At 46.0% G+C, this 136824-nt stretch overlaps 2 protein-coding genes across 10 annotated transcripts; both read right to left on the bottom strand.

Moving 5' to 3' along the window:
• Positions 1-14124: 14124 nt before the first annotated feature.
• On the bottom strand, positions 14125-62551 carry ALPK3 (alpha kinase 3). 3 transcript variants are annotated; one of them, XM_058542525.1, is made up of 14 exons: positions 62270-62551; positions 57019-57057; positions 53405-53526; positions 43485-43602; positions 41647-42880; positions 24914-26999; positions 24121-24268; positions 23594-23721; positions 23429-23464; positions 20713-20993; positions 20041-20129; positions 19016-19239; positions 16372-16420; positions 14125-15806 (listed from the first exon to the last, which is right to left on the bottom strand). In XM_058542525.1, exons 1-14 carry the CDS (start codon positions 62410-62412, stop codon positions 15461-15463), a joined length of 5043 nt encoding a protein of 1680 aa, XP_058398508.1. In that variant the 5' UTR covers positions 62413-62551; the 3' UTR covers positions 14125-15460. The 3 variants fall into 3 exon arrangements, with proteins under 3 accessions (XP_058398508.1, XP_058398509.1, XP_058398510.1); XM_058542526.1 differs by lacking the exon at positions 57019-57057; XM_058542527.1 differs by lacking the exon at positions 19016-19239 and having other exon boundaries at positions 15766-15806.
• Positions 62552-73737: 11186 nt separating this feature from the next.
• ZNF592 (zinc finger protein 592) lies at positions 73738-121113 on the bottom strand. Of its 7 annotated transcripts, none has more exons than XM_058542520.1 (11): positions 121038-121113; positions 110406-110514; positions 105179-105262; positions 92778-95040; positions 85469-85647; positions 79235-79411; positions 78795-78954; positions 78400-78687; positions 78051-78163; positions 77254-77389; positions 73738-75839 (listed from the first exon to the last, which is right to left on the bottom strand). In XM_058542520.1, the coding sequence occupies exons 4-11, from the start codon at positions 95019-95021 to the stop codon at positions 75321-75323; spliced, it is 3816 nt and encodes a 1271-aa protein (XP_058398503.1). In that variant the 5' UTR covers positions 95022-95040; positions 105179-105262; positions 110406-110514; positions 121038-121113; the 3' UTR covers positions 73738-75320. The 7 variants fall into 7 exon arrangements, with proteins under 7 accessions (XP_058398503.1, XP_058398504.1, XP_058398502.1 ...); XM_058542521.1 differs by lacking the exon at positions 121038-121113 and adding an exon at positions 120528-120701; XM_058542519.1 differs by lacking the exon at positions 121038-121113 and adding an exon at positions 115550-116377.
• Between the last annotated feature and the right edge of the window lie 15711 nt (positions 121114-136824).

The raw sequence follows: 136824 nt of genomic DNA, 5'->3' as shown, positions 1-136824 counted from the left end.
CTCAGATGTTGATGGTAGCCCTGTGGCTCCTCTGAGCCCTCTGTGCGGGAGTTTCCCACTGGCTGAGAGCGCCCGAAGAGCTACAGTTTCCCGCCGAGGGCCGCCCCTCCCCCCTCTCTGGGAGCCGCGCGGACCGGATCGCTGATCTGATGGGGAGGGAGCGGAGTTCTCCTTACCTCTCCCCACTTCCTCTGGGGGCCCAGCACGTTCCGCTCTCAGATGTGCGGCAGTGTGGATCCCTCTGCTCTAGCTTTTCACTGTCTAGGATTCCGTTGTTGGTCTGTGGCTGTTGCTTTTATTGTATCTTGTGGGGGAAGAATTCACGGGAAAGCTCACTCCGCCATGATGCTGACGTCCTCTGTTTTTTTTTTATTGTGACATTTTTGTTGTACATTACTGTTTGTCAATCACCATATAAATGCATCCCTTCACCCCTTGTGCCCACCTCCCACTCCCTTTGCCCCTGGTAACCACCAAACAGTTCTATCTGTCCGTGTGTTATTTTATCTTCCACATATGAGTGAAATCATGCAGTGTTTGTCTTTCTCTTTCTGGCTTATTTCACTTAACATAATACGCTCCAGGTCCATCCAAGTTGTTGCAAATGGGACGATTTTGTCTTTTTTATGGCTGAGTAGTATTCCATTGTATATATATACCACATCTTCTTTATCCACTCATCAGTCGAGGGACACTTAGGTTGCTTCCATGTCTTGGCTATAGTGAATAATGCTGCGATGAACATAGGGGTGCATAAGCCCCTTTGGATTGTTGATTTCAGGTTCGTTGGGTGACATCCAATAGTGGGATAGCTGGATCATAAGGTATTTCTATTTTTAATTTTTTGAGGAATCTCCATACTGTTTTCCACAGAGGCTATGCCAGTTTTCATTCCCACCAGCAGTGAATCAGGGTTCCCATTTCTCCACAGCCTCTCCAGCATTTGTTGTTTTTTGTCTTGGTGAGTATAGCCATTCTAATGGATGTAAGATGATATCTTAGTGTGGTTTTGATTTGCATTTCCCTGACGATTAGTGATGTTGAGCATCTTTTCATGTGCCTATTGGCCATCTGTATATCTTCTTTGGAGAAGTGTCTGTTCATTTCCTCTGCCCATTTTTTGATCAAGTTGTTTGTTATGGTTGGAAAAGATGCTTGTTATGATTTCAACCTTCTTAAATTTATAGAAGCATGCTTTGTTTCCCAACATATGGTCCATTCTTAAGAATGTTCCATGCACGCTTGAGAAGAACGTGTGATCTGCTGTGTTTGGACGGAGTGCTCTATATATATTAAGTCCATCTCATCAAGTTTTTCCTTTAAGTCCATTATTTCCTTATTGACTTTCTGTCTGGATGATCTATCCACTGATGAAAGCGGGGTGTTAAGGTCCCCTACTACTATTGTGTTGTTGTTAATATCTCCTTTTAGGTTTGTTAATAGTTGTTTTATGTACCTTGGTGCTCCTGTGTTGGGGGGCATATATATTTAAAAGTGATAGGTCTTCTTAGTGGAATGTCCCTTTTATCATTGTATATTTCCCCTCTTTGTCTCTCATTACCCGTTTTATCTTGAAGCCAACTTTGTCTGATCTAAGTATGGCAACACCTGTTTTCTTTTGTTTGCCATTAGCTTAGAGTATTGTCTTCCATCCTTTCACTCTGAGCCTGTGTTTGTCTTTAGAGCTGAGATGTGTTTCCTGGAGGCAGCATATTGTTGGGTCTTGTTTTTTAATCCATCCCACCACTTTAGGTCTTTGATTGGAAAATTCAGTCCATTTACATTTAGGGCAATTATTGATATATGAGGACTTATCGTTGCTATTTTATCGCTCATTTTCTGGTTCTTTTGCATTTCTTTTGTTTCTTGTCCCACGTGTTTCAGACTACCAATTTGGTTTGGTAGTTCTGTATGGGGGTTTTCTTAGTTTTCTCTTTATTTATCGTGTGTGATGCTGTTCTGATTATTTGGTTAGTGGTTACCATGAGGTTTGTATAAAAAATCTCATGGATGTGATAGTCCACTTTTCGATGCCTCGTATTCCCTTAGACTAAGTCAATTCGATCCCTTTCCTCTTCCCCTTCTAAGTTATTGTTGTCACGTCTTATTCCTTCTTGTGTTGTGAGTTTCTGTTTAAAGTGATTAGGTTACATTTATTTTTGGTGTTTTCCTTCTCTTGATCTTTGGTTTTACAATTAAGTGTTTGCTAATCTATTCTGATAGAGAACTGCAATTTTTCTGGTTTTGTCGACCTATTTTCCTCCTTGTTCAAAACTTTGAATCCCCTTTCTCTTTTTTTTCTCAGGCATGAGGGCCTTCTTGAGCACTTCTTATAGTGGGGGTCTGGTGGCAATGAACTCCCTTATCTTTTGTTTACCTGGGATAGTTATTATTTCTCTATCATATCTGAAAGATATTTTCACTGGATAGAGTATTCTTGGCTGAAAGGTTTTGTCCTTCAGAATTTTGAATATATCGTCCCACTCTCTCCTAACCTGTATGGATTCTGTCAAGAAATCGACTTTTAGCTGATAGGAATTCCTTTGTACATTATTTTTTTTTTTTTTGTCTGGCTGCCTTTAATATTTTTTCTTTGTTGTCGACTTTTGCCAACTTTACTACTATATGCCTTTGAGAGGGTCTTTTCATGTTGATATATTTAGGAGATCTATTTATTTCATTCACTGGTATTTCCAGCTCCTTCCATCTCAGGGCTGTTTTGATACACAGCTCTCCTCCTCCAGGGCAGGAGAATCCACGTTCCTCTCCTGCCTCTCTCATCAAGGAGTGGTGGCCAACAGTGATCCTGGCCCCAGAAACCAAACACTCTTTTCAGGTGGAATTTGGCTGAGAGCCACAGGTCGGGCAGTCAGGAGGCTAGATAGGCTAGAATGAGCCCCCCAGGGAAAGACCAAGAGCTAAAGGACCTCGGGGCTCCTGGCCCTGTCCCACCCAGCTGTATGACCTCAACATGTCATTTGATGCCCCCCACAGCCTGTTTCCTAAGGAGATGATCTCTGAGGTCCATCCTACCTACCAGGGCTGGTTGAGTGAGGCCCATGACTGAGCCAGGGCCAGAATGCTGGGTCCAGGGCAGAGGGAGGCAAGGACCATATAAAAATATATATACAACTTCCCTTCCAATCAAAACAAAATGGCACTTAGAAGGATTTATAATGAAGAGGCTGCTCCACCTTTCCCATTCCTGACCAACTTCTCAGAGGCAACAGGTTACCTGTTTCCGGTTTTGTTTGTTTGTTTTTTTTTTTGTTTTTTGTTTTTTGTTTTTTTTGGTGAGGAAAATTGACCCTGAGCTAACACCTGTTGCCATTCTTCCTCTTTTTTCACTTGAGGAAGAGTGGCTCTGAGCTAACACCTGTGCCCATCTTCCTCCATTTTGTATGTGGGATACCACCACAGCATGGCTTGATGAGCAGTATAGGTCCATGCCTGGGATCCAAACCTGTGAACCCCGGGCTGCCACAGTGGAGCACACTGAACTTAACAACTGCACCACTGGGCCAGCTCCTTGTTTCCAGTTTTAGTTCTCTGGAGCCACCTCATGTTTCAGGGGAATTCTTGGCCAAAGAGTGGGAGAGAATCCCTTCTCCTTGCCAGGCTCTGATATAACAGAGGGGATATTTTTATAAATGGTGAATGAAGCATTCAGAACTGTAAGAGGCAGACATCATCAGAAGGGGTGTTCAGCAGTCTCTTTATTTTCTTCTTACAATTTTGCCTGCGCTCGTTTCTTGGCTCTTTGCAGATGAGGTCTCTTTCGTCGCTTTGATTCATGTGTCCAAGCAGTGCAGAAAAAGAGAGGCTCCTCCTTGGTTAAGTTCCATGAACATGACCTCATCATTCTTCTCTCCTAAACCTGCTTCCTGCTCTTAAGCCTGGGCTGGTTGGCAGAAAGGATGTCCAACACAATCTTTCCTTTCTCATTTGGGGCATTGAAAAATGGGCTTCCTATAGTCACAGTAGAAATATTCAAAACTAGAAAGCATGTACAAATTCTGGCGACGTAGAGCAAAATACAAAAACTGAAGAAATATCTTGGGCTTTTACATTCCCTACTTGTTGTAATTTTCTGTGGGAATGGATTATCCCAAGACTTTGAGCACAGTGCTCCTCTAGCAACTATATAGCAAGTCTAGGTGTTCACAGGGGAAAGAAGCTCTCCAATACCCAAAAGGCCAAAAACCCCCACCCCAGCCTGCTTGGCATGACTATCCAAGAGTCCCCTGATATAGCCCACCGCTTGACTCTTTCTATTCATTGGGAACAGATGGGCACAAACAGCCATTATCCAACACTAAATGAAAGAATGGGTTTGGGGCTCATCTGTCTCAGCAACAATAAAGGGTGGTAAAATAAGGACACCTGGTCCCACATCCATCGGGGCTCAAGGCCACCACGCAGCTAAGAGATCACTGTTTCCAAATATTTAACTGGTTGCTACTTTGTGAGGTATGTTTCCCTTGTTGTTGTTTTACCTTCCAACCCTCTTGCCTCTCCATCTCATATTAGCTTTTTATATAATGAGAAATTGAGGTGTTTCCTTTTCCCTTTGACCCAGATTAAGATGTTCTATAAGCCAAGGTAGGACTCAATTCACGTCATCCCCTTAGGTTCAAGGATGATATCCTTGGCTTCTATCTTTGGTTTTATACCAAAGGCTATATCCTCCTTCTGAGGCGCACCATTTTCCTCTAGCCATTTGCAGGGGCTGTGGAGACTATTCATTTGGATCTCCATTGCCTTGTTGGCCCAGAGCCTGACACTGAGTCACAGCTGATAAGCTGATAAACTGGTTAATTATATAGGCAAAAATATTTCCTTGATTGTTTCATCTTCTCCCCCTGTCAGAGAAGTGGTCTGATGTGGCACCCACTAAGCCTTAGAGCAAAGCCAGATATTTTTACAGAAGTTTCCATGTAGAGGACTTTAGGCCTCCTGGGAGGAGCCAGTAAAATGAACCTGCCACAGACCAGCGGTGTCCATAGGGAAGGTGCTGACAAGAGGGACATCATACGTACAATTGTTAAGAAGAACAAAAATGGACACCTCTGAGTGTCACATCTAGACGTTGAAACTTTCCAGGCATGTCTTGCCTCCCTCTACCCAGGTGGAATTCCACCAATAATATCATGTCATAGAATGAAAGGCACAGCCTCATCTCTGATTCTCCTCTGACTAATACCAACTGTTCTTCCTTTGTGGACCTGCCAATTATATACCACGACTCATTTTAAAACACTCCTTTCCATTTCACTATGCCTGTAGAAGCAAGTTTCATTATTCCAGAGGTTGTGTCCAATTCCCTTCAGGTCTGTGACCTTGGGGGGTTTGTGGATAACCTGACCAATTACAGGAGTTAAACATTGGCCAGCTCATGGGTCAGGAACAGTGCTGACTGTTTCCCACAGGACAAGAGCTGGAAGATGGTTTTCAGGGGCGGGGGCAAAGATCTTTGTTAGCTACCTCATCTTGAGGGAAGGTAGAAACATCAGAGTCTCCCAGCTTGGAGGAGAAGAGCTATGTGTGAGTGGGCCCCAAGATGGATCTTGTAGTTGCAGGAGATGGTGACAACAATGACACCAGACAAGAGCCTCACACCTGAGAGCTTGGCATGTGCCAGGCTGTGCTCAGAGCTTTACCCATGCTATCTCAATTAACCCTCATGATAACCCAACCAGGTCGGGACTGTTCCTGCTTGGGAGATCTCAGCTGGTACTTGAGGTGTCCACCCTGTTTCCACCTCACCTGCTGCTTGTTAGGGGTGATGGATTCTGGGCCCACACTTAGACCTGATGGCTACGCGTTGTGTTCTCTGGTCAGACTCCATGAAATCACGGGTACTATGTCTCTAACAACTTCCTGAGTAAGACTCAGCACAAATTCTGCAGGGGCTGATTTACTGGGCAAGCAGCCACACAACCTGAATAATTCGACTCCAAATGCTCTGAGAATATACATTTTGCCCTGATTGAAAAGAAGAGCCCCAGTGAAATTTCTCTACCAATGACAGAGTCTACACAGCAGGACACCTGACGCATCTTAGGCAGATCCTTTAGCCCAAGATGGGAATTCTTGTTCAAGAGATTTACTAGGTGGGTGCGGGTGCTCTTGGCAGATGGGGAGTAAGGGATGCAGAATAAGGCAGGGGTAAGAAGCAAGAGCATGGTCTTGGCTAGAGTCTGGCTTTTGTCTGATCCCACAGGGAAACTCTGGAACATAAACTATCCCATAGGTTAGTCCCACCTTGAGGCCAGGCCTCCGTCATAGGCCAAGGACTGGGGAAGGGATTGGGAGGGGGTATTGCCTCCCAGGTGAAGTGGCTTCCATTTGGTGAGGCAATTCTTCAGACAAGGGGCAGCTGTGAGCTAACTAACTCACAACACCTAGGAGATGGGCCCTCACAGTAAAGGGTATTTGGGCAGGGCATCAGCAGCATCCACCACAGGTGAGAACCGACTGGTTCTGCTGGCACCCCGTACTTCCAGGCTGCTCGAAGCAAGGTGCAGGCTGCTCGAAGCAAGGTGCAGGCTGCTGTGGACTCCCCAGGCATGGGCCCAAGCCAAAGCAGAGTCTCTTCCCCACAGGTGCTCCGCCTGCCTGAGGGGGCGTCTCAGAGCGACCCTGGCTTTGTCCACAGCCTTGTTCCAATGAGAATTCTCATGGGAGTCTGGTGGAACTAAAGAGGTTTAGTGTAAAACCAGGGTGTTTAATTTGTTCAGAATTGTCAGCCAGTTGAATCCACAGGGACATGTCCCATCCTGGGCCCAGATGCACTACTCAAATCATTAAAAAGCCAGTGGCCAGAGGAGTCAAGTGGACAATTACCTCAGCCCAGGAATCCATATAATCATGTCCTATTGTAACTCTACCATCCACATATGTGCTGCAAGTGCCAAGGTGAGGGTCCTTCATCCTCATGTGTGTTGTGTCCCATGAGGCTGAGTGTGTAGTAGCTGCTACTCCTTGTTGTTCTTTGGAAATAATAGGAAAGAGCCATCTCTGAACCACATCAGTTCTGAGGTCAGAGGACAGTGCCTCATGAGTTCTAGGACCTCTGAGTGTCAGTAGGGGATGCCTCCTATGCAGCTCTAGCTCCAGCCACGCAACCACAGCCTCCCGATGACAGATACTCCTGTCTGGCTGAGTTCCATCAATCTCATATTTGCCATTGCAGTTTAACAATGGAGCTCAAATTTGTCTGGTTGAAAGGATATGATCCAATTTCTTATAGGCAGTTCCTGAAGCAGAAGGAATTGGCCCTTTCTGTTTCAAGTAAGATCGAAATAAGTGACTGGCAAAGGAAACTTAAAGGAAGCTTACCACTGGGCAGTCTCAGGAAGACCAGAGCCAGAATAACCAGAGACCAGCCTCACCTCACCCCCAGCCCCCACCCCAGCACTTGTTTTTTCACTTCTGATAGTAACCTCTATAAACAAAATAGATGGATGGGTGGGTGGGTGGATGGATGGATAGATAGATGATTGATTGATAAAAATATAAATATAGATACTATTTTTTATTTTCAATTTTAGACATTATTTATTGACTCTACTACATACAACAAAGATTTAGTTCTCTGATGCTTGACAGTTGCATTACTATTTTAGTTCTACTCATGACGTTATACTTGGGATCAATTATTACTCCAACTTGGGTCGGCAGGGCAGAGCAGAGAGCTAGGGGAGCCTTGATTTCGATGATACCCTAGAGCTGCCATGCCAGCCCTAGACGGACCATGTCCAGATCTCCTATTGCCTACAGACTTCTTCCTGAGGAGGAAATAACTTTGTCTTGCTTAAGACCATTGTCATTTGAGGGCTTCTCTATTATTTCCAGTTGTAGCTGATCCCAACTGATACACTACTGCTCTTAAGGTTCTTCCTTAAGAGCAAATTTCCTTCCATGGCCTGGCCCTGCTTCTCTCTCAACCTCATATTGCAATATCACGGTCCTCTTGTTTACCATGCACTATCCACACCAGCTTTCGTTCTGTCCCTCTAATATAACCTGACTCAGAACGCTTGCACAAGTTGTTTCCTCTGCCTGGTACACTCTTTCCCTTCCCCTTCCCCTTCCTCTGACTGATATCCTTCAGATCTCAGCTCAAATATCATGCCCTCAGATTGGCTCCTAAGACCCCCAATCTAATTTAAATCCCACCCCCTGCTGGTGTTCTCTCCCATTCTTCTGCTTTGTAGTACTTAATATTTAAATATTTGCCTTTATACATTTCTTATTGTGTTTGTTTAATGTTTGTCTCCCCTACTAGACTGTAAGCTCCAGGAGGGAGGAGTCTATGTCTGTTTTGTTCACTATTATGTGCCCAGGACATATGATTATCACATGTGATAGGCAGTCCATAAGTATTAGTAAAAGGATTTTTAAAAAGATGAGGCATCTGAGTTCAGAGAGGTCAAGTAACAAGCTCGAGTTCACATGGCCAGTAAAGCTGGAGTTGAACTGAGGTTTGTCTGATTTGTTCTAAGCTCACCAAACAACCTTCTGATAATTGGGCGTCCCTTGAATTTTTCCTTTCAGAAGAAGGGAAGAATTTACTTGTCAGGTAAACACAAGTGTCCAATCTCCTGGATGGTTCACTTTCTCCTTAAAAATTAGCAATGTGGGGTTTTGGTGTGCAAATTCCATTTTCTTGTAAGTTTAATGAATGAGACAGCTCCCTGAGTTTGATCAGCTCAGGGGTACTGACAACATCAAGTTACAAAATTGAGACCCAGACCCTGCCCCACATTACACTGTTGATCTGCCAGTGACCAGAATCCGTACTCAACATAGCCCAGGGGATGAGAGGCAGAACCAGATCAGGAAAAAGAAGAGTTACACCCAGAAGAAAGTATATGAGCCAGCTAATATACATTGTCAAAAAATATAGGGAAAATTTATGGAAACTTTTTAAAGGCTGTTTGCCCAAGATAGCAGAACATAGTTTTGGTCCAGGTTATATTTATTGCTATGTTCACTCACCAGAGCTTCTACATTCAATGTAGAAGCTCAAACAGCAAGATACAGTTCTTACCATTTTGGGGAGGATTGGACAATACAAATCTGGACCAAATGTTTACCCATACTAAATTATGTCAAAAGACCAAAAATCCAAGAAAGGCAGGAACTCACAGATTTCAGGAGACAAGAATGCTTTATTGGGTCCCTGGCATGCATCCAGCCTATTCACCATCTCACTGTCCTCTGACAGGACCCAGATGGGCTCACTCCTTGCCATGAGCAATAAATTGGTGAGGCTCTCCTGGCTTTCCCCTCTTGGCCTGGAATGCTGGTTGGAAGGCCTGCTATGAAAATGAGATCCCTGATCTCAGCAGCAGAGATACATGGAAGGAACAAAGTAGAGAAGTCATCATAATGGACATGGGCATGGAAACCAGTCAATCTTTGGGTCCCAGGATGAAAAACACCAGACAGTCTCTAAGATATTACCTGGTTATTACCATAACTAAAGACTTCTGGTTGGGTAAACATGTCTGTCTCAAGCTGCCAACATAGAGTCAAAATTGCCCACTTAATTTCCAGACCTTCAATGGAGAGGAAGTCAAATAACTTTGAAGGGAAACCTTATTTTAACATTTAGATGCATATTTTGAACTTTCCTTGCAGTTTTCCCCAAAGGGATCTGTGTCCATTTATCTAGGAACTATAGAAGGCAAGGGAAAATACCCAAACTTGGGGAGAGGGGTTCTGTAGGACATTGGCTCCAAGCTAGGTCCAATTTCTGGGGACAATACATAGAAAAGCATGTCGTCTGCCAATCAATGGGGATGAGAGACCAAATTTTGCACCATGGTAGACCCAGCAGAATCTCAAAGCCAACCAGGGGTTATTTTGACTGTATAGCTGAAGTGGATACATTTTGAATCAGGTATAACCCCCACAATGGCTCTCTGATTTGTGGGGTAAGAGTGACCGTAGTAGGATAGGACAAGCACAAGCCATTAGAATGTCCACTTCCTACTAAACTGATAAATCAAAAGTAACACTAGGGGCCGGCCCCGTGGCTTAGCGGTTAAGTGCGCGCGCTCCGCTACTGGCGGCCCCAGGTTCGGATCCCGGGCGCACACCGTCGCACCGCTTCTCCGGCCATGCTGAGGCCGCGTCCCACATACAGCAACTAGAAGGATGTGCAACTATGACATACAACTATCTACTGGGGCTTTGGGAGGAAAAAAAAAGAGAAAAAGGAGGAGGATTGGCAATAGATGTTAGCTCAGAGCCAGTCTTCCTCAGCAAAAAGAGGAGGATTAGCATGGATGTTAGCTCAGGGCTGATCTTCCTCACAAAATAAATAAAAATAAAAATAAACAAAAAAAAATTTTTTAAAAACTTAAAAAAAAAAAAGTAACACCATATTCCTGGGGAAATTATAGAAATTATTGTTACTATAAAAGACTTGAGAGTGAAGTCACAGTGATTCCTACCACAGCGCAGCTTTGCCAGTGCAAAACACCAGCAGGTCTTTGGATTGTTGTAAACTTTAAAAGTGATGACTCCAATTACAGGTGCTGTTCCAGGGATGGTCTTCTTGCTAATGCATCTTTATCTAGCTCCTAGCATTTGGTATGAATCCTCTGATCTAGTGAGTTCACATTTTCCTCTATTTTGATGAACAAAAAACATCAGAAGCAATGCATCTTCACCTGGCAGGGCAGCAAGACTCCATTGTTGTCCCGGCTTAAATATATATCTTAGCTGTTCAGCTCTGTGCCACAACCTGGCTCACAGGAACCTTGACCTCACCACCACAATGTTCCACCACACTGACTGCATCTTGCTGATAGGGCCTGGAGATCAGCAGTTTCTTGAGATGCCTTGGTGAGACACACGTAAGGTGGGAGATAAATCATGTGAAAATGCAAAGATCTGCCCCCTTGATAAAGTTCCTGGGGGTCAAAGGGTCTATTGAGGTCAGAATATTTCCTCCATAACGTAGAATTAACTACTGCAGTTTGAGTCCCTTACCACTAAGGCCCAATTCCAGTCAAAAATGTCACTTTGGGGTATCCTGCTCCAACCCACTTACTGACTGACCTAGAAGGCCGCCAGCTTTGGGTTGGGCCTCTATCAAATGAAGGCTCTCCAGCTGGGAAGGCCTTTAGACCAAATGGTTCTGCCACCAGGCCATATGACCTAGCAGATCCAAAGGTGCTTCAAGTATCTGTCTATGGCATATTGGGGAGCCATATGGAGCCTGTGGCAGAGCTGAATGCTTTATGGAGCTTGTGACAGGTCTTGATAAAAAAAGATATGGCAGGGGAACCCAGGGTTTGGAACTAAGTGATGCTCTAGCCAACAAATAACAATTATCCTCTTGAGACATGGCCCTCTGGCTTACCACTGAGCTCTGGGGGAATCTAAATGTTTGGCTCCAGCATACCAGATGGCTACAGCCCCTTTGAACTGGGGTTATCTGATCCACCCAGCCATAGTCAGGCATGACCAGAAGCACTTCCTTATTAGGTGGATGCTCCAAGATAGGACTCTGAAGGCACAGGCAAGCTGTGTGTGTGGGTTGCTCACTCACTTGCCCACAATGCCTCCTCCTGCCCTACTGCTGAGCTCTCTTCAATCTACACCTATGGCTTTAAGAGGGCAGGAATTTGTCTTGACCATTATGGGCACTTCTTCTGAATTTGGATTTGCTTTCCTATCCATCATGCCTCTCCCATATCCATGGAATTATCAAATGCTGTAAACATCATTGTGGTATCCGCACATACTGCATTCAACAAAAGAACATACTCTACAGCAAAAGTAAAGTAATGGATTGATGCCTGTGGCATTCACTCATCTTGTCAGGATCCCCGCAGTCTAGAAGCTGTTACCTTGACAGTACAGTGAAATGTTGAAAACTCAGCTATGGCACTAGCTGAGAAATAATACCTTGCAAAGTTGGGTCAGGCCCGCAAGACACAGCATAAGCTCTGAACTGGCAACCAATTCCTGGCACTATTTCTCCTACAGGCTAGGAAGTAGGGTGGAGAGGGGTGTGTTATCACTACATCTCAATGCTTTTCTCAAACCTGACTTCTGGGACCAGGCTGGTATAGAGTCCTCAAGGAAACACATCCTCAAAAATTCACAGCAATGATTCAAGTGAATTGGAAGCTGAGGCACCCCATCATTTCAGGCTCCTTATACCTCTGAGTGACACATAACAAGTGGTTATGGGAGTAGGTAGGATGATTAACCCTATCAAGGGAAAATATGATTGCTGCTACGTTAAAGGGGGCAGGAGTACAGAGGGACATGGTGGATTCCTAGAGTGCCTCCCAGTACTGCCATGTCCAGTAGTAAATGCCTGCCACACAGGCAGGACTACTAAGAAGCTGGACTTTGGAAGTGAACATATGGGTCACTCCAAAAGGCAAAAATTCCCTCGTCACAAACACTAGCTTTCACGACCGGGTATAAAAATGGACTACAGGGGCCAGCCCAGTGGCATAGTGGTTAAGTTCACGTGCTCCGCTTCAGCGGCCCAGGGTTCGCAGGTTTGGGCACAGACCTACATACTGCTCATCAAGCCATGCTGTGGCAGAGTCCCATATACAAAAAGTAGAGGAAGACTGGTACAGATGTTAGCTCAGGAACAATCTTCCTCAAGCAAAAAGAGGAAGATTGGCAACAGATGTTATCTCAGGGCCAATCTTCCTCACTAAAAAAAAAAAAAAAAGGACTATAGCCTTTACCCACACTTCCTTTCTTGCTGGGTTATATAATTTTGGTTGAATATAGTTAATTTTACCAGTTAATGCACAGGTTGCAGAATTTCAAAACAGGATTGTGATATAAGAGGGAAGAGTATCACTAGTGACACTGGACTTTGGAGAATGGTAGCCCTGGTTATTACCCCTGGACTTGGTCATTGGATGTGACCTTGAATGATCTCCAAAGCAGAGAGGAATTTGCTTCGGTTGTATGTGGGAAAGTTGTAATGGGAAGAACAATGTTTGTGTGTGTCAGGGTATCTTTTGTTGTTGCCTACCAAGCCCTTTCTACCCTCCCACCCTCCACTATTCTTCTGGTAAGAATCCCCATTCTTTGGAAAACTACCTCTCTCTCACTCCGTGATGCCCTGAGCTCCAGGACAGGAATTTGAATGTTGAGTGGAGGGAGACCACTGGAATCAAAAGCTGGTTGGTGTTGATCTGCCAGCAGCAGCAGCTTCTGGGAGGCAAGCTCTGGAGCTACCTGGCTCCCGCCCTTCTCAAGGCCAATTGTTCAGCTATTCCTTTGGTTCTGTGAGCTACTCCAACACCCTTCCCATGAACCCTTTTTCCTTGCTTAAGTTGGTCTGGGTCCATTTCTGTTGCTCAAAACCCAAGAAACCTAACGGAAAGAGTATCTTTTGAGACTACCTTAAACATCTTCGCCTCCCAACAGCTGTCAGCTTGGGGTCTGGCACAAGGGAGGTGCTCAGTATGTCTGCTGAATGAATGGATGAAAGAATAAAGGAATGAACAATATTCCAGCTCTCAGTTCACCATGGCAATCTGGATTTGCAGGTTGGGAGAGGTGGGGGCCCACTGGGGCAAGAGGAAAAAGTGGAGAGTCACCTGAGCACAAGAAGAGGTAGAGAAGTCAGAAATGTCACAATGGACAGGAGTGAAAGTCAGGCAAGGAAAGGCTGGGTGGTGGGGTGGGGGTGGGAATTAGAAGTCTCTCTGCAGCTTGGGAAGCAGGAAAATGGTCAGTGAGTAGCTGGGAGGCAGATGCTGGTTGTCCCCTGGGCTGGTCTTGCTACAGTGGAGGAAGCCAGAGACACTGGGTGTTTTCCCAGAGGCCCCAGCTCTGCTCTTCCTTCCTGGGTTCCTTCCTTTGCATTCCTCTTCCAAATGAAGGAGCAATTCCAAGGGCCCAAGTCCCCAGATACCCTCCTAAGGGGTAAAAGCCACCAGCCCAGTTGTACAAGAAACACAGACTGTCTGGCTGTGGCCACAGAAAGCTGAGACTGAATGTTAATCCAGGAGCCAAAACATGGATTCATTTTTCCAGGGGGCCCAGGGACTGTAGGACACCCTCAGAGAACCTGCCTGGGAAGAGGGGACCCTGACCCCATATACCTACAACCACACCAGATGAGGGTGAGCAGGATACAGAGTTGCTGCCTTTATTGCATTTCAAGGGAAGCAGGCTAGCTCCAGACACACACATCCCAGGCCTCAAGGAGGGGCTCTCAGGAAGGACCCAGGGTGCTAAGCCAAGCACAGCAATTCCTTGGGAGCCCATATATGAGGCCCCAGAGCTGGAGCCTCAGGATCAAGAGCTAATGGTTGAGGGCAGGGGTCCCAATTTCCAGGCACAGAGATACCACTCCACCCCAGCGTGTGGATAGATTGCATCCTCCTTAGAACTCCCATGCATACTCCCTCATGGAGAAGAGTCCCAGCCCTCTATCCCTGGTCAAGAGGGGATGGGAAATTCACTGTGACCCCACCTCCTTCCAGTATGGAGCACAAGGTCCCTCAAAGTCAACAGCTTCCCTCTGGCCACAGCTGCTGACACAACCCTCATGCCAGCTCTCATCTCACGGGCAGAGGGCCTGGGAGAAGTAGCAGAAGAATGTACTGGGGTAGACGGAGAGGCCAGAAGGTCTGCTCCTCACTGGGGTACTGGTGGGTTGTGTGCCGTATCAGACTAGGGAAGCCCTTGGGAAGGGAACAGAGAGCCAGTGAAGGGCAGGCAGCGGGCTGCAGTTGGGCTCGAGGCCAGGGATGGGGGATGGGGTGGGGGTGGGGTGCAAGGGAGCATGGGAAGCAGGTGAGTGAGTGCCTGAGTGATGGGGGAAGGAAGAGCATGAACACACATCGCCAAAGACCACTGCACAAGGATGACAGGCCTGGAAGGGCCCTGAGCACCATCTGGGCTCAGAGGCAGATTAGTTACAGGATAAGCTGGGATGGACGAGGCAAAGTAGCTGGAAGGAGAAGATACCCTGAGAGTCACCAGGCCAGACATAGCAGAGGAAGTCTGGAGCCCTGAAGACAGGGAGAGATCAGGGCCAAACAGATGGAAGAGGGTAACTGCTGGCCTGCATGCCCCCAGAGTACAACATTCATGGCAGGGTTTGGCTGGGGCAAGGGGTTGGGGTGCAAAACTCATGTAGAGGACTCAGGGGAGCCTCCAGCAGTGGCCAGTGTAAACTTCAAAGAGGGCGTAGGCCGCCAGGCACTTCGAGGTGGGCCCTGGGAGCCCTGGGTGATGATGGCACCAGGAGAGGCCACTGGGCTGTGTCCCACGCCCCAAAGCCGTCTGACGAGGAGCTGACTGAGGAGAGGCTGCTCAGTGAGGCCCCCAGTGGTACCTCTTCAGTGCACCTTCTCTGGTTAGTTCCGTATTGGGAAAATCTCCATTGGTTCCAACTGCTTCCTTGTTGGTCTACTGCTGGGTGGAGGCCCCCAGCCTCCTGTGGGGGCTACCGCATGCCCTGGGCCTTGGAGCCCCTCTCCTGGATGGGAGGCTGTCCCAATAATTGGGTAGCAACTGCCTCTGAGGCCTGAGGGGTGGCCTTGGAGCTTGGGGCATTCTTCCGGGTGCCCTGGGGACTGGGGAGGCCTTTCTTCTGGGGCTGAGGACTCAGCTGGGGACCCCTCCTGCTGGCAGATGGACTCTTGGAACCTTTGGCCTTGGCTTGGGGGTGGGCAGCCTCAGGGCCCTTGAGGGGTTTTAGCCCCAGCATCTCACAGAAGGTGTTGCACTGGTGGGAGGAGGCAAACTGGTCCAGCAGGGCAGGGAAACAGCTCTCCTTGAGGCCTTGGTATCTGCAGTCAAACAGTAGAAGCTGCGTGAAAGTCCCATCCAGAGGGAGAGTGGGCAGGGTGTTGTGCCCAGGGTACATCCTACCCTACCTGGGGATGCTGAGGAGTCTACCTGGGTGCTACCTTGGGTGGCAGCATCCAAAACCTCAATTCTAACCTCAAGCCTCATTACACCCTGGCACATGGAATTCATCAAGTGGGACATTAACTGGTGTGAGGATGATCTGCTTCTTTAATATAAAGTAGAGCAGACTCCAGGTCATCCCTCTAGTCACAGGGCCCATGCTCATCAGCATCGTGATGAGCTGTCTCAAGTGAGAAGGAAGAGGAGCAGGTACACTGAGAGCCCAGGATTGCAGGTGATCCTGTGTGTGGGCGTCAATAGCTGCTGGTCCAGACCTGAGGTCAGGGGATCAGTGGCCCCTAGGTTGTTACTACACGGCCATGGGTGCAACTGGGACCATTTGGCCACAGGTCCAGCACCTCAGGGGTAGAGAGCAGAAGAACTTTGACATTTTACACCCTGAGAAGACTCTCAGAAGGCACTCTGTCCCTGAGAACCACTCACCCTCGCAGTTTGGTAGCAATCTGCACATCAGTCATCTTCCAGTCAACGCCTGAAAAGAGAGGAAGTTGGGAGTTGATGGCAGCCTGGGCTGGCTCTACGGCACCCACGTCTCCAAGATGGATATCCCTTTAGACGGGAACCTGCCAGGTTTCAGGGTACATCTTCAGGTACCCTCTCACTGAGTCATCGCCACCAGACTGTCTCTCAGGCAGTGTGGGTATCTGTGTATTATTAGTAGTAATAATATTCCCATTTTTACAGGTGAGGAGACAGGCTCAGAGTTAAGTGACTAAAGCAAAGTCAGATTTATTCATTCATTTAATGAATGGAGCACTGACTGTGCAACAGCCACTGTGAGTCAGAGGAGAAGTTCAATTTTTCTTACTCCTAGATCCAAAACTCTTCCAGCTGCGCAATCCTGCCTCTACTAGATGAGATTAGGTCACACACTGGGCTGGCCTCTGGCTTTGAGCTAAAACTTCCTCCTTCCTCTTAACAGATTAGCCTATCTGGGCAAGAGAGAGAAGGTGGGAATGGGAAGGCAAATCAGGGCCGGAGCAGCAGAAATCTAACACTGGATGAGACCCGGTTCTGCGTACTTAGGAAGGCAGCAAGCAAGCACTCCAGGCAGCCAAGGCGGTCTTCCAGGTTAAGACAGCCTTGGAAGAACAGAGCGAGGCAAAACGGTGACAGAGGAAAAGTCCCTCCACCCTGGCCAGTCCATCCCAGCATCTCAGCACACATGTGTTAGACTTGTGGCCCTCTTTCCCCATCTTCAAACTGTCCAGTTGCGTTGTTCTAGGGCTGAGACCACTGTACGACAGAGAGGCACATGTGGGCTTAAGAATCAGACAGACCTGGATTTACATTTCAGCTCTGTCACTTTCAAGCTGTGTGATCTTGGCAAGTCACTATCTCAAGTCACTAATCCTCAATGTAAAAGTGGGGATAAAACTGCCCACCTTGCAGGGGTGTTGGGAAGATCACATTATGAGTAGGGCCACATGAGACTCATTTAGTGTCTGAAACACAGTAGTTATGCAATAAATATTAATTTCTTTATCATTTCTCTTTCAGCATTTATCACATTTCGTTTTGCATTATAATAATGATGATCTCTCACACTTGCACAGAATTTTAGTTTGCAGAAGGCTTTCACAAATACAGTCTCATGAAACCCTCATAACAAGTCTGAGAGATAGGTAGGCAGATATTATTCCTAGAGAGGGAAAGGAAACTGAAGCTCAGAGAAATTAAATGACCTAACCTGGGGCCGGCCCGGTGGTGCAAGTGGTTAAGTGCGCGCGCTCCGCTGCGGCAGCCTAGGGTCCGCCGGTTCGGATCCTGGGCGCGCACCAACGCACTGCTTGGCAAGCCATGCTGTGGCGGCATCCCATATAAAGTGGAGGAAGATGGGCACGGATGTTAGCCCGGGGCCAGTCTTCCTCAGCAAAAAAAGAGGAGGAGGATTGGCAGATGTTAGCACAGGGCTGATCTCCTCACAAAAAAATTAAAAAAAATAAACAACCTAACCTGTCTGAGTTTCAGTTTTCTTCTCTGTAAAACAGAGACCCAGATAGAAAACAATGAGACTTAGACTTACATCAAATTTCTTTGATTCCCAAGTCTTTCTACTATATCAAGTTATCATCTCATTGTAGAAATTGGTATACTTATCACAGCTTATTGAAGACAAAGACTATTCCTAATTCACCTTTTTATCTTTCCAATATTTAGTAAGGGTAAATTTACGAGTCAAATAGAGTGAATGATAATGGCTTAATGATGGAGTGATATATACAATATTTACTGGACAGTTTAACCCCAAAGAAAAGCACATTTGAGCCAGTTTTCTATCTCTGGCCCTTGATTTCCTCCCTTATTTACATCAGGGACAAGATGCAATGATGTGTGATATTCCCAGCATCCCTCTCCTCCCACTTTTTTAGAGAGAAAACTTTATCTTTTCCTTGCCCCTGCCCAGTCCTGGTTAAGGAGAGTAGGCCTGGAGAGGACCGGTCAGAGAAGGAAGGATTCACACTTGCTGGCCTTCCTCTGTTGGGAAGCGTCTGAGAAACGGGAGAAATAGAAACAAAACTAAAAAGAAGCCAGAGAGACTAAGTTGGTTTACATAATAAAAAGCTAACAAAGATGGAAGAGGAGGAGGAAGGGAGGAAGGGAGGGACAGGAGGAAGGGAGGGACAGAAGGAAGGGATAATAAAGCTATGTGTGCTAGGATGGAAGAAAGAGTTGGGAAAATATGGAGAGTGAGAAAGTCCAGAGCAGAGTTGCAGGGAAGGGAGGAAGCGAGATTTTGAAAAGGTGGTTGTGGGTTTTGAATTAGATCCCACGTAGTGTTCTTTAAAATAAATTCCTTTTTAATTTTAAGTGGAGCCTGGAGTGCATCCCTTTAAATGCAGCTGCAGTTATAGACTAAGCTACATGAGGCCTGGTATATATTGGTGGGTGGGGAGGGGGGCGGTTGCATACAAAATGGTCCCTGTCCAATCTACTTTACAAGGTTATTGTGAAAAGCAAAGGAGAATAAAGACAAAGTGTGTTGTAGACTAGTCAACAAGCAGCACGCTCTGCCCCTCTGCATGCTCTCATATGCATGCATATGCTCACCCTCACACCCTCATACCTGCCAAATCTGTGACAAGGAAGCTGCCATTTGTCCACAGGTACAGCCAGTGCTGGAAGGTCTGGCATTTCTGCATGGCCTCAGAGCTGCTAGATGCTGCTGGAACCGCAGCACAGCCCCATTCCCGGGAACAGTAAGACTCCAGGGGCTTGCCCAGGTCCTCCTCCAGGGTGGCATATGGGATATTGTTTGCAGGCCGGTAGATCAGATACAGTGGGATGATCCTAAACATAGTTTTGCCCTGCAGTGAGCAGGAAGTACGGCCCCAGAGAGCTCCTCCCTCCATCTCAATTCTATACTCTTGGATCTAAAATGAAGGCCCTTCCAAGAATGGAATTCTCAGCTCCGCGACTGAACGACAGCAGGAGAGAGGAGCTCCATCCTGAGTTCAAGAAAGGAAATGGAGGCCATTGGCTTCAGAGTCCTGTCCATTCTCTGAGGTCAGTGGGATTAGAACAGTGCTGTGACCCCAGGGGGAATCTGTGCTTGGGTGAGGGACCGAGACCAGTATGTGTCAAACAGAAAGGAACACCCCTAGAGAGGATTCAACCAGACTGTGGCTCAATGCCAGGGAGACCCCAATATTCAAGAGAGTTCAGGTCTCAAAATGGAAACAATTACCATTTATAGCTGACTCCTACAAAAACCCACACTGACCCTGCCTGCCTACCATAGGAGAGTCCAGACCAGTTTGCCTAGAAGCTTAGCCTACCCCACTACCTTCAGAGAGGCCAGAATTTGCTATGCCTAAACACTGCAATCAGCAAAACCCGGGAGAAGGGGTGGGAATTAGGGTGAGTGGGAGGAGACTGATGACAGGAGCAGAGGCTTTTCTAAAGTGGGCAGTGAATCTTGAGGTTTTTTACTTCTAGATTTTGTGGGACCATTGAGCTGAGCCTGGGTTTAGCCCATTTGCACAGGGCCATAACTCAGGACGCCCCTGGGAGGTACGAAATCACTGTTCTTTGTAGAAGCTCAAGTCAACAGGTCTGCGCACTATATGTATCCCCTCCCTGTGCACTTACTCAGGCACTTCTCCAAAGCCAGGCGCAGCCCGGGCTTCAGCCGCAAAGATTTTGCAGTACTCCCGACTCATGTTCTGGATCTTGCACCCCTGTGGATTAAAGAGAACCAAATTTGATCAGCAAGGAAGCTCCCATGTTCTCTATCATGACTAGCTCTAAGTGGGAGGGCCATCCGCTGGGGGACTGCAGGGAGGATTCCAGGCCTGGAGGAGGTGGGGTTCACTCTTCCCTGGCTCCCTACTCAGCACTTCATTTTTCTTGTTTGTAAAACAAGAGGCTTTGGACTTGTTTTCAAAGTGGTTTCCAAACTGTGGTTCCTGGAGCCCTAGTGACAGGTGGCAGTGCTCCAGGGGCCATGATGTGGAGAGCACAGACCATCTACCTCTCCCACAGTCACTCCCCTTTTATGGCATATATAAAGCTTCTGTGCAAGATATGTTTGAGGGCAGCAGAAAAGGTTTCTGCTGCAAAAATATAGTTTAAAAACTATGGCCCCAAAGACGTAGCCTGGGCTATGTCTCAGGGTCTCCTCAAGGTCCATTCCAGGAGGCTCATAAGGTTGAGACTGAGACGGCTTCTGCTTCCATATTGGGCTTCCCAACAGGACCCAGTCTGGGAACGGGGAGAAGGTGAGAGAGTAGAAGGACGGGGCATGGGGATGGGACGTAGTACCTGAATGGTGACGTCGTAGTTTCTGCCCAGGAGAGAAGTCTCACTGCTGGGTCCAAACATAAGCAGGCTGGACACCTTGATGATGCATGTGCGGCCTGACTCGAAGATGGGTTCCAGCCCGTAGATGACCTTGGCCTGGGAGGCCTTCCGAAGGCCAAACCCATGTCCACCCCCTTGTAGCTCCTCACTCACCAGGCGCCCAAAGAGCTTGTCCCCCCAGCAGCCAGAGTCAGCCAGACCCTTAGCAAACACCATGGGGGTCATCTCAATCTCTTCTCCAACTGAAGGGGAACAGGAAAAATGTGGAAAACTAGACGCTCCTGCCTGACTGATGTGGGGTCTGTAGGGCAGGAAAACGCCAGAACCATCTCCCACCTCGCCACCCTGGTGTGCTGTCTGTCCATTATGCTCTTTGGGTATACATTGTGGGTCCCTACCGGATTGTGAGCTCCTGAGGGCAGAAACTGTATCTGATACAACCTCTGTCATTTAACAGTGCTCAAGTGTGCCTATCACATTGTAAGGACTCAGTCAGTGTCTGTGGAAGGCAGGGGTTTTCTGTGGAAGCGGCAATCAATACAAAATACCAAAATTACTCTGTTTTAGAATTAGATGTTTTGATCAAATGAATAAAGGACTCTATCTCAACCATATGTTTGACTGAAACACAAAGTTTGCAGGACTAATCCAGTAGCAGTGAGCACCCCTAGTGCTCAAACTGTGATCACTGAACACCATTTCCCACTAAAAGAAAGCAGAGCTCCCTAGAGAAATGTTTGATTCCAGGTCTAGGGCAAGAAGTATACTGGGTGGACCTGAAACATCTTTTCAGACCAGAAAGCAAAGAAGCTATCAAAAATGAGCAGAGAGGGGCTGGCCCCATGGCATAGCAGTTAAGTGCGCGTGCTCCACTGCTGGCGGCCCGGATTCGGATCCCGGGCGCGCACCAGTGCACCGCTTGTCAAGCCATGCTGTGGCGGTGTCCCATATAAAGTGGAGGAAGATGGGCACAGGTGTTAGCCCAGGGTGAGTCTTCCTCAGAGGAAAGAGGAGGATTGGCAGATGTTAGCTCAGGGCTGATCTTCCTCAAAAAAAAAAAAAAAATGACCAGAGGCTCATCAGGACACAAGACACAGGAGCCAACCTCCTGAAGGGGCTTCCATTGGCCAAAATCAGACAATCTTATCAACAAAAGAATAATTTCTGCAATGTATTGAATGTATCAAATATGTTAATCCACACATTCATAATTTTAATGAACCAAAAAACAAACCCCAGCAGTGACCTTTGGAGGATGCTAGGGCACCAACTCAGGGTAACCAAACAACCATTTCCTCTTTACAGAAAAACTCCAACTAATGAATGAAGAAGAAATGATAGAACTAAAATACACCATGTTGCAAATCCTAATGAAATAATAGATTTGGGCAATAATCGGTGACTGCTAAAACTCATAGAAAAGGAGAGGGGTTGTGTCAGATATAGTTTTTCAACTTTGAAAAGGGATGGATCAGGCAGAAAACCCGAGTGAATCCAGTGATAAATCGTAACATTACTAAAAGTAAAACAATCAGACATTATGTGCCTCCAGATAGGATGCAAAAGGAAATACACAGCACATCTGTGAAGCATTCTTGCCAAAAAAATTAAAAAATTGCACCTGAATTTGACCAAGCCCCTCGATCTGATTACCAGTTTAGAATAAGCACATGAATGGAGGAACAAGTTAAATGGTGATATAATCAACAAAACCTAGAATGTAAGAAATTCTACACATCAAGTGATTTCAACAATAAATGGTAAGGAAGGAAAACAAGTGAGGGAGGAAGAAGCATTCTCTATTAGAGAGACGTAAGAGATATATCAGCCAGAAGCAATGAGTGGTTCCTAATTCAAATAAACCAACACTTTATTGGGTAATTGGGGAAATCTGATTGGATATCTGATGATTTTAAAGAATTATTACTAAGTTTTTAGGTGTGAGGTTATATTTAATATTGGTTAAATTTGATTTGATAACTGAACAATAGGCGCTAGCTGAATGAATGAGAGATTAAATGAGTGAACGAATGAAGGAATTAATGCACTGGTTGGCAAATGAAGCTCTAGAAATCTTTCCATCACCAGCTGCCTTCACAGCCCAAATCCTTAGTGTGTCTCTTGCAAGAGCAGTACAGACTCTTCCTCTAATGTTTGGGCCTTTAAAATGCTTATCAGACTTTGTGGTATATCACAATCTCCAGGGAGCAGACTGAAAATGCCCTTTTCCTAGGTCCATCCCCAGGAGTTGTAATTAAGGATATCTGCAGTAGGGCTCAAGAAACTACATTTCTAGCAGGCTCCCTATGTGAATCTAATACAGGAGTCCACAGAGCACTAGGAGAAACTCTGGGAAGGGAGCTGGCAAGATAAGATGAGCCCTGGTTGCCAGTCCTGCCCTTGATCAAGGGCTCTGACATGGACAAAGGGCACAAGGCTGAATTAACTCCTTGTGGAATGGCCCCCCTTAGCCCCTTCTTCCCCACAACCTTCTGCAATAGCAATTCTCCTCCATCCTCCCCCCCAAGCCATATCCTAAACTAGGAGGCAAAAGGTAGCTGTACGTGGGGGTAAACAAGGCATGTGGAACAGATTCCAAATCCTTAAAGAAGGTCCTCCCTGCAGGTGGCAGAAGGGATGAAGGCCCACCCACTCCTCCTGCAGAGGGGCACCATACCTTCACCTTCTTCTCTGGAGATGAATCCTGACAACACTATGTGGAGGAAAAGAAGAGAAAGCAGATGTCCTCAGGCTGGTCTGCCCTGAGAGCACCATCTCTGCAAAATGAGTGTTGCCCTCCCTCAGGAGCCAGGCTGGGCAGAGACCCTGGGGACACACTCACCCTCGGGGCTGAGGCAGAAGTCAGTGGAGGCCGAGCCATGCTCGTTGTGGATGGTACATCGATACACGCCGCAGTCTATGGGGGATGCCTGCACAATGGCCAAGGCTGCCGGCCCCTCATCCCCTGCACTGCAGAGAGTGGAGACCCCTCCCGTGAGGGCCATCACCATGGCACAGCCCAGGGCCAGAGGCTCCTCAGACCTGGCTCTCAGAGGCTGCCATGAACCCTGGCTCTGAGAGCTTGGGTGCAGGTGGTGAGAGGTACTGAGGTCAAGAGCTGGTCCTGGATCACAAAGGTCTGGTTTGCAGTCCTGACATTCACTAGCTGTGTGACTTTGGGCAAGTGACTTAATACCTCTAAGCCTTAAAATTTTCTCCTCTCTACTAGGGGAATACTGGAATCTCCCTCTTGGGTTATGGTGAGGATTAAATGAGGCAAGAGACTCAAAGTACTGAGACAATGCCCAACATTATCATTGCTGTCATTAGGGAGCCAGGTCAGGTGGATGTGGGATACAGCTGGCTTACCTCCTGCCCACCTCGCCCACTGGGTGCTGATCCTTGGCCCATGTCAAGACTGAGTCACTAAGAATGTTGAAAAACTGGCACCAGAGCTTCAGGCTGCCAGAGGCATCAGGAAACTGCTCCACCCGAATCTTCCGGATCACCTGTGGGGCTGGGAGCAGGGGCCCAGGTAAGAGGGACAAGCCACCTCCCCTCCATCTTGCACCCTCTCTGGCCCTACTCCTGCTTCCCTGGGTGTCCTTGGTGAACAGACTGAGAGAAAACAGGATTCAGGTCTCCACACAAACCCACTACTTCACGGTCCCCAGCTGCGTCCCACCTGTTATCTCCGAGGCTTTTGCCCTGACTCCAAAGCACACATCTTAACTAGAAAGAACCCAGGCCCAGAGAGCCTCAGAGAGCCAAGGATGCAGACAGCAGGTAGGAGAGGACCTTCAGTCTCATTCTAGGTCCCTAACTCTAGGAACCTGCATTTGAATCCTCTCCTTACCACTCTGCACTCGTGGAAGAGTCTGCAAAGAGGGGATTATGGTGATGATGCTGATGACAGAGCTAGAATGCTATTGAAACCAGGCCCTTTGCTAAGTACTTGATTTATTCTATCCCATTTAACCCTCACGATGTCACAAAGTTGGTACTATTACCAACTTCCAGTGGCAGAGCCAGGACAAGAAGTAAGCCCTTCTGATTCCAAAGCCTGTGAGACCGTTACATGAGAATACCCTCAGAAGGTCCTCTGTAAACCCCTAGCAGCTGCAGCAGTGTCCTCTTGTGGGCAGCCCTCCCCACTGCTCACCTTTGAGCAGGTCTTTGGCTTTCCTTGGCTTGGCCGGAGTATCTTGCTTGCCTTCATCCAGGGCCAGCTCTGCGTCCAGACCGCTGGCCTTGGGGCTGGAGCCCAGGTCTCCTGCTGCAGGCTCCTCCTCTGCCTGTGGCACCTCTAACATGCCTGCCTTTCTGCCCTGGGTAGGGGAGCGCTTCTCCCACCCTGGAGTCCCCGGGGACCCAGGTGCGAGGCCTTTCCTGGGCCCCCGGGGGGAAACTGTGGGGCTCTCCCTTTCTTCAGGCTTAGTTGCCTCCTCATCTCCTGCTGCTCTGACCTTAGGGAGATATCTCTTCCTCCGGGCCCCTAGAGCCAGTTCCTCAGGGGTAGCTGCAGGGAGACTTGTCAGAGCCTCCCCTGGGACCTCCTCTTCCTGGAAGGGTTCCAGGACTCTGCTCTCTGCTGAGAGAGGTCCCTGCCCAGAGGCTGCCTGCCCACCTGCCTCCCCCTGCAAACCACCCATGCTGCTCTCCTGGGAGGTCCCCAGGAGGCCAGGCCTCTCAAGCGAAGCCACTCCCTCGCCTTCACTGGAGCCTTCTGAGGCCAGCCCAGGGCCCTCCTCCTCGCCTACCACAATGGCAGGGACAGTGAGGGGACTGGGGCCAGGGCCCCGGGCAGCAGCCAGGGCCTGACGGCCAGCCTGCACCTCACGGTCTAGGAGGCCGGTGAGGCGGCGGGAGGTACAGGGGCTCAGCAGCAGGGTCTGCGCACTCTGCACCAGATGGTTGTTCTCCACGCGCTCCAGGATGCGCCTTGACGTCCGGGGACTCAGACCGGCCACTTCCACGGTGGGGACCAGAGCGGACGAGGGCGCTGGACCCCCAGTGGCAGCTCCCCCCTGGGGCTCTGTGCCCCCTCCACTCGTCTGTGTGCTGGACAGCTTTAGCAGCAGAAGCAAGTAGTTCTTCAGGGAATCTATGAGGCCAGGGTCACAGCTCTGGGGGCCTGGGGTCCTCCCTTCCACATCTGGCACGTTGGCACAGGCCCCCTCACTGCTGGCTGCCATGGTTTCTGGGGGGTGACTCTGGGTGGGGGTCCCGTGCCCCAGGTGCAGCGGGGGTGCAGAACTCAGCAAAGCCTGGTCCCCAGAGGGCAAGAAGGCAGCTGCACTCAGGTGCTGGGAAGTCGGGATGCTGGGCAGCCCCTCCCGTGAGCTGTTGGTCAGGCCAGTCTCAGGAAGAGAGGGCAGAGGGGGCACCTCTGGGCTCAGGCCCGCAGGAGGACAGCCACCCAGATCCACAGACAGCACTTCCCCCGGTTGCTCCTCCTGGGGGCACTGGAAGAGGCCATCCTCTGCCTTGTCCTTGACTGGACCTGACCGTTCCACCCCTTGACATCTCTCTCCTCCCATCGGCTCCAAACTACCCTCAGGAGCCAGCTGTGCCGGGAGCGTGAGGCCTCCTGCCAGGGGACCCACCACTGTTTTCTCATGGTTCCCAGAGGTTGTTACTGCTGCCTCCTCAGATCTGGGCATGAAACCAGGTTTTTCTGGGACAGAGGACCCTTCTGGGGTCTGCTCCAAACATTCAATAATCTGAGGAGCCCTTGGACCCTCTGAAGGGAGTGCAGTGGCTCTGAATCGCGGGCTGTGGCTGGTCCTGGACTCATCTGACTGACCTTTCAGGGCTGTGGGTATGCTCCCCTCTGACTGTTCCCCCTTGTCTTCCTGTATCCTTCCATCTTCCTGTGTCCTCTCATCTGCCTGCACCTCCACCCTTCCCTGTGCCACCACATTTTCCTGGGAACTCCTGTCTGACTCTGGCCTCTCATGTTCTCGCGTCACAACGTCAACCTGTGTCTTCCTATCTGCCTGTGTCCTCTGGGCTTTTTGTGTTCTGTCTCCCTGTGTCCTCCCATCCACCTGCATCTTCCCATCAGCCTCTGTATTCTTCTTGCCTCCAGTTTTCTGGTTGGTGGATGTTCTCCTGTCCTCCTGGGTTTCTGTATCCATGGGCTCAATGACGCCCTCACTTCTGGAGGAGCTGCAACCAGCAGAGACTATCTCGGCGCTGTTGCTGCCTGGTGTGGTAGGAGCCACGGTTGCCTGGGACTCCAGGACCTGAGGACACGTGAACAAAAGCAAGAACTTAACTACATGTGCCTTAGGGTATCTTTCCAATCTGGAATCCCAGCCTCCTCTGACCTCATCCAGAACTGCCCCGATGGGAATCCTGCCACCTGACTCCTCAGGCTTGCTAAGGGTAGGGAGGCAAAGGACATGTGACAAAGTGTCAAGCCTACCCACCCCAATCCCCAATCCCAGAATCTAGACCAGGGAATACCAGAATCCAGGTCTAGCTCTGGCCCTTCCCACTCTCCCTGAAGAAATCCCGCCTTTCCTGAAAGACCGTGCTCATATGTTATCCCAACCATCACCCTTGCCACTTGGAGGAGAGTGTCCTCTCCCCAGAGCTTCTGAGCAATCGATCTGTCCCTCTCTTGTAACACTAACTGCCCTGTAGAGAATTATGGGTGAAGCGGGAGAATGCTGAAGGGTCTCCTGACAAAGGCCTCAGTGACAGCATCCACCATTCACGTGGAATGAGTGGTATAACGTGATGCCATCCAGACAGAGAGGATTAAAGTAATTACGAATGGCACCTATGCCAGGAAATCAGTGAAACCTTATAATGTTATCCTTTTAAGCATCCACTATTTGCAAAGCTCTATGCTAGGCCCCTATTTACTATATACATATGAGCTTACTTACTCGTCATAACAATATGAAACAGTTATGAGAATTATCTTCTTTTTAGAGATAAGAACACTGACAGGCAAAGAACAGAAGTGATTTGTCCATTATCAGATAGTAAGTGGTCGAGTTTAGTTTAGAAGCCAGGTGTATCTCGCTTCCAATCTCACGTTCTTTGCTGTTATTCTATAATGCCACCCATGTAAATATAATTAAAGGACTTCCTGTCTAAACATAGTGCATAAGACAGAAATATGCCTCTTTTCCTCCTGGATATAAACAAAACCAACAAAGTAAACGTGAAAAAAACAAAACAAACTCCATTATTAGTGAAACTGGAGGCAAATAAAACCTACAGTCTCAAAAAAAAAAAAAAAAAAGGGTAAGGGCTGCCAAAAGCAGATAGATGGAACACTGGGTGGTTGAGCAGGAACAAAAGCTGTATGGGGGAAAAAATGGTGAAACTGCTCAGCAGGCCTCAGAATATGCCAGCAAAACACAGCTACTAGATAAAGGACTCATCCTAGGGTGATGAGTCCACAAACTCCACATACAGAAGCTGTAGTATCATGGCAGATTGGGCAGAAATCAAGCAGAAGACATATCAGGGAGATGTCCAGCGGGACAGGGAGAGGAGAATGGAACAGCCCAGTGGAGCAGATCTCCGAAAACACCAGCAAAAATATACTCCTAAAGAAACTTCCCAAAAATTGCTATGCTAAGAAAATTGTTTTGAACACACAAGGGCTTAAGGAATACTGCTCCCATGAGCCTGCTTGAGGAAACTACCAGAGAACAAACTTTGGTCAACCAAAAGGTGATTAGGGAAACCACAGCAAAAGAACTGATGGTGAGCTGGGCTGAGACTCGGTGCCCCCCATCCCAGGCTGCCTTGTGGGAATAAAACACACAAATTGGAAAAAAAAAAAAAAAAGAAGAAGAACTGAGGGTAAGCTATTAAATACGGATTTAACCATAGAACCAAGACTAAAACCAAAGGAGTTTAGAGGCGCAGGTCAGAATGCCAACGTTTTATGCCCTGACAATGCAGAAACAATACAACTAGTACACAAGGGGAAGGAGAAGAAGGTGACAAGTGGAGTAAATTCCTCAACTGTATCACCTGCTGCATGAGCCAGGAACCAAAGACATTACTCAAAGCTGAAAAACCAGGTAACAGAAATACAGGATATTTAATTATACAAACATAATCACTTAGAAATAAAACTTTGGTAGAGAGGAAGTGGAAACATTTTATCATTGCTGATCACAAAAAATTAACAGACACTGATTCAACAGAAAAAATAATTAACGGTGTTATATAAATTTTAAATTATAAATTACTACATACAAATATTACTGAGTATCAGAAGAACCACACACAAAACCAAAGCAAACAGATCACATAATAAAAGACTTTAACATATATATAATTAAACTATTTTTAAATTAAGTATAGAATTTAAAGTTACTTTACTGAACATGCAATTTTGAATGAATGGTATGAATATGGGAAAAATAAGAGTTTGGTGAATATCAGGAGCCATCAAATACATGTCTGACTGACCGAAGAATTTTAATAAAAATGCTCCTCTCACTTCTCTGACAACCGGTAAGATCCTAATAGACAAAAACTCCTTGTAGCCAATAAACAGTGATTAGTAACATGTTAGAACTTTCTTTTAACTCCTGGTATTCTAGGCTTAGGAAATATTGATATGGATTTGAGATCTATAAGTTTACAAAGAAAACGTTGACTTTGCACACAAGGCTCACGAGAACAGAACTTTAGACTAAAGCTATCTTCACTCCCCGTCTTCCCCAGCTTGATCACTCCCTGAGTCCTATTGAACCTACTTCCTCAGCATCTCATATCCATTCCCTTCTCTCTGTCTCCACCGCCAACTACCTAAACCAAGCTGCCAACCACTCTGTCTTGCCTGGACTCCTGGAGAGCCTCCTTCTCATTGGTTTCCATGACTTCTTTGCCTCTGCTATCCTCTTATCCTCACTGCACCCTAAGTGATCTCTCCAAAACACAAATCTGATTATGACACTCCCAGGCTCAAAAACTTCTCAGTGACTTATCATCACTTACAGGATAAAACCAAAGCCCTAGCTTAAAAGAGCAAGAAGTTTAAGAACACTCTGTGTCAGTGAGGGTATGGGGCCACAGGCACCAGCACAGCCTCTCTGGACAGCAATTTGGCATTATCTAGTAAAACGAAAAATATTCATGCTCTTTGACCCAACAATTCCATTCCTAGGAATTTATCCTATAGATATACTTTCATGTGCAAATGGACTTATATACAAGGATAGTCATTGCAGCATAGTTTATAATAGCAAAAGACTAGAAGTTACCTAAATTCCATCAACACAGAACTGATCCAATGAATTATGGTACATCCATATTCTGGATAAATAAAATAAATATCCAAGTAAAAAAGCAAGGTGAGGATAGAAAGTATAATACAGTATGCAACCTTTGTGTGGAAAATATATATACACACATATTGTAAATGCACAGAATATAGTTCTGGAAGGATGTCCTAGAAATCAGTTCTGGCAGCTGACTTCAGGAAGAGGAACTGGGTGGTGGGGGTGGGAAAATGAGGGAGACAATATTCTCTATATACCTTTTATACTTTAAAAATTTTATACCATGTGCATATGACACATACTTAACAAAATTCAACTAAATATGAAAATAAATAAGTAAATAAAACCTTGTGTGATCACTGAGGCCCAGCCTTCAGCAAGGGTCCCAGGTCTATCTCTCCAGGCTCACCCCTTGGGTCCCTCCACACAACAACACTAACTTACTGTAGTGACTATTGTGCTATTTTATAACCACTTTGTTTTTTTCCCTGCTGGACATTCTCAGCCTTCTCCTTGCTCACCTGGAGGACTCCTTCTCAACCGTGAAGACCTCACTCAAGTTTCTTCTCTTCTTTGAAGACTTCTGAGTTCCCTCCTCCACCTCCCAAAAAATGTTAGCAGCTTCCTACCCTATGCACCCCTGGCAACTGTACTAATTCTATCATTATACATTCTGTGTGGTAGTTATTTGTTTCATGCATGTGTGACCTGCTAATCTGTGAATTCTCCCCCTCCAAAGAGGGCCCAGCACAGGCCCAGGGTTAGAGTTGGTGCTCAATAACTATATGGTGAATGATTGATTGAATACTTTCCATACACTTGTACAAAGGCTGACCTCTCTAAACTATCATGTGTGAATGTGTCTCTGTGTGTGTGTGTGTGTGTGTCTACATCTGGAACTGTGTGGAGATATGGGAAGGAATTTCATGTATATCTTAAAAATAAAATTGTGTGAGCAGAGGTGAACCCAGCTGGTTCTCTGTGAGGTTTTTCACTTCAAAGAACATTAATAGGTATAATTTGCCATCCTGCCTTTCCCATAAATTCTAAGATTAAGGACCCAGTCTGATTCACCTTTGCATCCTTCCCAGGCCCAAGCACATAGGAGGTTCACAGGAATGAACTACTGAATGACAAGTACCATGGGTTGTAACTTTCTAAGAGGGCATAGCCCTGGAGCGCTGGTTTGGGGAGGCAGGGGACAAAACCAGGAGCTTAACAGGGATAGGGCAGGGCAGCGTCAAGGACTCGGAATCTCCTTCCCCTGACACCCAGACCCAGGGCTGATACTGAGGCTTAATTATCTTTAAATGTTTGGTAGAATTGCCAGTGAAACCATTTCACCCTAAAGATTTCTTTTTTGAAAGATTTTTAACCACAAATTCAATTTCTGTAACAGTTAAAGGGTTATCCATCTTATTTCATTTTTGCATGAGTTTTAGTAGTTTGTGGTTTTTAAAGAACTGGTCTATTTCATCTAAGTTGTTGAATTTATGTGTACAGTTTTTCATAGTGGTCATTTATTATCCTTTTAAGGCTCGCAGGGTCTCTAGTGATATCCTCTTTAATTCTTTTTTAAAAAGCTTTATTGAGGTATAATTGACAAATATATTTAAGGTGTACAACCTGATATTTTGACATACCAACATGCTGTGAAATGATTACCACAATCCAGCCCGTCTTTCATTCTTTTTTTTTTTTTATGATTTTATTTATTTATTTACTTTCCCCCACAAAGCCCCAGCAGATAGTTGTATGTCACAGCTGCACATCCTTGCTGTATGTGGGACGCGGCCTCAGCATGGCTGGAGAAGCGGCGCGTCGGTGCGCGCCCAGGATCCAAACCCCGGCAGCCAGCAGCAGAGCGCACGCACTTAACCGCTAAGCCATGGGGCCAGCCCAACGTCTTTCATTCTTAATACTGGTAATTTGTGTCTTCCCTCCTTGTTTTTTTCTTTGTGAGTCTTGCTAGAGGTTTATCAATATTACTGATCTTTTCAAATAACCAGATTTTAGGTTAATTTATTTTCTCTGTAGTTTTTCTGTTTTTAATTTGATTGCTTTCTGCTCTTTTCTTTATTATTTCCTTCCTTCTGCTTGCTTTGGATTTATTTTGCTCCTCCTTTTCTAGTTTCCCAACACGGGAAGTAACCTCATTGATTTCAGACCGTTCTTCTTTTCTAATATGAACATTTAATGCCGTAAATTTTTCTCAATGCATTTATTTAGCAGCATCCAAACTTTTGATATGTTGTATTTTCACTTTCATTCAGTTAAAAATATTTTCCAATTGCCCTTAAGACTCTTCTCTTTGACCCATAAAAGTGTGTCGTTTAATTTAAAAGCGTTTGGAAATTTTCCTATTATCTTTCCGTCATTGATTTCTAGTTTAATTCCATTTTGGTCAGAGAACATACTTTGTATGATTTCAATTATTTTATATCTGTTAAGGTTTATTTATGAACCAGGATATGATCTATTTTGGTGAATGTTTTATATGCACTTGAAAAGGATGAGTATTCTGCTGTTGTTACATGGAGTATTCTATGTGTCTATTAAATCAAGTTGGTTGATAATGCTGTTCATTTCTTTTCTGTCTTTGCTGATTTTTTGTCTACTAGTTCAATTGATTACTGAAAGAGGAGTGTTAAAGTCTCCAACTATAGTTGTTGATTTGTCTGTTTCTCCTTTCAGTTCTACCAGTTTTCGCTCCATGTATTATGAAGCTCTGTTGTTAGGGGCAAACATGTTTTCATTTATGTTTTCTTGAATTGACTCTTTTATTATTATGTAATTTGCTATTTTTCCCTGGTAATTTTCTTTGCTCTGACGTCTACTTTGTCTGATATTAATATGGTCACTCTGGTTTTAAATTGATTAGTTTTGAATATTATATATTTTCCATTATTTTACTTTTAACCTACCTATATCATCATAATTGAAGTCAATTTATTATAAAAAGCATAGAGCTGGGAATGTTTTTTCCCACACAGAGATTCTCACAATCTCTGTCTTCTACTTAGTGTGTTTAGACCACTTATATTTTATATAATTATTTATATGTTTGGATTTAGGTCAATTATTTTATTTGTTCCCTCTGTTTTTCCTTCCTCTGTTTCCCCTTTCCTGTCTTCCTTTTTTAGTATTCTATTTTAATTTATATTTTGTAATTTTTACTATATTTCTTTGCATAGCATTTTAATTGTTGCTCTAGGGCTTACAATATACATACTTAACTTCCCACAGTCTAGAGTCAATATTTTACCACTTCAACTGAAATGTAGTAAACTTACCACCACATAGATCCCTTTACCCTCTCCCCCTTTATGTTGTAGTTTTCTTATATATTACATTTACATACAGTAAAAACTCCAGCAGACACTGTTATAATTTGTACTTTTTACCTTCAAAAATATTTTAAAGAATTCAAGAGGAAAAGAATAATCTATTATGTTTACCCAGATATTTACCATTTCTTTTGCTTTTCCTTCAATCCTGATTTACAAGTTTCCTTCTGATATAATTTCCCTTCTTTCTGAAAAACTTACTTTAGCAATTCTTTTAGAACAGATCTGCTAGCCATGTATTCTCTTAGTTTTCCTTTATCTGGGAATGTTTTTATCTTCTATATTAAAAGATACTTTTGCTGAATGCATAATATAGATTGAAAGCTCTTTTCTTTCAGCAGTTACAAAATATTATTCCACTTCCTTTTGACCTCCATTGTTTCTGATGAGAAATTTGCAGTCATTTGAATCATTGTTCCACTATAAATCATGCATTGTTTTTCTCTGACTACTTTCAAGAATTTTTGTTGTCTTTAGTTTTCAGCAATTTGATTATAATGTTTCTTGCCATGGAATTCTGTGGGCATATCTTATTTGGGGTTTGTTGAACTTCTTGATCTGTAGGTTTGTGTCTTTTGTCAAATTTGGGAAGTTTTCAGCCACAATTTCTTTATATATTTTTTCTGCACCATGCTCTTTCTCCTCTCCTTCTGGGTTTCCAATGACACAAATGCTAGACATTTCAATATTGCACCACAAGTCCCTGAGGCTCTGTTCATTTCTTTTTCCTATCTTTTTTTCTCTGTGTCATTCAGACTGAATAATTTCTATTGATCTATCTTCAAGTTCACTGACTTTTTCTGGTCATCTTCATTCTGCTATTATGCCCAACCAGCAAGTCTTTTTATTTCAGCTATTGTATTTTTCAGTTCTAAAATGAACATTTTGTTCTTTATATCTTGTATTGCTCTGTCAAAATGTTCTATCTTTCCATTTATCTCCAGAGTGTTTACCCTTACTTGTCAAATTTTCATAGTAGATGCTTTAAAGTTAGATAATTCCAACATCTCTGCCATGTTGACAATGGCATTCTTTAACTGTCTTTTCCCATGCAAGGTGATATTTTCTTGATTTTTCATGTGCCAAGTAATTTTTATTGTATCCTGGACACTTTGAATGAGACTCAGGTTCTTGTACAAATCCTATGGAGAATGTTAATATTTTTGTCTTAGCAGATAATCTACTTGGTTGTGTTCAGGCTGCAAGTTCCATTCAGCCTTCTGAGGTTGTGGTTTCAATGTCAGTTCTATTTTCAAAGACTTTGCAGTGCTATTCAGATCTGTCCTGTGGGTGTGCCACCCAGTGTCAAGTCTGAGACCTGGATGATGGTCTCTTAGTTTCATTCTCAAAGTTTTTGATATGCTGTTCAGAACCAGATCCAGGCACGAACAGCTTGGGAATAAGCTCAGGAATTTATAAACAGCTTATGAAGTCATTTTCCCAACCTTCTCCCTCTCTATGATCTCCCTTGTACTTTCTGGGTCTGTAGGGCTCCCTTTTTCAGTCCTCTGGCCAGAGAGCTGAGGCTTCATTTACCCCTCAGTGTCACATACTTCCACACATACTCCTTGGTCCTGGGCCAAGGAAGATACTCAAAAGAGAAAAAAAGCAACCAGGGTTCATTCTACCCTCTTGGGACCACAGCTTCTCTGAATGGTTCCCTTCCCTCAAAGTTTTAGATACCTGTGGCCTCTGCTGCCAGTACTGTCACTACCAGGGGAGCCCTTTCCTATTTCTCAAGCCTGATCTAGAGGGCTTCTTCTGGGACTCACTCTGTCCATGGTGATGCTTATTTCTGAGTTTCTGATTGCATTAAGACCAGGCCAGGGAATGCTAGGAAAAAAAAAAAAAAGGTAAACACTGCTAGTTCAGTGGTATTTTGAATTCTAGTCTTCTTCTCCAAACTGTCTGTTACTCTTTGCTTATCAAAGTCATCAAATAGCTGCACCATGCATTTTGCCCAAGTTTTTAGCTGCATTCAATGGGATATACAGGGTGGAGTGTGTTTATTCCATCTCATCCAGAAATGGAACTGCCATTACCATAATAACTAACTTAATATTAGTTATTGTATTTTTTGGCTCTGGATTTCTAGTTGGTTCATTTTCAAGTCTTTGCCACATTTTATAGTTTCTAGTTCTCTGCTGAAATTTTCAATCTTGTCTTTTTACCTTCTTCAATATAGGAAGTATAGTTTTAGTTTTATAGTTCATGTCTGATAATTCCAAAAGTTGGAACTCACTGTGGACACAATTATACTGTCTGCTGTTTTTGCTAGTTCTTTTTCATGTTTTCTTCTCTTTGTGTGCCTGCTTATCTTCATTTGGGTGCCAAATATTATATTTTAAACACTTTTTAAAAACAATTTGAGGCTTAAAATGATGCTATCATCCTCCAGATGATTTTTCTTTGCTTTTCTTTGGGGCACCAGGTATCTTGAATCACCTTAATCTAACTTCAGGGATTGAGATATTTTGTAACCACTTAGGTAACTCAGAATTAAGCCTCAATCCCTATAAGCGTAATTTACCTCTGGTTCCCTCACTCCTAGGATGCAAACTTTCAGGGTCCCAATCCAAAGACCAGGGGGTTAACCAGGGCTACCACTCTTGAGATAATGGACTCTAATTTTTGTCTCCTTAATCCCATGAGACTGTCTAAAACCCTGCTGAGTCTCTCATTCTCCTCTTTTGGAGTATCAAACAACCCCAGGACAAAAGCTGTGCCAGATGTTGGGCTCACCATTCTGGATTTCCATCTCCTCCCAGATCCTGGGCCAGTAATTCTTCACTTTGTTAACTCTCCAATGCCTTCAAGCAGACATTTTTATATTTTTCCCAGATTTACTAGCTGTCCTCAGTAGGAAAGTTAGTCTGAATTATCTAACCCAGCACTACTAGAAGCTGATATTCAATAAATGTTAGTTCTCTCCCCTTTCCATTTCACCCCCAAGCCTGAATGACGTTACAGTTAATGCTAAACAAACCAAAGCAGAACACAAGACACAGAAGAGAAGGAAGAGTGTTGAGAAGCTTTAAACCTCCAGGCATGAAGATTAGGACAGGCAGGTTTTGCATTCCTTGTCTAGCCCACCACCTTACCTTTGCTTCATGCTATCTGTCCTTCCCAGAATGTCTTCCTTCCTCTCCTTCAACTATCTAATTTCTTTCTATCTGGGGATATTATGGGCATTCTTTTATATTTTAAAAAATTCTATTTGATGTTTTTCTACTATGGTATTTCCAGTAGGAAATCCTATGCATGCTGCCAACCAATCTGGCCTCTTCCCAGATACCTTCCCTAGTGATTGCAGACCACCCCACTCTCCTTCCCTGGGAACCCACTGCAGTTAACTGTTCATCACATCCTCTCTGCACTTATGGTCTGGTGTAAGTCTAGTCCCCACAATTCATTAGATAATTCCTTAAGGCAAGGATCATGTCTCTCTTCAAGCCCCCTCCCTTCAACAGGTCTCAGAAGATACTTATATTCATGTATTCTCTGAAAACCAAAGAGCCCTTATTATGGAGGGGAGTTTCCAGATCTTGGGATGACTATCCTCAGGACTTACAGGGTTTCTCCAGAAGAAACACTCTGAGGTCTCAAGGCATTCAGCAGAGCTCTCCCATGCCTACACTGTCCCCTCTGAGGATCTGGGCAGATGGGGCATTCCACCATGTCCCCATACTCCTGTACCTCAGCTCCAGAGACCTGAGGCAGTCTCAGATAGGATATCAGTTTAGGACACTAAAAAGCAGCCTTTGAGGGCACTGAAGGCCAGTTTCCATTCCCCAAGTTCATTTAGGCAAGATGGCTTCTGCCCAGGGAAAAAGCTGTCTGAACAGCATGGCTGAATTCAAGGGGAAGGTCTCTGGACATTCTTAACAACCCAAGAGGCCTCCATTCTAGCATTTGCTCTTCAACCATATCCAAGACAGAAGCCTAACTTGTGCTGCCAGAGATACCCCTTATTCCCGGGAAAGGAAATCAAGACAGATTAGGGGAGCAGCGGCATCATATCCCAGAAGCAGAGAGCGTTAGAGTACCTAACCTTAACAAGAGACATCTTGGACCCACATGAAGAAAACAACAGGACTTAAAAAGAAGTAAAAAAAAAGAAGGTTTGAATCATGGAAATAAATATCATGCTCCCAGATGAGAAAGCTAAATGTTAAGATATTGATTTTTCCCAATTATTCTTATACTTAATGCAATCTCAATCAAAATACCAATGGTCTACAAACAGAAAGCAGATTGCCTGGGTCTGAGGATGGGAACGAGAAGTAACTGCAAAAAGGAACAGGACCTTTTCAGGGTGATGGAAATGTTCTGGAACTGGATTGTGGTAATGGCTGCATAATTCTGAACTGTGTACATTGTGCACTTGAAATAGGTGAATGTTATGGTATATAAATTAAACCTCAGTAAAGCTGTTTAGAAATATATATCTAGCAAGTTTTACTCAAAGAAATTGAAAGTGCAAATCTGACTTTAGTTTTCCATGAAAGGATTTATGGGCTTTTGATCTAGTTAAAAATAATTCATCATTTCTTTTGAAAGTAGTTTTTTAAAATGGTGAATGTAAAGGTACAAAGTAAAAAAACAATGGTATTGGGAATTCAGAGAATTTCAAACAATTATTCTGAAGGAATAAACAAGAAAGAATAGCTAGGAAAAATTTTAAAAGTACGAGAGGGTTACTCTGGCAGAAATTAAAGCTACAATAATTAAAACAAGATTATTCTGTTGTAAGAATCAACAAACAGATTAATGGATTATGATAGATGTATATATAGAAACTAAAATAGGCTTTAGTGTGTATAAAAATTAGTATACAAAGAAAGAATCATAAACTAATAGGTAAGGGTTGAATATTTCACAAATGATATTGGGGAAATTACCTATTTATTAACCAAAAATTGAGCTGGATACTGACGCTACATTATACGCCCAAATCAATTCCAGATTAATTTAAGTCAAATGAAGGAATTCAAACAACAAAAGTTATTTAAAAATATAGATTAATATTTAACTAACCTTAATATAGGGAAGGAGAGCGTAAATACTATGGAAGAAATGGTTAAAATATGCATATTGTGACATCTTATACAATCACTAAAAATGAAGTTTTTCAGATAACTTTTAGGAACCATGAGAAAATGAAATAACGAGAAGTAAAGAAAGCAAGATATAAAACTGAATTAGAATAACAGTGAAAATTAAATTTAAAAATAATAAAACTACATGTATGAAAAGATTGGTAGCTACACCAAGATGTCTCTGGATGGTAAAATTATAGGTGAATTTTTACTTTCTGCTTTGAATCTTTAGGGTTTCCCTCCATATTTTCTACTATGACCATGTGTTTCTTTCATAACCAGAAAAATAAAGTTTGTTTTTTGTTTTTGTGAGGAAGATCAGCCCTGAGCTAACATCCAATCCCAAACCTCCTCTTATTTGCTGAAGAAGATTGGCCCTCGGCTAACATGCATGCCCATCTTCCTCCACTTTATATGAGACGCCGCCACAGCATGGCTTGACAAGCAAGGCGTCAGTGCGTGCCCAGGATCTGAACCTGCGAACCCCGGGCTGCCGAAGCAGAGCACACGCACTTAACCGCTTGCACCACCTGGCCGGCCCCGAAAAATAAAGTTTTTTAATAAAAGGTTTGGTAGAACGAAAATATGAAAAACCAATCAAATTCACCCACTAAAAAGCAGCAGCTTCAAAATATACATAGATGTTAAATGCATTTTTCACATGTATGATACATTTTACAATTTTTGTTGTTGTTGTCGAGGAAGATTAGCCCTGAGCTAACATCCAATGCCAATCCTCATCTTTTTGCTGAGGAAGACTGGCCCTGGGCTAACATGTGTGCCCATCTTCCTCTACTTTCTATGGGACGCTGCCACAGCATGGCTTGATAAGTCGTGCATAGGTCCGCGCCCCGGATCCGGGCCTGTGAACCCCAGGCCGCTGAAGCAGAGCGCATAAACTTAACCACTGCGCCACTAGGCCAGCCCTTCACAATTTTTTTAAGTATAAAAAAATAAAATAAAAGCCTCACAAACATTTTGTAGGAACCGTGGAACCACCACAGACAGCCTTGTGCCTGCACCGCCAGAGCCTTCTCCTCTCACCTTTGAAAGGCAAAGAGGGCCCTCCAGGAGGGTGCAGCCGTCCTGGCTGTGGGGTTCCCCACCACTGTGGGAGGAGAAGCCAGATTCACCCACAGACTTGGCCGCCAGCCTGGTCACTTCCCAAATGAGCTCCCTAGGGGCCCATGAGGGCCATCCCTACACTAAGGCCGGCTGTCAGGACATGGAGCAGACCCATGTGGGCCACTAGGAACTCACCACACACAGCTGTCGAAATATCCTGAGACCAAGCATGGGGGTGAGGTCATGCACAGATTCCAGAGAATCTGGTTTGAGGGCTGCCCCACGCCAAAGCCCTCTGAACTGCTGTCCTGACAGACTAACCTCAGAACCCACTGAAACGAAACCATTGCCCCTGATCACCCTTGAAACTGGTCCCTCCTTCCCCCATGAAAGCTCTCTCCCCAGGAAAGGCAGCCCCTCCCTGTTCTCCATGAAGCATCCTTTCCCTCGGCCCTCCATGAGGTGCTGTAGCAGTTTGTCCCTCATGTGTTTCCCTTCACTGTTCCAAGAAGCCCTCTGTCCTCTGCCCCGACCCCTGTGAAACACTGCTTTCAGCTGCCCCTCCTGTTTCCTGGGACCCAAGTTCCTGCTTCCTCCACCCCAAGAAACAGTCTCATCTTAGTTCCCACCCCACTGCTGTCTCCACTTAGGGTTGCCAGACTCAGCAAAAAGAAATACAGGACACCAGTTAAATTTGAATTTCAGATAAACAACCAATAATTTCTTGGTATAAGTATATCCCATCTATTTTATCCACCCCACCCCCACTCTTGAAACACTTTTTCTTTCTGCCACTCATAAGAAGTACTGTCTTCTTTCTACCCCACTATAAAACACTGTCTCCCTAAACTCCTGTGAAATACTGCCTGCCCTCTGCCCCCTGAAACAAGAAACACTGGCCAAATGGGACAAACTTTCCCTTCTGTCAATCCTCTCAATCCCACTCCTCCCTCTCTTTCTCCTCCCATCAAACTCCTTAATGCTGTCACCCATCTGCCTCTTTCTTTGAATAGTGGATATCCCTTACCCCTGTCTCCACACAAAACATCATCTTTTCTCTGTTGGCTACCTGATCCCCAGAAAATGATGGCACTCCTCTTCCCAGGTAAAACAGTTTGCCTCTCTCTCCCACAACAGTAATATCTTTTTGTGTGGTGTGTGTGTGTGAGGAAGATCAGCCCTGAGCTAACATCCAGGCCAATCCTCCTCTTTTTGCTGAGGAAGACTGGCCCTATGCTAACATCTATTGCCAATCCTCCTCCTTTTTTTTCCCCTTTTCTCCCCAAAGCCCCAGTAGATAGTTGTATGTCATAGTTGCACATCCTTCTAGTTGCTGTATGTGGGATGCCGCCTCAGCGTGGCCGGAGAAGCCGTGCGTCGGTGCACGCCCGGGATCCAAACCCGGGCCGCCAGTAGCAAAGCATGCGCACTTAACTGCTAAGCCACGGGGCTGGCCCCACAACAGTAATATCTTATACCTACTGCTATTTATTTATGCACCAGGCCCTGTGCTAAGCACTCTGATTCGTACAACAGCCCTATGAAGTAGGTATTATTATTATTCTGATTTTAAGACTTGCCCAAGATCAAACAATGTTAAGGATAGTCAGATTTGCACATAGGTATACCTGACTCCAAAATCTTAGATAAAAACCCAGATTAAACCAGAATTTCCTAGAGATTTGACATTTTAAAAATCTTCTAATGAGCATCCAGGTAGACACCCACTGCATACTACACACACTCCTGCTCCTCAGTGTCCCCCATGAAACACTGTTGACTCAATAGAGCCCACAGAAAACTTTCTACTGGCCCTTTCCTCCCCAAAGAACATCACCTTCCTCCACCTCCCTCTGGGGCACAGTCCCCTTGGCCATGAACTCCGATGCTGTCAGAGGAGAGGGTCACAGTCAGGCTGTGCTGCCCTCATACCTGGCATATGGGGATTGGCTGGGGTAAGGGCCAGGCCTGTGGTCCCTTGCTCCTGGCTGGCACTCCATCCCCACCCCACCCCCTTCTATAAATAGCACACTGCTCTCTGGCTGCCGAGGTGTTGCAGCAAGAGTTTCCATGAGGTCAGCTTCCCAGAGCGGCCTCCAGGCACCCAACACCCACACTTACCTCTCCTGGAGTTCTATGGCTGGCTCGCCCCTGCAGGGGGCTGTCCTGGGTGCCATGTCTCCGCCGGGCAGGGGGTGTGGGCACTTGGGCAGAGGATTGAGGCGGGGCCTTCCCTAAGCTCTGGGCCCCAGGTTCTGAAGCTTGACTCAGGGAAGAATCAGGCTTGCTGTTGGTGGTGGGCTCCCCTTTGGGCTTCGGAGGGGCAAATCTCTTCCTGTTGAAAGGCCTACTCGGCTGAGAGGCTGAGGGCGTGGGCTGGCCAGGGGCAGCAGGCCCCCTCTCACTTTTAGCCTCGCTGGGTACCTTTCTTGAGGGCATCTCCCCAGGTGCCCTGCCACTTGGGGTCTGGGACCCCTCCTCCCTCTGAGGCCTGACTGCCAGGGTACTCTCCAGGTACAAATCCTTCAGGGAGAAATACATTTCCTGGTCTGGGCCTGGGACAGGGGCGGGGGCATTCTGGGCCTGGTCTTGAGTGCCCACAGCAGAGGCTGGCTTCCTGGTGTTACCAACTCCAGAGGACCTAGGCCCCCGTGCAGCCCTGCCTCTGGGCTGGGTCTGAACCTGCTCCATGTCCATCGGCCTGTGTGTCCCACAGGAGTCAGGCTTGTTTGAACTGGGGACACGGTTTTCAGAAGAATGGTGGCTTCGAGCTGCATTCTCTAACTCTGGCTTCCATAGACCTTGCTTAGGTTCCTCATCTTTCTTTTTCTTCTTGGCCCGAGACTCCTTTTTGGGGGCTCTCTGAGGCCCCAGCTCCATGGCCTCACAGATGTATGTCAACAGGCCACGCTCTCCATCCTCCCCATTCTCTGGGACAGCCTCCCCGTTGGTGGTCACCTCTCCAGGAGCAAAACTGTTGATCAGGCCCAAACCTGGATGCTGACCAGGCTCAGTCTCTCCCCCCTGCCAAGCCACCAGGGTCCCGTCCTCAGCCTCCCTGGTAGGGGCCGAGGGCACTGGCACCTCAGCCCCATTCAGCCGCCGCTTTCGCTGGAAGCGGTCAGGGCTGAGCTTGCGCAGAGTGTCTGCCTCTCCCACAGCCTCCTTCCCGTGCTTCCAGCTCTGCTCAATCTCACGCATCTTTGCCGCAGCCTTGCGCTTCAGCTTGGCGAACCACCGCTGGTGGATCTTGTACTCAGTCATGGTGCCCACCTCCAGGACCCCAGAGCAGGACACAATGCCCTTGGTGTTCCGGGCAGAGGCCTGGTAGATGGCGGCATCTTCTTCTTGACACCTAGAGGTAGGAGCATGAGATGCCAACTCTCCCCTCCTGGAAGGTGAGAGGCTCCCAATCCCCACAGCCAGAGCCTCTCAGAGTTGAACATGCCGTACTACCCCCTGCAGGTCCTACCCTGAGCGCCATGCCCCACCTCAGACATCACCACATCCAACATTCTCCATTACAGTTGAGGAAATTGAGGCCAGCAAGAGGGTGGGAGCTGACCAAGGTCATGCTGTTCCAGAAGGGATTAGACTTGGGGCCCAGGACAGCTCCCTTCAGAAGCACGTGACCCACACAGCCCCTTGTGAAGTAAGGATGACACAGGAGCTTTTTTTGACAGCTGACCTCATGGAAAATGTTTCTATGGGTCAGGACCTCCTCTGGTTGAGCTCAGCTTTCTGGCTGTGAGAAATACCCCACCCTGGCCTTAGGAGATCCCCGACACTGGCAAGCAGACACAGTTCACCAGGTGGTTCAACTCAGTAGCAGAACCCTGCCCTCCACTCCTAGATCCTGCCTGGGCATCTTCATCCAGCTGACTCCATTTCTGAGGGCAGGCTTGGGCCATAGGACCCTCAGGAGGGCAGAGGAAGTAGAACAGGCCCCTCTCCCTCACCTGTAGAGCTGCAGTGTGTGGCGGTTGCCCTGATGAGTGATCTCGTATTTTGGCAAGCCACAGTAACGGTCCAGCTCTGTGTCGTCCTTGTACCAGGTCACCTCTGGCTCCGGGTATCCTAAGAAGGAAGCAGGAGATTTGGGTTGCAGGAAGACCAGTTCCAAAATAGTCAGAGGAGAGAAAAGGATGCCATGGCTTCTCTAGACTACCTGAAAGGACTGGATCAGCCCACCTGCCCCAGGCTTGCTGGAAGAACAGGGCTATCATATGGCTCAGCTTATTTTTAGAAGCTAGGCCTGTCAAAGCTGAAAACTATTCCTCTTCAGCAGCTGGAAGGCAAATATGGAGGAGAAACTTCCTAGCTTCCCGGTAAGAAAGGAAGCAAGGAGTTTCCAGAAAGCCTTGGCTGGTAGTAATAAGCTTCCTTTCTTCAGCAGTCTGTTCTACATCCTCAACTATAGTAAGAGTTCTATCCTTAGAAGTCTCCCCCCAATACCCCAACACCAACACCACTGCCAAGAGCCCTCCTTCTTTCACTCCAGGATCCTGAGCTGTTAGTATTATTTGATGGCACAGCTGAAACATCCATCCATTCATCCATTCATCCATCCATCCATCCATTCATCCATCATCCCTCTAGCCACCCATCAACACCTATCTACCTACTCATTCACTGCTATGAGACCGATTGAGGTGTCTTTCCAGCCTCTCCTCTCTGGGGACTTCCAGCCCTCAAGGAGAGGGACTTCCCTACCCACAAGGAGAGTTTCCAACTGGTAGAGAAACATGGCCCTGCCTCCCTAGCCACATAGCTGATTGGTCCAGTAATGGACACCCAATCAGTTGATCTAATCCAATTCTTTGATTTAGGATTTGGGAATTAGGACCTAGAGACAGTCTACCCTTGTGTCTCGAAATATAACTTCTAAGAGGTACAAACATGTTCTACCACATGGACTGAGAAGCAGACAAAGCTGGTCTGTAGCCAGATGGAAAGATGAAGTTGATGTTCAGGATAGAATAAGAGATGGGAGGCAGAGAGACTCCCAACATCCTTCCAAATCCTGGCTCCATTCCTTGCCTGGGCACAGCTGCACTACTTGTCAATTCCGTAAGAAGCCCATCTAGACTTACCAATGAATTCTGCTTCACTTCTTAAGCTGATACCAATTTGATTTACAATATTTATTAGAAATCAAAGACTCAATATATATTCCCTCAAATACATACATTAAGTATGTTCTGACTGCCAAGCTAGGGTTATGAAGATATAGAAGCTTGACAGACAGGGTCTTTGCTCTCAGGGAACCTATTGTACAGTAGAAGAGAGAAGACAGATCCCCACACAAGGCAGGGATGCCCCCTCATCTGTTCACACATGCTCTGCCTTCTCTACTGTCTGGATAAACTGCACGCCTATCTAGAGCTGCCCTCAATGGATCCCATCTCCTCTTGTCTCATCAAGGACATCTCTCCAACAATTATTTCTGCTCTCTTCTGCATCATCAAACGTTTCCTCTCTATTATATCATTACCGTTAGCATATAGGCCTGCTGCACTGTCTCCCTTCTTTAAAAAGAACTTCATTTGACCCCACATCCTCCTCTAGCTCTTGCCCCCATTTCTCTGCTCTCTTCTTTATAGGAAATTCTTTGAAAGAGTTGTCTGCTCTCACTGTCTTCACTTTCTCTCCTCCAGTCAGGCTTTTGTACCTACCACTGCACCAGAATTGCTCTTGTCAAGGTCACCTATGATTCGCATTGCCAAAGCCACTGGCGATTCTTATGCCTCATCTACCCAATCTATCAGCATTGACCCTGCATCCTGAAACCTTTTCCTCACTTGCTTCTGGACACCACTCCTTCCGAGTGCTCTTCCTACTTCACTGGCCACCTTTCTTCATCTCTTTCACCCATCCCCCCTCACCACCTAGGCCTGTAAATGTTAAATGCCCCAGGGCTCAGGCCTCAGAACCATTTTCCATTCTCTATCCCTATATCCTAGAGGATCTAATCCTGTCCTGTGGCCTTTAAATATACCTGTACGCTCATGACTTCCATATTTGTATCTCCAGCCTAGACCTCTCCCCTGAACTCCTGGTTCTTATTTCTGACTATGTACGTGACATCTCCACTTGGAGGTCTAATAGGTATCAAACATATCCCAAGCCAAACTTCTTATTCCCCTGTCCAAGCCAGTTCCTACATATCTCAATAAATGGCAACTTCATCCTTCTAATTTGACTCAGGCCAAAAACCTGGAGATAATCTTGCATTCCTTTCTTTTTCTCATGTTCACTACATCAGACAACCCTATGGGCCCTCTCTTCAGAATATGTCCAGAATCTGATCACTTCTTGCCATTCCCCACCACCAGCCTGGCCCATCACCATCACCTCACACCTCAATTTCTGCAATAACCTCCTCACCGACCTCACTACTTCCATCCTGGTCTCTCTCCAGCCTGTTCTCAACACAGCAGCCAGAGTAAGCCTTTTAAAATAAAGTCAGGCCATGGCACTCCTCTACTCAGAACACTCCCATAGTTCCCATTTCATTACAGCCCTCACGATCTGGGCCCCATTACCGCGCCAGCCTCATCTCCTCTGCCTTGCTTGCTGCACCCCAGTCACACGTTCCTGCTGGTTCGCCTCTAACATACCATGCGAGCATCACACCTCAATTCTTTCAGTCTCTGTACATTACCTCCTCAGAGAGGTCTTCCCTGCCCACCTGTGTAACACAACAACTCTCTCTCCCTGGAACTTCTTTCCCTCTTACCATGTTTATTTTTCCTCAGAGAATGCATTGCTACCTGGATGAGTTTGTTAGTTTATGTCCATCCCCTCCACCCGGCCATGGAAATGTCAGCTCCATGACTTATCTGTGTTTTTCACTGCTGTGTCCCAGTTCCTAGAATACATGGTGCCTGGTATGGAATCAACACTCATTAAGCATTTATAGATGAATAAATGAAGTAATGCACTAAGTGCTCAGGGTGCAGAGAAGGGAGCAAGCACCTCTGTCTGGGGAATCAGGAAAGGCTTTATGGCATGAGTGGCATTTAAACTGGCCTTGAAGGGTGGGCAGAATTTCAGAAAATGTGGATTCAGTGCCTGCACTTCCTCTTCACAACACTAATCACGAGACTGTAACTGACTACTTCTTGTCTGTCTCCACTGCTAGACTTATGTCCCATGTGAGCAGGAGGCTTATCTTCTTTACTGCTATACCCCCACCACCTAAGACAGTGCCTGGCACTTGGCAGCTACTTAACAAAAATCTGCTAGATGAATCAGTAAGGGAATGAGCGAACATCCAAACAAGAGGTGGGTAGGACGGGAACACCTGACGAAGGAACTGCGACAGTAGAATGTGGGGGTGGAAAGCAAAGGGCATGCTGGGGACCTATGTACAGGAAGAGGGAGCAAGGGAGGCAAAGCTGCAGCTGGGTCAGCCAGGAACAAACTCTGGGCAGCCCTGACTGTAAAGCGAGCCCCATGTTTCCACTGTGAGCTAAAGCCCCTGGTTACATCACTGTGCATGTGGCCAGGGCCAGCACAGGTGTCCTCACCATCCCGTGGGATGATCTCACCCTGCGAGGGCCCAGCCCAGAGCCTCCCTGACCCACAACAGCCCACTAGGGCCTCAGCCTCCAGGTCATCTGAGTTCAGTCAGGCTGGGGCAAAGGGGAGGGATAGGGCAAGGAGGGGGACGTTGAATGGACCCCACAGCCCCAAGGCTGGTGCCTCAGCCCCCATGCCACCCTCTGGTGCCTCTTCACAAAGTAGGGGCCAACCTGACAGCTCTGGGATCCACGGCAACAATGGATTTTGGAAACAACTTTATTTGGGGAGAAAACATTTCCTTGTCCCATGGATAACATGAACTGTATTTTATTTTTATTTTATTTATTTATTTTTTTAATTTTATTTATTTATTTATTTTCCCCCCAAAGCCCCAGTAGATAGTTGTATGTCATAGCTGCACATCCGTCTAGTTGCTGTATGTGGGACGTGGCCTCAGCATGGCCGGAGAAGCGGTGTGTCGGTGCGCGCCCGGGATCCGAACCCGGGCCACCAGCAGCGGAGCACGCGCTCTTAACCACTAAGCCACGGGGCCGGCCCAGCAGTCATTATATTAGACTTATTTCTCTAAAAATGTTTCTTTAGGAACTTGGTTCTATCCAAAGGCTCAGTCCCTCTGTCCAGCCACTGCTGCTGCTGCTTCTTCCTGCTGCCCCGACATACGCACGCACATACACACACACACACACACACACACCCCAACACAGAGTCTACAACAGAGTTGAGGAGAGTGGGGGACGGGGGCCACTCTGCTGGACAGAGATGGGCAGCCTCAAGGAGGACAGTAGCACTCTGGCCAGAGGGGCCCCTGGGGGAGACAGGAGCCAAAAGGCCCAGTCAAGGCCCACTATCCTCCCATATGCCCAATCTGAGAGGGAAGAACCTCAGGGTCGTACATTATTCCTCCAAGCCCCCAAGAGCTTCCCTCACAGCTCAGCCAGCAGGGGAAGCAGCACCGACTCCTCTCCCTCACCTGGAGTAGGTTCTGATCTACCAGGAAAGCATCGCCTGCTCTTGACAGGGCTCTGGTGGGGCTGACTCATCACAGCTTAGTTTAAGGAACGCTACCAGTAGGGTGGGAGGAAGAGAGACAATGTGGTCACTCTATCTCCACAAAGACGAGCCGGGATCACCACACCAGTCTCACACGGAGGCCAGTCTCAGCCACAGATCCATCCACCACCCACCTTTCCAGACTGCAGAGACCCATTTTCTAACCCTGTTTCCTTTGTTCTCTGATCTTTCTGCATACCCTTCCCCCTCCCCCTTTTTCCTCTCCTACAGTCTACATTTTCTCCTTGCTAATTGGAAATGGCTTATTTACAGTGTACTATGGTGATCATAGAGACCTCTTTCCTAATCTGCTACATAAAACTCAGGTAACCTGAGATTTTTTATTTATGTGGGGGCGAGGAGGGGGAAGGAGGGAGTTAGGTACAACAATGGACTAAGGTTTGGATGTTAGAGATAGCTAGAACCCTGGAAATCTTACAGCCTTAACTGGTAGTGTTGTAGATCTCAGCATGGTAAGCACTCCTGAGCAGAAGACCTTGGCCCTGGCTGGTCATCATGAGACATAAGTGATATGCCAACTGAGGGATGAAAGTTTGCCCTTTGGGCTGGGCTTGAAACAGAGAAAAGCTTACTCCCATGATGACCCAGGGGGTCTTCAATAAAATACCCCAAGATTCTATAAGTCAGACTCATGTCTGGCTTCTCCATGCTGCTCTCAGAGTTCATGGCTACAAAGGACAGAATGGAAGAAGGAGAGAAGGGAGAGCCATCTCTGATGCCTGCATCTCTCAAGTGGTCCAAGGCCCTCACAGCAGCTACTGTTGCCAAGGTACCAAAGATGCAGCTGAAATAAACAGGCAGTGTGGAAAGTGGAAGACACTGATTTTGTCATCAGGAGGTCAGGTTTCTCTGTGGTCATTTGGCAAATATGTACCAAGCGCCTTCTTTGTGCCTGCTCCAGAGAGGCATGACGTGTCAGGTGTGTGCTCTATCCTCACAGATCTCATGTTCTTGTTGGCGGAAGAGATGTATAAACAAAGAAACTGCCATGGAACACGGAGCAGGAGCTCTCCGTGGAAATGCTCCAATGACCTCCTGGAGGATGAGCTGTTTGAGCTGGGCTTTGAAAGATGAGAAGGAACTTGCCAGGCAAAGAAGGAGTAGGCTTCTAGGTAAAAGGCAGAATGAGCATACCATCTATTTTCACTCTCTCCCCAAAATCCACTAAGACTACACTAAAGAGAGTTTTATTAAAAGATATAAAACCACAATGAAGAGGAGAACAGGCAAGGAGAGCAATCAACGCAACAACAATCTGAATGTACCTCTGGAACAGGGGTAAAGGGAAGGAGGAGAGGCTAAAAGTTGCTTGAAAAACAATCAGATCTCTGAATCCCCTCACCCACTCCATACCACTGGGTAACTGCTCCTTCCCCATCATGGCCAAAGGTGAGGTTTAGTATCTGGAAACATAAAACTCTGCCCTGAGGGTAAGCCAGCACAGTTGAGGACATGACTACTTTATGGAAAACAGAAAAATGTAAGAACCATATACATAAAATAAATGCTTTATGCTGAGAGCCCACTCAACTCTCTAATCTGCATAGCTCCCAGAAAACCTTTACTGTCCAGGCAAGATACTAGAAGAGTACTCACTAGGGAATCTAGCTAGTCCAAGAGGAAGGAACTAATGAAACTTATTTTATCAGTTTCCAACAGTGGCTACCAGATCACCCTACGGTGAAAATCCAAGTATTCAGGCCCCTCCTACTTGCTCAGAACTTCCAATCAGCTCTTTAGTATCCCACTCTTAATCATTATCTGATTCTTTGATATCTGAAGAAAGCCTATAAATAGAAGATTAAGGACCAAAACAATTAAATAGAAAAAAGCAAATTGGAAAAAACACAAACTATGCAGGGAGAAGGAAACTTTTAGAAAACGATCATTACTAGTCTCAGAGAGCTAAGAGAAGATATTACATTCATGAAAAGAAATGGCTACTATAGAAAAGGATTAAAAAAGAGCTCTTAGAAATTAAAAATCCAATAGAAAAGTAGAAAGATAACATTGAGGACATCTCCCAGAAAGTAGAACAAAAAGACAAATAGATGAAAGGGGAAGAAAGGATAAGAAAATAAAAGAATGAGTCCAGGGGAGCAGATACCCACACAACAGAGATCCAGAAAGAAAGAACAGAGAAAAAGGGAGGAAGAAATCAACATCAAAATAACCTCTTGGGGCTGGCCCGGTGGCACAGTGGTTAAGTGCATGTGCTCTGCTTCCGCGGCAGCCTGGGGTTCGCAGGTTTGGATCCCAGGTGTGCACCGCTGCACCGCTTGTCAAGTCACGCTGTGGCAGTGTCCCATATAAAGTAGAGAAAGATGGGCACGGATGTTAGCCCAGGGCCAATCTCCCTCAGCAAAAACAGGAGGATTGGTATCAGACGTTAGCTCAGGGCTAATCTTCCTCACACACACACAAAAAAAAAACCCCTCAAATTTCCCTGAACCAAAGGCCATTAGTTTCCGGATTGAAAGTGTCCAAGCATGACCCAGAATGACCCATATCAAGATACATCATTATTAAATATCAGAACATTCTCACAAGCTTCCAGAGAGAAAAACCAGTCTCATACAAAGAATTAGGAATCAAACTGTCTTCCTGCTTCAAACAGTAACATTGGAAGCAAGAAGGCAATGCAGCAATGTCTTCAAAATTCTGGAGGAAATTATTTTCAATTTAGAATTCTATACTCAGTCAAACTCTCCATCAAGAGTAAAGTAGAAAAAAAGACATTTTCAGACACAAGCCATCTAACATTTACTTCCCACAGACTCTTCCTAGGAAGTTACCAAAACAAAAATGTAAATCGAGACAGAGAAAAATGTGGAATACAAAAAACAGGAAATCCATCACAGGAGAGAGGTCAGGGGGATCAACAGGATGATGGTGAAGGGAGATCCTAGGATATCAGCTGTGCGCCAGACGCAGAGAGCAACTGGGTCATATTGGAGCAGAAGGACTCAAAGAGGAGACAGACTGAGAGCTTGTCATCACAATGCCTCCTGCTGCTGTACCACCTTTAGGGCCTGGGGAAACTTCTCGAGGATGTAGTTCAATAAAGCCAGAGAGTAAACCAAGAAAAAAGAAGACATGAGATCCAGGAAACAGAATCAAACCCAGGAGAAAGGCAAAGGGAAGACCCAGGATAACAGCTGTGTTTCAGGCCTAAAAGGCCACCAGATCAGATAGAAGAAGAACAGAGATCTCCAACAGGGATATCCCCCAGGAAGGTAACTGACAGAATCTGATGGCATTGTAGAAAATTGTATTAAGAGGCTATTAGAAGGTGTAAGAAAAATGAGCAATAGATACCAAAAAACAAATTAAATGAAAAATTAAGGAATGTACTAACCTTAGGAAAAACAGAAGAAAGAAATATAATCATAGTATACTAGAATGTTCAGTTATGAATAATGCTGTATAAGCATAATAAGGTAAGTAGTAAATACTGATTTAAGCAAAAATTATGATATAATTGTATTGAGAAGATAAGTGAGGAGAAGCAGAGAAAATGATGGTAAAGAGAGCTAATTCCTCATCTACTCTAACAGGAAGGCTAGATAGCACCTAAGCGCGAAGACTCAAAAGTCAGCAGTATTCACATATTACTCACATTATGGAAATGTATATACACCAGAAGAAACAGCTAAAAGCTGAAAACAGTTGCTTCTGGGAAGACAAATTGGTGAGAGGGATGAACTGCTGTATTTTGATACATGCCTTTTAGTATAATATGAAGTCTTAAATTATGTATATGTATTAATTTGATAAAATAAAAATTAATTTTCTTTAAAAAAGAAGGATTAAAGACTTTCTATATAGGGAAAATAGCATATGCAAAAGCATGGAGTTGTTGTGAAAGAGTCGGGTTTTTCTAGAAAACTGTTAGTGCCACAGTAACACAGGAGACGCAGGCAGAAGCAAGCAGCATCGGATGCTGCAGAGACAAAAAGCAGTATCTCCTCCTCACCAGCTTTGTGGACTTTGGCGAGTCACCTAATCTATTCTAGTTTCCTTCTCTGTAAAATTTGACTAGAATAGCGCTTACTTCACAGGGTTTTGTAAGAATTCAATGACAACAGAAGCAAATGAATGTTGCAAAACATATTATGCTGTACAAAGGTAAGGGATGCAGGCACATCTCTGTGTCCCTTGGAATAGACAGTGTTCTCAGCATGCAGCTCAGAGGGTTCTAGGTAAGCAGGACAACTGCCCAGGGGACCTCAATCCTAGAGAAGCTGTTTAGCTGGCTAGGACAGACAAGTACCGTGGATTCAGGGCATGTCACAGCTGGAAAACACCAATGCCCTTGATTTACTGAAAAAACACATTCTTGGAGGACACCTTGACCTGGACCCTCGAACTGGGAGCTGCACAGCCGGGAGGGGTAGGCACCCATTGGTGAGTTCTGCAGGCCCTGAGCAGGTCAGGTTGATGCAATGGGAGACGCTGCTGGAAGGTCTGGGGGAGGGGCAACGCCCGGGGCCAGCTTCTCAGTACTGACCCCTTTATCCTCCTTTTCCAAAGAGTATCACTCTGCTTCCTATTCTGCTAAACTGTGGCTTCAAATTCCACCATGGAGCTCAGTGAAACACAAATAATAATAGTCTTAATTTCTAACACTTATATGATACTTACTGTATGCCAGGAACTATTCCAAATGCTTTGCATGTATCAACGCATTCAGTCTCACAATAACCCTATGAAGTTCACACTATCATCATCCCTACTTCACAGATGAGGTGCTGAGAGGTTATGTAACCTACTCATCATCACATAATTGGAAAGGGGATGAGCCAGCATCCCAAGCCAGGCGGTCTGTCTCCAGGGTCTGCAGTCAGAATCATTATACATCACATTATACATCAAGTCTCAGGCTTGAGACACCCAAGCCTCAAACTACTCAATTGTAAAATGGCGATATTTGGGGAGATGGCCTTGAAAACCTGTTACAGCGGAGAGCTTCTTTCCTTGGAACTAGGATTCATCAGTCGTGTATATATGCCTGAGGGTGAGGAACCTTTAATGAAGACAGGTGTTGAAGAAGAGCTGGAGTATATGTGGCTCCAGAATGGGAGAAGAAAGGGACCCCAGCCCACACAGGGAGATTCAACTGGAGAGAAAGCTAAGAAAACAAATGCCAACTTACACAGTTTTGTGCATACAGCCAAACCCCCTCCATGCCTGTCCCCACAGCCCCCTTGAATCCTGCTCTGCGCAGCAGCCCTGGTGTGGATCATACAGATGGCATTACCTGTGACGATGCAGGTGAACCTGACGTCGCTGTCCTCGGACACAGCCCGGGACTTGAGCGTGGTCTCGAATAGTGGCTGGGTCTCCTCTGTTAGCTGTGCAATGATGGAGCAGAAGGTGCTCCTAGGAAAGGCAAAGAACTATTCAGAGCAGCCTTCCCCCACAATATACCACAGCCTGGCACTGTCCAAGGCAGCTTAAATCTTACCATGTCCATCTGTCATCCCGTGGCCATGGCTCTAACACATGGCCAAGTCTTTCTTCAAAGGAGCCTAGGCTTCTTGGCCAGGTTAACGGCAAGGAGGGTACCAAGGGGCTGAATGGAATCCTGACCCAGACCCATTACAATAGGCAGGCTTCTGACCTCGGGCCAGGCTCCTGAGCATGCCAGACCACCAGCCCTGGCATTTCGTTCCATCCTTATCGGGAGGCCTTGTTTCACCCTCCACCTTTCATCTCCAGGGAAGCTCATGCATGAGGGAGACACATATGGACAGGCCCAGCCTCAGAGATGGAGAGGCACAGCAGAGCCTCCATTCATGCCAAAGAGGAAAAAGCCAGCCAACCCTCAAGGATACATAGGTCCTAGGAGCTCAGGGGTCTCTCCCAAAGCTTGGGCTCAGCAGAAAAGCCCCTGCATTTGTGAGCGTAGACACAGAATAAGCTGGCTGGTACCAGGGGTCTAGATCCAAAGGTGGACTCTAATTCCTTGGGGGTATCAGAAAAGAGAGACTCAAATGAATTCTAATCCCAAACAAGGCTATGGATCTGCAGTGGAAAGCCAGCCACGGCTCCCCTGCTCCATGCCTGGATACCACATGCTCAAGTGAATGCATGGCTAGCAGCTCCAGGACCAACCAGCAGGACTGCCAAACCACAAACAGATTCACCCCTGCAAAAGCCAGGACTTTTAGTTCCCTTGTGACAGTCCATCTTCCAGAACTCAGGGGCATTTGTGGACTCACTCAGTCCAGCAGAGACTCCCCAATACTATTCAGTATTTACAGTCCTCTTCTTCCCGCGCACAGGAAGCAAACCACGGCCCAAACCCTTTCATGGCCGGCAGTGTCACAGTGCACCCCTAGGCGTGAGCATGACCACATAGCTAGGCTGTGTGTTGCACAAGCCGTGCCCAGCCCTCCCCCGACCCCAACTCACACCCTATTGTGAGCAGCAGGGAGGACTGTAAGGGGTCAAGAGAAGCAGGAGGAACTACAGTGAGAAAGACTAGTCATTCAAAGCTGTCTTTCTCTGTGCCTCGAAGGAGGGGGTGGTCACCTCTGGGCAACGTGTGTCTGCCCACGACCTCTCCACCGGGGGGGAGCGGGGGTGAGAGTCTGTGGGAACACAAGAAAACAGGAGCTACAACCCTAAGCTTTGTTGGGGAGGGCTTCCACATTCAATTTATCTTTTCTGTGGATATCATTCTAGACTTGAATTTAAGGAGAAAGGTTGTGTCCCAGGAAGAACATCGGAATCAAGTAAGACTTCTGGACTGATAGGGATCCAGCCATGATTTCTCCAAAGGAACGCAGATGCCTGGGTCTTCAGGGAGTTGACAGGAGTCTTCCCCCACTAAGACTACCCAGAAAGGAGATCTCAACCTCTCACACACCTGAACACTTGAATTGGGTCTGCAGTTAGACTTCCATAACACAGCCTGCAACACTCTCACCTAGAACTAACTCATCTGTCTAATAAGCCTCTTTCCCTTTCTCTTTTAATCCACTGAGAAACAGAGGGTCCTTCAGAACCTAGACTATCAATTCCCTGACACTCAGGAAATATAACATCTGAAAACACTTCTTGCTAGTCTCCTACTAACAGCAATTTCTGACTTTGGGGAATACCAAATCCTAACCAACAGTTTCTGGAAGAAACTGCCATGCCAAAAGTCATTGGACTTCTATGATTTTGTAACTAATTCAAAACATCCCTATGTATGTTTTCCCTACATAATCTGAATTCTATCTTGCTCGTGAACATGAGCCTGGATCTAATATTCAGCTTAGGCTGTTAGGGATGAATCGACTTTGGCAAGTCTAAGAAAAATTTCAGCTACTGGATAAGTGAGAAAACAGAGAAATTATGCTTCAAGAAAATTTGCAGAGACAAGGGCTCATGCTAGATATTCAACAACAGGTAGTTATTTTATTTTGTTAATTTTTTGAATGGGAAAGGACACATCTTCTCAAACTTTCCACACTAGGTCCTAAACTATATTATAAAAAATATTTACATTGGAAAATCATAAGTAACCGCTGAAAGGCATAACTAGATGAAAGCCCTCTGGGGGAGTGGGTCTAGGATGCATTTGGGGGGACAGGGAGAGTCACTGCAGACACTGTCACGTTCCACTGAATGTCACCTGCTTTCTGTCCCCATCTTCCAAACCACTCGGATGTGGGATGGACCCAGAGGGTGCTGCCTCCAGTCCCCTGGAAAGCCAGGAAGTCCACACATCTGGAAATGGTCTGGTCCTACCCTGACAACTCCAAGTCCTTCCAACTCTGTGACTTCACAAGGATATCATAGCCTAATCGTGTCCCTAACGAACACCAGAATCACTGGTTTTCATGACGTTCAAAGGAACCTAATCACGCCCTAAGGTTTGGGCATTTACCTTGCTTTAAATAAACTTCCCAGGTCCTTTCTCTTTCAGCACTCACCACACCCCAGTTTGCCTTAGTTGTGATACCCTCTCTTCCACCCCTTCAGACCTGGGCCACACAGAACAAGGGATCCTCAGTATTCTCCCCTATCAAAGGAAACATACGTGGTAGGTGTTAATCATGTCTGTAGACCAGTTAGCTACTCAGAAATGTTTCTCTGTGAAAAGAAACTGTAGCCAGCTCTTCCTAAATCTACCAGAGTCTGGGATGAGGCCCAAGTGGTGGGAAGTACCAGGAAATGTTCCCACTTTGATCATAATAGTCAGTTCAGCCAGGGTTAGAGAGCCGTCCCCAGCTCAGGAGGCAAGAAGACAGTCATTGCACAAGCAAACCTCGACCGTGGGCCTGCTCAGGCCCTGCCCTGGCTCTGAAGCAGATTCACAGGACAAGCTGATGCAGGAATGCACTAACATGTTGTTCCCTGACTTCACACAGTTCACAGTCTGCAGAGGCAGACAGGAGCCAAAGGAAAGGGAATTCAGAGAAACAGGTGGTAGAAAGAGAACTTAAGGAACTGAAGAAAAATAAATGTTAAGAAGTGGTTAGAAGATAGACAGTAAGGTGCCAAACCTAGATAGGTGGTTACAAAACCATGAACATCTAGGATGGGGAAGAAGTGGGTCACATGACTGGTGGCTCCCTGTTCTGGTCCCATGGTGCCTCTCCCAGGGGCACAGAGATATAGTTGCAGGCATCTCAGGAACCCTTGCCTATTTCTGGGTCCCTGCACCCCTTTCAAATGGTCCATGCAAGTATCAACTGTGGCCCCTGTGAGACCCATGCTCACATGAGTCCCCTCTCATACCCTCCCACACCCACCCTCCAGCCCTCCCCTCCCCTCCCCATGCAGCCTGGTTAGTGCACAAGCAGTCACCCAGAGGCCCCTCAGTGCCCAGATCCAAGAAAAAAGCAGTCAGAGAAACGTAATGCAATGTGCGTTTACCTTCCAGAGCTGGGGTGAGACAACCGGTTGCTTGATAAGCTAAGCAAAAACAGCAAATGGAATCATTAGGCCAAAAAAGCAAGGAGAGGAGGAGGCAAAATCAACAACAGTCTGCAAAGTATTAACCGGCCACCATCTGGGACCCAGAGGCCTTTCTATTAAAAGGGACCAGCTGTCTTAGTTGGCCTGCTCCAGTTAGCAAGCGGCCTCACCACCGGACACCAGTTCATCTGAAACCAAGAGCTCATTAAATGCAGCAGAACCCAGGGAAATGGTTAGGCAGGAAGGAGGCCCCTTCGGGCTGTACTTTGAGAAAGGTGTGTCTCAGGCACTTGGGTCACTGCCCCCAATAGGGGGTCTCACAGCTGCCGGGCATGTTTCCCCACGCTGCAGCGCACCAGCCTGGGGGCAGCTCCTGCTTCACCCCTCAGCCTTTTGGGGAAGAAGAGCCCGCATTCCTGGAAATCCCTTTACAGGCTGGGAAAGAGACAGGTGGCTTGGAGAACACCCATTAATATGTTAAAGTACAGTTAAAGAGGCCACGAGAGGCAAACCAGCTGGGAGAGTGAAGAAGAGGAGAAAAACAAAGCAGTTAATTCAGCAGGAGCCAGGAGGCACCCAGCTCAGTCAGATCAGCACAAGGCCCGTTACGCCTAGAGGCCCTGATCATCTCTCCTGCCCAGGGTAGCTGAAAGTGGACACCAGGTAGGGGCTGCATAGGCCACTGGGGGCTGAGGACCCATGCAGGGCTGCCCCTTAGTGGAGATCCAGCCCGGTTGATATGAGCCAACTTTTAGCCTCTGCCTCCACCCTTCCTAATACAAATATTTCCAGTCGTGTCTGGGGCCACTATCTCCCACAGCTCTTTGGGAGATTTCAGGGGCCACCCCACCTACACTCACTCCCTTCAGCTGTCCCTACCAAGAGAACAACTCTCCCTTCGTTATCAGCAGCCCAGCCTGCTCAATGGCACTCATGGTCTACATCTCTAACCACAAGAAAGCTCCACTGACAGCCTGTCTCTTTATAACCAAAACACCGAACTCATCCTCTACCCAAACACACGGCTTCTGCTCCAGTGCTCCTGGGTTTGTGGTTACCACCAGCACTACGCCAAACTCTAAAGCTATAAATCTGCCATTTTGGACTCCTCCCTCTCCTCCAACTCCCAAGCTGCAAAAATGACTTGCCCTTCTTTCTCCCTTTCTCTCTACTCCTCCTATTGTGTTCTGATCAAGACCCTCCTGGCTCCATATTTGATGACCACCTCAACCCCCTTCTCGTTCAGCCTTCATATCACACCACCTCTCTGAAAAAAATGCTAGTGTCTCCCCACTGTATATTATATTGAGCCTCAACTCCTTGACTGGGCACTTAGGGCCCTCTCTGATCTACTCACACTCCCACTACAACCATGGTTCTCTACTTCCCAACACTCAGGTTCCCCTGTAGCCACACCTGTCCCTAGCTGGCATGGACATGTCCATTCCTGGCCTCTGAGCCTTCACTTTTGTCCCCCTTGCTTGGAAAGCCCTCCCTCTTTCCCTCTGCCACTAGTCTTCAAAGCTGGCTCTTTTTGTAGCTTCTGGAGTTCCCAGCCCAGAGCTAGGCATACAGTGGGTATTCAACAGCTGTTGTATGCAAGAAAGAGAGAGAAAGAGGGAAGAGGAGGGAGGAAAGGAAAGGAAGTGCATCTTTCAAACAGAAAGAGTCCTGCTCCCGAAAAGATGGTAAGAAGAAAGCAAAAATGCAGCTGCCTTTGCTCAGAGCTTTGAAAATCCTCTGGAGGCTGCGTGGGCAGAACTTCCCATGGTTCCAAGGCACTAGGCAACTCCATTCTTCCCTGACCATGAATTTCCTTTGCCTTTCTCCTCAGAATTGAGAGATTTCTCCTTTGTTGGGTCTGGATTTCTTCCCTGGGAAGGAGAGGGAGAGAATCAGCTCTCTAATTCACAGAGGAAATGACAAGTTCCACAGGTTCTACAAGTGGGCAAGGGACTGAGCTAGGATAGTGACCCCTTCCTGGCTCTCTCTAGGGCTGGTTGTGATGCTCTGCTCCCTGGCCCCATTGTCCTGCTTTCTCTAGGCCTCACCCTTACACTGTTATCCAGGTCAGGAGGAATCCTGGGTGACAGAAGCACCTTGCCTTCAGAAGGTGGAAGACCTGCCTGTGCCCTGCTGACTGGGCCAGAGCTAGGCTCAGGCTCGCACCCAGGCAGGGAATTCCCCATTTACTGACGCTGAGGGGGTCAGAATCAGAGGCATCAAATGTTGGGAAAGAAAGGTGTAAAAGAGTTCTTAATGCCACCTTCATTTTACAGAATGGGAAATCAAGGCCCAGGAAGGAAAAGTCTCTTCATAAAGGAGAAAAGTGGGCATAAGTGAGGGGAACCAGGACTGGCCATCAAAGCTGAGGCTTCCCATTTTTCCTGGTTTTCATATATTCTGGGACAGTCCTAGCCTGATGCTTCAGTTTCCCTGAAAGTCCTAGACAACCTGCCTGACCCAAGCAGAACAGAAGAGGTGTTACAAAGCTGCCTGCAGCAAACATCATAGGTTCTGCTGTTCCTCTGAGCCCACTTGGACCAGGGCCTCCAAGAAATGAGGGGCATGGACTTCTGAACTTCTTAGAGTCCCTCAGAAGCTAGTTAGCTATAACTGCATCCACCCAACAGCGGTTCATTAACCTAATCTAGCCTACCCATGCCCAACCTTCCTATAGGGGTGAAGTCCTATAGGCTGGCTGTCCTAGGAGGCTGGGCCTAAAGTTTGGTGGGACTATTGTGTGTTGGACCTCTGACCTCAATGGATATTGGAAATATCTTTGAGCTGAGTATGGTCTGGAAACCCCTCCATGGCTGTGAGGTAGGGGGAAGGGAGGTATGCAGAGGAAGACAGATTCTGGACCTGGGCCAAGGCTTCTGGTGGCCCAGCCCCGAGCCCAGCTGTTCATCAGCTCCCACGGGCATCCCATCCTCACAAGGGCCCATGAGAATCATGCCTCACAAGCGCTCCATGATAGATTACAGAGGTAGACCCAGAAAACGTTGGAACCAAGAGTGAGTAGAACAGAACTCACCTCTCAGTTAGGACTCTGGGATAGACAGGGCTCATCTGGGCTGGAGCCAGGGACAACTGGCAAAGTTCTCAAGGGACCCTCTTTCTCCTTCATCTCTTAGGCCCTCTTCCCATCCCCACAGGCAGTCAGGCTGTTCTGAGGGACAGAAGACTGTATGGTTGTCTGCTCCCATATGAGAGTCAGGCCCTGCTAGAGAACTAGGAACTGCCTCAGTCCCCCACTACCAAAACAGCCTCATCCACATTCACATTCTCCCCTCTTTGGCAGAGGTTTTTACAGAGGTAAGAGAAATCTGGCCCACCTTGTCCCTCAGGACCTGTGGGGCTCTGGGGCCGGCTGGCAGGGGCAAAACCCAGCCCAGTCCTGGGCTAGAAAACCCTTTCTCCCATTGCCCCAGCCCGGCCCCCTCCAAACACTTGATGAAAAGAGTCTCTTTTTAAGAGCATTCCCATTTTGGTCCAAGGGGACTTAAGCCAGCCACTTCTATCCCACCTTTTGTTCTCGGGCTGGCACACTGCTTTGTGCTCTTCAGATGTGCAATTAAAATGTACCTACCATATAACTGCTCAGCCAGGCAGCTAGAGAGTGGTCACACCATGTCCACTCTCCAGCCTTTTTCCTAACAGCCCAGATCCCCTGCCGTCCCCATTCTACCTGATTTTCAAGCCACCATTCCTTCCCTCCCTCCATCACTACTGTCTCCAAGAGAGGCCCTGATTCCCTCTTCTATTTGTTCCACTGGTATTGACAAAGGCCAGACAGGGGAAGCAAAAGCCCAGAAAAGTCACTATGACAAGTGTGAGACAAGTGCGAGGCTCCTACAAGACAACTTTACCATGGACTAGAATAAATGTCCAAATTTCATTCCAGTTTTTCCACAGAGCCAGTGGTTAGGAGGAAGGGGCATTCTTTCCTGGCAGCCAGGGGCCTTGTCAAGTCTGACTCAGTCACTAACATCAGCCCTCAGTCCTGCCCTAGACATGTGACACCATTTGACGAGTTTTATGCAGAAACCGGTTCCGGTTACATTTGAACTTTTCCTACTCCAAGGTCAACAGAACTCAGCCAATCCACGAGGAAGTGCCTGGGACTTTTCCTGAATGTCCTTGATGCTTGTTTTTGTGCTGTTTTAGGAACGGAGGACAAGAAGTCTCTAGACAGCTTCTCAGAGGAGTGGCTATTTTCTGCATAACCAACAACAAGCCAAGTTCTGGGGCTGTGACACAACCACTATCCCAATAGCCAACCATCACAATTCTCTTTGGAAAATAGGCTTTGGAGTTGGAGAGACACTGAACTGCCCAGAGAGGGCAGGAAGTGTCGGTCTCCATGGCAATGCACATGTCCCTGTATGTCTGTGTGCCTTTGAGTGCCGGTATTTTCTCTATTGTCTATCTGTGTCTTGACATCTGAGGGCAGCCTAGCTCCTAAAACAAAGCATCCACACCTCTTTAACTTTTGGAAGAGGAGTAAAGGGCTCATCAGTTCAACCCCTCCCTTGGCATCCAACTCCCCCAAACCGAGCAGGGAAACTGGTTCCCTCAGAACCACAGCTCTGAACCTTCAGACTGGGCCAACCAGCACCTCATCCCACCCCTTCACCTCACCAGCCCTCATGGAGACCCTGGGGAAGACCAAAGTCCTTGCATACGTTTATTTCCTGCTGGTGAATTCTTCTGCTCCAGAACTAAGCAGCCCCCACTCAGGGCGGTTCCCCCAGCAGCTCCCCTTGTCCCCCCACCCCCATCAATGCTCTCACCCTCCCGTCCAGCCGGGGAGGAATTTCAGCCGCTCTGGCTTTCCTTATCACTGACTGTGGAATCCGAGGCCAGGGAGTAGCTGAGTATGGGGTGAGGGTGCCCATGGGGCGGGAGTGAGGTGGCGGAGATAAGGAAAGCCTTCGGGCCCTGGGAAATCACCGCAGAATAGGGCCTTTGCCCTCCCGGGAGCCTCGCATTGCCACAGGCCCGAGGCCCACGGGCCACGAGAGGTCAGGAGGAGCCGGGAGGGCCATTCCGGCCTGGCCGTGTCCGCAGGCCTCGGGCCCCCCAGAGGCCGGGCGGTTCCTCGGGCCGGCGCGCCGGGCCCATCCGAGGGCCCCGTCCGAGGGCCTGGCTCGCAGCCTCGGCCCGCCCGACGCACCGCCCGGCCCGGCCCCCGGGCGCGACTCACCTGATGGCGGGCCGCAAGCTGAGCAGGTAGCTGCGGCTGGCCGGGCTGGGGGTCCACACCGGCCCGTCGTCCTCGCCGTCGCCCCCCGCCCCGGCCCGTCCGCCCGAGCCCCAGCCCTGGCCGGGGGCCCTCCGCGACCCCATGTTGCCGCCGGCCCCTGCCCGCTCTCCGGCCCGCGCCCCGGCCGCCGCTCCCGCCGCTGACGCGCGACCCTATTTATAGCCCCGCGGCCGGCCGGCGTCACCTGCTGCTGTCCCTCCCCCGGCCCGGCCAGCGCGGCCTCCGAGGCGCCGGGGGGCGCCGGGCCGCGGGGGCCTCGCCAGCCCTGCCCGAGGGGCGGACTCAGGTCTGTCGGCTCACTCCCTCGCGGGCGGCCCGCCGTGTGTGCGGCGCCCCCTCCGCGCCCGGAGCTGCCCGCCCGAGCACGGCGAGCAGATGCCCCTCCATCGAGGCCCCAGGACCCCAGCCTCCTGCCAGCCTTTCCTCCCTGCTCCCGTCCGTCCTGCAGACGCAGAAGCTCGGGCTCTGCGGCCTTCGCGAAGCGGAAGGTGCAGAACTACCCAAGGAGCTGCCTGGAGTACGGGAGGCAGGCGAAGCCCGGAGAGGCCAAAGAGGCGGAGGGGTGGGGGGCGGCGGGGGCCGGGGACGACGCAAAGCTGCTTGGAACTGGGGCTAGATCCGTTGGCAGAGGGGGGAGTCAGGGACCGGCCCCTCTTCCTGGACGCAGCCCTGACTGACCCTCGCCTTGCTGGTGGCTGTTAGTCCAACACTTAGATAAACCCACACGTCTCCATTAGTGACCTCAGTCCATAGCGGGCCAGAGCTCCTCTGGATATGTGTCTTGTGTTCCTCTCCATTACCTAGCATAGAGTAGGGGCTCAATAAACACTTCTAGAATAATTGAACCTCCTCCACCCCTTCAGTCTCCATTTCCCAGCACCTGAGGGGGAAATGGGCTGAGTCCTAACGCCCAGAAAAACAATTCAGTCATTCAACAATTTCTGAGAGCAAGGTTCTAAGCACTGCCTAAACCTGGTTCTAGATATTGGGAATGACCACAATCTGTTTATCCATCCTTTCTTCCCCTGCATCTCTGAGAGCATCCAGAAAGTGCTTGGAGCTAGATGGCTACAATCATTAGAAAGTTGGAGGGCCGCCCTGTGGCTTAGCGGTTAGGTGCGCGCGCTCCGCTACTGGCAGCCCGGGTTCGGATCCCGGGCGCACATCGACGCACCGCTTCTCCCGCCGTGCTGAGGCCGCGTCCCACATATAGCAACTAGAAGGATGTGCAACTATGACATACAACTATCTATTGGGGCTTGGGGGGGGGGGCAAAGGAGGAGGATTAGCAATAGATGTTAGCTCAGAGCCGGTCTTCCTCAGCAAAAAGAGGAGGATCAGCAAAAAGAGGAGGATTAGCATGGATGTTAGCTCAGGGCTCATCTTCCTCACAAAGAAAGAAAGGAAAAAAAGAAAGTTGGAGCAAAGGGGTACAATCTCTCTGTTCTAGAAGTTGCACCCACATTCGCACTCCTTTTGGAAATAGATCATCCCCCACTCTCACTGTGTGGTTCCAATGGCAACTGCCTTGTTCCTACATGATCCCACCCCTGGCCTCAGTTGGCTGGCATCTGACTCAAGCCGGGTTATTCCCAGTACCCATCTGCCTAACCACAGAGGTAGGCATCAGACCCAAGCCGTGCCAATCGAAGTTCTTCACAAAAATGTTTCTAATGAGAATTGGGACCGAAAACCAGTCCCTCCATGGTGGAAAGCTGTGGGCTCTGAGGTCCAAGCTTTCAGCAGCCATGTCTCCTGCGATGGAGACGGCCAGTGTGCAGTGAGGAAGAAGGACACACAAAGAAGCAGAGGCAAGGGGCACAGAGTCCTGATGGCTTTCAGGTGCCTAGTCGCAGGTGTTCCTGACATCCAGCCTTGTCCCTGGCCTTCCCACAGGTGGGCAGTTGCAACCATTTCAAATCTGTATACCAAAAAAGTTCTCCCTTTGCTTACGCTGCTTCAAATGTGATTTCTGTTATTGGAAGCTGAGAGTCCTGACCAATACTAAATGTTTTCTCCTAGTGAACCCAAATCCATCTCCTGACCACATGCCCCATTCATCCTTGTTCTGAGCTCCCTGGAGGTGCACATATTAAAATCTCTTCAGTCACCTACAGGACAGTCCTTCAAATATTTGGAAGCCTTCTTGAAGTTTGGTTCATTTGTCTAAATCACATGAAGACCCATGTTTCAGGCTAGCGCACATGAGCTAGAGGCAGAGGTCACAGGATCTGTGTCCTCAAGAAGCTTATAGTCTAATAGGGAAGACAGTCATATAAGCAAAATACAATGCAGGGTGAAATGTACAATTATAAAACTATGTATAAGGAAGCATAAAAGTGTAGAGGAAAGAGTGGTTAGTTCTGCCTGGGGATTTGGTTAAGAGTTTTACAAGGAAGGAAGTAAAACTTGAGAAGGATTTTGAAAATTACATAGGTGCTCACCAAGTAGACTGTTGTGCGTGGGGGACAGGGTGGACAGAATATTCCAGATGAAGGAAACAGTATGCACGAAGATATGGAGGTATGAAACAGCTTGGTATGCGTGTCACTCAAGCGTAAGGGAGATGGGCAAGTAGAGAGAGAAGAGAACTAGGCAGGGACCAGATCCTGAAGGCCTGGCCTAGTACACTGAGGAACCTAGACTTTTCTTTTAGGCCATTTCTCAAATGACAGTGGATATGGTGCCACTAGTTACTCTAGTGACTGTCCAATGTATCAGTTTCCTTTTGAAAATGTGACCCCCCCCCGACAGAAGTCAAACCAGAGCAGCCAACAATTGTATCAGCATCTCTCTGGATCTGAGCTCCACACATTAGCAACAACTGTTTTGGGCAGCCACATTATTTCATTGATCCTGAGCCTGTGAGTTTTCAACATGAACCCTGTTCATCTAAGTCTTTCCCACTCCTACTTGTAAAATCTTTTTTATCCTAAGTGCAAACTTTTACCTTAAAAGGTAAAAAGTGGTATCTAACAAATACTAGGCTATGATTCAGGAGACTCAGGCTATGATTCAGGGGACTCACTCAGGCTATGATTCAGGAGACTCAGGTTCTAATCCTGCTCTTCCACTGAGCAGCCGGGCAAGTGGCTCATCACCCCTGAGCGTTGGCTTTCTCCTTTGTAAAGAGGAGTGAGGCATTCCCTTTATGATCCTGAAGGTCATAGCTGTTCATTTAGCAAGTATTCATCAAGTAACTACCAACTACTACATGCCAGGCATTATGCCCAGTGCTGGGGTACAGAAATGAATAAGTTATAGTCTCTACTCTTGAGAATCTCTCAAGCCTGAAAGGATGAGAATTAAAACAGTATTGCCATAAATCCTCTGACAGAGATCTGCACATGGTGCTGAAAGAGCACAGAGGAGCACATGCTGTGGTTCTGTGTTTGGAAATAACCATAATATAAAGCAGCCAGTATTTGCTATTAAATACGAGTACTGATGAAGCATTGTAGGAATTTCCTAGTGGTGCCAGGATCCCCTCTCCCAGTTGTTTTGAATTTCCTGGGACCCCAGAGTAAACTGGGTGCTTGTGGTAGGGAAATCATGGGCTACCGTTAATTAACATACTTAGCTTAGGGTAACAAGGGAAGGTACTCCTTGTCAGAGTATAGCAGAGTCTCCCAGGACACTATGACCAACTACATCAGCCCCTCTCATCAAGGTCTGAATGACTTTGAACATGCCTTTTATTTTGACTTAGTTCCACCTCTTCCCCTTTCTACTCAGCTCTCTCTCTTCCAATGCTAACAAAATTCAAAGGGAACAATCCACCCTCCTTTGAAGCATTGGCCAAGGGCATACATTATCCAATATTTATTGGCTATCAGGACACCATTCCACCTTCCTCCCCATCTTCCACCTGAACTTACTGAGTTCAGGCTACCTCACAATGAGTGCCACTGTGCACCATGCTCTGGTCCCCTGCCATCATCCCAGCCTCTCTAATAACTCAGCCAACACCCTGGCAGCAGGTCTGCTGACCTCATCTTCTCACAGACTTTTGCCCCAACTTCCCTTTAGCAACCCAATCAAATGCCCACCACCCGAACCTTGTCAGAGCAATTTCTCCGTCTCTAAAACGCTATTCTGTTATCCTTCCACCTACCAAGGCTGCCCTCAGCTTTAGGACAATTCCAGACTCCAATTCTTGCCTAACTTCTCCACTCATGACTTCCTCCCTGGCTTCTTTATCCACCCCCATCCCATCTACACACAGACACTGTGGACAATAACTTCAACTACAACTATACTTTCCTCAGGGATCTCATTTCACTTGCCCCTTGACCTTCTACTAAGTTTGCCTTGCTGGTTCCTAACCTGGAATCTAGTTCCTAACATGGGCTTCTTGCTCCAAGGCTGGCCAACACTTCTGGTTTCCAACCTGAGTCCAGTCTCAGGCAGCTTGGCAATCCTTTTATGCTTCCCAAAGCTGACCTTTTCCTTTCCCTACAGCAACTGTTCCAAACAAGATTCCAACCTCTCCTTTGCCTTCCTCACTTGTAATAGTCAGCTGTTCCTTCAAAATACAGGGAAAAGTAAGACCATCGGGCAAGAATTTCAACTTTGAAGGAGGACAGGCTATCTATATCATCCCTGAGTTGCACTAACCTCTGCTTCAAAATGTATATTGTTCCTTTCCAAGCCTCTCAAACTTCTGCTCTATCAGCTCTCCGTGTCCTCCCCTGCCTGGCCCCCTGCCTTACAGCGTTTGAGGATGATCAAATGTTTGCTTTTCCCTGAAATATTTACCCCATCTTTCACTTCCCTTCACTACTTTCACTTCTCAAAAGAGCTCAAGGAAACTAGTTACATTATCAAGCAGTAGTGGGTTACCGGAATTGGGTTATAAAGTGCCAACTTTGGCCTCCTGAACAAGGCAGAAGCAGCCCAATGACCAGAGCTGAAGCAGAGGTCTGAGCGAGGCCGTCCCCACAAGAGAAGCCTGATGCCAGTCCCCGAATGTTACCGTGGGGCTCCTGGGGGTGAGGTGGTCCCCTGGCCTGGAGCAGGGAGAAGTATGAGTGGAAGAACATGTGGCCCCAGCTGTGTGGAGGGGAGGAAACATGGGGCGGGGACCACTCAGGTTTGGCAGAAAGGGAACTTGTCCATCAAGTAGTACCCCTTCCACCTCTAGCCTCTTCCTGCCACTGCAAGGCCTCAGAGGTCAGGGGTCCCCCCAGCCTGTGCATGGACATTTCCAGGGATTGGGAATATGCTACTCCTCCAGAGAGTCCGTTTCATTTTCAGGAGGATTTTCCTTTTATTGAGTCTAATCCTGTTCTGCTCTCTGAGGGCACTCAAAGGAAGTCTAGACTCTTTTTTTTTTTTTGTGAGGAAGATCAGCCCTGTGCTAACATCTGCCAATCCTCCTTTTTTCTTTCTTTCTTTCTTTTTTTTTTTTTTTTTGCTGAGGAAGACTGGCCCTGGGCTAACCTCCGTGCCCATCTTCCTCCACTTTATATGGGACGCCACCACAGCATGACTTGCCAAGCAGTGCCTCGGTGCATGCCCGGGATCCAAACCGGCGAACCCCAGGCCACCGCAGCAGAGCACGCGCACTTAACCGCTTGCGCCACCGGGCCGGCCCCTAGACTCATTTTTCATATAATAGCCCTGCAAAGGTGTGAAAATACTGATCATGAAACAACTCTTTTCTTGACAAAACACCGGGTTCCTTCAATAGCTCCTCGAATGAAATGGCACTGAGAGCCCCACAGCATGCTAGATGTCCCCTCCGCACATGTCCTCTTTGCCAATGTTCACTTTTAGCTGCTGCGCCGTGAACATCACACTTCACATGTGAGCTCTTCAGGGCAAAGTACAACTACCATCACCCTCATTCTCATCAGTAGACTTGCAAGATCTTATTCTGGTTTTTTGGCATCTATGTGGACTCAGGCTGAGGTAGCTTTTTCCACAAGCTATGGCACAGGAACTGAGGCCAGAGGTCAGTGAGGCCTTCCTTATCAAGCATCATCCGCTTCCACTCCAGGCTTCAAAGCTCCCCAGACCCATCTCAGTGCAGGTCGTTAGCAGCATGGTAAGTTACACAAACACATGTTCACCCCCTCCAGTTTCCTCTTTCTATTTTTCCTTCTCTTGATTCCGCTCATTTTAAAGGTCTCAGCCCTGAGCTCAACAAAGCCCTAGATTTCTGCTAGTCCTGCCCTTCCTTGGGAACATGCTGCCTTCTGCTGCAAGCTGCCCTTCCTGCCAGCCGATCTGCAGTGCTCTGGACTGCTTGTCTGACCTCCCTCCAAGAGTTCCCACAGCTCCCAGCTCGCCGCAGCTAAGCCCCTGATTCTGGAAGGTGGAGACTCCAGGTCCTGCTGCTCTGGGATGAGCTGGCCACTCTGGCACTCCAGGGATTGGCGATGTGGCCACAGCTGTGCTGGACACCAATTAAAGGATTACTGGCAACAAGAAGCCACTGCTGATTCTGGTTTGATTGGAAGGGGAATTTGGGACTCAAGTGGAGAGCTGCCCCAGCCAGGTGTCCTCCCCAATCCAACTACTCTGATTGCACACTGGATTGGAGGGGCCAGGAATTTCTGCCACAAATGTAGGCCCTTTCCAGAATAAAGTAATCATTAGATGAGAGGGTGGCTCTGTGGTCAAGGGGCAGCAATTAGTCGGTCAGGCCCAGGATACAAACTCCACATCCTCAATTAGGCCTGGGAAAGGCCCCTCCCAGACCAGGCCTCTCCTGGTCCTCTTGCAGGGTGAACCGGTCCCCTTTCTCCCTTTCGAGTCTTGTTCTAAGGAAACTCTTCTATCTCAGCCAGCCCTCCTTTTTCACAACAGCTGCATCTTCTCCTTCTTTTAAAAATGTTAATACCTCCTGGCGACAGCTGCTGCAATTATTGCTCACCCAAGGGATGCCATTGATAAATCAAGCCACTGCCTCCTCCATTTGTGACCCTGCTATCACCACCACACTTCCTCCTAATCAGCTACTCCTAGTTTCTAACCATCATTGTCCAGCCCAGTGTTGTTTCCAGATTCTCAACTCCTCACCTGTTCAAACACTCCTGCCTGCCCCTCCACCACTTGCCCTTTCTCTCCTCACCATCCCCACTCCTCCCACCTCGTCTTCTCCCTTTCCCCATTTTACAATCATATTCAAAGCCCTCCTCAGAACCCATCTAGGGTAGAAATGGGAAGCCTCCTCCTTAGGCCAAGAGCTTCTTAGAAAGTAGAACCTAGCTTCCTCCTCAGATACCCAAAATAGTCAGCCCTGTCTATGCACAGTGAGTCTTACGGCAAAATTCCAAGCAAATTGATCTAAGAACTAGAAAACCCCAGAGGAAAATAGGAATTGTATAGCGTGCCCTGGGCTAGAACTGAGAAGGGAAGCTTAGAAACAGTGGAGCTTCCCAGTTTAATGAATGCCAGAGGGAAGAGCCGCTGAATCACTCTCTTCAAACATCAAAGGCATAATCAACTGTCCCCATTTTCACAGAAAATAGAGGAGAAGGCTATGGGATTAAGTTTTAGAAGTAAGACCTAGTAGGTTTTAGACCAATACTATACTGTACATATATATAATACCATGGCCACCCATGAAATGAGATGGTGCTATTGAGGCACTATCACTGGAGCACTCACTACGATAGGGGCTCATCACAGTTAGAATTGATTTAAATGGTTTTATCATATCCCTCTGCCCCATTTTCCATAGGATTAATTACACATTTGTTGATTTTTTAGTATTCATGCACTGAAAACTCCATTTCAATTTGCAAATGATAATAAATATTATAAAAAATAAGAGCATTTTAAAAGGCCAATGCATGACACAATGAACTAGCTCAAGAATTCATCTGGACCTAGGTCCCTAATGAAAAGCCACTTGGGTAACAGAAGGATTTGAAGACACTTGGAAATTATCAAGTAAACAGAATGTTCAAACTTGGAAAGGCATGACAAAAGCCAAAAGAAATAGGTACTCATAAAAGAGCTCGAACTATATCTGAAAAAATGTAAATCTGATGCAAATTGAAATATAAATAAATGCAAACAAAACTGATATTACCTTGGAGGGAGGGGGCTGAGTGGGAGGGATCTTTTGCATTTTTCTATATATCTAGACCTAAAGTCAATAAATAAATAAACAAAAGAAGAAATTCAATAAGAGTTCTTGCGTTTGGGAAGGTCTCCTCCATTTTGACATAAATATATGAATGAGAAGATAAAATCTAGCCAGGCTCAAGATCCCCAGAGATTTAAACCAAATCTCCACCCACCCCCCACCATGACAGATGTGAGAACTGAGGCCAAGAGAGATCAAACAACTTAGTTACAGAGTCCAGACTGGAACCTAAGGCTTCTGATTTCTAGTCACTGGCTTTCTTCCTTCTGTCACACTGCCAGTGACTTTAGTCAAGAAAAATAGGGACAAACTCCTGAGAAATAATTCTGCAGAAGCAAAGAGCTATATGTTCAGCACTCTTCATTGCACTGATGAAGTGGGAAATTTAAATATTAAACGGGGAATGGGTAAGTAAATTATGGTGATTCAAAAATGATTGAAAATGATTTCAAGGCTATGTAGAAATATGGAAAATGTCCACACATAATGTTAAGTAGAAAAAAGTAGGGTGCAAAATCAGAGGCAGTGTAGTGTTAGTCACATCTGAGTCCCAGCTCTGCCCCTTACTAGCTCCATGGCCTCAGGGAAATTACTCAACCCTGAAACTCCAAAAGAATAATAGTAACATCTATCTCATAGGACTGTTTGAGGCTAAACAAGGCAATGAACGTGAGAGTCACGTCTGTCATATAGAGTAGTTCGATGTTAACTACTGTTATTATAATTATACCATAAATTCAGCTATGAACTGAACGACTGGAAAGCAATATGCAAAAATGAAAAAAAAAGACGGGACTATAAATGTACATATTTTTTATTTTCTCCAATAATGCCTTATCATTTTCCAATAAGAAAAAGGCATTTTAAATAGAGACCTCAAAAAAATCCCACACTTGGGGCTTGGGTCTTAGTCTCCTCTTTCCTCCAGAGGGGCCCAAGGCTCCCTGCGCCCAGTTCCTAAGGCTTCTGTGGCATCTGTTGGTGGAGAAGGTCAACAACGGCCTGAATCCCTTGGAAAAGACAGGGGGAATGTTCTAGAACCTGGAAGACCCTGTCTTGCTCAGATCAGACCCCGAGAGAACTTCGTAGCTACCAGTTGAATCAGATTCTTGCACTCATGCATGCATGCACGCACTCACTCAATCATTCAAACACTCTCTGAACCACTAGTGTATGCAAGGAACTGTGCTAGCTTTCAAAGAATCAGACTGACCCGCTGGATGAATTTGGAACAATCTCCATTATATAAGTGAAAAAAGCAAGCTTCAGAACACTGTGTATAGAATGCTACCATTTGTATTAAAAATAGATATATAAATATACATATTTATAAACTTATAAATGCATAGAATTGCTCAGAAAGGATACACAAGATATAGGTAACAGTGATTAACTCTAAAGAGGGGCCTGGGGAACTGAAGGCTCCATCAGGAAGCTCACTTTTCAACGTATACTCTTGTATTGTTTGGATGTCTTACCATGTATATATATTAATTTTTCAAAAAACACAAAAATGAAAAAAAGCAAGTCAAAGAAAGTGTGCCTGGTACTGAATATATCGTGGTGAACAGGGCAGGCAGGGGGGTTCCTCAGTCTCGGGGAAGGCTTAAGTGTGTTGAACTTGCTGAGCCACAACTGTTAAGCTTTCAAAAAGCAGACTGTTGACATAAGTTAAGGGAACAGTTCTTTCTACACTAAGTAGCTTATAGTAATTCAGCATATCATTTTACAGAGATAAAGCAGTTGGAAAATAAATACTAGTCATTTGTCAAGCCTTCGAGTGTATTAAGTTGTAGTCTCTACAAGGGTGGGGATCTTATCTATTTAACTTGATCAGCAGAGCATTCACTCCAGCTAATGTGCAGATAAGTGCTTGTTACAGCAAGCATTTTCTGATGATAACAAATGATAGCACAACCATCAAAAAACATCTTAAAAAAGAAAAGAGCAGACTATATCAGACCCGGAGGGAACCATGTTGCCTGGGAGGGTTGGGTAATCTTTTCAAGGATGGCCCCTCCCAAAATGATGGTCTTCCAATGGCAAGATAAATCTCAATGGGAATGACAGGTCCTAGAGACACGGCATGTGCTTCAGAACATCACAAGTAAATGTGATGTGTAGGGCTCTCCTTGGGGTGACAGGACACAGATTGACTCCAAAGAGAACCTGGCACTCAGTAGGACACCCCAACCGTAGGGAGGTAGGAAAGTGCATGTCCGGATGGCTGCAAACCACTGACAAGCTGGCAGTCAGCCAAGGCAGCCGGGTCACTAAGGCAGCACAGTGGTTGACATCGTGGACTTTAGAATAGCAGGCTTGACTCAGCACCATCACTCACAGGTGGCCCAGCAAGTCATTTGACCTCAGTTTTCTCCACTGTGAAATGGAGGGTAACTGTGAGATCACTGTGAGGATTAAATGAGAATCACTGGAAAGTGTTTAGCAAGATGCTGGACATGCGAGCAGGGCTTAAAGTGCTATTATCATCACTATTTCTAAATAACGGAGAGGTGTCCTGGACCAGTCATAACTGACCATCAGCATACAAGTCTGGACAGCAGGCGGGTTACCTTCCACCCACCATGCCCTAAAGTCAAGTCAAGAATCCCTCGCATTTATATAGTGTTTCATAAACTAGAAAATCCTCCCACATTCACCAACTCATAAAAGCCTGTGAAGCTAGTTGAATGGGAATTTCTAACCCTATTCTGAAGCAGAGGGACCCGTGAAGTTAGGGGGTTTGTCAAGAGCTGGTTTAGGGCAGAACCCAGGCTGGGACCCAGGTTTCCTGGTGAGTGGCTCAGCATTCCTTCCACTCCATGTCATTCCCAGGAAGGAAAGACGGACACAGGGTCAGGACAGGTGGTGAAACCTGTGATTTCACCTCCTCTCCCCCACTCCAGCTACACTGCTTCTGAGCAGGAAGAGATTCAGCCATCCATCTCAAATCAGCCTCCTCTATAATCTGCTCCTCTAAGTGGACCCGGGGTGCAGGGTGGGCACCTTGCAACTGGAATTAGGGAAGGGATGACAGCTAAGTTGGGGTAGCTCTGGCTTTGCAGCCAGCTGGAATCAAGCTCGGCTTGCCCTCACTGCCTGCTTGGCAAGTAAGGCCACGGTGGCCTTGCTAGGTATAGCAATCATTAAACAGCAGAGTCCCTCTGAAATTAAGGCAAGCACTAACCTTTCCCAATGCCATTAGCATTTTCACCAAAAATTTGGCATTTGGGAGAGGAAGATGTATTTTTTTTCAATTGTAAAAAGGTCAGGCATATTTATCTGACTAAATTAATTGACATTCAATGCCCCCCTTGAAAGATCACCTCTAACTCAGCCAGCACCGACCTCCCCCTGCTGCACTAGACCCTCCTGGGCCCAGTCCCACATCCCACCCATGTAGGGCTGCAGCAGCCACTCAGGTCAGAGATCAGATGACACCTCCATACAGCCTGCTCCTTGTGCTTGGTGAGGCTCTAACTGCCATCAGCGAAAAGGCAGCCAAGCCTCCCATGTCTAATTCCAATTCTGCCACACCTGAGTTCCCTGTGGCAGTGGAAATACCAAGGCCTCTTGAACACTGCGAGAAAATTACCAAATTCCTTCCCTCTATCCCTTCTCTCCCACTCCCCACCAATAAGGGGTTCTCTTAGGTTGAAAATCCATTTGTAGGAAAGATGGAGTTGCCCAGAAAATTTCAACAGGCCCTAAAGCCAACGCCACTAGCCCAGGGGAGACCTTGGAGGTGACTCTTCACCACCGTTAAGACCCTCTCCTCACCCTTCCAGAAGATCTCTAGAGAACCAAGGAGTACCAGGCCCCTGGTTTCCTAACCACAGGCCCAGAATCTAGTGAGGATCTTCCTTGGACAGTAGGAAACACTGTTCTCTCTCAGAGATGGGAAACATCGTTCTCTCTCAGAGATGGGACAATGAGGGAAGTCTGGAAAAGACCCTTAGGTGGAGCAGGGTAGGGCCAGGCTCACTTGAAGAGGAATACAAGAGCCTACCTGCATGGTAAGAAGATTTTTTTATTTGCAATATAGTCTGAGCAACATGAGTGTAGCCAAGAGGAGGAGGGGCTGGCCTTCCTGGGGCAGCAGCCTCTCTAATAGCACAGGAGCAAGAGTACAAATATTCCAATGTCTGTGTGCCCCAAACCCCACTTGCCAGGAAAGGCAGAACAGCAGCAGAACAAGGATGCCCAGCTCCTTCTGAAGGGGCCTGCCTCTCCGTGCCTGCCTGCCCTGGCTGCATTTCCTGTTCTCCCGGGTTCCAAACAGAGGTGTGCTGCACGAGTTTCCCCCACCCACACAGACAGGATGAGCCAGTGTGACAATTAATTCTCCAGGACTATTTTTGGGGAAAAGAATCAGAGAAGACAAGAAGGGCACGGTGACCAAGGGCCCTCGCCGAGCCAGGCTGGGCAGAGCTCTCCTCTGCACAAGGGACTGCACGAGTATCCTCGGCCCTCGCAGGCTCTGATGGCAGGAAGGAGAGCTGCCGTCCGCAGGCCAAGAGAGCTCGGAGGAGGCCCCTGGCTGAAGGCAGCAAGCGGGGAACCTCCCAGAAGAGCACAGCCGCTGAAGGGTTTCAAGCTGAGTTGACAGCATCGGGGTTGGGCCACGTAAGCAGCCTGGGGTTGGAAGGACACAGACAAGAGTCGGGGTATCAAGAAGCAGCACAAAGCCATAAATAACAGAAGCAAATTCAGAGCTCTGAGGTCCTGGGCGACCCCACATTTTCTGGGGCTGGGGAACACTGCAGACACTGCTCCAGGGCACAGCGGCCACACTCAACACCGGGCAGAGCCTTTTATTTCCCACTGTCCACACGGCAGGTGGAGGACACCATGGCACCACCCCGACTGCACACACTGCAAAGCCTCCGGTCACACCTGAGGGGACAGTGCGTGGCTGTCCTGGTCCTGAGAGGCCTGTGGTTGACTCTGAGTATCCTGGGCACCATCCTCCTCAGGGGCCGGGCCCAGTGATCTCCTCGCCTCTGGGTTGCCCAACAAAGGCTCGCTGACACATTCTTCCAGTCCGTTCTCCCTGGTTTCCATGGACACCTCCTCCCCGGAGCCCTCCTCTGGCTCTGCAGCCTCCACTGCTACCTCCGCCGCCTCCTCCTCCTCCTCCTGGTCTCTCACCTTGTGGACGATGAAGAGGTGGCGGCTGAGGGAGCTGGCAGAGGTGTAGCACAAGCCACAGAGGAGACACTGGGCTGTGGAGCTGTCCATCTGGTGTTGAGGTATGTGGCTCTGAAACTCGAGCCCCGAGTCTGTGGCAAAGCTACATTTTGCACACTGGAAAAGGGACTTGTGCCTTTTGGTGGAAGAGACAATCGTGCCATTGCTGGTGCCTGGAGCATCCCCCACTCCGCTGACTGGTCTTTTCAGATGGTTCACCTGAAAGGGGAGACAGTGTGAGAGAGGCCAGGCCAAGCCCGAGCCTGAGCCATGAGCTCCCAGACACGACCAGTGCTGCTCAAGGACTCACAGAATCACCACCCAGGCCAGAGGCACCCCAGCACTGAACACTGGTCTAGGTTTGGTTTGTTTCATTTTTTTGGTTTGCTTTTGTTTTTTTTTTTTTAATGTAACGTGTGCATGTGGCACAATAATCCAAAGATATGGGAAGGGAATAGAGAAAATTAAGGCCCTCTTACCCCACTCCCCAGGCCTGCTCTCCAGGAAACACCTTATTACCTGGGTTCTGTGGCTCCTCCAAGAGATATTCTATGCATATACAAAAATAAAACTGTTGTCTTTGACAAAATGATAGCATTACATGCTTTTTTCACTTAACAATATATACTGGCGCCTGTCTCCATGAGAGCACATACAGAGGCTTCATTCTCCTAACAGCAGCACATTGACTCATCGTGGGGATGAGCAGGCCCCACTCACTGGTGGACACTCGGCCAAATTCCATCCCTGTTACTGCACACAGTGCTACAGTGAACATTCTTGAATGCATTTCCTTATGCCCAAAGCCACAGATATCTGACAGATAAATCCTAGAAGCAGAATTGCTAGGTCAAAGGGTATATGCATTTGGAGGGGAAGGAAGGATGTGCATTTTAATCACAGACAGATGTTGCCAAAATGTCAACTGACACCCCACCTGCTATGTGTGAAAGGGCCTTTGCTGACCAGTGTCCTTCTCTGAATAGCCAAGAAAGAATGCTCTGGAATTCCAGGCAGCTCTCAGCCAGACACGCCTGACCCCTCTGAGGAGCAGAGGAGCAGCCCCCCTACCATAGAGTAGGAAGAGACTACAGTGAGGAAGGGAAAGCAGGCTGCTCCAGAAGTTCACCAGAAATGGGAAAAGGGCATGGAACAGGGATGAGGTCACAGGACAAGGGTCCAGGGTAGCAGGAATCTAGGCCTGGCTCCTCCCATAACCAGTGGGGGATGGGTGAGTGTGACTCAGTCGAGCATCGCCATCCTCACCTGACAGTCAGCCCCGCCTGGCCCTGCCTCCTAGGACTGCAGTGAGGCAGAAGCAGGACGGTGTGTGTGAAAGTACTCTAGTGTCCAGAGCGCAGCACACACCTGAGGACGGGGTCACAGCGACAGGGAAACAACAGGAACAGAAGGCCAGTGGGCTGCCTCACAGGTCTTTGTCCCTGTCCTTTACTTGTGTGCAGTCCCCAGGAGGGTCACACGGTGCTAGAGAGTGACCCACACTGGGGGAAGCTGTCACTGCTGGTTGCTCCATGGCCACAATTACAGGTGGGCTCCCTGTAGCCTTCCTAGTAACCTCCAGCTCCAGGCTCACTGAGCAGGCTGCTCCAGAGAGCAGGGGCCCCACACTCACCTGGGGGGAATGTCCAGCCGAAGGTCTGACTTTGGACGTCTGGCTCAAATCAGGGTTCCTGATACCATGCATAAGGCTGATGTGGCTCTCCAGGAGGGAGGGCCGAGGAAAGCTGGGGCTGTCCTCCGTGCAATACCTGCAAAAGCACAGCCAGAAGAGGTCATGTGAGATGACAGGCTCCAGGGCCCAAAAGATCCAGGCAGGCCCAGCAGGCAGGCAGAGGTGAAAGCTGCTTCTGGCTCCAGGAAAGAGAGTCTGGAGTAGGCAGACAGCTGGCTGGGTGGTCCTCAGACTGGCTGGGTGGTGCTGGGTACTCCCCAGAGAAATCTAGTTAGCAAGCCAGCCAAGGTGGCAGACAACAGCAAGTCAGAATATTTGTGCTGGCCCTAGGCCATGATCCTACTCTCCACTCCCTGATATCACCGCCGAGAGGCCCAAGTGCTGGGCTGGTGGACAGCATGAAAGAGGCTGGAGCATGTCCTGAAGCACAGACAGATGGTGTTGAAGCCTCTCTGCCAGACGGGCACACATCACCACCATTCCCCTCAAACCTCAAGGCCCTTCACTACTGACTGGCAGTGCAGCCCAGGGTTAAGGAGGTGGGAGGAGGGAGGGTTCAGGAGCTACCAGGTTCTAGAAACTGGTTTCTGACATGCCTTGATTTCTGATCCAGCCACAGCATTTTTCCTTTAGAAATTCACTTATCTCCTGCCTTTGACTCCTGATCTCATAGCAGTGGTACCATGGACAGTCTTTTTGAATTGCAGTCCTCCTGGATTCCACCTCTGGGGACTCACCCACAAGTGTAGACTTTCTTTACTGTGTCGTGGTTGTTGCGGATATGTTTGCGCAGGCTGTTGGGGGTGTGGAAGGACTGTTCACACTGCCGACACGGGTACCGCTTCACTGTCTACAGGAGATGACAGAATGCAAAGCATCAGAACCATTAGATAGTCCTGGGCGCATCTTTCTTCTCAGATGATGTAGGCAGAAAGGAGGATGCCCCAAAGACTTCAAGATCTGTGGTACCCACCTTGCCCAAAGCACCAGGAACCCTGAGAGGTCAGCCACATGAGGGGCCTCTGACCCTACAGGAAGAAGTCCAGAGACTCTGGCGCTGCACTGTGACCATGTGACTACACTTACCCGGCCGTGGCTCTTTTTCATGTGGGACACGTAGCTCTCCCGATCAGGAACCCACTCCTGGCACTCCTGGCAGGTCCAGCCAGTGTTCCTCAGTCGGGGCCTGGCCTCAGCCCTGCGATGGGCCTCAGGCCTGCCCCAGCGGCCAGAAGGCAAGGAACTGCCGCGACCAGCCACACTAGCGGCCGGGGGCTCAGTGGAAACTCGAGAGCTAGAGCGGCTTGAGGACACGTCCGCAGGTGACTGGAGGCTTGACAGCTCGTCCACGTTTCGGGGAACACCATGGGTGCTCTGGGGATGGGGAGAGCGATTACTGACTGGGCAAGGGGAAAGATGCAGAGTCAGACCCCCAGCCAAGGCACGTGCCTTCCTCCCCTGCCACCTCCAAGGCATCCCACCTTGACATGCTGCATCAACTCTGGCTTCTGCAGGAATAAGAGCGGGCACTCAGGGCACTTGAAGACGCCCACCTGCGCCTTGCTGGCATTCTGGTAAAAATGCTGCTGAATGTGCCTCTTCTTGTTGAAGACCATTTCACAGGAGCACTTATAAATGAGCCTGATGAGACAAGCCCCAGGGTGTGAGGTGGCCAAGGCTCTGCTGGCAGAACCACACGACCCTTCCATCCCATCTCTGCACTCTCTGAACCAGGGTCAGGTTTGGGACAGCACTACTCTGCGCCAATGTGGATACGCCCCCGCCTCAGAATGTCTGCGGTAGACTCCAGGCATCTCTGACACCAGCCCCGGCTCCCCAGTCCATCCCAACACCTCCCTCCACAGAACCTGGGCCACTCCACTCTGCCCTCCAGGGACTGCCGGCCTGAAGCTGTACTCACTGGGAGGGTCTATGGGGCTGGGTGGGGTGCTGGGTGGCGCTGTGGTCGGAGGTGCTGCTGGCAGTCTTGAAGGCCATGGGGCAGAATGCACACTTGTGGAAAACCTGGCAGTGTCGCTCCTGGATGTGGCTTTTCAGCAAGGCCAAGGTCAGGTGGACGACCCCGCAGTGGATGCACCTGCACAACAGAAGTAGGGAGGGGGCTCAGACCCAGAGGTGGTGCTGGAAAAGGAGGGATGGAAGGCAGGAACAGAACCATCTCAGGGACCCTCCCTCTCCCTGTCCCTCAAGCACTCAATCTTCCATCCTCCACACATCCTGAGAGCCTGCTTGCTGCCATCTGGTATAATGAGGTCACCCAGGGGCCCCCAAGCCCAAGGCCATGCCTGATAGAGAAGGGAGGAGAAACTTTCACCCCCCTCACTGGGCAGAGGACATTCTTCTGCAAACCAAAAACTCGAGCCCAGCTAAGAGAAGTTGGTGGGAGTGAAGAGGGAAGAGAATGGTTCAAAAAATGACATAAACAGTATCCATCTAAGTGTGATACAACTGTGGGAGTTAGGAGGAATTTCAGGAGGCTACGGAAAGGCTGTGCCTCCCCACAGGCTGGTACGGGATAAGCAGGGATGGCCACTTAATAAAACGTACAACTAGGAGATGCTATGCTACCATAACAACCACCACATTAACACAAACAGCCTTCAAAGCCCAGGAAGAAATACTCTAGAGCAGTACTGTTCAACGGAACTTGCTGTGGTGATGAAAATATTCTATACTGCACTGTCCATGTGGTTAAATTTAAATTAATAAAATAAAATGACCAGTTGCACTGGCCACATTTCAAGTGCTCAACAGCCATGTGTGCCTGGAACTATTCTGGACCACGCAGCTCACTAGTATTAGAGTGTCTCCTTGGTGGGACTATAGATAACTTTGTATTTCTTTTTCTCCCTACCAATTTGTATTTTCTGAGTTTTTTTTGGTGAATACATAGTTTTTATAATGTATGAACTGTCTTAGAGCCATTTTTCTGAAATCGAAGTCATGTTGGACTCTTCTTCCAACTTCAAAATCTCTCTCTATAAACACTGCCTTTCCTTCTTCAGTACCAGAGAATGAAGGGACTTTCCTCCACGCCAACCTGCACCCACTCAGGTTCCTAGACCCTTTTGTGTGTTCAGTCTTTCCTCCTGCCTATAAACACACACAGGGGCCCCTACATGAGAAAACACTTTCTCTGCTCCCAGCTATTTCTCTTGAGATAACTTTTATCTTCCTCTTGTTGCAATATTGCCTATTTCCACAACCTTGACATTCCAGTAGGCACTAGAAGAGAGGCTGTTGCTTTACTGAAAGAACATCCCTTCACTTAAGAATTCTTTGACTCTCAAATATTACCCTTCATTTCACTACATTAGCCCATTTTTGCAATCCACAAAAATCATCACAGAATCCTGACCAATCATTTTTGTTTATCTTCCTTCTGTGTGAATGTGTTTGGGGAATGAGGGCAAGGGAGAGAATCACCTTTGCAAACTTAATTAGCAATGAGGAGCAGTCCATAGAACCAGAAAGCTGTTTACAATTAACTCCAATGAGTATTCATTACTAAATGCGTATATGCTTTAAATTAGCGTTTCTATACAAACTACTTATTATATTTTCTTTTCTCTCCTGCTAAACAAAATAGTGACCAACTTCTAGCACAGAGAAGTACTTCCATACCACAAGGTATTATGTAAAGAAAAAAATCCATGTATTTCCAAATTCATCCGAAGTGGCCAAGTATACCTGTAAAGAATCCCTTAAGTGGCTTTATTTGTGCAGTTTGACCAAACTCTTGCAGGAACAATATAAATATACTCTTCAAAAATGCAACTGAAAATCCATTCTATGTACCTAGTAGACATTCTTCAAATAAACCTCACTGAAAGTAAGAACATAAAGAGGTAAAAGAACACAGGCCAACCAGCCTCAGTGAAGGACTGAATCAAACAGGGTTTACAAACTGATGAAAAAGTGTGCAGAAGAGAAATCCAACCCCATGACACAAATCTTACCAATTGTTTAAGAGAAAAAGACAAAACAGACAATTATAGAATCATATGCTGTTAAATATGTCAAGTTTTCGAAAAGATAAAGAACAGTAAAATATTTAACTTTGCCAATAATCACAAATAATAAGAAAACAACATATTAAAAAGTCTGAACGTGCTCCCTTATGACACCATTGGCTACTCTCCAAATTATCAACAAAGAGCAAAATAATTTATAAAATTCTAAATATATATATAATGTATGTATACATTTTACATAAACTATATATACATAAAATACACATAAAATGTACAGGCTTTATCTATTTCCTTCAAGAAAAGCAAAATTAGGGCCAGCCCGGTGGCGTAATGGTTAAGTTTGTGTGCTCTGCTTCCGCAGCCAGGGGTTCACCAGTTTGGATCCTAGGCGCAGACCTACATACCACTTATTGAGCCAGGCTGAGGCGGCGTCCCACATAGAGCAACTGGAAGGATGTATAACTATGACATACAACTACCTACTGGAGCTTTGGGGAGAAAAAAGGAAAAAAGGAGGAAGATTGACAACAGATGTTAGCTCACGGCCAATCTTCCTCAAAAAAAAAAAAAGAAAGAAAAGCAAAATTAATACCAAACATAAAATAATATTGTAAAACTCTATAGTAGAGCTCAATGAAACAGAACATAGGTACCTTTTGAGAATTTACTAAAAAATATTAATACCCACAGAAAGAGAGAAAATATTTGCAAATCACATATCTGACAAGGGACTTATACCTAGAAAAGATAAAGAACACTTACAACCCAATAATCAACAAATAACCCAATTAAAAAATGAGCAAAGAATTTGAATAGATATCTCTCCAATGAAGATATCAAATAGCCAAAAAGCAAGAAAAGATGCTCAACACCATAAGCCATCAGGAAAATGTAAATCAAAACCATAAGGAGATACCACTTCACACCCACAAGGATGGCTACAATCAAAAGTCAGACAATAACAAATGTTGAAGGACATAGAGAATTCAAAACTCTCATACACTGCTGGTGAGAATATAAAAATGGTACAGTCACTTTGGAAAACAGTCTGGCAGTTCCTCAAAGAGTTGAACATATAGCTACCATTTGATCCAGCTATTCTACTCCTAGGTATATATCCAAAAGAACTGCAAACATATGTCACACAATAACTTGTACATGAATGTTCATTAGCGGCAATATTCATAATAGCTAAAAGGTAGAAGCAACCCAAATGTCTATCAACTGATGAATGGATAAACAAAATGTGGTATATCCATACAATGGAATATCATTCAGCCATAAAAAGGAATGAAATACTGATATATGTTACAACATGGATGAATCTTGAAAACATTATGCTAAAATCACATATTATATGATTCTATTTATATGAAAGATCCAAAAGAGGCAAATCTATGAGATAGAAAGTAAATTAGTCATTGCTTCGGGTTAGGGGGATGGGAGGATTGCAAATACAGGGTTTCTTTGTGAGTGCTGAAAATGTTCTAAACTTGATTGTGGTGATTGACTGTACCACTCTGTGGATATACTAAAAACTACTGAATTGTACATTTAAATGGGTGAATTGTATAGTATGCAAATTATATCTGAATAAAGTGTTATAAAAAATATTACTAGTTGAATATCTTAAGTATAATGAATACTGTATTAGTGTGTATGTCTTCTGAGTTCAACCACAGATCACTGAAGTTTTCTTTTGTTTTTTTTTAAAGATTTTATTTATTTATTTATTTCCCCCCCAAAGCCCCAGTAGATAGTTGTATGTTGTAGTTGCACATCCTTCTAGTTGCTGTATGTGGGACGCGGCCTCTGCATGGCCGGAAAAGCAGTGTGTCGGTGCGCGCCCAGGATCCAAACCGGGGCCGCCAGCAGCAGAGAGCGCGCACTTAACCACTAAGCCACGGGGCCGGCCCATGTTTTGTTTTGTTTTGTTTTTGAGGAAGATCAGCTCTGCGCTAACATCCATGCCAACCCTCCTCTTTTTGCTGAGGAAGACTGGCCCTGAGCTAACATCCGTGCCGATCTTCCACCACTTTATGTGGGACACCGCCACAGCATGGCCTGACAAGCGGTGCATCGGTGTGCGCCCAGGATCCGAACCCGGGCTGCCAGCAGCGGAGCGCGTGCACTTAACTGCTACACTACGGCGTCGGCCCCAAGATCACTGATGATTTTAATGTAAAATATGTTCAGTAATACCCCTGGCTGAATCACAATACTTGTTTGTCTGACATCTCTTACAAAAAGGCTTGATAAACTGAATTGCTTTTGAGACACTAAGCTTCTTTTTACTCTTAGGGAAGAAAGTAAAATATTTAATTAAAAAACAAAAAATATGCTATTAATCCATCTGTGCTATTGAAAATTTCTCAGACTCAAGATTCAAAGATAAAAATTTAAGTGCTGATTACATCGCTGTTGGATTGGATTTGATCTTGAAACAAGCAGCACACACTTGAAAGGTATTTTCAAATGTTACAGGATACTGCAAAAACACACGTTCAGGTGTTTGGTTTAAAAATGTAGCCTGGGATGCTGCCAAACAATGCTCTTCTGCAACATGGTAGCAAGGGCTTCGTGTAACCCCATCTCTGGTTTATTTTGCTTCTAATGTACTTTAGGTTCTCCATTCTCCATAACATGCAAAAAGAAAACAGTCTACATTTGGAAATGTTTATACCAAGATAGAAACCTGGGAGTCATCGCTAACCCCTCCCCCTTCCTCACCCCTGTACACAAGCTATCAAGTCTTAATGCTTCTACTTCCTAAATCTTCAGCGTCTCATGTGGACTATCACACTTGCCTCTCAACCAGTCTCTAGTCTCTCCCCTCTCTACTACATGTGTCAGCTTCCCAAAATGATCTTTCTAAAACACAGATCTAGCCGGATCACTCCTCAGACGCAAATGTTTCTGTAGCTCCTCACTGTCCACAGGATAAAGTTCAACCGTCTGCTAAGGAACACAAGGTCTTGCATGGCCTGGCCTCTACCAACCTCCTAGTCTCATTTGTCAGCATTCCCCAGTTCATCCTGACCCACGTCTATGGAAATGCTTACCATACCTGTAACCCCTTTTGCGTGTGCTGGGACCCCTGCCTATACTCTTGCTCTTCCCCTTTCTTCTGCCGGAAAACCTCTCAAGACCTATTCTGTGAAGCTTTCCTGGTCATTCTTCTACCAAAGGACCTACCCCTCTGAGTTATAATTACTTGCGTACATATGTTTGTAACCTATCAGACTGAAGCCCCCTGGAGGGCAGGAGCTGTGTCTTAATCATCTTTGTATCCTGAGTGCCTGGCAGAATGCTAAAGACAATAAGTACTCAAAAAAAGTTTATTAAGTGAACTAAATCAGTAAATTTTTTAAAATATCAAAGAGAAGAAAACCTTACTAAATTTGGGCAAAATTAATTTCCCAAAGTGAAATGATAAAACATCAGAAGATGTAGAAACTCCCAACTGTAGTAAATCAGTAAAGGAGATCTAATTGGGTCAATGTAAAAGTTACAGATCAATGAGTTTTGGAGGGAGTGTTCTCCCCCTTTTGATCTTTTTCCTGAAAATGACTTCTTGCTTATATATGTTTGACACAATGGAGAAGATTCAGTCTAAAATAGAGTTTTCTTGGTTTTACTATGAGGCTGATCATTTTTTCCATTCTTAGGTTTTGCTTGCTTCTCATAAACTGACAAAAACTAATCAATGCAAAGATCCTAGAGCCCTTTGAGTTAGGCATCTTGCAGCTCCCTGTTACTGAAAGTTGAGAATATTTGAAAGTACTGCAATTAGTAAATTTATTATTGAAATAGTACTTTAATATGCCAAACACAATAACTTTGTGAGCAAATTAAATTTATATACTTTTAAAAACCAAACTGACAAAGTGAATGTTATATGTATTCTAATCTCCCCCAAACCTTCCCCTTCAAAGCTATTTTTTTAATGTTTAACTTTTTTAACATCTTATTCTTTTCCTCCTTGCTCTTCTTGTTCTCTACAAAATAAAAATGTCTGTCTACATACCAGTCAACATTCTTGTCTTATTAGGCTAGAGCTCAAGCCTGTTAAGACCAAAACTCAGTCTTCAATGAGTTCTGGTCCAGAAAAAGGACCAGCCACTAGGCAACCCCAGGAGAGCAAGCCAGGCAGCACCCACCTGTAGCCCACCTTGCGGGCATAGTGCAGGCAATTCTCCTTTACGTGGGTCTGGAAATAGGCAGAGCGACAGAGGGCTCCACACTCCGGACAGCAGTAGGGGGACTTGTGTGCGTGGATTCTCTGGTGGGCACAGAAACTGCACTGGTTGGGCAGCAGCATCTGGCACACCTGGCAAGTCTAGGAAAGAACACCAAAAAAACAGTTCACGCAGGTGCGGCAGGCCCGTGGCTCTCCAATCAGAGCTATCTGGCTTTCCTAGGACATGGGTCAGAATCACCTCCTCTCCCAACTATTCTCTCTGCCAACTTTCCTAGGATACTTGTGACACCCCAGGCCTCATTAGGTCTTGATACTGACACCCAAGGGAACTTTGCTTCTCATCTTATTAATCAGAGATAGACCTGACCCTACTTTCCCAAAGATTAGTCCTACCACTAGGACTGTCAGTGTTTCTTCCCTCTGGCTTAGCAGAGGACCAGCTTTTCCAGAGGTCTAAGGCACTTCTTGAATTCTAAGACCTCACTACACTGCCAGATCCACCAGGCCCTCTGCCCTAACTCAGCAGATGTGGGTCCTACTCAACACCTCTAGTCAGATGGTTTGGCGACTCCCAAAGTGGACCTGAGACCACCCTGACTGGTCCTCAGAAGTTCCTAATGCAGACCGACTGGGTGGTCTTGCCAGCTTCCATTCCCGCAGCCCTCTCTGGGGGGTGCTCTGAGCCACAGTTCACCACATACACCCAAAGAGAAAGGCAGATAAGGCAGCAGCTCCTTTGTTCCCGGCCCCAGGAGAGAACCAGAGGACAACAAATCTGCAGCCCGACTCACTGAAGCTCTCTATTGGGCAGAGCCCGGACAGCCCAGAGCAGGAAAGCAACAGACCGAGCTGGTGCCTGCATCTGGAGAAGACCTTCTTGGTAAAAGGGGACTCCTGCTCCACTCACTGAGGGGCCACTGAGCTGGGGTCAGAGGAATTGCTCAGAGGCACAAGTGTTAAGGAGGACAGGAAAAGGTCTCTGCTTTAATCAGCAACATCCAGAATGTGGGGCCTCTACAAGACAAACAACCCAGTTTTTTCAACAGATAAATTGCAAGGAAAAAAATGGTAGAGAGGGAAGGGGAATTTACAGATTAAAAGAGACTTAAGAGAAATTTTCAACAATTGCAATGTATCACCCTTATCTGGATCCTCATAAAGATTCAAGCAAGCCACGTGTAAAAAGAAATGAGATAATCAGACCTATTTGAACATTAACTTGATGGCAATATTGGGACATTCGACATGTATTAAGATTTGATAGTAAGAAATTATTATTAATTTTGAGATGTGATGATACTATGTCTATGTTTTTTGGGGGGCAAAAACCTTATCTTTTAGAGATACATACTGAAATATTATAGATACAATGATGCTGGGATTTGTTTAAAAATAATTCATTGCAGGGAGAAGGAGGTAAGAAAATACATGAAACAAGATGAGCAATGAGTTGGTAATTGTTAAAGGAGGGTTTATTATACTATTCTTTCCACTTTTATATATGTTTGGGACATTCCATAATAAAGAGTTGGATTTGTTTTTTTTTAAGAAGAGTGTAAGAGTATAACTCTAGGTACAGAACAGTAAATAAGTACGTTACTTTTGTGTAAGAAAAGGACACATACACACACACACATATCTGGTTATATTTGCAAAAAAGGAGCAACAGAGTGATAACCCAAAAGTAAATAAAAATGATTACCTATGGGCAAAGAGGGAAGAGGGTGAAAGGTACAGGGATGGAAGCAAGACTTTTCTGAATGTACCTTGTTATAATAGCTTTAACTTTGTAATCACATAAATGTTTTACATAATTTAAAAAATAATAATATAAAATTAAACTAATAAAAGAATTCCCTAAAAATTGAAAATCGGAAACAAATAACCTAACTAAATATAAAGTTGGTGACATAACCATATAGAGAAGAGAATTATCACCAGTGACCTTTAAAACACAGTATTTTAACTTATACATCCTTCATGTGATATATTCTAAGGGCAAGAAAAACTGCAAATACACCCTCAACTTTATGCAGTTGTCCTAAGGTTAGAAATATTATTGGCTTTGATATTTTGAAATTTGTGTGTGTGTGTGTGTGTGTGTGTGTATGTGTGTGTGTGTGTAGGAGGAAAATTTTAGGAACGAAGATTTTCAGTATAAAGTCATTTACATAAAAACTCTATAATCTTATATTTGAATACCAGTATAAATTCATGATCTTTCTTTCCTCTTTTTAAAAGTTCATATTTCTGGGGGCCAGCCCGGTGGCTTAGCGGTTAAGTGTGCACACTCTGCTGCTGGCGGCCCGGGTTCGGATCCCAGGCACGCACTGACGCACCGCCTCTCCAACCATGCTGAGGCCGCGTCCCACATACAGCAACTAGAAGGATGTGCAACTATGACATACAACTATCTACTGGGGCTTTGGGGAAGAAAAAAAGGAGGAGGATTGGCAATAGACATTAGCTCAGAGCCGGTCTTCCTCAGCAAAAAGAGGAGGATTAGCACGGATGTTAGCTCAGGGCTGATCTCCCTCACAAAAAAAAAAAAAAAAAAAAAAAGTTCATATTTCTTAGCTCTGGCCACTGAAAAATCCTAGAAACAAAGATATATCCAGTTGCACTGAGCATCTCTGGTGCCCAGAATGTGGCCTCTAAATACCGTTCCTCAAAAGAAACCTGGCTCCTTGGAAAAAGGGCTGATTCTAGGTTTAGCCAAGAAATGTGCCCAGGACATCTTGTTGGGGCTCAAAGTAAGGAAGTTTCTCAGGCTTAATGAGGACACAGGAGCCAGCTTGAAGCGGCTCCCACTTACCTAAGATGTGATAACTTGAGCATCAAAAAGAATGACTGAATACATAAACATACTAAATGTACAAAAAACAATGAGGTCATTATAACACTAAAACTAAAACTAATAGAGGAGGTTACCTCACACTCATTAAGATGGTTACTATCAAAAAAAAAGAAAATAACCAATGTTGGTAAGGATGTGGAGAAATTGAAACCCTTGTGCACTGTTAGTGGGAATGTAAAACAGTGCCACCACTGTGGAAAAAAGTATGAGAGTTCCTCAAAAAATTAAAAATAGAACCACCATTTGATCCATCAATTCTACTTCTGGGTATATACCCAAAAGAATGGAAAGCAGGGAATGGAAAAGATATTTGTACACCCAAGTTCATAGCATTACTCACAATACCCAAAAGGTGGAAGCAACCCAAGTGTCCATCAGTGGATGAATAAATAAACAAAATGTGGTACATACATAGAACGGAATATTATTCAGCCTTAAAAAGGAAGGATATTCTGATATATGCTGCAATATGGATGGAGGACGTTAGCCTAGGTGAAATAAGCCAGTCACAAAAAGACAACTATTGTATGATTCCACTTACATGGAGTACCTAGAGTAGTCAAGCTCATAGAGACAGAAAGTAGAATGGCGGTTGCCAGAAGCTGGGGAGAGGGGGAATGGAGAGCTGTTGTTTAACGGGTATAGAGTTTCAGTTTTGCAAGATGAAAAGAGTTCTGGAAATTGATTGTACAACAATGTGAATGTACCTAATGCTACTAAACTGCTCACTTAAAAAATGGTTAAGATGGTAAGCTTTATGTTATGTGTATTTTACCACAATTTAAAAAAATAATAGAGGGGCTGGCCTGGTGGCACAAGCAGTTAAGTGCGCACGCTCCACTGCGGAGGCCCAGGGTTCACTGGTTCGGATCCCAGGCGCGCACCGACGCACTGCTTGGTGCTGTGGCGGCATCCCATATAAAGTAGAGGAAGATGGGCACGGATGTTAGCCCAGGGCCAGTCTTCCTCAGCAAAAAAAAAGAGGAGGATTGGCAGATGTTAGCACAGGGCCGATCTCCTCAAAAAATAAATAAATAAATAATAGAGAAGGGACTCTTAAAACACTGCTTGAGGCCGGCCCCATGGCTTAGTGGTTAAGTGCGCACACTCCGCTACTGGTGGCCCAGGTTCGGATCTCGGGCGTGCACCAACACACCGCTTCTCCACCCGTGCTGAGGCCGCGTCCCACATACAGCAACTTAGAAGGATGTGCAACTATGACATACAACTATCTACGGGGGCTTTGGGGAAAAAAAAAAGGAGGAGGATTGGCAATAGATGTTAGCTCAGAGCCGGTCTTCCTCAGCAAAAAGAGGAGGATTAGCATGGATGTTAGCTCAGGGCTGATCTTTCTCACACACACACACAAAAAAAAAACACTGCTTGAGGTTCAAATGTGAAAACTGTTCGCTAAGGGAAACAAATTAAGTGTTCATCCCATTTTACAACATAAACTATATTTCAGGGTAACCAAATAGCCTTCATGGAAGAGGGAAAGATATTTTTTACAGAATTTCAGCTAATAAATGAGAAAGAAATAATAAAATCAGAAAAACACCCTTTTATAACTCCTAATAAAATTACTGAATCAAGCAGCAATTATTAATAGATACCAAAATCATTAGGTAAAAGACAGGGGACTGTACACCGAAGGGATCTTAGAACATTACCACCTAAACTCACTGATCAAATTTAGCATCATTAAAACTGAGACAATCAAGCACTTCGTGCCTCCCTGAAGTCATGAAACATGAAGAACACAGTACTCCCCCCTCCTCAAAAGAGAACCTGAATCTAATCAAGTCTTTATTGCTAACTTGTAATCTACAGATAAAATATGGGGTATAGAAGAACAAATTAATTGCATGAGGAAGCAATCAATCGAACCCAAAATTATCCTGGAAAATTCTCAGGAAGCAATCAAACCCAGAATTAAAAATTCTCAGGACACATGACCCAGTTTCTTCAACAAATTAATGATATGAAAAAAAAGGGAGGGTCTGGAGGGGTGCAGCAGAAAGAGGTACTGTTCTAGATTGAGAAATTTAAAAGACATAACAAATAAATGTAACGTGTGGTCCATGTTTGAATCCCGATTCAAAACAAGTCCAACTGTAAAAAGACAATTTTTGACATGAAAGGAAAGTTTGAATATGAACTTGTATTAGGTAATATTAAGGAATTATTTTTAATTTTTTTAGGTGTGATAATGTCATTATAGTTAAATAGAAGCTTAAGAACAAGAAGAAATAGTCTTTCTGTGCTGACATCCTGTCCAACAAGGTGGCTTGGAATGCAAGAGGAAGGACCTCTCCAGCCCCTGCAGAGGGAGGCAGATGCGGTTCAGGGGCAGACTACCAGGAAGGAGGAGGAACGCCCAAAGAGGCTGTCCTGCAATCCCTACTCTAGAGTGGAGCCCAACCCCACCCCATCCGTCCCCCCACTGCCCTCGACATGGCCTGAAGCCTGGGTACTGTCTCAGGAAACCCAAGCTCAACAGCCATCAAGGTTAGGTTTTGATCCCAGAGCTCAAGCCTTACCCTTTCTCGGAGACTCGGAGGCCACATTTATTGGCAGGAGATTTTGTGAGGGATTCGAACAAGACTGAGAGAAGGCTGCCAGCCTTCCTGGGCTCTCCCTCCCTTACTGTCTGGCGGGCCTTTCTCTCCGGTTCCCACCAGAGGAGAAAGACACAAAGAGATGCAGGATAAGAAGAGTGCCAGCCTGGGATCCTACACCCAGACCTCTGCCTGCTCAGACTTTAGAAAGCAGGCGAGGAACAGTGTGGGAAAATACCACAGGCCCAGGCTGGGCATCAGACCTCCACTGGCAATGGTTCTCATCACATGCCTCAGAGGAAGTCATCCTGGCCCAGGTCAACCATCCTGGTACAGCAAGAGTAGCCGAAGCCCCTGAAGAAAGGGCCTAGGATGGCCACACTCCACCTGACTCACCACAAAGAAAATGCAAACTAAAACAGAGAAGGTAAAGATGAGAGGTAACAGTGGCCCTATGGCATCTTGCTGGCCCTTTTTGGGGGCTGCTCACCAAATTCCACCTCGTGTCTCTACCCCAACACTCCCAAGGCTGACGTCACTCCCAACAACTCCTTGTTCCTCAAATGCACTTTGCACTTGCACAAACCTTTGTTCCCTATACCTGGAACACCCTTGCCCCTCTCCCTCCTCCAAACTCACCCTTGCAGGTCCAACTTAAATGTCATGTCCACACAAGCACCTTCCCTACACCTGGAGTCATGATGCATTAGTCCCTCTGAGGCACTCTGTGCAACTATGTTTATAAGCTTCTTTCAGCCCCAATTTTAGTCTGCCACACACTCTAGCTGTTCAGGTGGTGAGGCCTGCCCTTGCTGAGCCATAGCGAGCTCCTGGAAGAACAGTGCAACTCCCTCCTCTGGCAGCCCTGCATTCGACAGTCTCCGTGCACACAGTGGGCACCTGGAACACTTGTGCAAAGCTCATCAGCCACCCACGGAGGTGCAGGCCCCTGCTGAACGGAAATAAAAACAACTGTTTTGCTTTCCTCTCAGTCCTCTGTAGCCCTGGTTTAGAGAGGCTCGGTGAGGGCGTGGCCTTGGCTAAGGCGTGGGAACCACCTGGAGGAGGAAGAAAAGAGCCTTCTGGAGGCACATCTGGAGGCCTGCTTCTTCATAAGACCTTACTGATACAGACAATAGCTGACAAAGAGGGTGGAATGGGTATTTTCAGCACTGAAGGCCTTTCTTAAAAAAACCAGACCTCATCAGGCACAGCCAAGACTCAGACAAGCAGATAAGCATAGCTGCTTTCCTGGAGTGGTTAAGAACACAGCTGAAAGAAAGGCCCCAAAAGGCTCTGCCACAAGGTCCACATGTCGGTCTACTCGCTTTCCTTCCACATCAGTCCTGCTACTCGCCCTACTGCAGTTTCCCCTACGGGATTCTGCAAAAACAGCTGTGTCCACCATGGGGCAGAACAACCTTCTAAGGAGACATGCTTCTTAGAAGTATAGACCGAGGCGTGGGGCGGCGACACACCTACCCCTGGCCCTCAGTTCTCCGGACACGTGCAAAGACTGCTGACAGCTGCCCGAGACCAGGGGACCCTCCTGTAGAGACCTAGCCCACGCCTGACAATGGGCCCTGACAGCCCACTGGGGTGGGAGTAAGCGTCCATAAATACACTCGCTAAATCTTCAGAGTCTACCCCAGTTGTGGGCAGAACACTTTCCCCAATAAGCACCAAGCACGATATATTCAGGTGGGCCACTAACCATCAAGCCAGATGTCCTCTTCTAAGACTCGTAAGATGCCACTACTGCCCCCACATCAATGAGCTTTTCTCTCTGTGCCCAATCATGGAGCCCATGTGCACCAGGGACCTGACACAAATCACAGACAGAGTCTGCTTACCAGCCCCTCGGTTTCCTCTGTTGTCCTCTGGAAATGTGCAGCCATAGCCATGTAGTCACGCATCTGCTTGTGACATTCGAGACACTTGATACTGTGCCGGATGAGCCTCACGGGGTCTGGGTAGAGCGGCAAAGCTGGAGGGGGAGGGCTGGCACTGCCTGAAGCGAGGCCATGTTTGGGGGAGGAAGGGGCAGCCGGGGTTGCTGGTGCCGTGGAGTTCGCGGGGGCAGACACGAACATTTGGTCCGCAGAGATGGGCTTCACGAGCAGCTGAGAGCACTGCATGACAAGCCCCTTGCTCTTGTGGTCTCGGGCGTGCCGGAGCAGACTGCACTTGTTGAAGAAGAGCAGCGTCTGTGAGCACAGTGTGCACAGCACCTCAATGTGGACGCTCCGCCGGCTGTAGTGCTGGCTCAGGCTCTTCTCTAAGGCAAACGCATCCCCACACTCCAGGCAGCAGTATCCACTTGCCGGCACGTGGATCCTACTGTCCGCAGGTGGGCTGAGATTTGGCGCGTAGAGGGGCACAGGGTTGGAGCTGTGGAGGACCTTGTTGAAGACCTCCACAACCAGCGGGGCGGCCTTTTTCACCTGGTGGACCAAGGGCACCGACATCTGCGTAAGCTGTGGCTGGCTCCGCCTCTGCGCTGAGGACTTGGCTGTCACTGAGGCGGCGACACTGTGGGGGACCAGGTTCAGGTTGGCCAGGTGCACGGCTTTGGGCAGGAGGTTGGCAGGGGCCAGGGCAGACACCTGCAGTGCTGTGGTCTGTTGTTGCCTCTTGCCCATCTGTGAGCCTGGGGCAGCCCCCTTGGGGACCCGGGACCTAGGGCTGCAACAGGGAGATGAAGATTCCCTGGCCTTCGTCATGCTCTCATCCCCTTTCCTGTCATCCTGGGGGCTCCTTGAATCTGTGCCCGCCTCAGGAAAGTGCTCCGCTGCAGGCAAGGCAGTGACCTCATGCTCCGGCACCTCGCTTGGGGCCTCGGCAATGGCGCTTCCTAGAGGTGACCCAACAGGGGACTTACTGGGATCATCAGGGTCTGGCAGGATCCTCGTGACGGTTCGTTTGATTTCCCCAGATGATGTCTTAATGGTTTTGATTCTGACTTTGGGAATTGCTGGTGGGGAGCTGGCAGCCACAGAAGGGGAGCCTTTGCTGCTGCTGTCACTGCAGATGCTCCGAGGGCTGTCCGATGGCTTGATACTTTTTCTAGTGGCCTCCAGAGGGCTCCGGGGACTCTTTGGTGACTTGGGCATTTTGGGGCTGCCTTTGGAGCCCTCTTTCGTGGGCCCTGAGGGATCCTTTGTGTGGCCAGGCTGATCCTCCTTGGTGACACTGGCCACTCTTTTGGCCTGCAGGGCCACCAAGGCTGCAACACAAGAGGACAGCTTGGAATGAGCTGGCTTAAGACGCTGCCTAGGAGGGACTGATGAGCAGGTACTAAGCTCGGGGGCAAGCCCCTTGGGCTCTCCAATACTGTTGCTGGGGTGGCTGTTGAACTCCAAAGCTTCCCCAAAGAATCGACTGGCATCCAGCTCCTTGTGAGGTTCTACTGCCTTCTGCCCACCTTGCTCATCTTCCTGCTGACTCCCCAAGGGCAGAGGTTCTGGCTTGGGTTCTTTCTTACAAAAGTGATCAAACATATGCAGCTCCGGGACTGGAAACTTAGACAGAGCCTCCAGGACTGGGGCCCCAACAGGCCCGCACCCAGGAGGGGGTGGGAAATAACCGTCAGAGTGCTTGGGCTTCATCCCAAACCCATTATCTTTGATGGCATCCTCAGGTTCTGGACTGGAGATCGGACTGAACTGATTAAAGGTTGGTAACGGCTCTGACTTGGAAGGCTCCAGCTTGCCAGGGAAACTCCTGGCACTGTCTCCATTCATGAAAGTGGAATCAAACTTCCCACAGTTGTGGCCCAGGTTGTGGGGATCTGGAGGCAGATCTGAGCCCCGAAATCCATTATGTAGGAGGCTGGGAGCAATGTGGTCTTTCTCTGCTTCAAATGACTCCTGGCGGCTGGTGTTCTTGACAATAACGCTCACAGCCGGGACATCTGAAGTTGATCCTGAGTGAGACAAGGACACACTCTCATCCATACACATGCCTGCCGGTTTGAGGGGACTCTCATTCTCTTCACTGGGGGTCTGGATGGCCTCCTTGGCATCAAGGCTGGTGGGGTCTGGGATGTCAAAGGCAGCCAGAAGGTCATCAAAGTCTGGAGTTTTCATATCCCCCATGGCTGGGTGCTGGCAAGGGCTATAACAGAAACAGAGAACTGAATCAGCGATCACCAGGATCCTACTAGACTCTGCCCTGCATCATCTTCATCACACACCCATCACACTGACACAAACACACAGCCCGAACACCCACGCACAAACCCATACTATGGGAAGTCATACACCTGAGTTTTACCCCAACAGGTCTCTAAAATACTGGATATGTTGGGGGAGAGGTGGAAAGAGAAGTTTATATGAAGTGACAAGCCTACCTGGCAGGCCCTAAACCTCAATACCTGGAAATTTCTGGCTGGCTGCATAGCCAAAAAGAGGGTATACTCATATCATATGCCCTCGATTTCTCAGAGAATATCATTGTTCCATTAACACATGCACTAGCAAAAAACCAATCACTCAGCCCTTTAAAAAAAAACTGCATGGCTCAACACCTCCCTTCTTTAGAAAACTTCTGATTCATATATGAGACTTGGCTATAACTTCTGCTAATTTACTCTTTTTTTTTTTGGTGAGGAAGATTAGCCCTGAGCTAAGATCCATGCCCATCTTCCTCTATTTTGTATATGGGATGCCGCCACAGCATGGCTTGATGAGCAGCACACACGTCCACGCCTGGTATTCAAACTTGCAATCCCTGGGCCGCCAAAGCGGAGCACGCAAACTTAACCACTACACTACCAGGCCAGCCCCTGCTAATCTACTCTTAGTAATCATTAATTTTGTATAACTTTGGTTTTTTGCTGCATGAACTCAATCAAATCCAAATGATTTGCTATTGCCATGATTTATGCTGTCTCATAAATAAACTCTAGAAAATTATCATCCCCAAGTACTTTTTTCTCTAGGCAGTATCTACTTGATTCTTTAATTTTTACCCTAAAACTGTCATTGGTTGGTGAATGGATCACTACACTTGGGGGCAGGGTGACTACCAAAGCACCACATAGCTTTCAAATTGGTTAGGGAACAGTTTTGGGGAAGCCCTAAGTTTTATTTTAACTTAGTACACAAAGAAAAGAAAATCCACCTGTTTCCTTCATGATCTGGAGAGGCAGAGCTACAGAACTACTGCGACAGAGGAAACCCATCTAGGAAAGAGGCCTTCCATTAGGAAATTACTATAACACTCACACTTAGAGGAAACATGAAGCTAGCTGGCTCAAACCTGCTGGAAAGAGAAAGAAAAACCCCACCATCTCCTTTGTTCAGCCCATAAACCCTGCACCTGCTTAACCATCCCAGAGCCTTACTGGCTTACACATTTCTTATACCATGTTTATACTGAAAACCTTTCTGGACGCAGATAACATGACTCTTTCAGAAAGCAGTATGGCAGCTGCGCAGAACCAGATAAGTGGCAAAACCTTGGGTCCAGGGACCCCCACTGCCATAAATTTACCCTAAGAACAAAAATTTCTAAAAGCTATATGTAAAAGTATACAGCATTATTAAAACTACACAAAAGAGAGACGCACACACACAAGAAGAATCTAAATGTGCAAGAACAGGGAATGGTTAAATAATTGATAGACTATTATGCAGTCACTAAAAACCCTAATCATGAAATCTACAGAGCAACATGGAAAATTACTTATAGTACTAAGTTAAAAAAAAATACAAAAATGTTATCAGACTATGATTATAACAATGTAAAACTAAGTATGCATTTGAGCCAAGATTAAAAGAAAGAGAAAAATAACTATGCAGGATGGTGGGATTACTGGTGGGTTATTTTTTCAAAACTCTTTTTGTGCTGATAGATTGCTTTTATAATTTTAAAAAGGGAAAATAAAGAAGAAAAACCACTTAGAACCACATGGCAGCAGGTGGCGTGGCAGAGGTATATCTGTTACCAACCCACGGGATCAACAGGTTTGCAGGTTTGGTTTCTTGCCCCTCTCCCAACCTCCAACAAAACATAATTGCCCGCTTAAGAGTTCTCACAGAAAGTGAAAAATACCACCCATTAGAAAGATATCTAATTATGGTAGATAATAATAAAGTGAAATACCAATTATCTAAACTAAATATGGGTTGGCAGAATATTTCACTGAGATGAGATGTAAAGTTTCTGAAAACAAATGATACTATCTCCTGAAACAGGAAGTATTGGAGCCCATGAACAAGAGGAATATACCCGACATCAGTGAAGGCACTCAGCATCCCCACACCAAGTGAACTAATATGCAGGCTGACCCTCACTATAAGGAAACACCTATGTGATATTCGCTTTATAAGCAAACCACCCCCTCCCTTTTTTTTAACTGTCTAGGAAAAAAAAGATTGAGGGAGAAGGGCAGAATAGATTGGTCTTTTTAAATTTTTTTTTGCTTGAGGAAGATTAGCCCTGAGCTAACATCTGTGCCAATCTTTCTCTATTTTCTATGTGGGTCACCACCACAGCATGGCTGACAAGTGGTGTAGGTCCATGCCCAGGATCCAAACCCGCAAACCCGGGCTGCCAAAGCGGAGCATGCCAAACTTAACCACTAGGCCATGGGCCTGACCCCTAGATCGGTCTTTTTAAGGAGCTGGGAAAAGCACACAGGGAGGAGGGGTAGTAGTGGATGGTGTGTGCAAGGATTAGCGGGGAGCCTACTATTGTCTAACTCAAGTCACAGGGGCTTGAAGCAGAGAGAGACTACCTCAGAAGAACGTAATGTTCTCTACACAGAGAAATCTAGGGATTGGCTGAGGATGGTCAGAGGTAAGATAAGGGATCTCTTGCTAGGAAAATCAGAGCTAGTAAATAGTGTGGCAGCTCAACATCAGCAGAAAGAAAAATCTTTATAACCTTTGGATTTAAATACCAAAGCTGACGCTTTTAAATGCCAAAGATCAAGTTCTGTTTTCTATTTAGCCCTAGTAAGGAAAACCAAAAAAGGCAGCAATTGGTAACAGCGAATAAGGGACTCATACTGTACCTACATGTTTGTATTTCTTCAAACCTTACTCTAAAGTAAGTATCACATTGTTTATAAGTAGAAAGTAGAAATTAATCAAAATGCCCATTATAAAAGCAAAGGAAGAAACTGTAAAGAAAAAGACTACCAATAAAAAGTTCTATTCATCAAAAACCTGCCAGCACAAAGTTAAAAGGCAAACAACAAATCAAAAGGAATATTTGCAAAGGCCAGCCCAGCAGCATAGCGGTTAAGTTCACAAGTTCCACTTAGGTGGCCCAGGGTTCGCCGGTTTGGATCCTGGGTGCAGACCTACTCACTGCTCATCAAGCCATGCTGAGGAGGTGTCCCACATAGAAGAGCTACAACTCTACAACTATGATACACAACTATGTACTGGGGCTTTGCAGAGGGGGAAAAAAAAAAAGAAAACGAAAAAGAGTAAGGTTGGCAACAGATGTTAGCTCAGGGCCAATCTTCCTGAAAAAGAAAGGGGGCCAGTCGGGTGGCATGGAGGTTAAATGCGCGCTCCGCTGCAGCAGCCTGGGGTTCGCAGGTCAGATCCCAGGAGCGCACCAAGGCACTGTCTGTCAAGCCATGCTGTGGCGGTGTCCCATATAAAGTAGAAGAACATGGGCAGAGATGTTAGCCCAGGGCCAATCTTCCTCAGCAAAAAGAGAAAGATTGGTGACAGATGTTAGCTCAGGGCTAATCTTCCTCACAAAAAAAAAAAAAAGGAATATTTGCAACATATGATAGTTACTATCATTAATATCTTTATTAATATACAAAACGTCCTTACATAGCAGTAAGTAAAAGATAAGCAACATTAGAAAAATGAGTAAAAGTGATGAGCACGCAATTAAAAAAAGAAGAAACACAAATGGACAATCAATACATAAAAAGAGGGGGCCGGCCCCATGGCTTAGCAGTTAAGTGCGCGCACCAACGCACTGCTTGTCCAGCCATGCTGAGGCGGCGTCCCACATACAACAACTAGAAGGATGTGCAACTATGACGTACAACTATATACTGGGGCTTTGGGGAGAAAAAGGGAAAAAAAAAATACATAAAAAGAGTTGCAACCTCACAAGAAATTAGAGAAATACAAATCAAAATAATGAGAAACATTTTTGGATTATCAAATTGACTAAGGTTTTCAAAAAATAATAATCCCCAGTATTGGCAGAGATGTGGCAAAATAATTTTGAAGGTAGAATAAATTGATGTAACTTGTCTAAAGAGCAATTTAGCAATACATATATAAGGTCCAATAATTCCACTTCCAGCAATTTATCCTAACGAAATAGAGACAAAGAGACATGACAAAGACAATCATTACAGAATTATTTACAACAAAACTATTTTATAACAAAAAATGAGAGACAATCTAAATTTCCAACAATAGGAAATTGGTTCAATAAATTACGGTATATTAACACGATTAAAAACTAGGCATTGGGGCCAGCCCGGTGGCGCAAGCGGTTAAGTGCGTGCGCTCCACTGTGGTGGCCCAGGGTTCACCAGTTCGGATCCCGGGTGCGCACCGACGCACTGCTTGTTGAGCCATGCTGTGGCAGCAGCCCATGTAGAGTAGAGGAAGATGGGCATGGATGTTAGCTCAGGGCCAGTCTTTCTCAGAAAAAAGAGGAGGACTGGCATCGGATGTTGGCTCAGGGCTGATCTTCCTCACCAAAAAAAAAAAAAAAACTAGGTATCATTACAGATCAATATTTGAGGCTACAAGAAATAATCCCAATATAAAATGATAAAAAAAAAGGATACTAAAGTATATATACAATACAATCTCTATTTAAAACAAAAATTTTAAAATATATTCAGTTTTTATGAAAAAGGCTTAGAGGAATACTCCAAAATGTTAAAAGTCTCTCAATAGATGATGGAATTATTTTCTTTCTTTGATTTATCTGCATTTCAAATTGTTTACTCAAACTATTTATTTCAAATTGTATTGCCTATATAGTTTTATTAAACTACATATGTATATTTTTGTGTGTGTGAGGAAGATTAGCCCTGAGCTAACATCCATGCCCATCTTCTTCTACTTTATATGAGATGCCGCCACAGCATGGCTTGACAAGTGGTGCCTCGGTGCACGCCTGGGATCCGAACCTGTGAACCCCAGGCCACCGAATCGGAGCGCACACACTCAACCGCTACGCCAGCGGGCAGGCCCCTAAACTATGTTTTTAAGATACAAAAAAGAAGAAATTAAGCAGGTCAAAAAATTTGAGGCACTTCTTACAGAGGACTCTAAAATCATTAATATAAAATTCTTAAAGCACATCTGGCATGACTCAGCAGGGGACTGCCAGCTAGAAAATCAGTGAAGTAACTTAATTAAAATAAAGGGTGTAGTTAGAATAAAAAGCTTCAACATACACCAGTGTCTCCAATCTGTTGCAAGCAGCACGCCAAAGTTGGGCCGAGCAAACCACAGACAGCCGCCTCCCTTGCCTGGGGGCAGTACTCAGGGCCCACAGCCTGGTGACGACCCCTACCCAACATCCAGGGCCAACATGAGCAGGGCTCACCCTGAAGCATCTGAACAAGCTAGACCCAGGCATGGTGAGCTCACTGAGTGATCTAGAGCGGCCTAGTCAACAGGCAAAGCTGGCTCCCCAGTTCTGTGGGGCCTAGACTGAGCAAATTTCACTCAAAGGTGAGACAGTGGAACCATGCTACAATATGTGCAACCCCCTTGGGGGTGAAGAACAACCCCAAGACTGGCAGATTGACACTATATCCTCTCTCAGGATAAGTTTCTATTCAGGGAAAATCTGGAAACTAAAAACAAAAGTGATTATAAATTCCCATTTTTTATTATAGGGTCTACTTAGGTGCCCAGCAAATTTTACCAAACACTTAAGTAAACATATCAACTGGGTGCGGGGGAGGGAACATCTTAACTTTGAAAGGCCCTCATCAGGCCTAATTAGCCTATTAGGATTCTCTGAGGCAAAAACAATACGATTACGGCAGAACTAGTAGGCAGACTTCTATAGACTTTATAATTTTATTCATTTATTTATTTTTCCCCCAAAGCCCCAGTAGATAGTTGTATGTCATAGCTGCACATCCTTCTAGTTGCTGTATGTGGGAAACGGCCTCAGCATGGCCAGAGAAGTGGTGCGTTGGTGCGTGCCCAGGATCTGAACCCGGGCCGCCAGCAGCAGAGTGCACACACTTAACCGCTAAGACAGGGAGCTGGCTCTCTATAGACTTTAAATCCCAAAATTCCACCAAACAACAACAAAAACCTAAATTCCATAGAACTTGGGTGCATGTATGTTGTGTGTGTGTGTGTGTGTGTGTGTGTGTGTGTCTTTAATGTGATTGTCATTTATGGGGAACCATGAACACTGTAGTTTTTAACACATTGACCATTTCTGTACTGGAGCTTAATGCTTTCATAAATTACCTAGAATGGTAGTTCCCAACCCACAGGGGATCCAACTTCATATCCACATATGTGTTCCCAATGACCAGCCATTAAAAATACCACTACTGGTCTATAAAGAAACTAATATATAATAATGTACACCTGAAATTACACAATGTTATAAACCAATATAACCTCAATAAAATAGTTAAATTTTTTTAAAAAATACCACTACTGAATGAGGAGAGCCCATGAAAAAAATTAATTTAAAACGGAGGTCTCATACTCAAAATGCTTTGGGAACCAATGATCTAGCAGAAGAACATTGGGCTGTAAGCTTATGAGGGAAGAGGCTTATCTGTCTCATTCATCACTGCATTCTCCATTAGGGTACTCAATAAATATTTGTTGAAGCAATGAACTGAAAATTTCAAGATTGCAAATGGCCTTAAAGCTGTTCCAGAAATCAAAATGAGAAATTAAAAGGCAAGTTCTCATGACGCTGTGTAAACAGAAAAAATTATGGCAAAGGAGTATCAGTGAAGGCAAATGTGAAGGAACATTCAGGGAAAAGCAACTCCAATTACAGTTTAGAATAAGGGGTTCTAAGCTAAACTGTTCAATAAAGAGGCTTCAGCTTAGACTGTTCCCTTAAGACACCATGTTGCATGTTATCATTACAAAAGGCCCAGAAAACACTAGGCATTACCAGAAAGGACACTCAAAACAAAATAAAACTTGTGACCCTGCCTGTATTCAAAACCACTCAGTGTCCACAGCTAGATGTGCTGTGCAGTTTTGGTCCCCATGCCTGAAGAAAGACATACCCGAGTTGGAAGAGGTCCTGAGAAATGAGACTGAAGTTATAAAGTAGACAGAAGGGCTTTCTAACAAGAGCCCAAAAATTAGAACTCTATTTTCTTCTGGAGAGATGAAGGTTTAGGAGAAAGAGGAAGCATAGTTGGAGTCTAGGTTTGTTCATCAAACCTCAAAATATTAGACAGCAGAGGGCAGCATTTTGAAGTTTGAAATAAAAGATGTAGACAAAAGATGACTTTATCCATCAATCAGAAAATATACTGAAGATGTTAGAGGTAAAATATATAAACATAGTAATGTCCACATTTATTCAAATCTAGAAATTTAAAAAAGGCTCTGAGGAACTAAAAACAAAGAATTGTCACTAAATCCATGAGCTTTCCCTCAGCGTCAAAGTCTTTGAATTTCAAATAACATTAAACTCAGTCATCTGTTTTTCTTAACAATGTTAAGTTCAGTAAAGGTAGATTGATAGAAGTTCGGTAACAGGACATTAAGGGGGCAGAGGCACTCCAAAAGCATTAAGAAAAATCTGATCTCTATTCAGTATATTCTGTTTAATGAGACAAGGAAGCAAATTACATGATATAGATTTATAAAATGAAAGTGAAGGGCCGGCCCCGTGGCTTAGCGGTTAAGTGCGCGGGCTCCACTACTGGTGGCCAGGGTTCGGATCCCGGGCACGCACCGACGCACTGCTTGCCCGGCCATGCTGAGGCCACGTCCCACATACAGCAACTAGAAGGATGTGCAACTATGACATACAACTATCTACTAGGGCTTTGGGGAAAAAAAAAAGAAAGAGGATTGGCAATAGATGTTAGCTCAGAACCAGTCTTCCTCAGCAAAAAAAAAAAAAAAAAGGATTCAGCAGGATGTTAGCTCAGGGCTGATCTTCCTCACAAAAAAAAAAGAAAGTAAAGGCAGCATGATTTAAGGAACACTGGACTATGAGACCACAAAACCAAGTTTCTTTGAATTTGCCATTGTTTGTTGGACGAGGATTAGACGGAAAGATGTATAGTATGTATATTTTACAACCTGCTGATGAACTCTTTACCTGCTCCCCCACATGACTGAATATGGCTTACATATTGATATTACTGTTATAATGGTTAAGAGTTTAAAAATAGGTAAATGAAAGTTACCCTCAGCTTTCTATTTTAGAAGAAGGAGCATCCCAGGAGACAAGAGAGCAAAGAATAACTCAAGCTGTGTGTGTGTGTGTGTGTGTGTGTGTGTGTGTGAGTGAGTGTGAGTGTATGTGAGAGAGAGAGAGAGAGAAAGAGAGAGAGAATTACTGAGCAGAAGCGGACACCAGAAGAAAGGACTTGAGTTGGTTGCCAGGTAGGGGAACTTCTCCTTTTGCACCCGTACTGGAAGGTAGGCAAGAGGAAAAAGAGAATTAGCAAGCAAGCTTGAGGGTAAGCTGCTCTTCCCGTGACCTGCAGGAGCTCTAGTCTGGACTCTGGCTGCAATATTGATCAGAGAGAAACACTGCTTCCATTGGTGGCAGAGAAGGGAGCTCAGTGAAACTTTAGCCAGATCAAAGGAAACAGAAAAAAAAAAAAAGAGTCCCACGTTCCTGAACCCAGACTGAAGCCCCAGACTGGGAATGGTAGAGCTAAAAGAACGAGAAATTGTGAACCACAAGAACTGAATTTCACGCCTATGCTGTCACCAATTACCTGTGTGAAGACCTTGCCCAGGAAGGATCTCAAGTCCTTGAACAGGCTGGGCTGCAATGGCTGGGCAAATTAACCTAGAGCTACTGGATTTCTACATAAAACTTAACTCCTAAAGTGGAAAAGTAGACTCCTTACCATACATTGCTGCCCTCCTGAACACACATCTGAGGCCTGCTTATAGGTCTACGTGACCCCAAATCACAGACGTCCTGAGTTGGTCGGTGGCCAGTGTTTCATATCATGAGACACCTTGTATTCTAATCATTAGCAAAAAAACAGCCCAAAGAGATGGGACTGGCCTGGTGGCATAGTGGTTAAGTTCAGCACACTCCACTTCGGTGGCCCGGGGTTCCTGAGTTCAGATCCCAGGTGTGGACCTAAATCACTCATCAAGCAATGCTGTGGTGCTGACCCACATACAAAATGGAGGAAGATGGGCACAGATGTTAGCTGAGGACCAACCTTCCTCACCGAAAAAAAAAAACAGCCCAAAGAGATTCTCAGCAGTATAAAGAAAACAGGTACTCTAATGGACCCAGATGAAAAAATAAATCTTTCTACTTGTCTTTTCCTCTATCTTAGTCTTAGCCCCTCCAATGCACACTTTGCCAGAACGGTTGCTGTAAAACACATATCTGATCACAGAGATGTCCCTGTTCAAAATCCCCATCACCTTCAGGATAGAGCTCAAATTCTTCACTCAGCTTGGAGGATCCATTCCCACCTGGTCTCTGTCCACCTCTCCAGCCACTTCCCAGGGTACCTTTCATTCGTTGGTGGTTCTCCCACACTTTCTCATGCCCCTGTGTCAGGGCCTGAGCTGTTCCCCCTAACTAGAGAATGATGCCCCACCCCACTCTGGCACCAAACACAAATCTGCCTGAGAGCTCCTCATCCACACGCTTCTGCTTCAGTGTCCCCTCCTCCAGGATGCTTTCTCTGAGGGCTGCAACACTGGGCTTCTGCCCTCCTCCACCATTTTCTCCTAACACCCAGGACTGCCTTCCTCTATGGCAGCACTTCCCACAGTGGGCTGAGATGCTGAGTTCTCTCATTAGTCTGAGCCTCTCCAAAATTGGAGTCATGTCCTTTACCTCTACTTCTAGGACCTAACACACCGGCTCCCAGTGGCAAGGGAGCTATCACTGCTCCCATCCCTCCCAGAACCCTTCCTCAATGCTTCTCCAGACCCCTGGCTGATGCCCATGCCCCTGCCTGCCCTGCCCAAGGCGCCCTCCACCCAGAGGCAGCTTCTCCTCTCCCCTCTCCAGGCCCTTCCACTCCAATCAAAAATCCCATTTCCCAAGAACAGAATTACATTGCAAGCATTCTAACAAGACTCACAGGATGTTAGAGCTGAAGGGGACCTCAGAAATGATCTGGTCCAGTGGCTTCCAAATGCCTGTCTGCAGACTGCTGCTGGACTGCCTGCAAAAGAGCAGCACAGGGAGTAACTTTTGTGTGTGTGTGTGTGTGAGGAAGATCAGCCCTGAGCTAACATCCATGCCAATCCTCCTCTTTTTGCCGAGGAAGATTGACCCTGGGCTAACATCCGTGCCCATCTTTCTCTACTTTATATGGGACGCTGCCACAGCATGGCTTGACAAGTGGTGCGTTGGTGCGTGCCCAGGATCCGAACCTGCGAACCCTGGGCTGCTGAAGTGGAGCGCGCACACTTAACTACTGCGCCACTGGGCCAGCCCCACAGAGTGACTTTAAAACAGACGCCCAGGCTCCCACCATGAAAATTCTGATTCAATAGGTCTGGGATGGATCCCCGCATTTTTCTTTAAAGCTTCCCAGTTGATTCCAGTGCACTGGTCTAGGTCAACCTCTTCATTTTACACATGGAGAACTGAGGCTCAGAAAGGAGAAGTTCATCCATCAAACATTTACCAAACACCAAGACTTACGTCTGGCACTGAGGAAAAAGGGAAGGCCTAGACCTTGCTCTTGAGTGTCCCCACACACAACCCACTGAAAACACCCGCAGCCACCCATCTGTGGGTGCCACTGAAGGCTCATCAAGGGCACAGGATTCCCAGAGGTAAGGAAGGGAGAAGGGTTTTGTCCGACTGCCCTCATCAGAAGTCACCTCACACTCCCTAATGCTCCCTCTAGTTTCACTTCTTCCTCTTCGTGGCATAATATTCTACATTTACTGTAGTTATTTCAGTAAAAGGTTCTCTCTTCTCCTATTTCATAAGCCTCCTCAATAGGCACTCACTAAATTATTAATTAATTGGCATCTCTGCGACTCTGGACTTGATTAAGTATCTCAAACCTAATTATGTCCAAAATCTAACTCCTGATTTCCTCCTATAGTCTTCCTCATTTCAGTAACGACAACTCCACTCTTCCAGTTGCTCAGGCCAAATCTTGGCATCCTTGAGTCCTCTCTTTCCTTCATATCCTTCTTCTAATCCATAAGCAAATCCTGTGAATCTACCCTCAAAATATCCCAAACCCAACCATTTCTCACCACCTCCAACCATCATCGTCTTTCTCCTGGAGTCCCACAAAAGCCTGTTGACTGGTCTCCTGGCTTCCACCCTTGCCTCTATTATTCATTCTCAACAGAGCAGCAAGGTGCTGCTTTTAAAACATCCATCAGATCATGTTCCTCCTCTCCTCAAAACCCTTCAACACCATCCCAAGCCATACAGCATAAAATCGAGTCTTTACCACAGCCTGCCTGGTAAAGACTGCCTCTGTCTCCCACACCTCTCCTTGTCACCCAGCTTGCTCCAGGCATGCCCAGGCCTCCTTACTGCTCCTCAACTATGCTGGGCATGCTCCTGCTCAGAGCCTTTGCATTTACTGTTCCCTCTGCTTGGAATGTTCTTCCCCTCAGATCTCTGTGGGCTCATTCCTCACTTCTTTCAGGTCTTTACTCAAATATCACTTTGTCAGGAGCCTTCTATAATCACTGTACATAAGACACCAATCCCTGACTTGTCCATCCATCTCTGTCCCTTTACTTTGTTTTTTGTTTTTTGTTTTGCTGAGGAAGTCACCCTGAGCTAACATCTGCTGCCAATCTTCCTCTTTTTGTATGTGAGCCGCCGCCACAGCATGGCCACTGACAAATGAGTGTTGTAGGTCTGTGCCCAGGAACCAAACCCAGGCCACCAAAGTGGAGCATGCCGAACTTAACCACTAGGCCACCAGGGCTGGCCCCCTTTACTCTGCTTTATTTTTCTTCACAGCCCTTACCACCACCTGACACATTATATAATTGCTCATTTCTTTATTGTCTGTTTTATAAGCTCCAGCGTGTTTACGGGAAGGTAATCCACCATTAGAAAGGGGGAATGCGGGCCGGCCCCGTGGCTTGGTGGTTAAGTGCGCGCGCTCCGATGCTGGTGGCCCGGGTTCGGATCCCGGGCGCGCACCGAGGCACCACTTCTCCGTCCATCCTGAGGCCGAGTCCCACATACAGCAACTAAAAGGATGTGCAGCTATGACATACAACTATCTACTGGGGCTTTGGGGAGAAAAAAATAAATAAAATCTTTAAAAAAAAAAAAGAAAGGGGGAATGATTTGACAGCCTCATCTGTCCAGAGCTAAGATTGATCAAGCATAGTCACAGATTCCTAAGCAAGTTTATTACCAACCAAGCAGTTGGCAAATTTGCACCGTTATTTGTGTTTAGCTTTTTCAAACTTTTTATAAATAGAGAGACCTCGAGTGGCAACGGGACCTTGCCGGTGGAAAGGAGTCTACCTGAAGTAGCACTTGTCTATGAATCCTGGGCCCCTGCAGGGCTGATTAAGTTAAATATTTTATCATTGGAAAGTGCCTACAATAAAGTGCCCCACAATAAAGTCATCTGTCTTGAGGATGGGATTAGTGTGACATCAGTGGAGAGAGAAGGCTAGCTCTGAGAACCACAGGGAAGAGGAGGGCACAGGGGGGTCCTGAGTCTTAAGAAAAGGGGATATAGCTTGGCAAATATACTAAAAACCATTGAATTGTGCACTTTAAATGGGTGAACTATATGTCATGTGAATTATATCTCAATAAAGCTGTTATATTTTTTAAAAAGATAAAAAGAATGGGGGATAGAACAGGAGGGAGTTGGGATTATGCAGGACTGTACAGCTGAGATGATACAAGTGGAAACTAGGTATGGGCATCAAAGTTTAAACAGAGCTGAGAACTGAGATAAAACTGATATTTTATAACCTGTACCCCCTTTACTTTTCATTACTTGCAAACAGATCTCAGCTCTAACTGGGAACTGCACTGTGTTAGAGGGGAACAGGAGCCAGAGACGGAGAAAAAAGGGGGACAGGACTCCTCTTGTTCACACACCATCCCTGAGGAGTCCCTCCCACTGAACTTTGTGAAAATGTCATCTCTTGGTAGTAGGGATCCCCAAACTTAAGGAAGAAGCCAGTAGCCTCAGACCTGGTGGGAACCAAGCCCCCACTCCCTGAATAAAAGGGCCCCAGAAAAGAAAAAGTAGCTACTCCACAAAGTCACTCTTTCCCATCTCTGATACCCATGTGTTTGGCGGCTCTGAGTGTGCCACCAGTCTCATCTATCACAGAAGAACTCCAGTCCAAAGACGCCAAAATTGAAAGGTTTGCAGGGTGAGGGAGACACAGACACAAGGAACATGCTATTAGTCTTGGGGTATCTCTGTGGTCCCCTTAGATCACTAAGGAGTTTAGGAGCTGATGAGTCAAGGGCCTGGTAAAGAGTTTCTCTCCCAGATGCTCTGCTCTCTCACTCCCCTTCTCTTTCTCTTTCTCTCCCCCTCTCTCTCTCTCTCACACACACACACACACACACTTCTCCTTCTCATCCCTCTCTCTCCCACTATTCCTTCCTTCCTTCCTTCCTTCTTCCCTCTCCCCCACCCCTCCCTCCATCTCCCCCCTCCCATGCTCTTCCTCATCCTCTTCTTCCTTCCTCTTCTCTCCTTCCTCTCTCAACAGAGATCTGGGTGGGCTCTTTCACCATGGCTGCTCAGACCTAAGGGCAGTCACCTTCTGCAGGAAAGCAGGGCCCCAGCCAAGGCTGCTTTTCACCAAGAACCCAGTAAGGCAACGGATCCAAAATCCAGGTGTCTACATGTCTGCCCACTGTATATGTCCCTGGTGATCCAAGGGAACGTAGGAATAAAGTGTCCACAGGAACATCCCTATGTGCCCGTCTACCATCAGACAAAATGGAATATTAAAAGTCTTTATCTTTTTAAGACACATGGTGAAACACTTACAGATAAAATGATGTGATGTCTGGGATTTGCCTCAAAATACCACAGGGCCGGAGGAAGAGAGCAGGGAGGGTGTATATAAATGAAACAAGATTGGCCATGAATTGATGACTGTTGGATCTGGTTAAGGAGTACACGGAGGTTTATCATATTATTTTCTGTACATTTGTACATTTCAGCACAATAGGGGCCAGACTCTTGGTTAGTGGACTCTGTGGATCCAACTAGATTACCACCAAGGTCACACTCATTAGGATGGCTATTATCAAAAAAAAAAAGAAGAGAAAAGAACAAGTGTTAGTGAAGATGTAGAGAAATTGGAATCCTTGTGCACTGCTGGTAAGAATGTAAAATGGTGTAGCCACTATGGGAAACAGTATGGCAGTTCCTAAAAAAAAAAAATTAAACATCAAATTACCACATGGGGGGCTGGCCCAGTGGCATAAGCAGTTGGGTTCATGTGTTCCGCTTCAATGGCCCGGGTTTCACCAGTTTGGATCCTGGGCACGGACCTATGTACCACTCATAAGGCATGCTGAGGTGGTGTCCCGCATAGAAGAGCTAAAACTCTATAACTATGATATACAACTATGTACTGGGGCTTTAGGGAGAAAAAGGAAAAAGAGGAAGACTGGTAACAGATGTTAGCGCAGGGCCAATCCGCCTCAAAAAAAAAAAGAATTACCATATGATCTAGCAATTCCACTTCTGGGTATATACCCAAAAGAATTGAGAGCAGGGTCTTGGAGAGGTATCTGTACACCCATGTTCATAGCAGCATTATTCACAATACCCAAAATGTGAAAGCAATCCAAGTATCCATCAATGGATGAATGGATAAACAAAATGAGATCTAAATATGCAACGGAATATTATCCAGCCTTAAAAAGTAATGAAGTTCTGACACATGCTACAACATGGATGAATGAACCTTGAAGACCTTATGCTTAAGTGAAATAAGCCAGACACAAAAGGACAGATATTGTGTGATTTCACTTATATGAAGTAACTGGAGTAGCCAAATTCAGAGGCAGAAAGTAGAAGGGTGGTTGTTACTAGGGGTCAGGGGGAGAAAGAATAGGGAGTTATTGTTTAATGGGTACAGGGTTTCAGTTTGGGATGATGAAAAGGTTCTGGAGATGGATGGTGGGGATGATTGTACAATTGTGAATGTACTTAATGCCACTGAAGAGTACATTTAAAAACAGTTAAAATGGTCAATTTTGCTATGCATGTTTTAGCACAATTAAAAAACAAACAACTATCAAGGAACATAAAAAAATTACGTTTGTCCAAACTCTCAGTTTCTCCAGGGCAGCTCAGGTCAGCCTAAACATCATACCTCAGTGAGGTTCTCACAACAGGGGTGTGGTGAGCATCGCTGGGGGTGTAGCGCTGTGGAGAAAAGAATCACTTCGATCTAGGCACATGGTCTAGTTTCCAAACACCACCTAAGGAAAGAATAAAATAAAATGATTTTTAATAGGCCTGAAGGTAAATGTTAAAATTAGTAAGATAACAATAATAATAATAAAAAAAGTCTTGTCAGACCCTGAGAAAAATCTCTAAACATAGATTCAAAGCAGGCCCCATGCAAAGATACAACTCTCCCAGCCCCAGCCCTTCTCCTTTCCCCCATCACCTGTGGTGGTTCAGAGTGAGACTCTCCTGAGTTCAAATCCCCATTCTACCACCTACTAGCCCTGTGACCCTGGGCACGTTTCCTCAGCTCTCTGTCTCGGTTTCCCCATTCGTAAAATGGGGCTGTTACAGGGATTAAATGAGTTCACATTTGTAAAGCTCCTACAGCACTGCCTTAAACAGCGTGAAGGTGAGATTTCTGTTTACTTTATTCCGCATTATATTCTCAGTGCCTAGAATAGTGCCTGGCACACAGCAGGCACTCAAATATTTATTCTAGAAATGAATACATCTGAAACGTCAATCTCAAAACATAACTTGTACCAAAAGATCATAAAGAAGAAGCTGATTATACCAAAATCACTTCGCTGATTTCATCCTGGCAAAAGCCTTTTTAAAAACAGGGTAGAAGCCTAATGAAACAGAAACCATTTAGACATAAGTATTTCCAGTCAATTAATCCAATCTAAGTGGGTTTGTGAGTCAAAGACAATTTGTTCTGAGAAATAGATAAAACTATGGAGATAGAAAATGAAGTTGAAAGAAGGTGATGGAACAAATGGATTTTAGATACCACCCTGATATATGTGCAGGTTCAGAAGAAAACCCGAGAGCACTGCCAGCTACTCTTGGAAAGGGGACAGTTTTCAGCAGACCAGAAAGAACAGACAGGCTCCTATCCCGGGTTAGGTCTGTGAGATGGAGGCCCAGTGTAGGATATGACAGCACCCTCACCACAGACCCATCAACCTGGCGAACCTCAGAAGGACTCTCCCTTTCCGTTTCTCCTACTTATACCCCACCTGCTTCCAAAACTCATCTGAAGCCACTGACAATACTTTAAGCTCTACCAAGTTGGGAGCACTGGAAACCTTTGTTAAGGTAGCCACACAGCAGTTGGAGAGCATCCTGCCATTACCAAGTCTCACTGATGTCATCTGTTCGGCTCCACGTCTCCATCTCTGTCTTTGTTACCTCTTTCCTTGCCACCTCTGGTCTCCCACCACAATCATCCTGCATGTCTCCCTAAGACCAATCTTCCCCAAACACCACTTTCATCAGGTCACTCACTCTGCTCACAAACATAAAGTTTCCTATAATGTACTATATCAACTCCAACCCTCAGGCCAGGCTTTTGAGAAACTCTGTAATCTAGGCCTAGACCAAGTTCACTGATTTTATATTTCAGCAGCTGTTTCTTCACCTGCCTCAAAGCACCAAATCACTGCCTTCCCCTTCAACAGCATCAGTAAGAGATGAATTGTACAGGCTGGAACAGTTCTGGACCACATCTCCAGCCACCATTCCTGCCAAGAGCATCCTCACTCTCCATACCCCTCCCACCCATTCTCTCCCCCTACAGCTTCTAGCTACGGGGTCCTTTCCCATTCCATTTCCACAACACACACACACTACACACATGCATGCAAGTGCCTTCATTCATTAGATAATAATGACTGAGCACCCACTATGTGCCAGGCCTTGTTCTAGTCGCTGGTGGATACCACAGTGAACAGAACAGACTAAGTCCCTGCCCACACAGTCCTGACATTCCCCCGGAAGGAGACAGACAGACACAAACAAGTAGATTCAATATAGCCTTTCTCAACAGGAGTTCCTCAACTGAAATCAGAAATTGGAGAGACTATACTCTCAATTCTGAAGGACGTGAGAGAGCAAGCCACGTGAATATGGGGGAGAAGAGGTTTTAGGCAGAGGAAAGAACAAGTAGAAAGGCCCTGACGCAGGGAAGGAATGCTTGGTGCATTCAAGGACCCCAAACCAGAGCAGAGGGATCATAGGAGACAGGGGTGGGAGGCAGATAATGGAGGGCCACTGCAAGAACCAACTTTAGCTCTCAGATGGAAGGCTAAAGAAGGACTTGGGGTAGAGGAGTGACATGCTGACTTCCATTGTAAAAGGATCACTCCCCTCCGCCTGTACACTTCAGCCATCTATCATTAGGTAGTAAAATTATGAAGAATTTTTCTTCTTGAATGTTCCAAAACTTCCTAAACCAAGCATATATTATTTTTTAAATGAAGGAAAAACAATCTTCCCAACCATTTAAGCCCAAATTCTAGCTCTGCCTCAAAGCCCCCTGTACCAGTGCTAGGTCATGCTGTATCCTATGCCCCAGCCAGCAGGACCACCAGGGTGGCCCCAGAGTCAGCAGCACCCACCTGCAGCAACTAACGTGCATGAAAATTTCTTTTGCTGCCCTTGCTTCTCTCCTGCCCTGCAGGAGTGTGTCCCTTCGGACACCCTTGTCCCCAAGTGTCTGCCTGGGTCCCAGTCTTTCTCTCAGCTGACTTAATTAATTCCTGGTAATTAGAGCTACTGTTTGGTGATGAACTGCTACTAGTCTGACCTCTCCCAGGGGTTGTAAATATTTTAAAAGGGGACTCTGGGCCGGCCCCATGGCTTAGTGGTTAAGTGCGTGCGCTCCGCTGCTGGCGGCCCGGGTTCGGATCCCGGGCGCGCACCGACGCACCGCTTCTCCAGCCATGCTGAGGCCGCGTCCCGCATACAGCAACTAGAAGGATGTGCAACTATGACATACAACTATCTACTGGGGCTTTGGGGGAAAAATAAAATTAAAAAAAAAAGGGGGGGGGGACTCTAAGTAGAAATGCAAAAGCCTTAGACTCAGAGGAATGGAGCTATAATGGTAGAGTGACAGTCACTGGGGTTCATATTCTGTGGGTAGGTGGCTACCTTCTCTAAAGAGTATAGGTGCTTAGAGAAGCAGTGTCAAGGGGAGACAAGTGAAGTAATGAAAGATGATATGACATTGTTGCCACCTCCTCCCTCCTCCCAAATGGCCATTCAATCCATTTTGGATACCAGAGAATATTCCCCGGTGGTAACCCCAGCCAACCTAGAAGGCTGACCTGTGTGAAAGTAACCACCACCCTCAGAAAGATAAGCCCCCTTAAGACACCACTGGTATGGAAGCAAATTGTTCTCTAATTGCTTTCAGTGGGGGAACTCCTTGAGGGCAAAGCTCATCTCATGTGACTCTTTTATGCTCCACAGAGCATCCAGCTCTGGGCTGGGGCCCAGGTTGGGCCTTTCATAAGCAACTGTAGATTATTGATCAATGATGCCCAGTTGCAAAAAGACTCCACGGGATTTTAAGTACAAGTAAACATTCTAATTAAGAATAATGGTAGTATTAATCACACATCTAATATTTTTAAAGGCCTGAAGATTTATAGCCTTAATAAAGTTTCAGACAATGAAGCAGTTTTTACAACCTCAGCCAGTTCAGTTAACCTCAGTTCAGGTCTGGAGAGTCGGCCTAACAAGGCAAAGGCAGAGAGCAGCCCTTGCCCATACAGACCAGAGCCTCAGCTGGACTAAGCCCCAAAAGAATCTGAACAGCTGCTCGCTGCCCACCCCTGGGCTCCCTTCTCCTCTGAAAATGCCAAAGCTCTGCCTCAGATGTGGTTTCGGGCCCTGGAATAGCCCTGAGAGGCTTGCAGTTACAATGGACATCTACCTTTAAGACCTCTCTCTCTGATCTCACTCTGCCCTTTGGCTTCCTAAGGAACAACTTCAACTTCAGGAACTGAATTGGCAGATAGGAGTAGAATGCTGTAAACTGCAGCAAACCAGGGGACTAAAAGCAGAGCCAGAGCCCACTCCACTGGCTCATGTTCAGCTCCACCTTGCCAAGGGCAGTGTGGGTAAAATGGTCCTATGCCCAAAGACTGGACGGATACAAGGAAGAAGTAGCCCCCAGCCTCACCCCCAGGATGGGCTGAGCTCTCAGGAGGGATATTCCGGGAATGCATGTGAGGCTTACACATAGGAACCCCTCTCTTTACATCCTGTGACCCCCAGGTTGTAACACCAAGGCCTCTATAGCATCCCCCATGTTGATGCGCAGGAGACTGAGCCCTGTGGTCCATGCAAGAAGGCCCAGGGCCACACCCAAAAGAAGTGATTTCCTTAGAAGCACTCCTAAAGAAAACACCCAACAAACGAAGCTAGAAGCCAAGTCACACTGTACTCATCAGCTCCTCCCAGATGGGCACAGCCCTGGCTCCAGAATTCAGGGACTATCGCCGTCAGACGTCGTCCTAGCCTAATTCACCCGTCAGGGAGAGCCGTCTCTACTGCACATCTAACAAAGGCATCTTCCCCTGAGTGACCAAGGTGGGGTGGCCAGCTCCAAGATCATACCTCTTTTAAAGGGACACAGTTCTGAGAAGTTTGCATTTTTATTTTAGGGCATTCAAGGTTTGTCTCCAAAATGATTCACTGATTCCAATGATTCAGTGAATCCAATAGATTCACTGGTTGTTCGTTTGTTTTTGTAAAGATGATATATAAGCCTATAGAAAATTCAAATAACAGGCAAAAATATAAAGAAAAAAGTAAAAACCACCCAATCCCACCACTCAGAGATAAGGAGAGCTTACAGTAAGCTCTCCTCTGGAGAGAGAGAGTGAGCTTGTTCTGAGTTAGACTTAGGGTGCAGGTCTTGCTTCTCTGGATAAGCTGTGAGTTTTGCAGAAGACCCTGAATGCCATCTCTGGACTACTCAAAAAATTGTCAGGAGGCTCCAATAATTCTGGAGCTCTCACAAACAGATATAATACAGTCATACAGACTCCCTGCCCCCACACACACTGACTGGAGGCCAGGAGTCAATATATTCCACAGACATCCTCCTTTTTTTACTCAACATGATGGCAGTCTTTCCACAATCAATCACATACAAAGACTTCATCACCCTTTTCATCTTGTAGAGTGTGTTAATGAAAGGAAGGGGGCCACCATTACCTCTTGATACAACACCTTCAGAATCTGAAATGGAGAAGGTAAAGGACTTACCCAAAGCCACACAGTGAACAGAGGACAGCCCATGAGTGCTGACGGGTTTGACATCAAACTCAAAAGGTGTTCATTAACTTTTTCTCTGAGTCATAAAAAGAATCAGACATGTCATTTCAACACACACATACATACTTCCTGCTGTCAGTAAAAGCGAATGGTTGCCTGAGGTAGCACCTGAGCCCCTAAAAGCATTTCTAAAACTTAGTTAGCTAATGGCTATCACACTCTACACTCCTAGAGCATGAAGGGGGAGAACACTGGACCACATGCCCACAAATGGAAATATACGAAAATTTGGGGTACATGCACTTGCTCCACCTCACAGAGGTCAACACTCAGAACGCTCTCCTATTCCAGGTGTTCCTTCTTTTGTGGAAAAAGAAAAAGTTAAACTTACATGTAAAGACAGAGCTGTAGATAAAGGTATAGTACAAACACTAAATATTAAAATACTGACAGTAGCTCTAGGTTATAGGATTTATCAGTTAGTTTTACTTCCTTTGTATCTGCATTTCCTAAATTTTCTACATGAATATTCTTGTATAATTATTTTTAGAGTTTTAAAAGAAAAATAATTAACCCACAATCTAGGTTGGTCTATTTGGATTTTATTTTTCACTGTAGAAAAACAGATTAAGGGGGCCAGCCTGGTGGCATAGCAGTTAGGGTTGCACATTCCGCTTCAGGGACCCAGGGTTCACCGGCTCAGATCCTGGGCACAGACCTACTCACCGCTCATCAAGCCAAGCTGAGGCAGCATTCCACAAAGAACTAGAAGGACTTACAACTAGGATATACAACTATGTACTGGGGCTTTGAGGAGAAAAAAGAAAGAGGAAGATTGGCAACACAACAGATTCAAAACTCTTGAGGGTCCACCACTCTTCCCAGTTTTGCAGAAGCAGAAAGAAGTGTTAAGACAAAGCTCAGGGCCGGCCCCGTGGCTTAGCGGTTAAGTGCACGTGCTCCGCTGCTGGCGGCCTGGGTTCAGATCCCGGGCACGCACCGAGGCACTGCTTCTCCGGCCATGCTGAGGCCGCGTCCCACATACAGCAACTAGAAGGATGTGCAGCTATGACATACAACTATCTCCTGGGGCTTTGGGGGGGAAAAAAATAAATAAATAAAATCTTTAAAAAAAAAAAAAGACAAAGCTCAAACCTCATGAAGATTACAGTCTAATACGAAAGCTCACCATGACCAGGCTGAGCAAAGGGCAGGAATTAAGTTACTTTCTTTTCTGTCTCCAGTGTGTAGGGAAGATGAAAATTCTAAACCAATCTCTCCTTCATGTGCAACCAAAAGCGCCCCCCTCCCTCCAAGAGTTCACAGACATCTACTCCCAGACCAATTTCCAACGCATCTGTCTACAACCACCCCTTAGCCACAGAATTACTCATACCACTTAGAATCTGCATACCTTCTCTAGTAACCCAATTCTAGGGGACCCCCTTTTCCAATATTTTATTTCTAAAAAAGTTATTTCTCCTCTTCCTTAAGTTTCACAAACACAGGATCCCACCCAAATGATACAGAATCATTCATTCTATCAATTAATAACCATCATTGACTGTATAGAGCTTGAGGAAAGATTATGTTAACAGAAAGGGTTAATTTTCATGGAGCCTGAGAAAAACAAACAGGAATTGAGGAGCAAGAGTTTGTCAGTATGTCCCAGCCCTGGCCAGAAGTGGGGGGAAGAGGAGGGAGCAATGGCCAGAGGACAGAAACATCTGTCATTCTGCAGTTTCATTTCTCATGGCCAATTAATACCCTGAGTTTGTGCATCGGTCTCTTCCAAGTTTGGTTAGTGAGTCAGTCTCCCTGGACCCAATCAGCTAAGTGCCCTACAAAACTGAATTTCGGGTCTATGAAACTGAGAACAAGATCGTGAAGCACAGTAATCCTGCCACAATAAAGCCACCCCGAGGATGACACCTGTCTCCACTCTCTTACTGCAACACCACCATGGTGTACACTTGATGTATTTAACACTCTCTCATAGCTCCCTGTGGCTTACAGAATAAAAATCCAAACTTGACCTGCCTTTCACAGCTCCAGCTCAGCTTTCCAGCCTCATCACTGGACAAACCAAGCCTCTCATGGCTCCCTGCTTTCACACACGGCTCTCTCTACTGAGAATTTTGCCCAGTCATACTTGCCTGTAAAACTCCTATTCTTCCTCCAAAGCCCAGTTCAAAAGTCACCTCCAGGGGCCGGCCCCGCAGCGTAGCGGTTAAGTGCGCATGCTCTGCTGCTGGCGGCCTGGGGTTCGGATCCGGGCGCCCACCGATGCACCGTTTGTCAGGCCATGCTGTGGCGGCGTCCCATATAAAGTGGAAGAAGATGAGCACAGATGTTAGCCCAGGGCCAGTCTTCCTCGGCAAAAAGAGGAGGATTGGCATGGATGTTAGCTCAGGGCTGATCTTCCTCACCAAAAAAAAAAAGAAAAATGTCACCTCCACCCTGAAGCCTTCTCTACTTCCCTCAGCATTTAGTTCTTACTGCTCCCAACAGCTCTCTTAACTACAGGTGCATTAGAGAACTCATTAAGCACACTGTAGCTCATCCTTTTAAATATCTGACCTCCCCTGGATACCCTGAGTTTCTTGAGGGAAGGAATTCACTTTGTATCCATAAGTCCTAGCACAGTGTCAAGAATGAAATGGGAAATCAATGTTGAATGACTGATCATATGAAACACTGGCATTAAGCCATTTAGAGGAAAAGGGAGGGAAAAAGAGAGTCTCACAAAATTCAAGAATTAAATTATCTATATATTTAATCTCATCCAAAATGACCACAATATGGCTGAGAGGCAGCATGGATGTTTAAAAATTTTAAGTAATAATAGCAATTAACATTTGAGCTAAGTGGTACAATGTTTACACGGCTTAGTTAATTTCATCCACAACAACCCTATGATGTAGGTACTTTTATCTGTATTTATGAAACCCTATGAAGTAGAAAATTTTATCTGCATTTAAGCTGGGAAAAGCTTGAGGTTTTTCCAGACAGGAAACTAAGGCACAAGAGAGGTTAAATAACTCAAAATCATTCAGTTAGCAAGTGGTAGAAGCAAGATACAAACTCCCTGTAGTCTGGCTCCAGAGTCAGTGGGCTCTAGAATTAGGAAGACTTGGGTTTGAAAACAGATTATGTTACAAATGTAGCTCTGGGTAAGTCATCTGTCTCCTCTGGGCTTGCATTTGCAAAGGGCAGGGCAACCCTTTCTCTTAGGGCGCAGAGAGGATTAAGTTAAATATGATAATGTTTTCAGAAGTCTCTAAAATTGATTCTGCCACCTAGCAGGCACTCCATAAATGCTAATTCATCTTCCTTTCCCCTCCTAAAAGCTGGGCAAAATAGACTCTCTGGGGAAAAAGGTCTCCCCCAGACTGTCTGAGGCTTTTCCAAAGCAGATCAAGTATGTAGTTAGGCCACTCAACACAGAAAGCCTTGCCTCACCTGCTTATCTCAAAATCCACTCCCCATACAGAAGCCAGAGATCTTTTAAAATGTAAATGTCATCATGTCACAGGCTTAAAATCCTTCAAAGGTTCCTAATTACAATCCAAACGAAGGAGGGAAGGCACTATGTCCTCAAGGCCTCCTGTGATCTGACCCACCTCTCCACAGACTTATCTCCCTTCTCCCTTTCCCCCTCCAGTCACACAGGCCTCCTTTCACTTCCTCCAACTTGCCAAGCTCTTTGCTGCTCCACACATGGTTAACTCTTAACCCTCCTTCGGGTCTCAGCCTAAATGTCACTTCCTCAGGGAAGCCTTCCCTGAGCCCCTAAACCCGATCAAGGCCCATGACTCTCTCTCACCACTCTCATCTTCCTTTCCTTGCACTCATCACAGTTTAAAATGATTTGTTTACCACTTCCTTCAAAGTTTTATTCAAAAGACACCTTCTTAGGAGGCCTTCCAGGCCACTTGCATGTAAATTCAACCCCCACTCAATATCTCATATCTTCCTTCCCTATTTTCTTTTTCTCCTTGGCATTTAGCACTTTTCAACAGACTACATTTTTTATTATATGTTTTATTTTATTGTCTTTTCCCCCCACTGGAATGAAAGCTCCACAAGGGCAGTTATTTTTGCTTGCTTTCTTCACAGCATCTAAAACACTACCTGGCACATATTCGTTGTTGAATGAAATTTCAAGATTTGTTTATTATTGGGCCTTCCCACTAGGCTATGAGCTCAAGCTGAAACATGTCTTTCTGGTTTACCACTGTCCTCCCAACACCGAGTCCAGGGCCTGGCACATAATAAGTGCTCAGTAAAACTGTACAGAATGAATCAATGCCACAACCAGTGGAAAAGTTGGAAAATGATCAAAACGGGTGCTGGTACCACACATCCTCCTCTCTTTCACTGTGTAATGTACCTGTGAGTTTGAGGAAACAGACCCCTAAAATCCCATCAAGCACCCACTGGGCCAGGATCCCTGTGTCCACATCCTGTATGCTCAGCCACACTGTACACACCAACAGATGTGCCCTACAGTCCCTACAGGAACACAGAGCTGAGGGCAGGGGGCCAACCCCAGGCCAAATACCACCCTACCCCCAAATCCCATTCTCCTACAGCCATTCCTATTCTAGGCTAGTCCTGGGCGCCAGACATGCTTCCTGGGTGGGCCTGAGGACTTATTCCAATCCAGGACTTTTAATGCCACCTCTGGTCTCCGACAAAAAACAGTAGTTAAAAATCCCTGAGCAGCTCCAATAATCCTGGGATTCTCAGAAGCAGGGATACCTAAGGTCGGACGGACCCCTCCCCCTCACACACGCTGACCCAAGGCCAGGAGGCCATCTGTCCAGCAGACGTTCCCCTATCCTCCCTCGGGTCACATTGAGCCCTGCCCCTGGTTGGCAGGAAGAGCCCCTGCAGAGAGACCATTTCCACCCCGATCAACAGGCCTGGTCACCCCTGAGGACGCCCAACTGTGGAGCAGGAATACCTGTCCGCTCCCGAAGAAGCCTCCCCCAGAGGCAGAACTCGGGCGGAGGTGGGGCAGGGCCCGAGGGGCGCCCCAAGGGTCGGTCCCCGAAGTGTCTGCCCATGACGGCGCCAGCTCTCGGGGCGGCGGGGACGTCGGGCTGACAGGGCGTCCCGGCGGGGCGAAGCGGCACCGTTATCCGTGCCCGGGCCGGGGCCGGGCTGCGGCCGGCGGCCCCCGCGGGCAGGACAGCGGCGTGCCCGGCCGGCCGGCGGGGGCGGCGGGTCGCGGCGGCGGAAGGGGCCGGCGGCCCGCGCGCCGGGGGCGGGGTGGGGTGGCGGCCCGGGCCCGCCAGGCGGCGGTCGGGGGAAGTGGCTGCCGCCTCGGGCGCGGACAGGGGCCGCCCGGTGCAGGGCCCGGCCGCGGCGCGGGCGCGGGCTGGGCGCCGGCTCCCTCGGCCCGGCCCGGCTGGGGCGACCCGGCGGGGCCCCGGCGCAGCCCCGCCCGGCCCGGCCCGTGAGGGGCGCTTACCTGGCGGTAGCGGCGGCGGCAGGCCCCGGGCTCGGCCGCGCGCGTCCCCAGCGCCGGCTGCGGGAGCCACAACATGGCGACGGCGGTGGCGGGCGGGGCTGCGGCTCCGGGGGCGGAGCGGGGGCGGGAGCCGGCCTGGCGGCGGGACCTGGCTGGGGCCGCGGGCGGGCGGGGGAGGCGGAAGGCGACTCGGACCTGGGCGCCGGCCCAGGGCGTGCGGCGGGGGGGCTGCCCCGGCTGGGCCCGGCCTCCCGCCTGCCGCCTGCCGCCTGCCGCCTCCCTTCCCGCCGGAGGCGGGCTGCGCGGGCGGACCCGACGGCGGGGCGGCGCGCGAGGCTGGACCCCTGACCCCGCGGCCCGCCCGGCCCGCCGGCACGCGGCCGCTCCCGGCCACCTAGGCCTCTGGTCTCCTGACGCCCTACCGGAGGGCCTTCGGTAGGGGCCGCGGTCTCCCGCTGGAGGGACACGACCTGCCCCAGCGGACGGCGAGCGCCTCTGGAGCCCAGCGGAGTCCTCTTCCCTAGACCTGGCACGTAGTGGAGCCTAGAGAAAGGCTGTGGGGTGACAGAAAGCAGAGGTGCCGTGGGCCCAGCACGCAGTAGGTGCGCCCTAAATGTTTGGTCGTTGCTGGGTTTAGGGACTTGCACGCAGGCTTGGAGGAGCGGGGCACTGCCATTTTGCCTCTAAGGTAACCGTGAGACCCGCGGTGAACCGAGTGGGAGGACTGGCCACGGGTGCCTCCCACGGGTAGACTGGGAGATCTCTGAGTTATTGAGGATTCTTGACTGTGCAAGGTGAGAACTCTGGGAGGCCAGCAGAAGGCCGGGAGGGCGGCCGGCAGGACCTGCCAAGAACCCTGCGTACCTGGAAACAGGCGGCAGTAAGGTGGCAGCTAGGTCGGGGTGTACGAGCAGGGAGATGAGGCCCTGGCGTATGGCAGTGAAGAACCAGGAAAGAGATGTCAATTTGCAAGAGAGTTGGAACTAACTTTCAGCCAGGGCCTGCTGTGTGGCAGGCACCAAGCTGAGTTGAGCACTTGGGTAAGGACTATGTGGCGGTAAAGCAATGAAGGCAGTAAAGCAAACTTTCCAGAAGTTTGGCAGTGAGAGGGAGAGACAAGTAGGCCTGTAGCTCAAGGGGTAGTAAGAGTAAAGGAGAGAGGTGGTTTTCTTTTTTTTTTTCTCTCCAATTTGAGGAGGAGCCCTGGAAGGAGCTGAGAGAGGAGAATAAGAAATAAGAGATAGGGCCAACCCCGTGGCTTAGTGATTGGGTGTGCGCGCTCTGCTGCTGGGGGCGGGGTTCTGATCCCGGTGCGCACCGCTGCACCGCTTCACCGGCCATGCTGAGGCCGCCTCCCACATACAGCAACTAGAAGGATGTGCAGCTATGACATACAACTATCTACTGGACCTTTGGGAGAAAAATAAATAAATAAAAATTATTTAAAAAAAAGAAATAAGAGATAGGATAATTAATGGTGCAAGATCTCAGGAAAGGAAAAGGAGATGGGGTGGAGGAGGAAGAAATTGGAGATGAGGCACACATCTTCCTATGAGATTTAAAGGATGCATAAAGAAATATTTTGAGGTGGGAAGGCGTGCATAGTGTGACTATAAATATTTTGAGGTAGAGAGGCATACATACTGAACTCTGCATGTTCCCATGGATCAGCTGCCTGGATGACCCCCAAAGTCATCCATTGGCCTGCTGAGGTCACTGTGCTTTAAAACTTAAGTGGCTCAAACGCTATTCCGCTTCAAGTAGGAAACCCAGCATACCTGCCGGTATTTCCAAAGATTCGTGGGGGAACTTAACATTTCTCCTGATTATCACTGGCCCAAATTTCCTATTTCCAAACAATACTCCATTGTTCTCTTTTAGGAAATTTGTCACTGCACTGGATACCACCGCATTTATGCTCCCCCGAAGTATAGCACCGTTTGTGAAAATAAGCAAAATGTCCGATGTTATATGAACGTTAAATAAATTATAGTTCGTTTGTAACCACTAAAAATTATGTTGAAGAAAAAGATGAATGACATGAGAAATACTTGTAATTAAAAAGCATGTCATGGGGCCAGCCCCATGGCATAGTGGTTAAGTGTCCTTGCTCTGCTGCTGGAGACCCTGGGTTCGGATCCCAGGCGAGCACAGACGCACAGCTTGTCAGGCCATGCTGTGGTGGCGTCCCATATAAAGTGGAGGAAGATGGGCATGGATGTTAGCTCAGGGCCAGTCTTCCTCAGCAAAAAGAGGATTGGCATGGATGTTAGCTCAGGGCTGATCTTCCTCACAAAAGAAAAAATAAAAAAAAAGCACGGCAGAGCCAGTCCTGGTGGCCCGGTGGTTAAAGTTCCACGCCTTCTGCTTCAGCCACCCAGCTGGGGTCCACAACACTCATCTGTCAGTAGTCATGCTGTGGAGGCAGCTCACATACAACTAGAATATACAACTATGTACTGGGGCTGTGGGGAGGAGATAAAAAAAGAGAGAGGAAGATTGGCAACAGGTGTCAGCTCAGAGCGAATCTTTCCAAGCAAAAAAAAAAAAAAAGTGAGCTTTTTAAAAAAAGCACATCATAAGATAATATAATACCAGATTGTAATATATAAATATACATAAATATGTATTACACATAGATTAAAAATGGGGCTTTTGTTTTCTTCTGTGACTTCTGTATTTTCTTATTTTTATAGTACATTAATATTTCTCTTGAAATCAGGAAAAATGATATTTTTAAGTATATTTTAAAAGTATTTTTGAGAAAGGTATTTTTTAAAAGATATTTATGAAGTTCAAAAGAAAGAGATATTAGGAACCAGGAAAGAAAATTGGAACTGGATCTTTGAAGGAGCAGGGGGACTTTGGCAAGCAGAGATGGGCTAATTGAGGAGGCAGCCCCAGGCAGAAGGGACAGTGCAATCAAGGACACAGAACGAGATGGAGTGTTCAGGGAACAACACCAAGCGGTCAGAGTGGTTGGAGCACAGGATTCGGGAGGGAGGAGAGTAGGCTTATCAGTGTGGAAAGGAAAGTAAGGTAGGGCCATAGTCCTGAAGGCCAAGCTGAACTCTGTGTAATTTGTAGGCTGGGAAGAACCACTGGAGCTTGAACAGTACAGGTGATAAATTTTAAAGTAGATTTTTCTGTAACCTCTTACTTAAGGAAGTTCCAGATCTCAGCCCTTCCATCTTAATGATATGTGGACATTTGATTGACTCAGAGCAATGAAGTAGGGGCAACAGTTTTTGCATTCCAGCTGTTTACATAATGAGAATTGGCCCTTGCTTCTCTAGTTGTTAATTACAATAATTTTTATTCACAAGGCAGCAGAGTTTCAGAGAGGAAATTAGCAAAGAGCAAAAATGAAAGGGAGAAGAAATGTGCACCTAAAACCAGTGCTTTGCAAACTTTTTTTCTTTTACAACTTTCTATGAGTTTGGCTTTTTTTAGATTCCATATATAAGGGGGATCATACAGTATTTGTCTTTCTCTGTCTGACTTATTTCACTTAGCATGGTGCCCTCAGGTCCATCCATGTTGTCGAAAATGGCAGGATTTTCTTCTTTTTTATGGCTGAATGATATTCTTTGGAAACTTTTTTGACTGTGACCCTCCATAAAAAATATATTCCACATCTCAACCCAGAATGTACACACACACATGCACACAAATACACACACCTCTGAGACAAAGGTTTCATGAAATATTACTCTTATTTTATGCAATGCTTGCTGATATTTTCAACTTTATCATTTTTATTTCTTTTTAAATACTGATCAGGACCTACTGCATTGATTTTATGACCCACTATAGGCTTATAAAATACCTTAAAGGACATTGAAAAAAGGCTAGACTATTCTCAGCTGTGTTTGCAGTTCTCATTTAAATAACCATACAGACTGTGACCTTAAGTTTGCCGTGTTTACATGTCCTAGAAATCAACAGGACAGGCAAGACTCTCTCAGGATACGGTGGGGGAGGGGATAGAAGGATTGGCAGGAGCCATGTTTGGATTCCTCTTCCCTTCTCAGTAAATATTTCCTGATATCAGTATTTCTCAGGAGCCATACATGTTTTCTTCTTTGTCTAGCTTGAGATACAGATTGAACTTCAAACAAGGCTACACTACCATCTGCAAACCAGAGACAACTTTTCTTCTGAATGAACAGAATCATGGGCTAAAATAAAAGGGAAAATAATATATGTTGATTGTGACAGCACATAGAAGCCATCTTATCCAACACTGTTGGAGTAGTATAGGCACAGTAAGTAGTATCCCTTTCTTGTAAGTTTGGAGCCAATGAAAAGATTAATATATCGACTTTATTACCAATAAGGCTGAACTGAAGACTGGCTTGGATGATAACGGGTGGTCTTTTTAATATTCCCTGAATTAAAATTACTTACCCCAAACCTCTAATCTCCCCCTTGTAGAGGCCAGCAACCTTATCCATGTCCAATTAGGAAAGACTGCGCTCTCTCTGAGGGCACACAAATCAAAATTCACCAATTAGGTAAGTTGCTCCTTCTGGAAGAACCAGGACAAAGTCTCCCCTACCTGCCCTCCTATAAAAACAAAAAGATTAGGGAATAAGGATTTATCCCTGCCCAAACAAGTTGGATTTGGCCCAATAGTTGGTCAGTTAATTGCAAAAGTATGTTAACACAGAGAGTGATTAAAAAAAAAACAGGCAAATACACACCTTCCCATTTCATTTTCACTTAAAACCTATAAGGAACACCCACTTGTCAATCTTTCAATGTGAGACCAAACTTTCACTCTGAGCAAGAGTGCTGATTAGAGTTCTTGAGTTGTCTTTCTTACATAAATCATATCCATGATGTTTTTTCTGTGCTTTCCAATTTGCTTCTTTAAAGTTGACTGAGGACTTAAAACTTTTTGCAAAGCTGTATAAGTAGAGGCTCCATCTTTTAAAAAAAAATCCTTTGTAATTGTCTTACCCACATCTAGTTTGACAGTAATTTTCAACTGGTCGTTAGCTACTATTTCCAAAGCATTCAACTAACATTTCATAGCAACAACTCTTTTTTGTGTGCGTGAGGAAGATCAGCCCTGAGCTAACATCTGATGCCAATCCTCCTCTTTTTCACTGAGGAAGATTGGCCCCGGGCTAACATCTGTGCCCATCTTCCTCTATTTTATATGGGACACCGCCACAGCATGGCTTGACAAGCAGTGTGCCAGTGTGCACCCGGGATCCGAACCTGCGAACCCTGTGCTGCCAAAGCGGGGCACGTGCACTTGACCACTATGCCACCAGGCTGGCCCCGAAACAACTCTTTCTTTTCATGTTTATATTTCATCAGTTTATGTAATTTTACTTAAATTAATTACACTCTGGCACACAGCTATCAAAAGCAGGTTTGGGGCCAACAGAACAGACTCTTGTTGGCCATCTAATTTAACTGGTAGGAAGAAGTGTGTAGGTATTCCAGAGATGAACTCGCTAGTCCAAAGCGTTCGGCAGGCCATGGGTAGTAGTCAGTATGTTTATTCAAAGAGTACATTAAAAGGAACGCCATTCCAACATCACCCTGATCCCAAAACCAGACAAGGACAACACAAAGAAGGAAAATTACAGGCCTATATTGCTGATGAAAATAGATGCAAAAATCCTCAACAAAATATTGGCAAACTGAATACAGCAGTACATTAAAGGGATCATACACCATGGTCAAGTGGAATTTATACCAGGGACGCAGGGATGGTTCAACATCTGCAGATCAATCAATGTGATACATCACATTAACAAAATGAGGAATAAAAACCATATGATCATTTCAATAGATGCAGAGAAAGCATTTGACAAGATCTAACATCTATTTATTATAAAAACTCTCAATAAAATGAGTATAGAAGAAAAGTACCTCAACATAATAAAGGCCATATATGACAAACCCACAGCCAACACCATACTCAATGGGGAAAAACTGAAAGCCATCCCTCTGAGAATAGGAACAAGACAAGGGTGCCCACTCTTGCCAGTCTTATTCAGCATAGTACTGGAGGTTTTGGCCAGAGCAATTAGGCAAGAAAAAGAAATAAAAGGTATCCAAATTGGGAAAGAATAAGTGAAACTCTTGCTGTTTGCAGATGACATGATTTTATATATAGAAAACCCTGAAGAATCCATCAGAAAACTATTCGAAATAATCAACAACCACAGCAAAGTTGCTGGGTACAAAGTCAACTTACAAAAAGCGGTTGCATTTCTATACTCTAGTAAGGAACTAGCAGAAAGAGAACTCAAGAATACAATCCCATTTACAATTGCAACAAAAAGAATAAAATATCCAGGAATAAATTTAACCAAAGAGGTGAAAGACCTGTACACTGAAAACTACAAGACATTATTGAAAGAAATTGAAGACGACGTAAAGAAATGGATTGCACACGGATTGGAAGAGTAAACATAGTTAAAATGTCCATATTACCTAAAGGAATCTACAGATTCAATGCAATCCCAATCAGAATCCCAATGACATTCTTCACGGAAATAGAACAAAGAATCCTAAAATTTGTGTGGAACAACAAAAGACTCCAAATAGCGAAAGCAATCCTGAGAAAAAAGAACAAAGCTGGAGGCATCACAATCCCTGACTTCAAAATATACTACAAAGCTATAGTAATCAAAACAGCATGGTACTGGCACAAAAACAGATACACTGATCAGTGGAACAGAATTGAAAGCCCAGAAATAAAATCACACATCTACGGACAGCTAATCTTCAACAAAGGAGCCAAGAACATACAGTGGAGAAATGAAAGTCTCTTCAATAAATGGTGCTGGGAAAACTGGACAGCCACATGCAAAAGAATGAAGGTAGACCATTATCTTTCACCATACACAAAAATTAACTCAAAATGGATTAAAGACTTGAAGGTAAGACATGAAACCATAAAACTCCTAGAAGAAAATATAGGCAGTACACTCTGACATCTGTCTTAGCAGCATCTTTTCGAATACCATGTCTACTCAGGCATGGAAACAAAAGAAAAAATAAACAAATGGGACTACATCAGACTAAAGAGCTTCTGCAAGGCAAAGGAAACTAGGAACAAAATGAAATGAAAAGACAACCCACCAACCGGGAGAAAATATTTGCAAATCATATATCCAACAAGGGGTTAATCTCCAAAATATATAAAGAACCCGTACAACTCAACAAGAAAAAAACAAACAACTCACTCAAAAAATGGGCAGAGAATATGAACAGATATTTTTCCAAAGAAGATATACAGATGGCCAACAGGCACATGAAAAGATGTTTAACATCACTTATCATCAGAGAAATGCAAATCAAAACTACAATGAGATATCACCTTACACCCATTAGAATGGCTATAATCACTAAAACAAAAAACAACAAACGTTGGAGAGGATGTGGAGAAAAGGGAACCTTCATACACTGCTGGTGGGAGTGCAAACTGGTGCTGCCACTATGGAAAACAGTATGGAGATTTCTAAAAAAATTAAAAATAGGAATACCATACGATCCAGCTATCCCACTTCTGGGTATTTATCCAAAGAACTTGAAATCAACAATTCAAAGAGACTGATGCACCCCTGTGTTCACTGCAGCATTATTCACATTGTGGAAGCGACCCAAGTGCCCATCAACTGATGAATGGATAAAGAAGATGTGGTATACATGTATACAATGGAATATTATTCAGCCATAAAAAAAAGACAAAAATCATTCCATTTGCAACAACATGGATGGACCTTGAGGGTATTGTGTTAAGTGAAATAAGCCAGACAGAGAGCAAACACCACATGATTTCACTCATATGTGGAAGATCAACAAACACATGGACAAAGAGAACAGATTAGTGGTTACCAGAGGGCAAGTGGTTTGGGGGGTGGGTGAAAGGGGTAAAGGGACACGTATATGTGGTGACAGATAAAAATTAGACTATTGGTGGTGAGGATGATGCAGTCTATACAGAAACTGATAAATAATAATGTACACCTGAAATTTCACAATGTTATAAACCATTATGACCTCAATAAAATAATTTTTAAAAAAGGAGAGCCATTAATGCTCGTACACTAGTATGACCAACTCTGTGTGCATATATCTTAACGCTCTTCCTTCATCATTTATCCATTTTATAAATGTTTGTTGATATTCAGGACAGTGCCAGGCACTGTGCTAGGCCCTGAAGAAACAGAGCTCACTGAAGAGGAAGAAACTGACTTGTAAACAGGATGAAGGGGCTGGATGGAGAAGGAGGAATTTGGGGAGCAAACCCCTTTACCTTCTCTCTACCCCATCCCCACAAAATCACTGTCCCTCCATTCCCATCTAGCTAAAAATGGCTTTAAATGGCTTAGGATTGGTATGGCTATCAAAGAAGTTCAAATGGTAATACCACTTACTACATTAGCAAAATATATATATCTTATGTACTTTCCAATGCTAATGAGATTATGCAATGGTATATTCCAAGAAAGCTGGAGCAATGTGAGTTGTTATAATCCTTTTAAAATCAATTCAACAGTATGTGTGAAGAGACTTAATAGAGATGCGACTGCCTTTGACTCATCCATACCATTCCTAGAAACTTTTCCTTGAGAAATAATCCTCCCCAAAAGAGCATGGCCACATGAACAACAATATTTATTATAGCCTTATTGGTGATAGTGAAAGTTTGAAACATAAATGATTAAGTAACTTATGGTATGCAACATTGTGTAACTCACCAGTGAGTATGCAGACAATGGGGTAACTTGGAAAACATTTGATTACATATTAAATGAAAAAAGATGGGCCGGCCCCATGGCTTAGTGGTTAAGTGCGCGCGTTCCACTGCTGGTGGCCCGGGCCGGATCCCGGGCGCGCACCCGACGCACCGCTTCTCTGGCCATGCTGAGGCCGCGTCCCACATACAGCAACTAGAAGGATGTGCAGCTATGACAGACAACTATCTACTGGGGCTTTGGGGGAAAAATAAATAAATAAAATCTTTAAAAAAAAACAAGAAGAAAAAAGATACAATTTGCTCAACTATACTAAGAACCACTGAATTGTATACTTAAAAGGGTGAATTTTGTGAACCATGTCTCAATTTTTTTAAAAAGGTACAATCTGTATTTTTGCTTTTGTATCAGCCAAGATCAACAGGAAACAGATGGCCTGCTCAAAATGTGTAACTGAAGAGAGTTAATGAAGGGACAGTGTACAAAGATATGGGCAGATTTGACGGAAACCAACAAGGGATAGTGAAGCACCCCAGGGCTAGCATCTGCTGAGAAGCCATTATCAGCCATAGGCCTGAAGGGGCAAAGAGATGGAACCAGTGCTCAGTGAGAGCAATAGCTGAAGGAGAGAGAAGGACAACAGGAATTTAGAGGAATACAGCCCTACTTTCTCCCCCCGCCCCCACCCAATCTTCTGTGGTACCTCCCACTGGCTGAATCCAAGAGGAAGCCTAAGGGCAAGTGAGCCTAGATGATGCTGTCCTTCAAGGTCAGCCTCTGGAGAAGGGTAGAGAGTGGATCTGCAGGGACGAAGGCAGAATATCTAGCAGGTATATGATCATATAACAATGTGAGAACTGTATAAGCCTATGGCAAAGGATCTTAAGGTAACCTGGAAAACAAAAGGTTCTAGAGATAAAAAGTGGAAGTAGTTAGAGAGCAGGTAGGATAGGTCAAGGAGGCAGGAAAGATCGTTAACTCAGGCTGAGACAAGGATGAGAGCCAGAAGTGGGAAGATTTTATTGTTTGGTCAAATACTTAGCTGGATTCTGAGCTCTGGAAGAGATTAATAGGAGATATAGGAGCTAAATTAGACTGGAACATTAGAAATTCTTCCCCTATTGTTTATTACTTTATATTTCTCCTTCCTAGCTAAACTTCATGCCTTCAGCAAATAATTGTTTCGTACCTGTCATATGCCAGGAACTGTTAGGCCCTGGGGATTGAGGAGGGAACAAAATTAACATCTTTGCTCTCCTGAAGTTTACATCCTGGTGGAGGGAGACAGATGATAATAGGTAAGTAAATATGTCAAGGTGATAAGTGCTATAAAGAAAAGCACAGGAGAGCAGGGAAATAAAATTCTTCCATTCTACCTCTTAAAAACTTCTTGATTTAGACCACACATGCTTCCACACACCAGAGCTCCTGAAAATTAGGCCTTCAGTACCTCTCACCTGGACCAAGATCATACTATCCTAACTGATCTTCCTGCCTCCAGCACCATCTAACCAGTCCTCCACTCTGCTGTGAGAATCTTCCAGAAACAAATCACGTCAGTACCCTGCTTAAAATTCTCCAATGCTCATTTGCTTATAATGTGGAATAATGTCTAACCTCCATACGGTGGACATTTTCTTATCCTCTGGATCTGTCACGTGCCTCTACCTCTCTCATTCTCCTTTTCTACCAACGTGAACTGTCTGTAGTCTGTTGATCATGCCGCACTGTCTCTCATTTCTGTACCTTTGTCCATGCTGCTCTTTCCACTTGGAATGCCCTCCCACACCCTCCACCTCCTCCCAAATTTGGTGATCCTCTCCTTATTCTTCTAAACCATGAACTGCTACCTCTTTGGTCCATCTTCCCTGAACTTCACAGTTATGAGGGAGTATCTTCCAGCTCCCTCCTTTGTATTACCGATATATCTTATAAGTACCTCTGAATGTATTTCTCATACCATATAATCTTATTTCTTGGACCTCAGGTGTACAGGACTGGGTTCAACATAATCCATGAGTCAGGAGCCTATATTCATTGGTTCATGTGAGATCCTCTTTTGTTACTTATCATCCACCCTAAAAACTAGAATGGACAACTTACACATAGTCCCCCACCCAGTGCTTAATCTTGTGTTTATCATTTCTTTGCTCTTAAAAATATTATTATCTAAAAAATAACTTTTATTAAAAATAAGAAATTAGGGGCTGGCCCAGTGGCATAGTGGTTAAGTTCACGTGCTCCGCTTTGGTGGCCTGGGATTCCTGGGTTCAGATCCCGGGTGTGGACCTACACATCATTCATCAAGCCATGCTGTGGTGGCATCCCCCATGCAAAATGGAGGAAGATTGACACAGATGTTAGCTCAGGGCCACTCTTCTTCAAGCAAAAAGAGGACGATTGGCAACAGATGTTAGCTCAGGGCCAATCTTCCTCACACGCACACACACAAAAAAAATTAATTTAAAAAATTGCCCTAGCTTTATAAAAATTTAAAGTTAAAAAGTCTTGCTTTTTTAAAAAGTTGAGGTTCAGTGTGTTTATATATATTTATTACCTATATATATTTGCTCTTTTGTTATCTGTTCATATCTTTTTGCCCATTTTTCTTTGCTTTTTTTTGACAATATTTTATTTATTTATTTATTTATTTATTTATTTATTTATTTTTGGTGAGGAAGATTGGCCCTAAGCTAACATCTGTTGCCAATCTTCCTCTTTTTGCTTGAGGAAGATTTTCTCTGAGCTAACATCTGTGCCCATCTTCCTCTATTTTATATGTGGGATGCCTCCAAAGCATGGCTTGATGAGTGGTGCATAGGTCTGCACCTGGCATCCAAACCTACAAACCCGGGGCTGCTAAAGCGGAGTGTGTGAACTTAACCACTACGCCACTGAGCCAGCCCCTTTTTGCCCATTTTTCTATTGGTTATTTATCTTTTTCTCATTAATTTTCAGGATTTCTTTCTTTCTTTTTTTTTTTTTTTGGTGAGGAAGATTTTCTCTGAGCTAACATCTGTGCCAATCTTCCTCTATTTTGTATGTGGGTCACTGCCACAGCATGCTGCTGACGAGTGGCGTAGGTCTGCGCCTGGGAACTGAACCCAGGCTGCTGAAGCGGAGCACACCAAACTTAACCGTTGGGCCATGGGGCTGGCCCCCAGGATTTCTTTTTTTTTTTTTTTTTATTTTATTTATTTATTTTTTTCCCCCAAAGCCTCAGTAGATAGTTGTATGTCATAAATGCACATCCTTCTAGTTACTGTACGTGAAACGCGGCCACAGCATGGCCGGAGAAGCGGTGCATTGGTGCGCACCCAGGATCCGAACCCAGGCCACCAGCAGCGGAGCGTGCGCACTCAACCGCTAAGCCACAGGGCCGGCCCCAGGATTTCTTTATATGTTCTTTTAATAATCTTTTGTAGTTTTCTTTTTCTTGAAATTTAAGTACACAGAACTTTTTTTAATTTTCAAAAATTTATGTCTATGTATTTATGTATATATACACAAGCGTATATTTGTGTGTATGTGTGTGTGTATGTGAACATGCATACATATTCCCAAAACATATATTGTTTTTTTTTTATTGTTTATTTATTTATTTGTTTTGTGAGGAAGATCAGCCCTGAGCTAACATCCATGCTAATCCTCCTCTTTTTGCTGAGGAAGACTGGCTCTCAGCTAACATCTATTGCCAATCCTCCTCCTTTTTTGCCCCCAAAGCCCCAGTAGATAGCTGTATGTCATAGTTGCACATTCTAGTTGCTGTCTGTGGGACACAGCCTCAGCATGGCCAGAGATGCAGTGCATTGGTGCGCGCCCGTGATCCGAACCCGGGCCACCAGTAGCAGAGAATGCACACTTAACTGCTAAGCCACGGGGCCGGCCCAAAACATATATTGTTAATTTTAGTTGTTTTCTTTATTAAAAGAGTATTATTCCCTACATAATATCCTGGGACTTCTTTTTCACTTTTCATGTCATATTGCTAAGATTCATCTCAGGCTTGTTGCATGTAGCTGAGTTCATTTATTGTGGCTGCTGTAGACTATTCCAAGGTGTGAATATGCTAATATTACTTTGTCCCTCGCAGCAGAGGCTTTTGGTGCCCTATGTTCTTCCCCTTGGCTCACCTATGTTTCAGAGAGGGAGAGTTCTTATGGCTGGACTAGTAATAAAATTGACATAAGACCAAATTAATAGGAGAAAAAAACAATTTAATATGTGCACATAGGAGATCATAGAGAAATGATGCTCTCTGAGTGAACAAAGCAGGTAGTTTATATATCTTTTTACATAAAGAAACAATAAATTTCTGAGGAAATTATAGGACAAAGAAACTTATGTTTGGGGTACATAATTAGTGAGGAATTTGAACAGAGTTTAGCCTTGAGGTAGTAAATTAGTAAAAGTAACAAGGTTTGTTTATACAGGCTTCTCAGCCCTGACTTCTCTAGCTCTGATGATAAGGATGCAGGGAAATGATCTCTCACAGGGAGATTTGTTTCCTGCTTCAGGGGGAACAGAGACAGGAGGGTTAAAAATGCCTTTTTTTTTTTTTTTTTTTTTGCATCAGCTGCTTCTCAAGTAACTTTAGTTCAAAATAATCAATATGCCATTGCGGAATATTTTGAGGTGGCCTGCCCTGGACCCCAACATCTGATTTTAGCCAAATAGGTGGTGATCAGTTTCATGAGAGCTCCCAGTTACTGACAATTACCACTGCAAGTGCTAGGCCTCTCCAGTTTCTGTTTCAGGGCCTTCTTGAAAGCCACAACAGCCTTCTCAGCCCTCTCCCAGGCACAGCCTGAAAGTAAAGAGAGTTAACCCTCAATCAATGGGGGATGTGATCCAAGGGATAAATGCCCCAGGTTCCCTTCCTTCAGATGGACAATTCTGGGAGGCATTTTGTACATTTCTCAGATGTGTCTATGAAATCGTGCTCCTTATATTGACTTCTCCTCCTACTCTGCCTCACTATTCCACTCTCCTTCACTCGTGCTGCCTGAGATCACTTCCCAAATAAGCAACCTGCCCCAAGTTCTCATCCTAGTCTCTGCTTTTAGGGAACTCAAACTAACACAATCAATTTCCTGATAATGAGCATTTGGATTATTGCAGGTTTTTGCTATTGTAAAAGTGCTACTAAGAATATTCATGTAAAAACCCAGTGATGCACAAGTACAAGAACTTCTCTTGCATATTTATAAAGCAGTAGAATTGCTATGTCAAAAGCTAAGTGAACTTTCTTTTTTATTTTTTTATTTTTTGGTGAGGAAGATTGGACATGAGCTAACATCTCTTGTCAAACTTCCTCTTTTTGTTTGAGGAAGCTCAGCCCTGAGCTAATATCTGTGCCAATCTTCCTCTATTTTGTATGTGGGATGCCACCACAGCATGGCTTGATGAGCGGTGTGTAGGTCTGTACCCGGGATCTGAAACCGTGAACCCCAGGTCACTAAAGTGGAATTGATGAACTTAACCACTACACCACTGGCCCCACTGGGCCAGCCCCCTAAGTGAACTTTCAACTTTATAAGATAATTCCAAACTGTTTACCAAAGTGGTTTTTACCAATTTACAGTTTCAACAACATTGTGTATGAGATCCTATTGATCCACATCCTCTCCAACACTTAGTATTGTGAGATTTCTTAATTTTCATCACTCAGATATCAAATGGGATCTCACTGTGGTCTCAGTTTGTACTTCTTGATTAATGAGGTTGACCATGTCTTCATATATTTACTGACCATAAATGTTTCGTCTTCTAGGAAATGTCTATTCAAGCTTTTGCCCATTTTTCTATCGGTTGATTGTCCTTTCCTCATTAATTATACTAATTCTTTGACACTTATGGTTTGTCCCCCTTGGAACTCAGGTGCCCAGAATTGAATTAATCATAATATTCACCTGATATGACTTTTTTCCTGGTTACAAAATTAATTGTTGTAAAAGAAACATGTAGGGCCGGCCCCGTGGCTTAGCAGTTAAGTGCGCGTGCTCTGCTACTAGTGGCCCAGGTTCGGATCCCGGGTGCGCACCGACGCACCGCTTCTCCGGCCATGCTGAGGCTGCGTCCCACATACAGCAACTAGAAAGATGTGCAACCATGACATACAACTATCTACTGGGGCTTTGGGGAAAAATAATTAATTAATTAATTTAAAATAAAAAGAAACATGTAAAGAACACAGACATGTTTTACTTAGAAAGAGAAAGTCTCCTTTACCCCACCTCCAGCAGGAATAACTCTCATGAATAGTTTGTCATTTCATATTTTGGCCATTTTGTTTTCACATCTCTCTCCCAAATTAGATTGATAGTCTCTCAAGGGTAAGGACTGCATTGTGTTCATCTTTGTATTCTCAGCCCCAGGTATAGTGCCTGGGTCAGATCCAGAATATAACATATTATTGCTGAATGAACTGCTGAAAGGTGGGTTAGAATAGAAGTTTTGAAGTTAAAAGGAGACCTCAGTTGGAGCGGAATGGAGGATTCAAGGAGTAGAAAAATGGGAGATAGCTCTGGTAAAACGTGCAGGGGCTTGATTACCGAAACTCTTGGCTGTTGGGCCGAAGTGTCTGATTTTTATCTTGGAGGCAGCCAGCCGGGGAGGCATTCAAGACTTTTTAGGGTGAAAGAGGTTATTTGTTCTTACATTTTTACCAGTGACAGAATTAAAACAAAATATTGACAATCTAGTCATCCAATGGCAAAGTACAGGATGTAAGGGGGAGGAGGTTGGGGAAAATGAAACTGAAGACAGAAAAATGAATGAATCGAGAAGTTATTAACTTTTCTTGGACACAGACTCCTATGAAAAACTCATGAAAACTATGCCTTCTTTCAGAAAAATAGACATAAACCTGAGCCCATGCACTTTTTAAGAACCCTTTGACTAGCGGGTTGTTCTAAGAGAGAGAGGATAAGGACCTGAACCACGGTGGCAGTCTGTGTTCATTCATTCAGACATGTTCACCCATCTCCTGCTATATGAAAGGCACTGTGCTGAATGCTGAGAACAGACACCCTCCAGTTTGAGGCATAGGGTACAGT

Source organism: Diceros bicornis, chromosome 5 (genome assembly GCF_020826845.1).
Source record: "Diceros bicornis minor isolate mBicDic1 chromosome 5, mDicBic1.mat.cur, whole genome shotgun sequence".
Taxonomy (NCBI): domain Eukaryota; kingdom Metazoa; phylum Chordata; class Mammalia; order Perissodactyla; family Rhinocerotidae; genus Diceros; species Diceros bicornis.
The sequence above is the reverse complement of the archived record's forward strand: the minus strand, read 5'-3'. Positions and strand labels throughout refer to the sequence as shown.

What these genes read in the sequence shown, in the direction of transcription:
- ALPK3 (XM_058542525.1), bottom strand. Translation starts at nt 62,412, where the DNA reads ATGGGGTCGCGGAGGGCCCCCGGCCAGGGCTGGGGCTCGGGCGGACGG. An exon ending in AGCCAAAGACCTGCTCAAAG is followed by an intron (nt 24,269 to 24,913) that starts GTGAGCAGTGGG and finishes CCCTGCTCCCAG; the next exon opens with CCCCACAGGTGATCCGGAAG. An exon ending in ATTGCTACCAAACTGCGAGG is followed by an intron (nt 15,807 to 16,371) that starts GTGAGTGGTTCT and finishes GTTTGACTGCAG; the next exon opens with ATACCAAGGCCTCAAGGAGA.
- ZNF592 (XM_058542518.1), bottom strand. Translation starts at nt 109,164, where the DNA reads ATGGCCAATCTTGTTTCATTTATATACACCCTCCCTGCTCTCTTCCTC. An exon ending in GCCCGCAAGGTGGGCTACAG is followed by an intron (nt 79,412 to 85,468) that starts GTGGGTGCTGCC and finishes TCTGTTGTGCAG; the next exon opens with GTGCATCCACTGCGGGGTCG. An exon ending in AGTTGATGCAGCATGTCAAG is followed by an intron (nt 78,688 to 78,794) that starts GTGGGATGCCTT and finishes CCCCATCCCCAG; the next exon opens with AGCACCCATGGTGTTCCCCG.